This window comes from Aricia agestis, chromosome Z (assembly GCF_905147365.1).
Source record: "Aricia agestis chromosome Z, ilAriAges1.1, whole genome shotgun sequence".
NCBI lineage: Eukaryota > Metazoa > Arthropoda > Insecta > Lepidoptera > Lycaenidae > Aricia > Aricia agestis.
This window is the reverse complement of record NC_056428.1, coordinates 34,077,780-34,221,958: the sequence shown is the minus strand read 5'-3', so window position 1 is coordinate 34,221,958 and position 144,179 is coordinate 34,077,780. Positions and strand designations below refer to the sequence as shown.

General features: G+C 36.9%; 2 protein-coding genes and 1 long non-coding RNA gene across 4 annotated transcripts; 2 read left to right on the top strand and 1 right to left on the bottom strand.

Moving 5' to 3' along the window:
* Positions 1 to 24,513: 24,513 nt before the first annotated feature.
* On the bottom strand, positions 24,514 to 119,949 carry LOC121738864 (RING finger and SPRY domain-containing protein 1-like). Its single transcript, XM_042131123.1, has 10 exons — positions 119,728 to 119,949; positions 119,081 to 119,267; positions 117,483 to 117,663; positions 52,273 to 52,443; positions 36,265 to 36,472; positions 35,637 to 35,896; positions 32,792 to 33,009; positions 28,063 to 28,207; positions 26,474 to 26,589; positions 24,514 to 25,391 (listed from the first exon to the last, which is right to left on the bottom strand). The coding sequence occupies exons 2-10, from the start codon at positions 119,263 to 119,265 to the stop codon at positions 25,304 to 25,306; spliced, it is 1,572 nt and encodes a 523-aa protein (XP_041987057.1). The 5' UTR covers positions 119,266 to 119,267; positions 119,728 to 119,949; the 3' UTR covers positions 24,514 to 25,303.
* On the top strand, positions 48,919 to 50,427 carry LOC121738865. Of its 2 annotated transcripts, none has more exons than XR_006037351.1 (3): positions 48,919 to 49,407; positions 49,592 to 49,688; positions 50,265 to 50,427. It is a non-coding gene; the product is annotated as an uncharacterized LOC121738865 (long non-coding RNA). The 2 variants fall into 2 exon arrangements; XR_006037352.1 differs by having other exon boundaries at positions 48,919 to 49,474.
* A 17,867-nt stretch (positions 119,950 to 137,816) lies between the features above and the next one.
* On the top strand, positions 137,817 to 138,517 carry LOC121738751. The gene is made up of 2 exons (XM_042130985.1): positions 137,817 to 138,321; positions 138,489 to 138,517. Exons 1-2 carry the CDS (start codon positions 137,835 to 137,837, stop codon positions 138,515 to 138,517), a joined length of 516 nt encoding a protein of 171 aa, XP_041986919.1. The 5' UTR covers positions 137,817 to 137,834.
* Positions 138,518 to 144,179: the final 5,662 nt, after the last annotated feature.

Below are 144,179 nucleotides of genomic sequence, written 5' to 3'. Positions count from 1 at the left end.
ACTGCTGAACCGATTTTGCTGAAATTTGCTACGGAGATACTTTGAATCACGGTTAAGGACATAGGATACTTTTTAACCGACAAAAATGTTCCATTTGATGGTTCTTTCTTTTTATAGTGTAGGCCGCGTACGCAAAACCCAAATATCTTACGGAACTCTATTTTTTCCAAAATATCTATTCGGTCTTACCACAAAAGATCTAGACATCTATTGAACAGTTATTTTGAGACCATTATGTACTGATTTTTTTTCTAATCAACTGCTTAACAGGTGTTTAAATCTTTTGTAGTAAGACTGAATATCTTTATGATTGTACAGATACGTGTTTAGCTATCAATTGAGACCTTTTTTATTATGCTCATAGGACATTTACATGAGAAGTATATAGTCTGTCAAAAAAGTAAAGAAATTAAGTCTGTCAAAAAAGTGAAGAAATTAAAAAGTGGCAACATCGTAGTGCCCCTTTTTTCTTAGATTGATTTGACACTACGATGGTGCTACTTTTTAATTTCTTCACTTTTTTGACAGGCTATAGGCGTCTATAGGTATTGGTCAAATTAGTATTATATAATTATGGGCCTTTCCACACGATGTTTTATTAGGGTTCCGTAGCCAAATGGCAAAAAACGGAACCTTTATAGATTCGTCATGTCTGTCTGTCTGTCTGTCCGTATGTCACAGCCAATTATCTCCGAAACTATAAGAGCTATACCTACTATTGAAACTTTATAAACTTATAAAGTTTCAATAGTATAGCTCTTATAGATGCTCTTATCTACTTGTAGATGTAATCTGTGAACCGCATTAAGATTTTGATACAAAAATGGAAAAATTATTAAAAATTTTAGGGGTCCGGGGTAGTTATAGGTACAACTGCAACAAAAAAAATCATCTAAGCTATGCATGTGGAGTATCTATGGATAGGTCTTTAAAAATCATATTGAGGTTTCTAATATCATTTTTTTCTAACCTAAATTGTTTGCGAGAGAGACTCTTCCAAAGTGGTAAAATGTGTGCCCCCCCTCTAACTTCTAAAGTAGGGGCATGATAAGTCTAAAAAAAAATATATGATATACATTACTATAAAAACTACCAACGAAAAATGGTTTGAACGAGATCCAGCAAGTAGTTTTTTTTATACGTCATAAATGGTAAACCTTAAATTAACTTACATTAAATCAACTGAAACATAAAATAAATCAAAAACTTTTTAATTTCATAAAAAATAAACCTTATTGTTGCTGCGGAACCCTTCATGGGCGAGTCCAACTCGCACTTGGCCGGTTTTTATTATTGTGCAGACACGGTATATAATATTATAAAACCTTTGTGATGTGTGCACAGTACACATGATATTATTATAATTTATATAGCGATTACCGTGTATTATACATATTATAAGATCGTGTTTTCTATGCAAAGGTAAATAGTAGGTACCTTTGTATATTACGATGTATAGTATAGTATATGTATAATATACAAGGGCTTCTGTCGATAATAATATCTCAGAGAGATCGAATATCAGAATGAATGAAGATCCTCCTATTGAGCTGGAATTATTGAAATCGGGTGTACAAAGACAGCTTAGCTCCAGCCTCCAGGTAAGACCGCGTTTCTATCGTGTACACGGCGCGGCGCCGTCAACGTGCAACGTCACGACGCCGTCGCCGTGACACAGCACGGCGCCGCGCCGTAGGAAGGTGCCGCGAACGTTGCGCCGATCGGCGCCCCGTGCCGCGTGCGTTCAGTAATCAGTTGAGATTTTGCTGTTGATGCGATCGGACGCGCTTCGGCAATATGGTTTCCGCGCGATACACTAATTTTGGCGTTAAGAGTTGCTAGCACCAACTAGTAATTAACATTTGCAAGAGTTTACTTTACCAAAATACACAGTTTTTCAATAATAAATAATAACCAATCAATACAATTTACAATTTTCGGAGGATTTTTAAATAATTACTTATTACAAACTAAAAATCGATTTTTTTAGTTTTGGAATTCTTTTTCTTGGAGCGCCGTTAGATTTTTACCTCGAAATCTGGGGCAATCTTGTAATAAAATTTTTGAAATGTGTTTTTAACAACAAAATATTACTTATATAAAAATAGTTATTTTGCCCGACATCCATTTTTTGATTACATATTGCAATAAGTCTCTTTTCGGGGTGAAAATTATGTTAGTAAAAATAACCACAGGAATCAACAGTGAGACAAATTCTAAGCAAAATTTGTAATATATTATATTTTATTGCATAAAACAATACTTTGTGAGTTATTAAAAATCAATGATTAGAATCGAAAGAAAAAATCAAAGAAGTAATTTTTCGAAAGAAAAATAAACTGTATTGTTAAGAGGAGTCCACACCGCCCTTTTTTCCATACAAACGTTGTCCCCTGTTTCCTCCCTGGATAATGCTAGTAGAGTTATAATTTTTTTCCTGAATATCTACGGCCACTAATACGATGTCCCTATGTTTTCTTTTTTTTCATAATTTGATTATTAAATAAGATATGAACGTTCAAAAACCCAAAAAAATGGCCAGATTTTCCGCTGTGTTCAAACGTCTAGAACAGATTTGGCTAGATTATACAAAAAAAAGCAAAACATAGGAACACAGCTCAAGCCTTTTTTTAATCTTTAATGAAAAAAGTACTTAAATCGGTTAAGTTTTGGAGAAGGAGTCAGGGGACAACGAATCGTTGATTTTCTGGATTTTCTGCAGTTGTCTCTATCGCGTTCTGCGGTATAGGCTTGAGGTAAGAGAGACAGCTATAGATATTACACGTACTTTTTTTTCATTTCTCTAGCCCCTGGTGTATCCTCTTAAAAGTGGCTTTTCATAAATAACTCAAAAACTATAAGTTTTTACGAGAAATGCTAAGAACATATTTCTCGTAAAAACTTATAGTTTTTGAAAAATTAAGGCTAATAAAATAAACAAATCCCTTCTTTAAAAATCTTCTAATATTAATTCAAAGTGAGCAGAAGCACAGAATATATATTAGTAGTACCAAGCAGAAGTGATTGTATGTATATTTTTTCCGGCGAGTTTCTCTCATTTTTCAGTAAATTGTTGCTATAGATTGTTGTGAATAAGATCGAGATTTTTCTCTTTTTTAACTTTTTTTATTTAAGAGTACCACGCTAGCACCGTTTTTTCATACAAACGTATTTCTCAATAATTTACAGTGGACAATGTGTCTTTTGTTTGCAAAAAAATTATTTAATGATTTTTAATACAATATTGGTCTCACTTAAAGCTATGCCTAGGCATAGCTATGTTTCTAGAGGCATAGCTTTAAGTGATCCCAATATTGTTCGATTTTTTCTAAATTTATTAAGTAATAAATAAAAAATATGACCCTTCAAAAGTCGCAAAAAATTAATACCCCGTACCCCGCCAATCCACCGACCATAATTAAAGAAAGAAAGATCTTTATAACAAGTGCGAGTCGAACTCGCGCAAGAAAGGTCCCGTACCATTATAGAGGAAAATTAGGCCAAAGTGAAGTTTGAAGTGAAGTTCCGGGAAGGATTTAGGAGGTCTTTAAGTCAGGGTCATTAAGTAAACTATAATAACTTAACTATTAGTTATTTGTGTTTTCCCAACTTTCCTTCTTGTTAATGTAACTTTTTTCGCGACTTGCTTAGGTTTCTAGGTCGACAAGTGCCGTGCGTCAGTCAGAAGCCAGTCAAAAATCAAAATAGACTAATACTGACTATAGGACTACAAACAGATGGTTACTTCTTATTTAATCTAGCCAAAATACCGACCTTTAAGATAACTTTTCTATTAAGAAAAATTTAAATACAGTACTACATACTCATGTATCATACAAACTTCTCTAGTAAAAACTTTTGTTACGATATTTTCTACCAAGAAATGATAATATAGTACCTTAGTCAAAAAAATGGTCTAGTAGACCATTTTTTTGACTTGATTACTATCAAGCTAATTTTTCGTGAGTAGTTTTTGATAAGACGAACAACGACGCGAAAATTCTCAAAAGTGGTAGCTAAAGGAGATAGAAAGGATTAAATATTTCGATTTGATGGTCCTAAAATATGGATTGTTCTATTCTATTTGGGTTCTGTAATTAACAAGTCCTCGTTGAGTATTAAAATACAATATTGTAATATGTAGGTATTAGTGTATGCTATATAAAAGAAAAATATGTAAGTACTAAGTACATACAGTGACGGATTATCCCTTAATCAAATTAAGCAATTGCCTAGGGCATCACGTCTGAGGGGCCACCAGAAGGACAAAAAACATCCGTCCTTAGGGCAACACGTCTCACTCTCACGTCACCAAAAACACACCTAAAAAGTTTCAAGGAAAAAACTAATATTTTTAGGTGGTAAAAGTTTAAAGACCGATTCTAGTTGACAAACGGATGGGAGGGGACGACGACACAGGCATGGATTGCTTAGGGCATCAAGTAGTCTTAATCCGTCACTGAGTACATATATATTATATGCACATACACATGTTCACTTTCATGTTGAGGTAAGAAGGTAATTGCTGATAGCAATTAGTTTAAGTTCTGAGGTAGGTCATATTATGTAATATATTGTAGTGTTCTCAAGGCAGGAAGGAGGTACTCCTAAAATTGTCCCCTAGTCTCTACTATTATATCTCGAGTCTAGAGGCTTAAAAACCCTTACCAGCCCAAAGGGCTAATAGAACAACAAAGTCGTCGCAACAAGGAAGCAATTTTTTTAATTTTTAACCCCTTATATACTTGCAACCCAAAAGACGTAAAAGAGTTCCTATGATACTAGTACATGCGTCTTTCGGCTAGGTATTAGTTAATATCTGCGTAACTTAAATTGTAAGTGTTATGTACTTTTTAACAATGAAGATCATACATTAAGGGCCTGTTTCACCACTTCCTGATAAGGCTATCCACCAATTAACTTGACACATCAAGTATGGAGAATCTGTCAAAAAAGTTGTGAATAGCCTATTCGGCACTTTATCAGAAAGTGGCGAAACAGGCCCTTAATGTCTTAAAAATATTCTTGTTAGATTAAGGGCCTGTTTCACAGTTGCATAGTAGGCATTGGATTATAACCTACCTTTAGAGATTTGTCTCTGCTTTGTTTTGAACAACAGAGACAAACTACTATTATAAGTTATATTATGATTTATGTCGCTTATATGTATAGGTAGGTATACCAGAATCTGATGGATACATTTTTATATTTGCATGTTTTACACACAGAATCAGTCGCTTTAAGAAAAAAAAAAGGATCAAAATGTTTTATTCCAATTACCCCGGTATTATAGCTACAGTCAATTTATTTATTTTCTCACCTTTTGCCATCAGATTCTGGTAGACCTATACATATAAGCGACAATTCTATTTCTCATTTTGTTAAACTGGCACTTAGAATAAAGTTCCTATTTCTGGGTATACGGCATACCTAACAAGTATCAAGGTTTTTTTTTCAGTACGAAGACGAAATGTGGCCTTGGCATCAAAGTCGGTTTGTCATAGGTCACCACGTAACTATCACAGCCAGCTTTGATGAGCACGGCTCCATTGCTAACCGCGACGGCGCACCATTTCTCGAACCTAGCCTGTCAAAGCGGCGGTGAAATGTCAGCTCTCATATCACAGCCACTTTGATGTGGTCGGTTTACGGAGACACCACACACCAGGTCTGGGGCCGCTTCGCGAAAGTGGTCGTGCCATGCAAACGGTCATATCACAGCCACTTTTGACGAGTCGGAGCTGACCGTTCTCGCAGGGAGGTGGACGCAGTCGGTCGCGTGTCGCTCACAAAGTGGCTCTGATATGTTGCCAGTCATATCACAGCCAGCTTTGATGAGCGACAATCGACCTCCCGAGGATGGAGCTGCAGCGATGATGGAGTCGGCAAAGTGGCTGTGACGTGTAGCGCATCCATATCACAGCCAGCTTTGTTGACTCTCGACTCGCTGGAATCTTCGTGAACGAATAACTTTTTTATCTTGTGCAAATTTCAGCGCTGACAATAATTTGAATTGTTGTAAGTATTTAGTTGTAAGAGCGATCGTTGAGGACTAGTTTGCGACACGACAGCCTTTAGACAGGCAGAATATTTATTTGTGCTTGTGCATGTACTTGGTTGCAAATAAAAATTTGAAATTTGAAAAAAAAATGATATCTTCTTAATGTGTTCTGTGTGGAAATTGTCATAACACTGTCGTGTCTCAAATAAGCGCTAGCCTGTTTTGATAAATGATGACCATAATACCTAATATTAATCCCATTCAACAGCCTATCCATGATCACTACTTTTCATAACATTTTGTTTATTTAGATAGACTAAACTAATGTCCAATTTAAAACCTAGGAACCAGCAGATACAGATTTAATATTAATTAAATAATATGTTAATTATATAATATTTAAAGTGTCCACCACAGATTTTCTGACGTGTCCACCTTTTTGTCCACTGACCACTACTTGTCAAGTTTTTGTTAAAAGTTACATTTCCCAGCCAAAATTTTCTTAATCCGTCAAAAATAATTATTGTTTTTCAAATTTCAGATTTGCTGCGGAGACATCGAAGGTTTTTTTTCAACTGGAGAAGAAAATATAATAAAAACTTTAGATAAATTGAGGAGTCTTTTATTCTTTCAAGTATTTATACCATGCAATAATTATATAATCGACATTTTCAGTTATTGTCATTTAATAAAATAATTACCTACAGGCTCTAGCTTGGCAAAAAAGAGTGCGCTACGCTTGAACGCACTTTTGACACAAAATGTAGGTCTACTATTTTTGATAAGTACTAATGTTGCCATAAATATTTTTTCTCAAGCTATACTAAAAGTTAAAACGCATTATTTGATATTATCACCTAATATAGTATTTTTTTCGAGCCAACTTACAATCTTTACTTAAAATATTTAGCCCAGGCAGTTGCGTTAGACTTTAACTTGGAATTAATTATAGTCAGAAAAGATTTCTGAAATTAGAATCAAAGTTGTAGGAAATTTAATGATCTAAAGTCCGTTAAGAAAGTAAAGAAATTAAAAAGTGGCAACATCGTAGTGCCTTATAGCTTATAGCCAAATAGGTACTTATTATAATATTAAATATGTTGGTTTCCCTATATGTCTGAGTTAACGCGTCTGGGCTAATTTGCTTGTACATGACTGTAGTTATAGGTACGGTCGGAGCCTGTCCACTTATGAATCATAGAAAGAAAGTCGACACTGTACATAATAATATGCGATGTGTCCATAGAAAAAACTTAACGGTACCCATTGCTCACCGTTGGCAAACTAGAACATACATATTTACATAAAAATAATTATGTAAGTATAGATATTGTTAGATGTCATTACCACCACCATCAGAAATATTACAAGTTAAAAGCGAACTTACAATAAATAAAAATATTTTGAATAATTTGTATAAGTACTCGAATAGGTAGTAATATATAGCTGTTGCCCGCGACTTCGTCCACGTTACCATAGTAGATCACACCCCAAGTATTAATTATTGTACAAAAATACTCAATATACAGATTGACTTTCCTACGATTTTATTATAAATAGATGTTCCGCGCGGCTTCGCTTGCGTAATTTAGGGATTTCACGCAACCGTACATTTTGCAGCAAAAAATAGCCTATGTCCCTTCACGTGGTCTATTCTTCATGTTTGCCAAATAACATAAAAATTGCTCCAGTAGTTCATAATATAATAAGCAATTTCATATAATTTCCCCCGTTTTTTCCACATTTTCATCTATTACTTCGCTCCTATAAGTCTTAGCGTGATAAAATATAGCCTATAGCCTACCCCGATGAATGGGCTATCTAACATTGAAAGAATTTTTTATGTCAAATAAGCAGTTCCTGAGATTAGCGCATTCAAATAGGCCCTTTCATATAATTTCCCCCGTTTTTTTTCACATTTTCCTCTATTTCTTCGCTCCTATTAGTCTTAGCGTGATAAAATATAGCTCATAACCTTTCTTTATCAATGAGGTATCTAACACTGAAAGAATTTTTCAAATCGGACCAGTAGTTCCTGAGATTAGCGCGTTCAAATAAGCCCTTTCAAATAATTTCCCCCGTTTTTTCCACATTTTCCTCTATTTCTTCGCTCCTATTATACTTAGCGTGACAAAATATAGCCTATAGCCTTCCTCGATAAATGGGCTATCCAACAGTAAAATAATTTTTCAAATCGGACCAGTTCCAGAGATTAGCGCGTTCAAACAAACAAACAAACTCTTCCCAATTATAATATTAAGTATAGATTAAACACAAATAAAACACAATATTAAGTGCACTTTTGCCACTATATTCATTACGGTACTTAGGTAATTATTGAATATAGTGAAAAAGGGCACGTACCTAATATAATTGTGTTTTATTTGTGTTTAAAATGAATTTCCACCAAGAACCGACGACAGTACAATCAATTATGTATATATATAATATATTTTTAAGGATTTCAACATTTAAAACTACGTCTTAATATACTATTATGTAATTAGTAATTACAAACACACGACGAGATTCTATAGAGTAGGTACTATTAGTAGTACGTCTCGTCTGTCTATCATAGAGCTGCAATAGCAGGCTGTCTATACTCTATAGTCTATATTCTATAGTCTATAGAGTATAGACAGACGAGACGTACCTACTACTAAGAACCTACTAACGGCTAAGCCGATTATGGTGAAATAGGTTCAAGTGGGGTGGGAATTTACAATTCTATCACCTAGGTCAGGGGTCACCAATTAGTTTCGCTCGGGGTCCATTTTAAGGAATGAAATGTCCTTTGCGGTCCGCTCATTGAAAAAAAAATGTTAAAGTTAAAGTTGTTGCTGAAGTTTGGAGTGAAATTGGTGCAAGCTATTGACATTAAGCGAAGTCCATCTTCGAAAATGTTTGGTCGGTGGTCCGCACACAATGGGTCGGCGGTCCGGATGCGGACTGCGGTCCGCCATTTGGTGACCCCCGACCTAGGTGATAGACAAGTTACTGTTTAGGTCGCTGCAAACATCACATAATTTTTTGTTTGCCTAACGTTGCATAATTGTGATGCATAGACTACCATTAATTAGAAGGCTAAGATTTTGACCTAGAACGTTCGAAAATACTAGAACGTTCGATAAGTAGGTATGTAAACCAATAATTTATACTAAGACAGCTGCTGACCTTAAACTTCAAAGAACTTATATCCTAAGATCCGACCGTAAAATTCTGCATGAATCGTTTTTTTCGATCAAATATATTTTAAAATAATCTTTAGAACGTATAGAATGGATTAATGTTGGGTTGCCTTGTTAAAAATAGCCGCAAGTACCTCTAATTGAGCAAAATAAAAGCCCGTAATACAAACTTGCGTGTATTCAATAGAAAAGTAAGAGAATTAAGAAGGAATGACATTGAGGAATGACAGGACAATACACATAAAAATAAAAACGCCTGTTAAATAAAAATAGCAATCTTGCGAGTTCTCGACGACCTCAAATAATGCCAGGCATAATAATTGTAGGCCTGAACATTTGTCATATATACAAAAGTTATGGCAACCCCAGTTTGCGGCTATCGTGCAACTGGCAACCATGGATATTCATGTACAAAATGCATAAAACTTTATTTGGTATCAAAATTATTAAAAAAATCGATGCTTCAATTTTGATGAAGAACTATGTCTGTTTACGGGCTGGCAACCCTAGGTTGCGGCCGACTTAGAGCTGGCAACCATTTATACCTTATTTTGTCTCGTCATTTTCTTTTAAATGATATAAAATTTACTGAAAAAAAATATACATGCAAATTATGCATTTATCTCATGAACATTCGACTTAATTAGATGTACTTGCGGCTACTTTTGACAAGGCAATCCAACATTAATCCATTCTATACGTTCTAAAGATTATTTTAAAATATATTTGATCGAAAAAAACGATTCCTGCAGGATTTTACGGTCGGATCCAATACTATTATTATTATTTTGTAGTATTGATTGTGATAGTAGCTAGTAAACTTTAATTTGTGAAAAAATGGATACCTACATACTTTTAAATTTTATTTAAGCAGTCATAAAATTCCAGTAACACTGAGGTCTGAGCCACAGAGGTCGTCAAAGTACCTACCTAATTAGAAGTGTAGCGCCTGTATTAGGTGTTTATATGGTTTGACTTAATCAGAAAATTTCTAATTCTCAACCAAATAGAGAACCAATGGTTATTGCAGAGCCAATAAATTGAATTTTGCGCCGCACAAAACCTGCGCATTACTGTCGACAAGGCGACTAAAATATGACACGCCGCGCTTGAGAATGGGGAGTGTGGAAATTAAATACTACAGAGAAATAAAGATTCTGGGCCTTATTATCGACCAATGCTTGAAGTTTAACGCCCACGTTAGCAGCGTTTGCCAAAAGGCAATCACGCGCTACAAGCAGCTTGCCAGGGCCGCTAGAGTAGGTTGGGGGCTTAACCCCCAAGTAGTTAAGATTATTTATACGGCGGCCATAGAACCAACTATCTTATATGCATCAGCAGCGTGGTCACCCACCGTGGAAAAGATGAGGGTCCAAAAAAGCCTCAACTCCGTTCAACGGGGTTTTGCCCTGAAGATCTGCAAGAGCATTTATACTGTATTATACTGCATGCAGTAGGGTATGCACTATGCAGTAAAGGTGTATGCAGTATGAGTATCCTATAATTCACTGTGTAAGTATCAGCGTTGAAAGAGTAACTTTTTTAGGGTTCCGTACCCAAAGGGTAAAAACGGAGGTCCCGTTTTTACCCTTTGGCTACGGAACCTGTTACTAAGACTTCGTTGTCTGTCCGTCTGTATATCTGTCGCCAGGCTGTAAGTATCTCAAGAACCGCTATAGTTAGACTTCTGAAATTTTCACAGATTGTGTATATCTGTTGCCGCTATAACAAAAAATACTAAGGTTGGGTTGCACCAACTAAGTTTAATTATAACTGTAACTTTAACTACAGTGAAAAATGTCAGATCTTTGGTTAAAGTTAAATATGGCGTCCACGGACGCCGTGGACGCCATATTTAACCATGACCGCTCATACGTATACCTAAATTTTTCGTGAAAATTTACTATGTTACAGTGTTATATTTTTCCTGACAGTTTTCAGGAATAATATTTTTTTTATACTGTCGATCCCGTTAGCTGTAGCTTGAATAAGAAAATAAACAAAACAGACATCTGTGAATTTCTCCATTAAAAGTTAAGGTTAAAGTTGAAGCTAAAGGACGCCATATTTAACTACAACCATATCTTTAACTTTAACCACGCCTCTGGTGGGACCCAACCTAAAAAACAAAATAATATTGATATTTAAGGGGGGATCCCATACAACAAACATGATTTTTAAGCCTTTTTTGCTCGATATTAATAGTGGCAACAGGTAGGCACTTAAAATTTTCACAAAGGCCTAATATATTATGTGTAAAGCACAACAGCACAGATTATAGAAGGTGTACATTGTTCCCAAAGTGATAATGCCACTGACCTCCATTATACAAGTACGCTGGCCTTATACCCTTCGAAATGACAGCTTTGTGCCTATTTGAAGCGGAAGAGAAATAAATCTGACGTAAAAATGACGTTTGAAAGTCGCCATATTGGCGCTGATAGCAGTAATGAGATTACTTGGAAGTAATACTAGTGATGACAACCAATAACGATTAAGCGGCCATTTGCAATTTACTTCAGATTTAGTTCTCTTCCCCCGCATTGGGGGCGTTGATTCCGCTTCAAATAGGCACAAAAAGCAGGCGGGTATCATAAGTCCAGCGTACTTGTATAATGGAGGTCAGTGGATAATGCGCATAGAAATTTTCGTCACTGTTCAGCAACGATCGTTTTTCCCGATCCCGAAGACGATGCCACAAAACTTTTCATTGCGCATGTCCAAATCATGTCATGCTATGGCAACGCCAACTGTTTACGACTTGACCGTAACCAAATATACGCAGCTTGTTGGTGGCGTTGCCATGGCATGACATGATTTGGACATGCGCAATAAAAGGTTATGTGGCCCATGCGCCAAAAATAGAAACAATTGACGGACCGGCGACAGCCACCAAGTAAGTGGAAGATTACCTGACACCCTTCACAGAAGTTTAATACGATAACACTCGAACTTGGCCATTTAAAAAAAAAAAAACAAAATTAATAATTTAAATCTTTATTGACTGACACCGACATGAACATTGGCTAGATTTCAAATTGTAAGCGTTAATACATCGAATCTTTTTAAAACAGATTTACTTGAATTATGTAAAGTAAACATCCTACTATTGGCATTTCCATCATCATTATCATCTTCAAATCTTAAAGCCCAGTCATCAAGTGACAATAATAAGGTTGTTTACATCTTATCGATATCTATTTGAATAGCTGGTTTTCGAGTTATCGGCCTTGCACTGACAACCTCATAGCTCGGATAAATTAAAGTACATTTAGATACCCCATTTGGAAAATTAATTTCACCTGCAGGCATATAATTCACTGCCTAAACTAGGTAAAGGAACTTAGGTAGAAAAAAATGAAATACCAAAAGAATTTATGCTTGTAGCTATGCAACTAACATCACAGCTAACATTATAATTCGTTTAGTTAGTTACAAGTTTAATATTTATAATTAAAACTTTGTATTAATAATTAAAAAAAATATTATATAGAAAAAATTTTAAAGTTTTGGTATCGATTTACTAGCATAGGACATAAGTACCGGGCCGAAAAATGGACAACCAGCGAACATTGGAACCACATACTACATGCAATAACATCTTAATATTACTATATTACCATTAACATTAAGACACGAAGATAAAGGATACGATCCCAATAAGTTCTGCATATCACAGAGAGAAGGTGATTTTTCCCAAATAATACCCACAAATTAAGTAGGTAATAGTATTACAAGCCTAGATGCTGGTGTTGACAGGACATCTTTCAATAGCGTTATTGATGTTGTCTCATGTCAGCCCATCGAAATCGCTAAATTAAATGTTAAATTCCTGTCAAAAACTTTAGAAACCGAGCAAACCTGCCGCCTCTAGTAAATTCTGACGACTATAATACACTGGACAGACTATGCCACAATAGACATAACTACCAGTAGTTCGACTGCAAAGATACGGACAGGTTTCAATATCTGTCAAATTCGTCGGGTTTCACTAGGATTATGAACGGAATGTGCCTCGCGCTGGCTGATATAATTGACTTTTAAATATTTAAAATAAATATTTCAAAATTGGATTCTGATAATTTTAATCGCATGTGCCAAAACACAAACAACAATACGACCAAAGAGGAACACGTCCAGCGAATATGTCATAGTTTTAAATTCGTAGGTAACAATTTAACAACCCTAGCGACGATTTTCGTCATAATACGTCAAACTTAAAAATTTCAACATCAGTTCTAAGTCGGTATACTCTATAATTCTCTCTACTCTGACTATGCCGTACAAAATGACAGCTATTTTTTGTGCCGATTTAAAGCGCCGCGGTGAGCGTACTGTGAACTAATTACATAGAAAATGACAACCGCCATTTGCAATATAGTAGTTCCAAGTACACTCACTATTGCTTTCACATAGCAATCAGCGCCAATATGGCGACTTTCAAATAGGAACATTTTATTGATAGCGATCGCCTGTCCAGTGTATTATAGAGGTCAGTGCTAGTAAAACACCGACGCTGCGAAACGCGAAACATCTGCGAATCATCATTGTCATAATTAATGAATCTGTTTCCACAGATTCAACAAACTGATGTTGACCGAAATGTGAGTATTATTTAGGTAATTAACAATTTATATAATTTTCGTGGTGGAAAAATAATGTAGAAAATTTTGTACAGTTGCATCGAGTAAGTATACGTTATGGTATATAATATGTGCAGACAGTTAAAAAATATACAGATTTCGTTAGAAAATATACTTTCGTACGAGATAAACATTTGTATAAAATAAATCCTATTCTATTTATAAAGATTACAAAACACATGAAGCGCGATGGACGAATGTGTATTTACAGTAGGATTACGAATCTTAAAATTTCGATTCACGAAGCGAAATAAATAATCAATTCACAGATTATACACGATAGTTCTTGCAATCAACATAATAGTACGGCTTACTATGTTTATTTCAATATAGTATGCCCACATTACACATATTAATAATGACATTTACATTGTATATAACTCTGCCTTCGTCTGATAGATGGCTTTCCCGATGTGCCAGACAAAGATAAGCAATCCTATAGTTATTGGCTGAAAATATTTTTATTACCTACGAGATGAAAGGAATATTAATAAGATGAAATATGCGATATTGAAAATATAAATACAAGCGTCTGATTTTTGCATAACGTTTCTGAAGTGTCTCAGACATTTTCTTAACCTACTATAATATTTTATTTGTTGATTGCAATAACTAAGTTTAATTAGCAAACAAACATACTCTAACTTAAAAACAATACGAAAATACATTTGAGCCTGTATATATATTACTAAATTATTAAAGCTTTTAAATTATTATAAATACAGATTACATAATATATCCTTACAGCAAGGAAAAACTAGAGCTAGGTAACAACTAGATTATAATCGATAAAATATATCAATACTTGTATTACCTAAAACATTTAAGTACCGCTAGGATCTACAGTAAAGGGTTCATCCACAAAGTATGTCTAAAAATCATGAAAATCGTGTGACGTACTTTATGGGTGGTCCCAAAGGTAATAGTGTATATTAGTAGTAAAGATAACTCATTGGCCACACTGAAGGTCTGCGGTAGTTGAAAATGGATTGAGCAGTTTTTGAAAGTTGTAAATTCTTGCCGCGTTTTAAAGTGACACTTATGCGGCCGCACTGGGAGTGATTTAATTATTACTTAATTTAAAGAAGATTTTGACATAAACTCCAAAAACTTTCAATCTGACTCTTCGTTAAATTAACGTAAACATTAAATGTTAGCTACTTATGCAAGATGTTGGTGTAAACACCGTTATCCTTGAAACCATCAAATGAGCCCGTCAAAATGAACAATTCTTTCTATGAGAACAATGCTGGGAACTAAAAAAAATGCCGTCTTCATACCCACACGGATGCCCGGATCGGCAATTTGTATGGGTATGAAGACGGATTTTTTGAGTTCCCAGCATTGTTTTCAAAGAAAAAGTTGTTCATTTTGACGGGCTCATTTGCTGGTTTCAAGGATAACGGTGTTTACACTAACATCTTGTATAATATAATAGTTCGACCAAGCTAATTTTACACTAATTTCAATGTGACTCATTCCACACGGTAAATTTTTTAAACGCTATCCAAACTTTTAGGAGCCTATACTTATGAAAATTAGCAACTTTTAGTACCTTTCTAAAAATCAGCGGTACCATACAAAACCTTGATCGGCACTTTTGTATAAGTACTGCTTTTTTGTCGACTCAAAAAGTTGACTGCATACTAAAGGTAGCTAAATTTTAAGAGTATATTTCACATCTAAGTTTGGATTTTCTAACAACCTCTCTTAATTTTTTTAAGTAAATATATTCCAAATTTCCAACACAGCAACCGTCCTCACAAATATAACACTAAAACAATCATCTCTACGAACACAACAACCATTTTAGTATGTTATAATTATTATTATGATTATAGTAGTGACTAATTATAATTTAATATATTTTCCACGCGAGTTGCTAGGAACAAGAATCGATATATAACCGCCCGAACTCGCGGTTTGGCTACAATGCGAGTTCATAAGCAGTTGTATGTAAATGACAGCGCGATCGTGCCATTCAAATAAATCGTTTCATACAATTATTGCTTGTGATTTCGCGGTGTAGCAATCAAACCACGCGTTCGGGTGGGACACTAAATCCAGCGTAAAGGTGGCCATACACGGGACAATTATCGTACGATTTATCTCCTCGATGTTAAAATCGAACGACAGATTGTACGTGTGTAGCAATATCGCAAACGATTTTACGTTCAAAAGATCGATTGGACGATTTTCTTGACGATCGATCGAAACGACAAATTACCCCGTGTGGGCACCTTAAAGGAACAAGTTTGATTATGACTAACAATGTGCTATGATTACTACTACTAACTATAAGTAACACCCAATCGTTAGCACATTAACGGCCGTATTCAGAGACATTTAATAATGATTAAACTTAAATTTAATAGTTACTGGCTGTCCCGGTGAAATTCGTGTCACTTTAAAACCTTCCCTGGACTTCTACGAATATTTTAAGACTAAAATCAGCCCAATCCGTTCAGCCGTTTTCGAGTTTTAGCGCGACTAACACATTTGAAAATCCATTTTTATATAAAAATGGATTTTCAAATGTGTTAGTCGCGCTGTCAAAGTAATATCTTATATATATAAGATATTACTTTGACAGATAATGTATGAGAAGTATGCCAAAAGTTGATTATAGTTCAGTAATAAATATTCGGCTCTGAGTGCGGCAATAACAGTTCATATTAATTATTAAGTAAAGTTGTATAATTGGCTTTTTTGTAGGATGACTGCCAACGATTGGGTAGTTTTTAAAATATGTAATGATTTGGTTTGAATACTCAGAAAGGATAGAGAATATGAATAAAGTAATACTTAAGTATTAAGTATTAATTTTATACCTGGACCAGTAAAAATCAAAGGCAGAAAAGTTGAATTTAAATATCTGACAGACATTATTATTAATAATAAAGATTTCAATAAGCTAATGAAATACAGTGTCTGTTTTATCTTTCTAAGTATAAATTACCATCAAAATAACCCCGTTATTATGGATAACAAATAGAAAAATGCTGTAGCACACAAAAAAATACGTGCATATTGCCTATTCTTATAAATATTTTATTGTCTATCGATTAGTAATTTTCAATTTCTGTAACCTGCAAAACTTTAAGGAAGTTTGGTTGTTGTATTCGTTGAGTCTCGTTAACATTTTACTGTGCGCTTATGTAACGGCAAATCTATGCTACAACGTATAAACTACAAGTATTGTTGCCAGGTCGCTTAACCGAAAAGCCGGACAAAGCAGCCAGCTAGGCCGGACATTTGTACAAAAAGTCTTGCTATCGAGTACTAAGAATGAACTCTTAGTGTAGGAATACTTTTGTAATTTTCTGTTTTATTAAAACAATAATTTTACATACAATTTTACATTTTATTAGGTGTAAAACCTTCTAAAATTAGTAGATTTTCATATAAAATTATTGATTCAGAACTCTACAAAGCCGGACTCCACTTAATTTTGGCCGGACATGCAATCAAAAAGCCTGACTGTGTCCGGCTTTATCCGGACGCCTGGCAACCCTAGCTACAAGTGTAATATCTCACTGACAATTGAGCATGCAATTAATAGAGCCTTATTTTACCTTTGTCCCTTATGCCAACGATGTAAGGATGAACTTCGTACAACACCGAGGTAAAATAAGACGCACTGTGGTTCGAAGTTCGAACCCGAAAAATCGCAGTCTATAACCTGCATACACTACGAAAATCAAGTGAAAAGTCACTCGTAATATTGTTAACCACGTTGTGCGTTTACTTTAAAACTATCTATTATTGTACAGTTGGCGATAGTCTTCGATTAAGACATGCGCGAGCTCCGAGGAATGGAGGCTAAGGAACCCCAACTAACATTATAAATGCGAAAGTGTGTCACCATTTCACGCCTAAACAAATTTAGATAAAAATATGTGGCACATCGATAAAAAAACGAACCGATCTTTTTTCCAGCTAATCTAATTTCTTATAATGGAGAATAGAACGCAAAGTAGCAGAGGGTGCTAACTGCCTCTAGCACGTACAGTAAATAAACCATAAAGTCAATATACCTAGCGGAAATAGAGCAACAATCTCGAGCTGTCAAACGTAACCGAAATTGGTTTACATCTGTGTGTACGTATACACTTACACAAGTAACTTTCTATGAGATTAAATTGTCAACGTGCCGATAAGGGCCGACTGGACGTGAAAAAAAGAGTTCTGCTGTCATGTATCACACGTCTCTTTTTACCACGAAGTGTTACTGATAGTGACATCTCGCTTGCTCAGCCCTTTGTTTCTCTATTTCGCTAGTATAGGTAATAGGTATATTAACTTTATGAAATAAGCCGACCAAAATTCGACAGGTTTCACACGTCATGACAGAAACGTTGTCAAATGTCGAATAAAACACTTTGTTTACTACATAAGCTGGTGCTGGCTCAAACGCGAAAACGTTGCAGCGATATATCTCATTCCTTGGAGCTCGCGAGCGAGTAGTTTAATGAGACAAGCTAATCACATACACTAGAACTAATAGTAGTAAAGCTTTTATGCCAATCACTCTCAAAACTTGCGTCAACGGACGCAGTCTTAATTTTTTAAATTTAATTTTAAGTAAAACTTACGACGAAATAAAAGTTAATTGCCTAATCTGAGATTTCATAGACGTGCAAGCAAAATGCAGGGTCTGCTATACTTGAAATGGAGGCAATACATAAAATAAGATACTTGTTATAAATAAGCAATGCAATGTCTTGCAATGCTACCCGGTAGTAAGACTGTAGGTATTTCGCTTGCAATCTGTTAATATATAGTATCTAATGAAAGTAAGTATTGACTTATGACTGATCCAATTAAATAATTGTTTTCGTGGCCTTACATAATATGAAAATATAATTCGTGGTTTTATATTTTAATTTCGTGCTAAGCTTGCACTATCGGGGTTTCTTTTTTTATTGTAGGAGCTGTTTGACACAACGATTTTAAATATTATACGAAGAGCCGCAGCATAATAATGAGTTCTGTTTCTGAGTTTCTTTGATAAGTGTTTATCTATTAACTGGCGCTTTTAATAGGGGTGTAGACAGTAAACGAAATATAATACAAATTATTGTTTTTTTTTTATGAAATAAGGTGGCAAACGAGGAAACGGGTCACCTGATGGAAAGCAACTTCCGTCGCCCATGAACACTCGCAGGATCAGAAGAGCTGCAGGTGCGTTGCTGGCCTTTTAAGAGGGAATATTGTAATAGGGGAGGGTAGGGAAGGGAATAGGGTAGGGGATTGGGCCTCCGGTAAACTCACTCACTCGGCGAAACACAGCGCAATTGCTGTTTCACGCCGGTTTTCTGTGAGAACGTGATATTTCTCCGGTCGAGCCGGCCCATTCGTGCCGAAGCATGGCTCTCCCACGTATAAAATTTTTTGAGAGTTTCTATTATAGAATTACCGAAAATGACATATTTTACTCATTAACTTTACTACTTATATTTTTTATTTTATTAAATAAAAAGTATATGTTATTTAATCCGTAATATCACGTGATCGCATAAAGCCATCACAGAGTGTGACGTCACGACCTCCAAAGCAGTCAAACCCATACAAAGATTTTTGATGTTTGGAGGACCGTGACGTCATAGCGACGCGACGCCATCATGAACTTTAGCGTTTCAGCGGGAAAGTGTTTTTTATTTATTTAAATAGGAGTGTATTTATTTTTTATACATACATATTTTGATGTGTAACAAATGTACATCAGTAAAATAAATATATTTCCTAAAAGTCTACACCCCTATAATTGGCTTACGTAAAAACGTTAATGAATCAACAACGCTGTTTAAGAGATAAACTTCAGTTAAGAAACCTCATAAACCAGGCATGAGTCCGATCTGCCCTCTTGCGGCATAAAAATTACCAAAGATATATTCTCGCCAAAAAATAAGCTCGCATTTTTGCGAATTACCAATGATTTATATGAGTCCACCCGAACGCACGATTTGGCGGCTGCACTGCGAGATTACAAGCAAATGAATCGTTAAATATATAACTCAAAGGTGACTGACTGACTGACATGGTGATCCATCAACGCGCAGCCCAAACTACTGGACTGATCGGTTTGAAATTTGGCATGCAGGTAGAGGTTATGTATGATATATGTACGTAGGCATTCGCTAAGAAATAAGAATTCTACCCCCAAGTGGTTAAAATGAGGGATGAATGTTTTTAACGCAAGCGAAGCTGTGGGCAAAAGCTAGTCTATACTAATATTATAATTCTGCAGAGTTTGTTAGTTTGTTTGAACGCGCTAATCTTGATCGAGGAAGGCTATAGGCTATACTTTATCACGCTAAGACTAATAGGAGCTAAGAAATAGTGGAAAATGTGGAAAAAACGGGGGAAATTATATGAAAGGGCTTATTTGAACGCGCTTACCTCAGGAACTACTGGTCCGATTTGAAAAATTCTTTCAGTATTTGATAGCCTATTTATCGTGAAAGGCCATAGACTATATTTTATTATTCTGCGACTAATAGGAGCGAAGAAATAGAGGAAAATGTGGAAAATACGGGGAAATTATATTTTTATGTTATTTGGCAAACATGCAGAGTAGACCACGTTAAGAGACATAGGCCATTTTTAGCGGAAATTGTACGGTCGCGTGAAATTCCTAAATTACGCAAGCCAAGCCACGCGGAACATCTATATATAATAAAATCGTAGGAAAGTCAATGCTGCACATTGAATATTTTTGTACAATAAATAATACTTGGGACGTGATCTACTATACTAACGCGGACGAAGTCGCGGGCAACAGCTAGTCGTTACATATATTTGCTTGTGATCTCGCGGTGTAGCCGCCAAACCGCGCGTCTGCGCCGCCGCATATAAATCCAGCCTAATATTATTACATAAAAGAGTATTACATTAAACGCTATCACAATTTTTGATTTTAAATTCAACACCTAATCTACAGTAAAATATTGTGCGTACTCGATTCTCACTATAAACATAGTCTTTTATAAACATATAATTTACTTAAGTATTAGCTTTTCTAACACAAATTTTTAAAACTTTTGACATTACATAATATTATTTTACTCGTTACGTACTATCAGAGAATTTGATTCATAGGCAGACGGCGGACCCAGCTGACAGATCAAGTATAGAATTGACATAATCCGACCAAATGACGAAGATCCGTCAACTTCCTATGAATCAATTTCTTCGATGGTACCAGAGTAGACAAAACTAAGGAGTACCTTGATGTCAAACAAACTGGCGAATATACGCGAGTTGGGCGCTTATGTCACTTTCAACATATTTCGCAATGCTCAGTAACGCATTAGGGTTGATTCAGACCGCAACGCGACGAGGCGAGGCGAGGCGCGGCGCGGCATAAATCTGTATGTATTTGACAGATTTCAATTGCGTGAGACGTCTTGCGAATCTGTCAAATTCATATTTTAGAAATGCATCTACGCGTCGCGTTGCGGTCTGAATCAACCCTAAGTACGGCACGCGCCGGCCGATATGACATACTACGTCATACACGTATAAACGAGATCTCTTCTGAGTCGCCCTACTAGTTAGTTCTGTTTACTCTGATGGTACTATCAGAGAAGTTGATTCATAGGCAGATGGCAGGCGTACGTAATTTGGTTGCGTTATGTCAAATCCAGCAAACATACCTAGACCAACATTGAATTGACATTATTCGACCAAATGACGTAGGTCGGTCAACTGCCTATGAATCAATTTCTACGATGGTATACTCAAATTTAATTACATTAAATTAAGTTATTTTCTAAATTAAAATTTAAATATAGACAAGTACTTATAATTAATATAAGTTAAGTAATTACGTTATATATAACTCTTTAAGAGCATGTGAAGATAACAACTTTACTTATAGGTATAGTATAATATGATCGTAAAAGTAAGGTAATATTATGTTAAGAGAAAAATTGTTCCCCTCTAGAATTCTGAGTAGGTACAGCGCCCGGCAAAAAAATAATTAATGACCTTCCCATATAAATTACTTATAAATAGTAAATACATAAGCTTATATTATATTCCCAATAAAAAAGGAAATACAAATATCTAATATTAAAACTATATAACTATATAATTATAACTATAAAACTATATATTGAAATATCCAAACTACGCCTCACTGTCAACACAATTATACACTCACACATGGAATGAAATTGAAAAAAATACGCGTGTTTATGATGTAAGTAGTGCGTAGCGCACTACGTGCATAAAAAATCTCTTTCTAATTTTTATCATACATATACTGCATAACTGGTGAGATATGTGCAATACTTCCCATACCATCCCCTGAGCAAACGATCTTGACCATACATTTTCCGCGTTGCCGAGATCGCGCCAATATCCTATTTTTTTACTTATCTTAGTTCAAAATTGACCTAAGAAACGTCCAGTATATACTTAATGAAATTGTCGATCTATTGGCGTGTGTTTACAATATAAATACTATACTGAATGTATGCTTGAATTTAAATAAATTGGTATTATTTTGGAAGCTGATATCATGAGTATAAAAAAGAAAAATAGGAATTTAATAAGTATGAAAGGAACGTTCATATATTGAAGATTATTGCTGTATTTTTATTATAATTTTGTAGCTTTTAAATTATGAGTTAATAAGCCTCTAAAACGGCATCTCGGTAGGGGGAGCGTCATAAGGAGAGTAGTCGGTACTCGATTCTCATTAATAATTATGTAATAAAATTAGGTAAGTACTTAATTTTTTACCAAATTTCCTTTTAAATAAATTAATCATAGATCCTAAGTGAATTACGCGGCTAGGCAATTAGTAAACATGCTATGCTATGCGCAGCGGCGCACGGCGTGCGCCATGAAACACCGCGCCGCTACCCTTCCCGCGCGCGGTGTCCATGCGTTGGGTAAATAATTATCTAACTTTAAGTTACATTTACTCAGTAATCATTATTTTTTTTATTTATTTTTTTTCATCTAATAATAATAACCGAATATTAAAACCGAAAAAATAATAACCGAATATAACCTCCTCGAATTGAACATGTCTCACGTCCAGTCATGTTGTATAGTTTAATCTGTCTTCATTTTTAAACAATGTTGAAAATTGAAATCTAAAGTTGACAGTGAAAATAATAAAGCTGTTCTTTAACGGCCGTTCCCAATATTTGATCTATCTCTGGTTTTGCCTTACTAGAGATAGGAATAGATCACAATTGACATAAAATATATGTCTCTAATGTCTAATGTGAGTTATTCCTATCTCTAGTAGGGCAAAACCAGAGATAGATCAAATATTGAGAATGGCCGTTAGCCGGGCACTGTGTTCTTATTGACACATATATTTAGATTAAACAGGTCAGAAAATAAATGCGATAGCAGCCCTACATATTCCGTATGTCTCTGAGAAACACTGACAAAATTTTAATCAAGAAGCTATTAAAAATAATGCTTACTAATAAAAATATTTACAATCGCAAAAAATTACGTCATGTGGAAAGGCCCTTAGACTAGGGTTACACGGTCATCCTGGCATCAGTGCAGTCCATCATTCTGATCCAGACTGACGAAAGAATGATGGTCCCGTAAAGGGTTTACGGGACCCTACTACCAAGACTTCGATGTCTGTCTGTCCGTCTGTCTCCAGGCTGTATCTCAAGATCCGCTATAGCTAGACTTCTAAAATTTTCACAGATTTTGTATTTCTGTTGCCGTTGTGACAACAAATACTAAAAACAGAATAAAATTAATATTTCAGGGGGACTCCGGGCTCCCATACAACAAACGTGATTTTTGGTCTTTTTTGCTCTATATCAATAAAGGCAACAGACCAAAATCCCCAATAATTATATTATGTGTACTCTAATAAATTTATTATTATTATTATTAATAGCCGATGGTGTCCCACTGCTGGGCAAAGGCCTCCCCTCTTTCCTTCCACATGTCTTTATCTTTTGCTAAATGTTGCCACTCTTTATCAGCAGCGTCTAGTTCATCGCGCCACCTTTTCTTAGGTCTGCCCCTGTTTCGCTGAGCGTTCGGTAGCCACTCCGTAACTTGACGTGCCCATCTGTCCGGGTGCATGCCGGCGACGTGCCCTGCCCAGCTCCACTTTAAACTAGCCGCTTTTCTGCCCACGTCCATTAGTTTCGTTTTGGAGCGCGGAGTAGTGTTGTCACACCGAATAAATTTATAATAAAATTAAATTTAAATAAAAATTTGAAGGGATCTCCCATACAAAAACCCAATTTGTTTTGTTTTTGCTCTATAACGGTATGGAACCATTCGGGCGCGAGTCCGACTCGCACTTGGCCGATTTTTATTATGTACTTTCCGGCTGTCATTCTGGCGTCAGTCTGATACTGATAGACTGAACTGATGCCAGACTGACCGTGTAATCCTTCAAACATGCAACACAAAGATAAACAGACCTTCTATTATAGAAGATAATCACCGTGTAAATATTTTTATTAGTATAGGGTGTTAAGACAACACCTGCAGAAACTAATGAGTGTTATTACCGGTATTTGAGACCAACTAATTATATTATACATTTCTTTGATATAATTTGATATAAATCATACATAAATATTAAACTGTTAGCGAATAAATTGTGACATCAGCACAGTAGCACATTTAAGACTAAACATTAAATATAATAAATGCAATAGCGTTTAGTCAATTTCATAGCACATTTTTGTAACCAGAAAAATATATCATTCGATGGGTATTAGTACTATTTTCTCTATAACATCTAGTATAGATAGGAAAATCCCATGTTGAACATTATATAATTACAAGTTAAAACAACTACACTTTTAATGGATACCATTTCAAGAAGATTATCTACTACTTTTTTAAAATACTTTAAGTTAAATATTAAATTTCAAAATGGCTGTAGCCTTGGTACTCTATCTTGTGATGTGATCTCAATATGGAAGCACTTACAACATAGAGTACACTTGGTCTACTAGTCACTCGATTACTTCAACATCCTCCACATTAAGTTCATCAAGGGATTTATCATCATCAAGGTCATTAGCAACATTTTCATCATATTCATTGTCATTATGTTCGTTATTATTATCGTGCTCATTATCATCATGTTCGTTATCATTATCGTGCTCATTGTCATCATGTTCATTATCATTATCGTGATCATTGTCATCATGTTCATTATCATTATCGTGCTCATTGCCATCGAGGATGAAATAATAATCTTGCTCATCAGCATCGTAAAAACTATCATCTTGGTCAGTGTCATTACGTTCGTCATCATTATCCTGCACATTCCCATCGTTATAATTATCCGGTTCTTTGTCAATGAGTTCGATATTATGTTTATTGTCATCATCAGACTCAACATCATTATTAGGCTCAGAATCAAATTCGTAATCATCGTCTACGTCGTCGTCGTCGTCATCGTAGAAGTCATCATTGTCTTCAACGTCATCATCGTAATCATCACTTTCGGGTCACGAGGACCCACGACGCACGTTCTTGATGTCAGCCCTGCACAGCGGGCAGTCTTTCAACTGCGACGTGCAAATAGAACAGAATCCACTGTAAATATAACAATACAAGTTGTGAGTAAAAAATATTTTAAAATAACTTTTAAGTACAAATAAAATTGAAGTAATTATGATTTATGGACTAAAATAAATTTAAATAATTAATAATTATGTTGTCTATAAAATATCGTAATGTAAAATAAATAAAACGCTGTAACAAGAGTTCGGGTGACAGTTCTTAAAATTTTAATGCAATATTTTTTCTAGCAAATTAACTATTGGCCAACCAACCAATCCACTGGGGCTGTAATTTTAGACCATACAGTATATTACACTGAACATAATTATTTTGGAAGGACGCCGTCGAAAGAACACTACTTGAACAACATAGAATAATATAGTCTAGTAATAGATAATATTATATTCTATGTGGTCTTTCGTTTGGTCGGGTTTTCTAGAAATAGAATTAAGTAGAACATTATCAGTAGCAGGTATTACGGAAGTGTTGCGACTTGCGAGGAATGTGTTTTTGTGGAACCAATAGAATCACTTCATTGACGTGAGCTTGCCATGACATCGCTCAGCGCGGAAATGCTATTGAATCTCAAAAAACACATTCCTCAAAAGGTCGACGCGGATTCATCGCCAAGTTACTTTTTCTTAATAACTCGATAAATCGAATCGAATTTTATACAATGTGTGAAGTTATTAACTCAGTTTAATGCAGGGTTTTGGCAATATATGAAAAATTCGTAAAAATTAGATGCATCTTTATGATTTTTTGAATCGAAGACAAAATTTTAAGATATCGTGTTTTCGCTAGGTCAGACCGTCGGACACCAGTATAATAATAAATTATAAAATTATATTAATATTATTATAAATGAAAAGTGTGTCTGTCTGTTTGTTACCTCTTCACGCTCAAACCACTGAACCGATTTTGCTGAAATTTGGCATGGAGATACTTTGAGTCCCGGGAAAGGACATAGGGTACTTTTTATCCCGGAAAAATGTACGGTATCGCGTGATTAACTAATTTTGGCTCAGCGGAGTTGCGGGCGTCATCTAGTGAATTATAAATTGGTTAATTTTGAGTTAATCGTCTTCTTAAAGGTTGTATATAACTTTACTCACCCGTGCCCACACGGCTCCAGCACGCACTCAGCGGGCTCGTCGCAACACAGCGTGCACGCGTCCTCCTTAATGCTGGAACATCGACGCTGCTGCAGGTATATGCGCCGCGGCAGAATCTAAAAAAACATTACTGTCACAGAAGCAGATGTTTGTGAGAGGACTAAAACATATTATTATAAATTCAAAAGCCAGAGCTAGAAAAGGATACCCTGTTTTCGTCGTTAGAGAAGGCGATATGCATACAACTTACTAAATACTTTTTTTTATGAAATAAGGGGGCAGACGAGCAAACGGGTCACCTGATGGAAAGCAACTTCCGTCGCCCATGGACACTCGCAGCATCAGAAGAGCTGCAGGTGCGTTGCCGGCCAGTAGGGATGGAAAGGGAACGGAATAAGGGAGGGTAGGGAAGGGAATAGGGTAGGGGATTGGGCCTCCGGTAAACTCACTCACTCGGCGAAACATAGCGCAAGCGCTGTTTCACGCCGGTTTTCTGTGAGGACGTGGTATTTCTACGGTCTATATATATATATATATATATATATATATATATATATATATATATATATATATATATATATATATATATATATATATATATATATATATATATATATATATATAGATAATAAGGGGTTAAAATCTTTTAAATAAATGATCAGATTCTTCACCTTATATTTTTTAAATTCGATAAAAAAGTACATCACTAAACGTCAAATCTACTAATTTCTATGTTGATTTAATATCAAAAATCAAGCCATGTTATATTCTATTCTATCACAAATCTTATTTACTTATTCTCTAATTATTAACTAAATTAGCACATACGAAGTCAAGCCATCGGTAAAATAACAAAAATTTTAGTAAAAATATAAACGTACCGATACAAGGACAAACTTTTTTAAATTTCTTCACTTTTTTGACTATAAATTAATTTAAAAGTAAGCAAATTGGTCGAAAAATTTGACCGATATATCGATATTTTTTTCGCCATATATCGGATTGCTACCGATATTGATATGTTTTCAAATATCGATGTATCGATATATCGATATTTTCTTTCAATTTCGACATCCCTATAATTCGACACTTTGACAGTTATGTACCTCGGAGAACCGGAACATAAAATGGCGGACCGGCCACAGCATTTTGATTTGGTAGAGACCATTATGCCGCGTCCACTTATAAAAGTCAATGCACTGAACCAAGGGCGTCGCCAAGGGGGGGGCAAAGAGGGGCAGCTGCCCCTCTTTGCCCCCCCTTTCTATTATCAGATAAGTTGATTTAAGGAGTGAGCGCACTGAGACGGGCCGTGCCGGGGCTCAGCGTGCCGGGGCTCATCGCAAAAAACCGCCTCCGTACAATTTGTATGGAATCGGAAATCCGCTGCGCCCCAACACAGTGTGCGATACGCGCATCCGCTTCCATACAAATTTTATGGAGGTGGATTTTTGCGATGAGCCCCGGCACGCTGAGCCCCGGCCCGGCCCGTCTCAGTGCGCTCACTCCTTAAATCAACTTATCTAATAGTAGGTACGTTGTTTTTAACCGTTGACTTTTTTACATCCTCATATTTCCCATCGACTCACCGTGCGTTGCTGCTCCGAGATATCGCCGTAGTCGTTGAAGGTGTTGTACCTACGGTCCAGGGGCGGGAACTTGAAGGCGTCAGCGCCGAAGTTGAACCGGCATTGCTGGTACGCCATGAAGCTGGCAGCCGCGAAGAAACCCGTCCTGGAATGATGAGGATGATGATCAGCTCTGGATTTATGTATAGGCGGTATAGGGCATGGCGGCCTATGACGGCCGCAGCGTGGCAGATTTCGTACACGTTCGGATAACGACCTCTGTGGCTCAGTGGGTGAGCACGTTAGTAGCTCAAGCCGGGGGTAGCGGGTTCGTATCCCGCCGACGGAACAAAAAAGTTTTCAAAGTTCCTGGGTCATGGATGTGTACTTAATATATTTAAGATTTTTATTATATTATAATAAAAATCTTAAATATATGTAAGTATAGCATAAAAATATTAAATATATTTCCGTTGTCTGGTACCCGTAACACAAATCCTTCAGGTACTTACCACGGGGCCAGACTGACGTGGTGTACGTACTGACGTATATAGGAGCTGCAAAATTCAAATGGCCCTATACTCATCAAAAATACAAATTTCGGCCTAATAGCTACTAGTGATGATGTTCAGAAGAAAAACATTTAAAAAATTTGGAGGAGGCCTCTACCGACAGATGCCTTAACCTATCGTCCTGGAATTGAGATGATGACGATGAGATGATGTTTAGAAGAAAAACCTTGGTAATTGTTGATGGAGGCTTATACCGACAGAGACCTTAACATATACTTAATGGCTTGATTTTGCTGAAATTTGGTATGGAGATACTTAGACCTTAGTCTTTGAGACGGTGTTCGCGAATATTTTTCACATCGTAAAAAAGGTTGAAAACACTGATGTAGACGTTAAAAAACGTTTCGCAAACAATATTGTGAAGAAAAATGATTGACTCTGAATTTGGCATAGGTACAACACTGGATAACAATCCAGGATTACATCAACTAGTTGTTGAAATTTCTATTGTATAGTTCCCAATGTCCTTTATGACGCCTCCGTGGTCTAGTGGTATAGAGCGCGGCTCTTGACTCGGATTTCGTGGGTTCGATTCCCGCGTTGGAAACATGTTATTTCCAAGTTTGGTTAGGACAATGCAGGCTGATCACCTGATTGTCTGACAAGTAAGATGATCAATGCGTCGGATGGGCATGTAAAAAGTCGGTCCTGCGCCTGATCTCTCGCCAGTCGTGTCGGTCGTCCGCCCCACTGGGTTATGAGAGTAAAGGAATAGAGAGTGCTCTTATGTACTGCACACACACTTGGGCACTATAAAATTACTCCTGCGTAGCTAGCCTGGTTTCAATGAAACCGGCCACCGTCACCGAAACCGGTGTGGGAGCTAGTAATGTCCTTTATAATTATTTCACTAATATTGAAGTTACAATAGTATTTTTAGTAACATTGAGTAGATCGCGTGGAGTATGTTAAGGGGTTAACTTAGATTATATCTTACAACACTTGACTGACTTTCCAATCATTGACCAGTATCGAAACAGATATGTACTAGCTCTTTAGAACTTAATTTAAATTGGTAGTCAGCCATCTAATATCATTAGCTTTATGTTAAGATAAAAATAAATCTAGGTGAAGTATACTGTAACACTACTCAACAAATTACTAACTTTTTTTTTATCTGAGTTCCGACTATGTGATTATAATTCCTTGTTATTCCTCTAATATAAATATGTAAATAAAATTTTTAGATCACATCTCATTTCCGAGATAAATTCATTATTGAAACATATGATTTTGTAGCGAAATCAAGCTCATCTGTTAGGTTTTTTTTGATGTTTTGATTAAAAAGGGAAAGATTTCTTGGAGCAGCTGGCTTTACACTTGTAGTAAGATCCTGGAGATTCACTAATAAGTCTCCAATAGTAATCTGCTAGCATAGCAGGGCCCCATCTTGGAAATAATTTCAGCCATATCTTCATCAAAGTGATTACCATCTTCATGATGGGCCATGGCCAACTGATCCTATATTTTTGGCAAAAAGTCCAAGTGCGAATTAAGTAAATGACATATTATAGCATTCCTTTTTAAGGATACAGTCCAACATCAGTTTTATTTTTGGCGAAAGTCAGCGGATTTGTTATGACCAAGAAAGTTCTTGGTCACATCAATAAAAACACGCCATGCTGGTTTTTTCAGTATGATTAAGAGTAAGTTGATGTAGAAGATGAATCTTCGATCAGCTTTATTATGTACTACCTACGAATATGATTTGATTTTGACTTTGATTTTTGTCTCACTAAGCTTTGGAAATTTGATAGAGAAATTGTAATGCAGGACTACCTTTGTTCAAGTGTTTTACGAAAAATTTTATAAGGCCTAATTTAATGTCCTACGGCAGCAAAATGATTTAATCGGGCTCAAGCAATGGACCAAATTTACCAATTTTCTGACCCGGTACGGGAGACTGTCGTGATGGTCAGGTTTTGGCGTAAGTTCGCCACAAATGTAACAAAATAAGTTAGGCCTGCTAGCAGTCACGCATATCAAACAAAATTTCATCAATGAAACTAACATATAAAGTAAGTTTTGTTTGTAAAATAATCTTATTTTCGAAATACCAGCTACATAAACATCAAACTTACGTCCACGTTACAGAAAGTTTGAATTCATATTTCTCAGTTCCTAGATGTGATATCAAAATAAAATGCCTACATATATTTATAAGTAGTCAACCTCGATATGAAATGAAATGTAGCAAATCAGATTTTTTTAGTGTTGAGAAGTGTAATCAGTGTTCTTAGTCAAATTGCATTCAATAAATTAATTCTGACAGAAAAGTTCTTTTTAAATTGTATTTTATTAAGTCAATTCAAAACATTTTTGATATTTAGCTTCGTTATCTAAACTATATACAATACTAGCGACCCGCCCCGGCGTCGCACGGGTATAAAATATATATCCATTGAAAAAATGATTATCCTTTACGTGGTCTACTTCTTATCTGTGCCAAATAACATAAAAATTGCTCCAGTAGTTCGCGAGATAAGCCCTTTTAAATAATTTCCTCCGTTTTTTCCACATTCTCCTATTAGTCTTAGCGTGATAAAATAAAGCCTATAGCCCTCCTCAATAAATGGACTATCTAACACTGAATGAATTTTTCAAATCGGACCAGTGGTTCCTGAGATTAGCGCATTCAAGTTAGCCTTTCAAATAATTTTCCCCGTTTTTTCCACATTTTCCTCCATTTCTTCGCTCCTATTAGTCTTAACATGATAAAATATAGCCTATAGCCTTCCTCGATAAATGAGATATCTAACACTGAAAGAATCATCAAAATCCGTTGCGTAGTTTTAAAGATTAAAGGGAACAAAGGGACTTGAGGGGAAAAAAGCGACTTTGTTTTATAATATGTATAGATAGATATATACTTTCTGAGTAGAGTTAATATTAGCTTGTAGCGGGAAGTGCCTGGATCACAGGAAAATCTTCTTACAATATTACCTTACACAATTTACAAGACTACTAGAGAGATATGACATGACGACGTAATATCAATTTGTTATGAAAGCAGCAATAAACTACAGTTCACTAGGAGTTTATTAAAGGTAGAATATTGAAGATTTATCGCTGCAAATTCTCATTTACATAGTATAAAATAATGCTTTCGATGGTTGCTCGATAAACAGATTTTAAAAATGTAATTTGAATAACACATAAAGTGATTTAAAAGAAAAATATTGTTCTAGTGCGAAGCCGAGGCTAGGGTTACTAGTGTTAATTTTACTGTTTAAAATTCTGATTTTACTAAAAAAATAATCAGAATTTTAAACATGGACATAATAATTACGTAGTTATACGTAATACTATTTTTAGCGTTACGCAAATTTTGAATACATTATTAAAGTTAGTAATATAAAATCTATGTAGCAACATAGCAACATCACGAGAAAACCCATCATTTGGATATCTAAATTCGCTATTAAACTGGCGAAGGCATTTTGACTAGGGGGCTTGGATTGTACGCTGTATACTCTGCCACAAAATGTTACATTTAACCAGAGGTTCTCAAACCATCCCCCCCCCCTTTCTTTTCCCCAAAGCTACATAACTACTAATTCCTAAATATTTGGTAGATATGTAGCTTTTACATCTATTATAAAGATTACATCTATTATAACTAATAGATTAGATCGAATCAGGCGATACAGGCGAATAATATTATCTGCCTATAACAATATAAGTAAAGCCAACATATTATAAGTTCTTCACTATAGAAGTAAAATTACATTTTCATGCATCGAGAGCTTACGATTGTGGACCCCCAGTTATGTCACGCAAAAACCCTGTCGAGTCCGCCGTGGACCCCTGAACCCCCAGGGAATTACCATATTAAGCTGGCTTCTCACGGCGCGTAATATCACGAGCCGCGCCGTGCCCGCTCGAGGTGGCGCGGTCTGTCGCGAGCAGGCGCGTCCGATCCGATTGAAGTCGGTAATTTGAAAGGCGCGGTTCGAGCGGGCTCGTGAAAACTCGAACGCGCGCGGGGTGGCGCGGGGTGACGAGAGTGATTTTAGAGAAAAATTGGTCTACCATCGGCCGCGACTGGCCACAACACACGCCGCTCTGCGCAAGTCTGGGTGCGCGTAGCGTGGACTCGCCTGTTGGCTCGTGCAAATCGGCTCGGCGTGGCGGGGCTAGTGATATTACGCGCCGTGAGAAGCCATCATTAAACTAACCTGGTCGCTTCAAAGATCTGACGGCACGACGAAATCCTTTGTCCGTTCAGTGAGAAGACCACTTCCTTTCTCCTGACATCTATGAGGCATCCGAGTATGTCTCCAGGCACCCATGCCCTCATCTGAGTGACTGAGAGCGGCTTGGCACAATACCATACTTGCCTACGACATCCGTCGTACGAGATTGAGAAGGTGTCGTCGCCGATGCCGTATCCTTCCTGAAACGAAATAAGAATGTTTGTGTTTGGAATCGTAAAATGTTAACTTATAAGGACCCTGAGCCATGTAAGGCCATGTTCCTTTGAAGGCCAACTGTTAAAAATTCGTAGTTATCGTCATGTTAGCACATATTCTTTCTACTACACACTTAGATCCATCAAACTTATGGCCATAAACGGGGCGGCAACTCGATCGCGCCGCAATTGTGGCAGTGAGATCTCACTGTTTGTAGACTTTGGTTGTCGAGGTTACAATTGTAATTTCCGCACCCTGAAAAACTTTATTTTTTAGCTACATAACCTATATCTATCTCAAATTTAATTACAGAGCATTGTCGTATAGGTATATATGTATAGTACTAATAAAAGAAAATCTACTAATGCCTTGATTTAAGTTAAAATATTGGTAATGTTCCTAGGAAGGCCGGTGGTTCCTTATAAGGCCCAACCAAAGATTTGATAGTTGGCCTTGCTAGGGAACATGAACTTTACAAGGAACATCTAAAAATCATTAACTTATAAACAGTTAGTTTTAGTTATAAAATATGCGTACCGTAAGAATTAAAATAATACTGTTTTTTATAACATCTTTACTTATTAAGATTATTAAACTTATACACGCATATTGAACATTTTGGCCTTATTAAGAACGGGCCCATAAGAAGGCCATTTAAGATTTAAAAAAAAATTGATTGCATTATAAAACGCATTGGTTATAAGATGTCAATGTGATACTCATTAATACTATTTTTTAAGAATTTCCATTAATATACTCTTAGTTAAAAGATGATGTTCAAGCAATGTTTGTTATAGTTTTTTTAAATTATACAAATATGTTGAACATTTAATGTGTTGCTTAATTGAAAGAAATTATAATGTCGTTTTAGTAAAAGCAAATAAATAAATACTTGTAACTCTATTTTCAAGTTAAACGACTGATGTATAATATTGGCCTTGTTTGGAGCTGTTTTCCTTGCAAGGCCATTTGGAAGAGCTTTACAAAACTTAAGTTTATTAAATGGCTATTGAAGCTAGGTTAAAAAGAGATTTATAACATGATACCTTATTAAACAGAGCATTACTTGATAATTTGTTTTCTTAATTTATTTAGTTAATAAACTTATAACAATCATTTTCCCGTTAGAGTGGCCTTACATGGCTCAGGGTCCTTATTAGTGAAAACAGTGCAGCATTAAACTTAACCAAAGAGCCATTAGATAGAAAATCTTAAAAACGATATCTGTTGTCAGATATTAGAACTACAATGCGAATTTATTTTCATCGATATTTCCATGGAAATAAGATATTTTCCCGTTTCAAAATGTAGCTTATTCGTTAATCCAGGATATCAGCTAACTCCATAACAAATTTTATTAAAATCGCTCCAGCCATTTACATACGCGAGGAAGTAACAAACATGCCTTTATAATAATAAGTATTAGTGGGATCGGTTAGGTATAGACCTTTAAAACTGGATGCCTATTGCCTTCTAAAGTATCTGCGACCGAAACTCCATAGTTGCGGTTTGTTCTTACCTTTATAAGCATCATATACAGGCAAACTTGCAGCTTTTATACAATGATGAAAGTCTCGCTGGCTCTTAGGTTATTGACTAGCAAATTTCTATAAAGTTCTGACACAATACTTCCTGAATATTGTAAAAAACGTTTACTTGTGGATTGAAATCAATAGTAAAGTTAATGTTTGCTTATAGTGAAAACAGTGAAATGCCAACTTTTATATTGACACATAAAATTCTGTGAAGTCATGATACAGATTACAGAGTAAAAATATACACTTGCGTACAGAGAAATAAGTTCATGGTAAGCTATTTAGATTCAATTGTACTTACTATTCACAAGCTTAAGTGTATATCTAAGTAGTAAGTACTTTATATGCACACTGTTTGTGTACATAAAGTACTCAGACACAACTCATAAGTATGTACTATCAGAGAAGTTGATTCCTATGCAAATCGGGGACCTAAGTAGTTTGGTTGCGTTACGTCAACCCAGCTGACAGCTGACAGATCACAATTAACATTGAATTGACATATTCGACCAAATAACGTTGGTCTGTCAATTGCATAGGAATCAACTTCCTCGATGGTACATAATATTAAAAATAAACAGTTTATTGTGTAGTGTAGGTTTATTGTATATTTTATTGAAAGAAAGTGTATATTTTATACGTGGGAGAGCCATGCTTCGGCACGAATGGGCCGGCTCGACCGGATAAATCCCACGTTCTCACAGAAAACTGGCGTGAAACAGCGCTTGCGCTGTGTTTCGCCGAGTGAGTGAGTTTACCGGATTCCCAATCCCCTAACCCCTACTCTATTCCCTTCCCTACCCCCAACTATTCCCTTCCCTTCCCTACCCTCCCCTATTACCCTATTTCCTCTTAAAAGGCCGGCAACGCACTTGCAGCTCTTCTGATGCTGCGAGTGTCCATGGGCGACGGAAGTTGCATTCCATCAGGTGACCCGTTTGCTCGTTTGCCCCCTTATTTCATTAAAAAAAAATGTAAAAAGGTTGAAAACGTTTTAAACAGTAGTGTATTGTATTTATTGAAAGAAAGTGTTTAATCTTTGGATACGGAACCCTAATAAGAAATAGTCAACTCACATCATTCTGGAAGTAGCTATTCTTGGTTGCCCATCCGATCTGCATGACGCCGGCTGTGACGATCAACACCTCGTAATACCAGCATCCGCCGTCGACTTGGAACGTGCATCGGACGCTCTCGAACGAGTACGAGTCGCATCGCGCTTCGAGGCCGTCGCTCGCGATCTGCAGGTACTCGCTAGCATCGTGTGCGTTGAGTAACGCGTTTAGCTGAGAATTGTCTGTCACCTCGTATGAGAGCTTCCTGCCTTCGACGACGACTGGAATGAGAGAAATCAGTAGCAGCTAGTTAATCAAGAAAATCAAGAGAGGGGATATCGAAATACTTTTTTTAAATATTAACGCTCTGACACATTTTCATTTACAATAATAAGGTTTTTGTACTTTTTATGTGATTTAAAAATTATATTCGGCGTCTACTCTTTTTTGACAAGCTATAAGGCCGCGTTTCCGCCTGACGCGGATCGGAGCGGAGTCAATCACTATGCTCGAAATCTTCGCTCCGCTTCGCTGTCATTCCGCTGGAATAGCACGATTGGTCAATTCGGGCACCGCTAAGCTCCTCTCCGCTCCGCGTCAGTGGAAACGCGGCCTTATGGTCGTGGTTCCTTCACAAATAAGTACTTACACAAATTATCCAATGCCCAAACCGCGCAGAATCCGACCTGCCTCCACACGAAGTCATTGCTATAGGTATGCTTCTCTAGCTCCAGAAACGGGTTTTCGTCGTCTTCTTGTATCATCTTATTTATCGTGATCTTGTTCTCGGTGGTGTGAGCGAAGTTCTGCATCGCTATTAACGCGTACAGCACTATGCGAGGGTCCTGTTGTTTTTTCTGTAAAATAACAACGTTAATTATTTATCTGATAGCCTTTTTCTGTGTCGATGTTATTATTATGTTATCGTTTTGTAATTTCATACAGTTCATAACGACATAATACGGACGCTATCACAAAAATTATGACAAAAATTAGCAGGTCAGTACGAATATCGACGTTTAGTACATTAAAATAACATTCAATATCAACGTGCCTTGTACAGCTGTGGCGGTTACGACGCTCGCCGCTTTCTTGATAGGGCGAAAATATATGAAGAAATTTAAGAGCGTTTCTTATTTTTCTTATAAATGGATATGTTATTTATTTTTATATAAAATATTTAGTTATTCGCATAGGCTATAGGGGACTAAATAAGCAACAATTTTTTTGGATATTTATTTTCCTTAGTTCAGTGTATTTAACAATATTGGTACCTAATCAAACCCCATTTTTTTAAATCTTTTGTGATTATTGTGATGGTTAAAACGTATTTATGTGAAAACTGTGTAGGCGGCTATAAATTTTTTATGGTATAGACGTGGAGATGAATATATTACCCAACCAAAATATCCTTACAGTGTGATTCCTAATTCTTTAAAATGGTAATTCGAACAATACTTTGGCTACAATCACCCATAGAGGAACTTCAGCTTTAAAGGAAGTCGTCTCTTTGACTTCGCTTATGGGCTTTGGAATAAAATATAACCTCGTCCTTTTTGGAAGTCGTTTAAAAAATCAGAGAAGTAAGTATATGCACCATAGTTATGCTAATATCTAGTTATTAATTTAAAAGATGAAGAACCAGTAGTGGGAAGGAAACATGAAAGTTAATAATAAAAGAGAAGTTATAGTCTGTCAAAAAAGTGAAGAAATTAAAAAGTGGCAATATCGTAGTGTCATCCCTTTTTTCTTAGATTGATTTGAAAGGGAAACTACGATATTGCCACTTTTTAATTTCTTCACTTTTTTGACAGACTATAACTTCTCTTTTATTATTAACTTTCATGTTTCCTTCCCACTTATTGGTTCTTCATCTTTTAAATTAATAACTAGATATTAGCACTATTTCAATCGGTTTTCTCCAAACTCCAGGTACTATGAGAGAAAATGATACGTAGGCAGTTGAGATGACCTACGTAATTTGGAGGGGATAATTTTGTTAATCCCAGATCACGGTTAATATTATATACCTACTGAATAACGGAGGTCTGCCATCTTCCTATAAATACTTTTCTCTGGAAGTACCGCAAAGGCAAAGTCGGTAAGGAGCTGAATAAGTATTTTGAACAATGGTCTGAAGTTCAGTACTATCGCTGCGATAATCTAGTGTCACCTCCGCGACCTGCCTCGAGCTCGTTGGAGATCGCTAGTGTGATAAGTCTCTATAAGTGCCTTAACATACTAGCGGTTGGCGAGCGGCTTCGAAACAGGACGAGGGCGTAGCGAACAAATGCTCAAGAATTTAGCAGCGAATACGTCGCGGATGCGCAAGGAATTAGCAGCGAATACGTCGAGGACGTGCAACGAATTAGCAGTGTCCTGTGCTTTCACGTTGACTCCTAAGAGAGTATCCAAACTTGCGATAAAAATTTGCGGTAAATACTTTTAAATTATAATAATATGAATAATTCACGTTAATAAAATCCCACCAAAAACATAAATGTAAAAAGGAGAGCCAAGTTCAATAAAACCATAAAGTTAATATTAGTCCAATCATCATCATCATAATATCATTTGCCTCTTCATCAATTACTGATGATTTAGGTAGGGGTCACATGGGTGGTAGTCCCATCACTTTAGGCCAAACTAGGAGCAAATCTCGGAAAATCGAGATACCCAGTACATTACCACGTAAAAACTTGTAGTTTGGCATCCTAAAACAGTTCTCAAAATTCACATATAATTGGATGGTCGCAAGTTATAAAATCAGTGGTCAAAAGTCACAAAACTGGTTTGTTTTTTACTTTTTTTGCAAATATTTCATTTTCTATACGTTTTACGTTTTTTGTATAAATAGGGAAATCGTAGAGAATTAAATTTTATATACAACTTTTCTATTTAACATTTTTTATACCTAGAACTGTTTTCAAAATAGAGGGCATGGAGCGCGCTGTCAGAGAATGGAGAATGTTACTAGGTGTGCCAAATTGCTTGAAATTTTGTCACAGTAAAGCCTGTATGTATACAAATACACTAGTTTTTGTTGTAGTTAAAAATATCTAGTAGTTTTGATTTTATTTTTCGAAACTTTGAATGCCTAATTCAAAGTTTCGAAAAATATCGAGTCCCGCTAACAGTCCCTCGACCGCTTGTGACGTCATAATTATCACAATAGGCGTGATGACTATTTTTTTTCTTATCGGTAATTGAAAGACACTTAAAAATAGAAACATCGCTGAAAGAATGACTCTAAGGCTGGTTTTATAGTAGAGCGTTTCGCAGCGCCGTTGGAGCGCCGCGCGTTCGAATATGTATGGGGGTAGTAGTTGCGTTTTAAAGTCCGCGCGCTTGAGCAGCGCCGTTCGTCCATACGTTTGTTACAGCTTCGAACGCGCGCGCTCCAACGGCGCTGCGAAACGCTCTACTATAAAACCAGCCTAATAGCTTAAAAATTCACCAAGTTATGACAATTCAAATATCTCATAAAAAAGACCTGCCCGAAACGCTCCATACAGAGTACTACGAAAGTATGACGTCACTCTTTCGTAGTTTGTACGCATCGGGAGAGAACATTGTTCGACATGTGTATTAAATATTGCGTTTATGAAAGTAGTTTCAAAACAAAAGTTGCTTTTAATTGCATAAGTTATCGAATGGTATACAAATATTAAGAAATTTAATTGAAAAAAAAAATCTACTTGAATATCCAACTTTGAAGGCGCATAACAAAAAAAAATACAAATGCTATCAAGCTGAAATTTTGGGAACACTTATTTTTTACCGTGATTTCTTTATTTTATTAACAAAATTATATAATAATCTTCTTTTCGCTAATCTTTGACCTTGTCATCATCCCTATTGCACCGCGCGGTCTCCATACATAAACCGTGATTTTTTGGCTTTTTTTGCTCTTTATCAATAACGGCAACAGGTAGGCACTTGGAATTTTCACCAAGGCCTTAATTATATGTGTACTTTAATAATTCATAAAAATATTAAAATCAAATAAAAAATTAAGGGGGGCTCCCATACACAAATCACAATTGTTGGCCTATTTTGGCTATGTAGCGGTACGGAACTCTTCGTGCGCGAGTCCGACTCGCACTTGGTCGGTAATGTCCAACTCACACTTGGCCGATTTTTTTTATGTTTTGTTTTTTCCCCGAGCAGAGTTTTTTTGTACACACAATTACCGAGGTGGATTCCAAAGAACAACAGGACAAAATATATGGACTCCGTCCCCACTGTTGTAGCATCACAGAATGCGATAGAATGAATGATTGTATGTATGAATATTATGATATGAATAAAAAAAAAAATGAAATCAATTTAAAACCCAAAAAAAAGGAATATCATTTTGTATGAAAAATGTTCGCACCGCGGCTCTGTTATTGGTGAACGTTCGTTTGATTTTGTTTAATGAAAGAGAATAAGAATAAAGGAAAGATATAGTAAGGTGCTTCTGTTTATTACATACCCAGTACCCACACTAACACTTTAATATCATAGCTGGGCACCGTTAATCAAATAGTTAACTTCGTTAATCGTTAATCCGTTAAAAAAAAATTTAGCTTCGTTAAACGTTAAAGCGTTACATTTCGGACGAATTTACGCAAGTTAACGTTAATCGTTAATCCGTTAATATGTGTAATATGACCTTGTTGTAACTCATATCATTGCGTTAGTACTTAGTGTACATACAAAACCTGTTGGTTTAAGGTTTTGGAAGTTAACATGTTAGGGACAAAACAAAATACTTCTATAATTATTGTATTCTACCTAACTAAATTATACTGCACTCTTCTTTATCAACATGCAAATGATTTATAGTAACAATAAACAAATCACTCTCTCTATAAGCACCGGCGCTGAGTAATGAAATGATAAAACGAAATAAATCTCTCCTCACTCGCATGCGCCTGAAAATGAATCTAGTATTTTTTTATTTTTTTTATGAAATAAGGGTGCAAACGAGCAAACGGGTCACCTGATGGAAAGCAACTTCCGTCGCCCATGGAAACTCGCAGCATCAGAAGAGCTGCAGGTGCGTTGCCGGCCTTTTAAGAGGGATTAGGGTAATAGGGGAGGGGCGGGATGGGAAGGGAAGAGAATAGGGGAGAGTAGGGAAGGGAATATGGTAGGGGATTAGGCCTCCGGTAAACTCACTCACTCGGCAGCGCAAGCGCTGTTCCACGCCGGTTTTCTGTGAGAACGTGGTATTTCTCCGGTCGAGCCGGCCCATCTGTGCCAGAGCATGGCTGTCCCACGTACATATTTATATATTATCCCACGTATTGTTTTTGTTTCGCTGCTTCCGTGCCGCGGCGCCGCGCTGCCCGCCCGCCCGGCACTTGTCGTTTATACTAACTGTCTGAACCTGTTTTCGCGCCGCACCGCGGTGCCGTGTGGTAAATAGTAGGCTTGGATTAACGATTAACGGACTTCTGCATATTAACGGAAGTTAACGAGTCCGTTAATATTTTTAAAAGTTAACTTAAAAGTTAATCCGTTAATCAAAATGTTAACTTCGTTAATTAACGATTAACGGATTAACGAGTTAATGCCCAGCTATATTTAATATATACTTACTACCGCTTGTACGTTAGTATTTACTTTTCAAAGTATCTACATTATGGTTCCCACACATAAACACGATAAGACGTCGCGTCGTACAACGATGCTGCTTCGTTTCACGATACGACATCGCGTCTCTTCTGCTGTTAATAAGAAAACGAAGAAAGAATATTCTTTCTCTAACCTGTCGTATATTAATTCGCTGCATTGTGCCGCACGCTGACTGGCTCAATTCCAGTAAAACTGATCATGCGGGGAGATCTGTCTGCAACTTTGCCCTTGCGAACGACTTAATACAACTGGTTACTACGCTTACGCGAATCCCAGATGTGGACAGTCAGAATCCTTCCTTGTTGGACCTTCTGCTGACTTCAAATCCTGATGGCTACCAAATATCCGTAACCGCACCACTTGGTTCATCGGATCATTGCCTTATTAAGAGTTCTGTGCCACTTACGGCGGTGTTACGACAGCATGCTGTTTAGACAGACGGTATTGTACCGTCGTGTGTGCACTACAAGTCAGCAGACTGGGATGGGATGCGGTCGTTTTTTGCATCCTATCCTTGGGGGCACGTGTGCTTCTCGCCGGATGATCCCGACAACACTGCCAACTCTGTTGCCAATGTGGTGTTGCAAGGGATGGAACTTTTCATTCCGTCCTCTGTAGTGCCAACTGGCGGCAGATTTCGTCCCTTGTTTGATTCATCCTCGAAAAAAGCTTCTCGCCGGAAGCAGGAGGCTTACAAATCCTGGGCCAATGCAGTGTCTGCTCGGGATTTAAATACCAGCACATATAAAATGGAGTACAACCTTGCCTCTAGGTCCCTCAAGAGAGAGATCACTCGGGCAAAGAAACAGCACGTCAATAGAATTGGCAAGAGACTCGAGCGCCTTCCTTCGGAAACCTGTGCATTCTGGTCTCTGGCCAAAGCTATTGAAGGGAATTTCTGCAAGCCAACCCTACCATTTTTTTTTTTTTTTTTTTTTTTAAAGAAGGCAGGTCACTGTAGCCCTGACGTCACTGCGACCCATGAGGATCTATTGTGACTCCTTCGCACTAGAGTATCATCCCCAACCCTATACTGCTCATAAATTGAACGATATGGTTGGGGTTGGTGCCACGAATTTCCTCTGTGGACGAGTATTCGTGGCGACCAAGGTGCCTGTTCCTGCTCTGTAGTAGAGCAGGGCAGTCGAGGAGAAGGTGAATAGGTGTTTCATCCTCCTCCTCACAGAATCTGCAAGTCATTATGCTACAAATACCCATTCTGTTTAGGTGTTTGTTGAGCTTGCAGTGCCCAGTTAGGCTTCTGGTAAGGATTTTTAATTGGTTCCTACCCAAGGTGAGCACTAATTCTGATTGTTTCTTGTTGAAGTCAGGAATTAGTGCCTTGGAGTGTTCAAGGCCAGGGGTCTCAGCCCACTGCTTCCTGCATAGTCTGTGACCCCATTCCTTGAGCACTTGCTTTGTGGTACTGGGAGTTATACCACAGAATGGTTCTGGACCATATATGAGACTCTCGGCCCCAAGCCTAGCCAGCTCGTCAGCGGTTTCATTGCCGGGGACGTTGCTGTGGCCCGGGACCCATACTAGGCGGATGTTGTTGTTCCTTCCCAGCATGTTTAACGTCTCAATGCATTCCAGAACTAATTTGGACGAGACTTCTGCGGCAGTCAGTGCTTTAAGTGCAGCTTGACTATCGGAGAAGATAAAAACGTTTTTATTAACTAGGGCCATCTCCAGGCTTTCTAGTGAACAACCGAGGATAGCGAAGACTTCAGCCTGAAACACGGTCGCAAGCTCCCCCAAACAGGCGTATTTGCCTTTTGGTGGCCTGCCTCCGTAGATTCCGGCTCCCGCACGGTTGTCTTTCCTTGATCCATCCGTGAACCAAACTATGTCGCTAGGGCGGACATCGATTGGATTTTTCCTTTCCCAGTCCTCCCTGGAAGGTATAAAAACCTGGTACTGCTTCGAAAAGCTATACACCTTGATCATGGCATCTGATGGCATGGCCATGATAGGTGATTCACTGAGAGACTGTTCCAGCTGTCGAAATGGGGTGGAGACCCAATTCGTCCCACCCGCCGTCCTGGCCCTGAGAGCCACCTTTTTGGCCTCCATCTGAACAAGCAGAGGAAGCGGAGTTAAGTTGATCAGGGCCTCGAGGGAAGCGGTGGGTGTTGACGAGAGTGCACCCGTGATTATTAGACATGCCAGTCTCTGTACGCTGTTTAGTCTTTTGTGACAGTTTACTTGTTCAGCCTTTTTATGCCACACTGCGCAGCCATATGTGGTAATCGGTCTCACTACGGCTGTATATAGCCATAGCATTGCCTTCGGCCGAATACCCCATTTAGAGCTGACAAGCTTCCAACAGGAACCCAGAGCACATCTAGCCTTTTTCGTAATATACTCGATGTGCTTATTCCAAGTGAGTCCTTTGTCTAGGATTACTCCTAGATATTTGACATCACCCGCAAACTTAATAGTTTTCCCAAAGAGTGTTGGGGGTCTTAGTCCCTCCAACTTCCTCTTTTTGGTGAAAGGTATCAAGACCGTCTTATCAGCATTTACTGTTAGCTTGACCCTTTGGCACCAATTCTCGACGACTCTTAGTGCTGACTGCATCAACCCAGCGACCACCGATGCGCATTTTCCCACCACCATAATCGCCAGGTCGTCAGCGTACCCTTGAGCGTAGTAACCTATGAGGTTCAGTTCCCTTAGTAGCTCATCCACTACCAGGGACCATTCCAGGGGTGACAGCACACCTCCTTGTGGGCAACCTTGTGTCAGCCTGATTTTGAGTGTCAGGTCCATAATAGTCGATGAGGCTACCCTATTGTCGAGCGTGGCTTTGATCCATTTCCTAGTTGTTGGATCTATATTCTTTGAAGCCAGGCCATTTGTGATAGAGCCGGTTGAAGTGTTGTCGAATGCGCCTTCAATATCGAGAAAGACACATAACGCAATCTCTTTATCTTCAATTGCTCTATCAATCCGATCTACCAAGTCCATTAGGGCCGTCTCGGTAGATTTGCCTTTTTGGTAGGCATGTTGTCTTTCATGCAGCGGCATTTTAGTGAGATAGGTGTCCCTTATGTGTAGGTTGACCACCTTCTCCATTGTTTTAAGCATGAAAGAAGTGAGGCTAATTGGTCTGTATGACTTTGGTAGAGCTTTGTCTCTGTCCCCACTTTTGGGTATGTAGGACACCCTTACCTTTGTCCATGCCAATGGGATGTAGCCCCACGCAAAACTTGCTCTGAATATTTTCAGTAGCATAGGAAGGATAATGTCCTTGCCCTGCTGTAGGAGGGCCGGAAATATATTATCCTCGCCGCCGGTCTTGTAAGGCTTGAAACTGTCAATTGCCCAAGTGACTCGGTCAGGCTTAAAGATCACGGAAGCTCTTCTCCAATCGTCAACTGATGGTCTCGTTTTAATAATCGTATGAGAGAAGGCTTCGTGATTTTCGAGATGGATACTGTTGGGGAAGTGAACGTCGGCTAGTAATCTTAGCGTTTCTTCCGCCGTTTTAGTGTAAGTACCATCTGGCCTTTTCAGAGTGCTGGGATGAGAGCTAGGGGCCTTAGATATGACTTTATATAGTCTGGAGGTTTGCGAGGTGTTATTCACTTCCTCACAGAACCTTGCCCAAGAGCGTCTTTTGGCCTTCCTTAGCTCCCTATTAAACGTCGTCAGGGTGGTTCTGTATGCGTCCCAGTTCCCGTCTCTTTTGGCTCTGTTAAACAGAGCTCGAGTCTCTTTCCTGAGTTGCGCCAGAGTACCATTCCACCAAGGTACATTACGTTTATTTGACGTTTTCTTAACAGGACAGCTTCTGAGGTAAGCATCATTCAAGCTATGCTCCAGCTCTCCCACCGTTAGTTCCAGTTGTTCTACGGTCTTGACAGCTTTGTTGACTGCTGCGAGGTTTAACTGCAATTCCTCTCTGAATACACTCCAGTTTGTGGCCTTAGGATTCCTATAAGTTACCTCTTTCCCAGGCATACTGTCATGTATATCAAACCTAATGTAACAGTGATCGGACAGTGAGTTATCGTCCGATACATGCCAGTTACAGGCGCGATGTCGTATAGGGCCTGTGCATACTGTTATGTCAAGGACCTCCTGTCTCAGTGGGTTGATAAACGTTGGTTTAGTACCCTGATTCAAAGTGTGGAGGTTATTAGTAAGTAAGAAGTCAAATAGTTTCTCACCTCTGAAGTTTACGTCGGTGCTGCCCCAACTTGTATGATGTGAGTTGCAATCACTTCCCAGGATAAGTTGGATGCGCTGATTCTCGACGTAGTCTATTATCGGTGATAGCTGCGTAGTGGGGTCTTGAGTGTCTCCAGGTAGATAGGCGGAGCAAACCATCAGTTTGCCTGCAGTCCCTCCGGGCTCCTCAATATACGCAGCTACAGTGTCATCTGTACACAGGCAAGAGACACACAAAAATTTCATCCTCTTGCTGAAGAGGATGCAGGATCTGGGCCTCTGGCCATGCTGAAAATAAAGTACGTTACCTGCCAGTCCAAGGCCCATCACCGTGTTCCCGTTGACCCACGGTTCTTGGATTAAAGCAATGTCGAGCGCCTCCCGGATGAACTTCTGACAGAGTACATCTGTGTACAACCCTACCATACCTACACGTAGGAAATGGATCGTTGGCCCAGGACGCAAAAGACAAAGCCGATCTTCTGAGCAAGCTCTTTGCGTCAAACTCGACCCTAGATGACGGGGGGCAGAAACCGCTAACCATACCGCGATGTTCGAGCATCATCTCGGATATTCGGTTTCATCAGAGCTCAGTGCGAAAAGCCCTCTGTTCCCTTGATAGCCAAAAAAGCCGAGTGGGCCTGACGGAATCCTTCCTATTGTGTTGAAAAAGTGTGCTCCAGAGTTGGCTCCGGTCTTGACGCGTCTTTTTCGGCTCTCCTATTCTTCTGGCATCGTCCGGGCTTCTTGGAAGAGCTTTGGTGCACCCGATCCCCAAAAAATTAATTAATATGTAATTAATATTTATTTTATTTACTTCCGAGTTCCGACCATATTATAATGAATAATATCATATGTATATTACGAGTATATATATTTATTTGTTTAATATAATTTGTATTCTTCCTGATTAGTTTGTACTGACGCCAGTGTACATCTGTCGAGCGATTTGTCAACTAGCAAGGCCTCACAGAATACCAGGGATCGCGGTGTAGGTAAACTATGCCGCGATCATCACCTGAGTGAGGTCCTTTTCGGCGGCATTCGCATTGTACGCATTGAATGTGCTATTTTTTATAGTTGTAAACTTCATCACTTTACTTTGTTTTTTTTTTGTACTTATGTTTTTTTTTATGTTTTTACTTTTATGTTGCTGTAATTTTATGTTTTTTGTACTTTTTTTTATTACTTCTTTTTTTTATAACTACTTACTTGTGTCATGTGAACCAAATGTCCGTTGTAATGTGGTGTAATGTGTTTGTGTTGAATAAATGTTTATTATTATTATTATTATTAAAAAAGGTGATCGCTCAATTCCTTCCAACTATAGACCAATCGCTATAACCTCTCTCTTCTCGAAGATAATGGAATCCATTATCAATAGCAAGCTTCTTCGATACTTGGACAGCCAGGGATTACTAAGCGACAAACAGTACGGGTTCCGTAAGAGTCGCTCGGCTGGTGATCTCTTGGCGTACCTAATTCATCGTTGGGCTCAGGCAATTGAGTCGAAGAGAGAGGCATTGGCTGTTTGTTTGGACATTGCGAAGGTCTTTGATCGGGTTTGGCATAAAGCGCTGCTATCAAAGCTACCATCATACGGGCTGCCCGAGAAATTATGCAAGTGGGTCACAAGTTTCTTAGCAGACAGAAGCATAAAGGTCGTAGTTGACGGCGAATGCTCGGAAACTCAGTCTGTTGATACTGGTGTCCCTCAGGGCTGTGTGCTATCGCCTACCCTATTCATACTGCATATCAATGACATGTTACAGACCAACGGCATTCATTGCTATGCGGATGATGGTACACGTGAACATGTAATGCACCGTTCACGTTGGTGTATTTCCATTTTTCAACGAGTGAAATCACAAAAATCCGTTATCAGGTCCAAAAGTCGTCAAAAATAGTAATAATAGGAGAGAGTAAAAGCCATACATCACCGGGACGCCATCGCGACGTGGCTAATGACGTTACCGTGGCAACGTCCAAGCAATGTCTGGCGTCTCTACGTCGTGTCGCCGCTAAACGGTGTTTTTCTAAGTACTTAACTATATTTTAATAGAAGATTTTTATAAAACTTCTTTTTAGTATAACTTTCTTCCTAGACTAGTTACACTTGAGCTGTCATACTCCTTCTTCCTTTCGATCCTTAATATAAGGTAGGTAAAGAATTGCTACAGCACTGGGGACGTTTTGTCCTATCCCAGATTTTTGATTTTTGTTTGAATTTAAATTGTCACCTCAAATATGAAAAGATAAACTTACGACAAAGTTGGTGCAAACTTGTTAATTTAAAGATAACATTTCAAATTCGTGGTAATGTTGCAGCAATATTGTATTTTCCGCTCTAATTCAAAGATGAATTTACAAGTTTGTTTTTAAGTTGATACAAACTTGCTTGAGTGAACTTGACATGATATGACGTCATCACTGACTGACGGACGCCATTTTGATTGCTGGCTGCGGTGTTTTGCGGCGTGCTGTGATTTTAGCATATTTAAGTGATTGCATATTGATAATTTGTGGATTGCTTATGAAAAATTACCGCGCATTCCACAATCAACAATAGGTATTGTGTAAAGTGTTAAATGAGTGTTCATGGTATATTATATGACTAAATCAATTTGGAGTCAAGGCACTGCATGACGCGCTGTGAAATTAAGGTTTGTCTATATTATTTTCACTTTTACGGATAGAACACATTATAAGTAACTACTATCCAACCAACAAAATAGTGTTTATATGCTTAACGTAGGTATTTAAAAAGTACATACCTATATAACCTCTAAAATTCACAATTTTGAGATATTTTCTTGCTCTGGCCGATTATATTAGGGTTCTGAGGGTAACTATCTAGTTTTCTCATTGACACTACTATTCTTATAGCCTGGATATGGAAAAAAACTAAGTGTGCATGGTAAAAGATTCAGTCACCATAGTCCAGCAGTCAACGAGGATATTTTTTTGTATGAATTTCTGTCAGTGAAACTTTGCGGGGCGCAATTGTTAAATTTATCTATTATACAGAAAATAAATAATCCAGAAGTGATTTTTGTACTTAGATATTGTGTTTACTGTAACCTATGTAATTTACTATAGCAGATTGATATTGATAGAAGAATTATTTATACTTCAACCTCTTCATTGACTGGACTGTCACCGGGACAAAGTTTTGTGTTTAAGCCCGGCCGCACATTGTCCGAGTTCTGATCAGAAACAGTTGAATTTCGCCGGACCGCCACCCCGCACACTATCCGAAATATCCTTCCGGCGAGTTCGAGCTCACTCGGCTTAGTACAAAATGTAAGAGACAGCGCGGACGTTCAACTGTTTCGTATCAGAAATTTCGGACGGCCGGGCTTAGAGTGGATATTGCAAGAGTATGACATGGTGACGGTTTAATAAAAATTATGATCTGTCCTTATTCTATTATAGGAACTTTTTTTAATTAAATAAGTGTGTGTATATCACAATCACTTGATTTTTTGTTGCAGGCTGCATTACATCTAAACAGTTTGTTATACAGCAGAGTCACCTTATTCAAGTCGTAACTGATCTAATCAAGTTACCGAATTGAATAGAAAAGTCGACTTACTGCTGGTAGGGCAGTCAGCAGAAAATTTTACTACACAAGAAGACAATGCAGAAATTACAATTTTATTGGCAAGTCTACCAGTAAAGGATGATGCAAGTTTCGAAGATTTTAATAACAAGTTAAAGACAAACCAGAATAAACAGGCAGTTGTATGTAGAAAGAAAAATATATCAATGCATGTCAAATTTTGCAATTGTTAAATCCAATTTAATTTTTTCAGATGAAATTGTTGGTTGGTATTGGTGGCAGAGGCCTCCGTAGTCTCACTACTAATATATTAAGAAGAATATTACTAGACGATGTGGCAGAATTATATTCCATAACTGGAAAAACAATGAAAAATTCTCACAAAAAAATCGTTTCTACAAACAGAAACATTCCAAGTAATTTTTCGTAAGTATATTTTTACTTTTTAGTAAGTGGCGCAAAGGAGAAAAGGCCTATCTATACCCAGCAGTGGGTGGGTTGATAAGAAGAAGAAGAAGTATATTTTTATTACTTACCATCAATATACACCTACATTTTTTTTATCTTAGGTAGGTACTATGACGTAATTTAACTCAATAATATTTTTCAGAAATCTGCAAAAAAGTCTACGAAGATGTGACTGAAAATGGACTTAAAGAAATAATAAGCGATTGGCTAAATCAAGCGAAAGGTAGAATATCAAGAAGGTAAGAATATATTACACTAGCTTTCCGCCCCGCGTCTTCGCCCGCGCTATAAGTGATTTTCCCTTGTGAATGAGATATTTGCCTGTGGTAAAAAGTAGGTAGCAATAATTATTCCCTCCCAGGTACTCAAACTATATTCATACCAATTCCGTCCGTGATTTTTCCATGGGAATGAGATATTTTCCCGTGGTAAAAAAAAGCCTATGTCCTTCCTAAGGTCTCAAAGTATCTCTATGCCAAATTTTATCAAAATTAGTTCGGCCGTTTTGACGTGAAAACGAAACATACAGGCAGACACACATTTTCGCATTTTTAATATTAGTAGGGATATTAGGAGTTTGTTTGACGAAACTAATTCACAAATTAATAAATAAATATGCCAGGAAAATGCACACAGCATCATCCAGCCCCAACAAAACTAAGCAGAGCTTGTACTATGAAAGTTGGAAAATTGATTTAATACTCCTTATATGGGTACTTTTTTGTAAATACATACATTTTATTCATAGAAAACATCCAGACCTCAACACAAGCTTTTGAAATTTTGAGTATAGTAGTCTTGTTTATTTGTTTCAGAGCAGAGAGACAAAAAAAGGAGTGAAAATGAAAAATCTTGCATTAAAATCATCTTGGACACAAAATTGTTCAGTCGAACCCGACCAACCAAACTAGTCCGACGACCAACCCTACAATACCGATCAACCCGACCAAGAAATAGAAATAAAAAATAAATAAATGTTTAAATGTAGGTACATTATTCAATAAATTTACTGTTTTTAAATGTACTTAATGGTTTTATTTCTTCTTAATTAATTAATGGCTGGCATACACTGATTAGTGCAAATATGTGTGAACTTCGCATTTGCACTAATCAAAGTGTATACCAGCCATAAGAAGCAGCAAGTTTGTTGTGTCATCATTGCATATAATTTGTTGTATCAATGTTGCATATACTTTGCAAAAACAAACAACATGCAAGCTTGTTGCTGGGAAACTAGAAAGTTTGATTCAAACTTGCCACAAGTGTATTCACTTGCTATGGCAAGGTTGCCACAAACCTTCACTTTTGATACATCAAACTTGTTGCATGTCAGATGCAAGTTTAAATTGCTATCTGGGATTGTTCTTTCAGCCTTCTAGCCTCTAGGTGATCTGGAAGTGGGTTAGAATTTTTATCTATAGGTCACTCAATGATAAAAGTATCGATTTTCGGACGTGATTATCTAAATGACCGTTTGAGATGTGTTTACGAAATTTAAAGCATATAATATTTACCTCATGCAAGTCTCATTATATGAGCCAAATTTGACACGTTTATGTTAAATAGTTTTTGAATTATGAGGTGGTCAAAAGTGGCTCCAAATGGTTCGTGTAATATTACGAGTACACACGGTGCTGCTTGTCAGTTCTGTTTTACTTGAACTTGGCTTGACACGCTACCGCGTGTCTAGAATCTAGATCAGAGATCTAGAAAATTAACAGTACGGACAGTCCCTAAGGCCGCGAGTCAACCGCTATTATAACCGCCTAAGCATATCCATATTTCAGCCACGATAGATCTATTTGGGCAGTGACAACAGGGCTCTAAGGGCCCTAGCACAAGGGAACTTTTTGTAGCGATGTAATTGCGCGATTGCATCGCGAGTTCGCGACTAGCACTTGTTAGTCGTATGTATTTGCAACGCGCTTCTGTATCAACGCAAACGCGCGACCGTGCGACAGCGTGAAGAAAATTATGTTTTTAGATCAAGTAGAGCGTACATTGTACGATGAGGCGACTCGGAGCACAGAACTAGACTAGTCTGTACCAGTATATTGGTAGACATAAGAAGAACCTTAGCATCCACGTTTTTAAAAAATAAATATTATATAATAATATTAAGTAAGTATGTAATTGTTATTTGTTAGGTACATCAATCTGTTCTATTCTTTGTTTAATATTTTTAGTGTATTTTATATGTGTAAAAATCTGTAATTGGCCTTCCTGTGTTATTTTAAAACTAGTTGTTAATGTAGCTGTAAGTTTTCTTAAATAAATAAAAATTAAGAATAAAATAAAAAGGGAGGAAGGGGATTCTCAGGTATTTTTGTGCAGTTACCGAATAGTGTTTTCATGGCGACTAAATGACTCCACTTCCCCCTACAAGGGCAGTGGGCACACGGCTAGCGACCGCTTCGCGACTGAATCCACGTAGACGCGCGATGGTATCGCTACTGTATCGCAAAAGTCGCCGTGTGCCTAAGGGCCCTTCCACACGACGTTCTTTACGCTCGTTTGTATCGATACACACGCAAGTTGAACTGTCAGCAAACTTTATATCTGAAAAAACGCGATGAAAACGACGAGCGCACCAAAAACGCGCCTCGTCAGTGCGCAAAAAATACGTCGTGTGGAAGGGCCCTAAGGGTCAATTCAGACCGCAACGCGACGCGTAGATGCATATCTTTTGTACTGAATTGGTCCATTTCAATTGCGTGAGACGTCAATCGTCATGCAAATCTGTCAAATCCATACAATTTTAGAAATGCATCTACGCGTCGCGTTGCAGTCTGAATTGACCCTTAACACAACACCCATACTTACCAGGAACGTGTACAAGTAGTCCAGGGTGTTCTTGGTCATCACCGCCACGCTGTTGGGGCCGATCAGCTTCTCCGCGATGCAGCCTATGGCGATGCACATGTTCCTCTCAATCTTCACGTCCACATCAGGTATGCTGGCACGGCGTTCCGACAGACGGTACAGTTCCGTGAGCTACAGAACAAAAAATCAGTTAGGTTCATTGAGCGACTTTAAAAATAGAATAAGTTTATCTATAATAATAATAAGCCCGCGGGGCAGCTTGTGGCGAGATGTTGGGGAATACCGTCCCCACGGCCTTCACAGGCCGGCCAGAGTGACACTGACGGAGAATCAGGCCCTCTGCCTTCCCTTAACCGGCCGGTCAGAGTGGAGTCGCGAGAGCTTCGGCTCGGAGGGAGTATGTGAAGCGTGAGTGGCGTGTGATGGGTGAGGGTGCAAATGATCGGCGTTTAAAGTCCATCGACACCTCTCCTGCCTCAAGCCGCTCTGTCAATTTTGCCGCATCGCACCGTGCATGCGGCCATTTTAAGGGGCTCATTCAAAGAGTTGGCGAGTCACCGTCTGCCCACTTTTATGATACATGTAACACCTCACCCCCATAGCCCGATATCATTTTAATTCTCTTCCCTGCAATTATAGTCCTACACTGGCCGCTGGCTCTCCTTAGTCGTACTCCTATAATAGTGCGGACAGGGAGAGTCGCCGCCCGGTGTCACATTACATCTAGATTTAAAGGTGTTGGCTTCGGCCCCACGCATGCTTTCCTAAGTGATAACTGATAGTACTTTAGGGTGTGTGTTCTTTGTAGAGAGATAACTGTGAAAGGAGCGGCACTTAAGGTCCAAGTTTTTTTGTGATTTGTATGGGCGAGCGCCCCAGTGCGGCGTCACGAGTTTCCCAATACAAAAGTGAAAAAAAATTTGGTCTTTCAACACTGCTACTTTCACAGCGAACTCATAAAGATAAGGAAACGTACACCCTATAGTATTATCACTTAAGTTTTGTTAGACCCTGTATACATATATTGCATATAATATGTCCCTCATAATATTATAGATAAGAGTCCACCGTGAAAGTGAATTTTTTGTAATTTTTCTATGGGAAAATTCATGACGTTGAGGCATTTCTTATATATGTAGAAACATAGGAGCCAAAAGTACTCTTTTAGCGCTGCCACTTTAACAGTAAACTCTATATGAGGGACACGTCATGTACAGCAGGGATATAAGCAGGGATTCCCAAATTAATTTCTTCTAAAAATATGTTTTAGCGCCCCCCATTGTTTCAAAATTGCAATGCATCCAGACGAAATGAAATTACAAATCACCCCCCAAGCCTTCATACAACGCCCCCATTTTATTCTGGGTCCCACACCTTTAGACCTGCAGCGCCCACAAGGGGGCGTTATCGCCCACTTCGGGAAAGGCTAAGTATTATAATTTTGTTTAATTAATACCGTTTGTTTTTTATTAGGAAAACAAACAATTCAAGCCATAAATAACTAAAAACCTTGAAAAAATATATTTAGTTAGATGTTGTTTTGACGTTTATTATTTTGCTTGTTAAAATAAACAAAGAATTGATAACAATAAAAAGAAAATACGTGGAAATAAAAGTTTTGCTCTTTGTAAGATGTCGTTGGACTCCCATTGTTCGTTAAGTACCATTTCAGGCACATAATATTAAATAAGAGAATTTTGCGTACATAATCCATACGAATATGTAAATCCATAATCTATATAATTATATAAAAGGCTTTGTCCTGAACCTATATCATCATTATATAAAAGGCTTTGTCCTGCATGGAAATGGAATCACGCTACATCCTAAACCACTTATCGTAGAGGCTTGACATTTGAAACTACTCGATTCCTTAGCCCGATCTGCTCAAAAATTTGCATATAAATATTATTGATGTATTTTATGGAATACTAGATGTCCCGCGCGGCTTCGCCCGCGTAAATTAGAAATTTTACAGAATCCGTAGCTTCATTTTCCCATAAAAAATATTTCCCCCGTTTTTCCCACATTTTCCTGAGTTTCTTCTGTCGTATTAGTCTTAGAGTAATAATATAATATAACCTTCTCGATAAATGATGAGTCTTACTCGATAAATGATCTATCTAACACTGAGATAAGTTTTTAAATCGGACCTGTAGTTTCTGAGATTGACGCGTTCAAGCAAACATACTCTTCAGGTTTATAATATTAGGTATATATAGATTTTTTTTAATTATCGCTTGACAAACTCGAGTCTCGATCTAAAAGACTATGAAATGGTATAATATGGTAGTGATGATGATGATGATGATGATGAAGAATGTTATTTGCATAGTAGCATATGCTTTCTGTTCTTAAAACAACGCCGAAACTCCCAAACTTGTATCTATAAAGAATCAGGAATTCTCTCAGCACCTTCCGAACCACGGTATACCAGGTATATCTCGGTGCAAAATCTTACTTGTTGGTAGCATATGCTTAGAATACTTCTCACGAAACCGAAGTCACCATATGTTTCCCTATAAGTTTTGAGGAGTTCCCTCGATTACTTATGGATCCTTCATCAGATCACCACTTTTCTGAATATAATACCAAATTGGGATGACACCCTACATACCAAAAGAAAAATTTTGAAAATCGGTTAACAAACGGCGGAGTAATAGTTGAATATAAGAAAACGAACATAACACCTCCCCCATTTTGAAAGTCGGTTAAAATTGTAGCCTATGTGTTATTTATTTAATATTTTAATCAGCACATGAATTGAATAACAAAATTTTTTCAAATTAATCGTAGCACCATCTGTCAGGACAAACTAAAATTGAAATAGAATAATATTGAATGCGATGATAGCGCCGTCCGCCGGATCTAATGTAAAACATTCCAAAATCAACAACTCCTTATAAATAAGAAATTAATTGAAAAAACATTTTCCAGTAGACCAAACTGTAAATCTAAACCATTCTCGAATCTCCACGAACACACACAAAAAAATTCATCAAAATTGGTCCAGTCGTTTAGGAGGAGTTCAGTCACATACACACGAACACAAGAAATATATATATTAAGATGTAATTCATAGTTTTGTAAAAATATGACTTTTATAAAATAATCGAACAAGTACGAGTCGGGCTTGCGAATGAAGTGTTCCGTACCGTTGCGTTATAGAGAGAAAAACAGACCAAAAATTATGTTTTTGTATTTTTTTATTTTAACGAGCAAAAAAGATCAAAAAATCAAGTTTGTTGTATGGGAACCCCCTTTAAACATTCATTTAATTATTTATTTTTAGTATAATATTTTGTTGTTATAGCTTTGGTTATAGCGGCAACAAAATGCATAATCTGTGAAAATTTCAGAAGGCTATAGCCGTTCTTGAGATACAGTCACACAGACATCGAAGTCTCAGTAATAGGGTCCCGTTTTTACCCTTTGGGTACGGAACCCTTAAAAGGGATGAAAGTTATTACGGGCGTGATTATATTCTGTGGCGTGATTTGCTTCTAATCTATACATATTATAAAACAAAGTCTCTTTTTTTTCCTCATGTCCCTTTGTTAGCTTTAATCTTTAAAACTTCGCAACGGATTTTGATGATTCTTTCAGTGTTAGATAGCCCATTTATCGAGGGAGGCTGTAGGCTATATTTATGTATTTATGTATTCTATCACGCTAAGACTAATAGGAGCGAAGAAAGAGGGTAAATGTGGAAAAAATGGGGAAAATGATTTGAAAGGGCTAACTTGAACGCGTTACGCGCTAATCTCATAGTTGGGGAGGGGAAGAGGGGATTTCGGGAGTAGCTCGTGCGTGTCAGATTAAGCTTGCATAGGCTTCCGACATGTGTCTAGTTATCATATTATAGAAATCAGATTTCCCAGGTGGTGGGTAATTTTTTTTTTTATATTGAAATGTGTCGGCTCTGTCAGATTAAGATTGGGGATGTTTCTAGTAATTAGATGTTTCTAGTAATTAGTATGTCGTACAGGAACAAATTCTGAGGAACGCTTTGTATGAGCATACGCCATCTTTAATAAAACATCATTGGTTACAGCGGCAACAGAAACACATAATCTGTAAAAATTTCAACTCTCTAGTTATTACCGTTCTCGAATTACAGCCTGGAGACAGACAGACGGACAGACAACGAAGTCTTAGTAATAAGGTCCCGTTTTGGGTTCGGAACCCTAAAACGTGAAAACCTGGCTAGATCGCATTTATTTCTTCAGTATCCCCTACATACGTTATAAGTTATAACTATAGGTATTGAAGCCATAAATAAAAACAACGTTTTAGACATGAAATAAAAACAACGTTAATGAGAAGAAAAACAACTCCTATTAGAAACCTCTTAGGTAAACATAGTCGACAAAGAAAAAATGCGTAACCTAAGTAACTATGTAAGTGTCTTATGGAATCCTTCTCACATTTCGACCTTCAAGCGGGCTATACTTTTACATAGGAAAATTAAAACAACTGTCACCATTCATTGTCAGGCTGTAATGCGCATTGTGTAAAATCTTCTAAATTTAGCATCAATGGGAATCGACAGTTCAATAACATCTACCCTCTGCAGATAAGTCCGATAGTCTATATCTATTATCTATACTAATATTATATATTATTATATTATCTATACTAATATTATAATTCTGCAGAGTTTGTTAGTTTGTTTTTTTGTTTGAACGCGCTAATCTCAAGAACTACAGGTCCGATTTGAAAAATTCCTTTAGTGTTAGATAGCCCATTTATCGAGGAAGGCTATAGGCTATATTTTATCACGCAAAGACTAATAGAAACGAAGAAATAGAGGAAAATGTGGAGAAAACGGGGGAAATTGTATGAAAGGGCTTATTTGAACGCGCTAATCTCAGGAACTACTGGTCCGATTTGAATAATTCTTTCAGTGTTAGATAGCCCATTGATTGAGGAAGGGTACAGGCTATATTTTATTACGCTAAGACTAATAGTAGCGAATAAATAGAGGAAAAAGTGGAAGAAACGGGGGAAATTATATGAAAGGGCTTATTTGAACGCGCTAATCTCAAGAACTACTGGTCCGATTTGAAAAATTCTTTTAGTGTTAGATAGCCCATTTATCGAGGAAGGCTATAGGCTATATTTTATCACGCAAAGACTAATAGAAACGAAGAAATAGAGGAAAATGTGGAGAAAACGGGGGAAATTGTATGAAAGGGCTTATTTGAACGCGCTAATCTCAGGAACTACTGGTCCGATTTGAATAATTCTTTTAGTGTTAGATAGCCCATTGATTGAGGAAGGGTACAGGCTATATTTTATTACGCTAAGACTAATAGTAGCGAATAAATAGAGGAAAAAGTGGAAAAAACGGGGGAAATTATATGAAAGGGCTTATTTGAACGCGCTAATCTCAGGAACTACTGGTCCGATTTGAATAATTCTTTCAGTGTTAGATAGCCCATTTATCGAGGAAGGCTATAGGCTACATTTTATCACGCTAAGACTAATAGGAGCGAAGAAATAGAGGAAAATGTGGAAAAAACGGGGGAAATTGTATGAAAGGGCTTATTTGAACGCGCTAATCTCAGGAACTACTGGTCCGATTTGAATAATTCTTTCAGTGTTAGATAGCCCATTGATTGAGGAAGGGTACAGGCTATATTTTATTACGCTAAGACTAATAGTAGCGAATAAATAGAGGAAAAAGTGGAAAAAACGGGGGAAATTATATGAAAGGGCTTATTTGAACGCGCTAATCTCAGGACCTACTGGTCCGATTTGAATAATTCTTTCAGTGTTAGATAGCCCATTTATCGAGAAAGGCTATAGGCTATATTTTATCTCGCTAAGTCTAATAGGAGCAAAGAAATAGAGGAAAATGTGGAAAAAACGTAGGAAAATTATTTGATATTGCTTATTATTTTAAGAACGACTGGAGCAATTTTTATGTTATTTGGCAAACATGAAGAATAGACCACTTGAAGGAAAGGCTATTTTTTGCGGAAAAAAGTACGGTTGCTTGAAATTCCTAAATTACGCAAGCAAAGCCGCGCGGAACATCTATAAGTATACTTAAAATAAAATCGTAGGAAAGTTTGTACAATAAATAATACTTGGGATGTGCACTCCTTCACAATATAAACTATAACTGTGCAAAATTTCATGCACCTACGTTTCCCCATTTTTCGTAAAAAGGGTTACAAAGTTTTTCGTTCGCATATTAATATTATGATGATTCCGGGTTCAAAAATTGGATTTCTGGCGTGCAATTACGTAAAAAATTCGAAAAATAATGACTATAGAGTTTCATATTGACGCATGAGAATTTGTAGTACCGACTTTGGGCATTCTCCTTTCGTGCTAGTTTTAATACTTGCTCCTAGTGACCGAAATTCTAAATCCCTTTGCTAACATCGAAGATAAATGGGGTATGAAAAAGCTGCGAACGGCTTCGAGAAAAGTATGGTACGGCCGTGCCTTTGCTAAAAAGCTTGGCTGGGGCACTGCCGTGCCCTCAGATTCCATGTATGTCGTACTGGATTTGACATACCGCGACCTAATTAGGTAGGTCCGTCAGCTGTCTATGAAATCTATGAAGCTGGTTTCAGACTATGCTATAATATAATAGCATATACTTAGTATATTTCTCATATCACAAGAATTCGCGCACTATACATAGCCTATAGCAAACCAATAATATATTATAGTACAGTACAGTGTGAACATGTCCATAACAATGTATGGTGCGCGATATTCTTGTGCTATGAGTTATAGCCTATATACTATATTATATTATAGCGTAGTCTGAAACCAGCTTGAATCAATTTCTTCAATGGTACATATGTTTCCGTATATTTTACGTAATTCCCATACAACAAACGTCATTTGTTTCCCGTTTTGCTCGATATCAATAGTGGATACAGGTAGGCACTTGTTATATTCACAAAATACTCAATAGGGAATATGCATGATTTTTTTTATGACTTTAATTAGTTCTTTATATCTTTATAAATGAGAATAAAACATAAATAGGCTTCAAAATATTCAAATTATTCTTTAAATTGAAATTTAAAACATTGATTAAATTTGTAGCGTTCAAACGCCGGCATTTAGCGCGCCATGTTGATGACGTCAGATGTTATGTCCCGTTTATTTGCTATTGAGATCATGGAAGAGGCTAAAAAACCTTCTTACAAGTATCGTGTGATACTGAAGTGCAAAAGCATTACTAGAAACACACCTGACAAAGAATTTTTCGTATTCCAAACGATGTTAAAATGCGAGAACCATGGTGTAAGATGATGAAAAGCAATGTTTTTTTATGAAATAAGGGGGCAAACGAGCAAACGGGTCACCTGATGGAAAGCAACTTCCGTCGCCCATAGACACTCGCAGCATCAGAAGAACTGCAGGTGCGTTGCGGCCTTCTAAGAGGGAATAGGGTAATAGTGGAGGGTAGGGAAGGGAAGGGAATAGGGGAAGGTAGGGAAGGGAATAGGGTAGGGGATTGGGCCTCCGGTAAACTCACTCACTCGACTCACTCTATCTCCATTTTCGTGTTAATTACTATTGTGATGATCATTACAACGTAAGTATGCTACGTATATAGCATACTTATGTTACTGTTATACATCTTCATGCGATTTAGTCAAAAGTAAATTAATTTTGCAATAGAAGATCTGAAACAAACAAGTAGCTACTTACGTCGGTAGTCGGTAGTCGGTACTCAACGTAAATTGTTCTGAATGTTAATTAGAATATCTAATATATGAAAATTCTCGTGTCACTGTTTGTGCGCGAACTCCTCCAAAATGGCTTAGCCGATTTTGTTGAAATTTTGTATAGGTACAGTATAGTATACATTTGTTAGGTCTAAGAATAGGTTTTTATTCACTCTTTAAATTTATACTAGAAATTTATATGGCAAAACCACGTTTGCCGGGTCACTTAGTCTAACTAAATAAAATAGTAAAATGAAGATTTGATGCAAAATATTCTAACATCATAAATGCATTTATTTTCGGTAGATAGTCTGATTGTGCTATGATAAAACCTCATATTATACTTATTTATAAAACCTAATATAGGTACTCATATAGATTCACTAGAAATCACCAGTTTTAAACTATTTTTCTAACAAATACTATAACCACAGTATGAATATCGACGCAGATATGTAACATCTGACGTCACATTTTGTTTCGACCAATGGTGGCGCGTTTAGTAAGTTTGAATTTTCCTCCATTAATTTTCAATTTTTAAACAACATTTTATGGGTTTAAATGATAACTAATTAAAAAAATACCTTTTGATTATAATGTGAGGATGATAAAGATTAAGTACAGAAAAATATATTTGAAGTGGAATTATTTTTTTTGCATATTCCCTATTGTATCTGTACTTTCGTATTAACAAATTACTTTAAAATAAATATTTAAGGGAATCTCTCATACGAAAATATATCGCACTTAACAGTCCCAGTTGACGATTTCTTATAAAATCGCTATTATATCGGAATATACGCAGAAATTTAGTGGGCCTTCTTATCTAATTAAAATAAAAGTTAATCTAATCTAATATTATATAAAAATAAGTCGGGTTTTCCTTCCTGACGCTATAACTCCAGAACGCACGAACCGATTTCCACGGTTTTCCATATCTATAGATTGTCTATAGATTTTTTTTTCAGAAGAAACTTCAAGAGAAAAGCAGGAAAACAGGAAAAATCATTTTATGGCAAAACAACGTTTGCTGGGACAGCTAGTTTTATTTAAAGTAGTAATTTTTTGGCACGTGTTAAAAATAATTTCCAGGCTAGTATTTGTATGGGCGTACGAGCTTACAAAGAAATGCCCTTGTAAACTTAATTTATTTTAGACGACCTCTGTGGCTCAGTGGTGAGCGCGTTGGTAGCTCAAGCCGGGGGTCGCGGGTTCGAATCCCGCCGACGGGACAAAAAGTTTTCAATGTTCCCGGGTCTGGATGTGCATTAAATATGTGTTTGATATAATAAAAATCTTAAATATATGTATAGTATAAAAGTATTAAATATATTTCCGTTGTCTGGTACCTGTAACACAAGTCCTTTAGGTACTTAGCACGGGGCCAGACTGACGTGGTGTGAAGCGTCCATAGATATTATATTATATTATATTATATTATATTATATTATATTATATTATATTATATTATATTATATTATATTATATTATATTATATTATATTATATTATATTATATTATATTATATTATATTATATTATATTATATTATATTATATTATATTATATTAAATTATATTATTTTGTCGAGAACGTTAAGAATATTCCCGGGAGCATTCCAGTTTCTCGGCAATATCACTGGCAATATCGCCGGCAGCGAGAACTTTCTCACCGTCACATCTCATTCGAGCATATTCCCATAACGTATATAGCAAATAACGTTTCAGCTAAGTATAAGAAATCGGCGTTTTCTTACAAATGTATTTATGAAAAGTTACTGGAATGTTCAATGTTTATATTTGACTAGACGTACCGCGCGGCTTCGCCCGCGTAAATTAGATATTTCACAGAAAAATTAGTCCACAAAAAAAAGGCTATGATCCTTTACGTGGTCTACTTCTTATCTGTCCAAATAACAGTCAAAATTGCACCAGTACCTAGCTCGTGAGATAAGCCCTTTCAAATAATTTCCCCCGTTTTTTTCCATGTTTTCCTCTATTTCTTCGGTCCTAATTAGTCTTAGCGTGATAAAATATACTATTAGACAAAACTATAACTATTAGACAAAACAGGTAGGCACATAATAAGTAATACTAACCTATTTAAATTATTTTCATACAACATATTATAACATACACCATCTCTGAATATCTCAATCTCTATCGTATCTATCTAACTGAATCAGTACTTCTCTATTTGGCATTTAACAACGAAAAGTAAAAAAGGTAATCAAAATATGTAATTAAATAATAGGTAACGAAAACAATACATTTCACTTGTTGCAACACGGAGTGCTATTATGGCACTTAGGATTATTACAAAGTAGCTAATCCTGATGACTTGCTGTTTCACGCCGGTTTTCTGTGAGCCAGTGGTATTTCTCCGGTACCAAGCCGGTACATTCGTGCCGAAGCACGGCTCTCCCACTGTTAATACCACTTTAATAATAATTTATAATAATATTAAAATAAAGATTAAAGGGAACCTTCCATACCAAAAACACAATTTCTGGCCTGTTTTTGCTATATAACGGTACGGAACTTTCACTTGGCCGTTTTTTTTTTCAACAATATACCATGCCATTAATGTGAATCCTAAGATTTACCAACTATATGGTGGTAAAAGTTCGAATTGCAAACCTTTTTGGACATTTACCACTAGGAATTGGTAGACCTTAGATTTTACTAGAAAATCTTAGGGTTTACTGCAGTTCGAGCTTTTACAGTAATATTTATATAATTCCTTTTAGAAAGCTACCTAAATAGCGGAGTTGCTACGACTAATTTAAATGACGCTTTTCCTTATTTTCGCAAATTTCGGGCTTTTAAAGACCCCACGTGACCGACCGAGGTGTTAAATCCCTTTTAGTAAAACATTTTGTATTTTATTTGAAATAGTTTTCGAATCACACTTACTCAAATAAAATAAAACAAGCTGTTAACACAAACAGACGTTGGTGAAATTGGGCCTAAAGCACAAATCAATAGCTATGTCCACACTGTGCACTTTCGTCTTCAATTTTCGTCATCAACTTTCATATTGGCGCATTCAATAATTGAATGCGTCAAGGAACGCAACGCCAATATTGTTGTCATTTTTGAAGTTTTGGATACGGTCAGAGCGCATGCGTCGCTGGCATGCCTCACGTGCGCTGTTGACTGCGCTATAACGCATGCCCTTGATGAACAAAAAAAGGCACAGTGGGGATATAGCTAATAGGCGTGGATAGTTTTTCCGTAAAGTGTACCACAAAATGTTCAGGTTGTGAAATAATATAATATTATACTAGGGTGTAACAAAATGAATTAGTGATAATATACTTTAGAGTTTGTAAGTCCCTTATAATATACAGTCCACTGTGAAAGTAGCAGCACTGAAAGAGCTAATTTTTTTTTATGATTTGTATGGGCAAACGCCCTAGGGCTATGTATTTTTCCTTACAAAAGTTGAAAAAAGTTACTCTTTCAGCGATGCTACTTTCAGAGCGAACTTTATATTAATAGGGGACTCGTACACATCCTAAGAACTAACTAAACTAAAAGAAGAAAAAGTAGGTATTATCAATTAGTTTTTAGGGTTCCGTACCCAAAGAGTAAAAACGAGACTCGGGCTGTATCTCAAGAAGCGCTTTATCTAGACTTCTAAAATTTTCACAGATTGTGTAAGTACTTATATCTTGCCGCTGTAGCAACAAATACTAAAAACAGAATAAAATTAATATGTCATTTTTTGCCTTTTTTGCTTGATATTAATAATGGCAATAAGTAGGCACTTCATACTTTCACAAAAACTTGGTTTAAATGTCTAATTTAATAATCAATAATAATATTAAAATAAATAAAACTTTAAGGGAAGCTCCCAAAAAAAACGCAATTTTTGGCCTATTTTTGCTTTAAAACTTAATGGTTACTCTACATTTCCACCTTCGCCAAGGTATACAAATATTTCGAAGTACATCACAATTATTGTCAATTTTGCTTACGTTAACAATATTACTTAAAAAATCAAAATTTCATAGCAATTAATGTCAATTTGAAATAAATATAATAACAATTCAATCTTATCTAAGATACAAAATTCTCGTGTCACAATGTTTTTTTTTTTTTTTTTTTCATTTAGTTCCTCACATTATCAGGGCTTGTTAATTCACATAATATAATTTTTCCTGTTTACGACCTACTTATGAATAATTTAACACAATGTTAGGCCGCGTACTCCTCCGAAACGGCTTTACTGATTTTAACCAAATTTTATATGCATATTCAGCGGGTCTGAGAATCGGCTACTGGGTACATTTTATATTGATAAGTGCATTTGTTGAATAAATAATAGTAAATTATTACAACTCGAGACTGACGGCGACCATTGTTTGTGCGACGGGATAGCAATGGACGTTGCCATGGTGACATACTTATTTAGTCACTTCAATAAAATAATACGGACGAAATCTATATCTATACTAATATTATAAATGCGAAAGTATATCTATCTGTCTGTCTGTCTCGCTTTCACGCCAAAACTACTGAACCGATTGTAATGAAATTTTGTACACAGATAGTCTAAAGCCTGAGAAAGGACATAGGCTACTTTTTAACTGGAAAAAGGGGGCAAAAACTCATAACAGATGGCGCAAAGAGTCGCCTAGATCGCGCTGTCGCTTCCTCATAATATGTATTTCTTTAAGAGGTGGTACCATGTTGAAATAAGTTTTTCGATTCTTTCGATTGTTATACACGTTATCAAATAACTCACCTACTCGATTCAACGTAATTCAATGATCTTTTATTAAAGATGGCGTATGCTCATACAAAGCGGTCCTCAGAATATGTTCCTGTACGACATATAAATACCTACCTCTGGTATATCTATAAATTACAACAATGAATGCGACAGATAATACTTTACGAATGATATAGAATAGGATTGCTATATACTTTGAATTGCACATCGGCACGCATGCGCGATTATTCGTAGTCACACGATTATCTGTCCTTATCTCGTTGCAGTTGTGGTCCGTATTTTCTATCCTTTTTTAGTTTAATTTTTTGCATTAAATAATTTGTCGATAATGTTGGAAAATATCCAAATAAAAATTAATTACTAGATGTTTTCATGTACTTACTTGTGGTGCGTAACTTTTTCATCCTTTTTTTCGTTATAACTATAATTATTGTTGCATTTCCTAAAACGTGACACAATGATATTCTAACGTGACACCTCGTCGCTCACTCGCTGCCAACATGCAACTAATTCAAAAGAAGGCACTTACCTTCATTTGGCCGTGTCAGACTGTACGCGCTAGTGCGATATCTACCTTTTTTATAATAGAATATCATAGACGTAATTCGTATAATATTATGTCGGCTGGGTTTAGTAACGCGACCAAATTACGCAGGTCCGCAATCAGCCTATGAATCAACTTCTCTGATGATAGTACGTAGTATAATGTAGTTACGCGTCAAAAGCACACAGCCCCGAAGGTTAATCAGTTTAGTACCACAAGGCAATGATATTAAATGAAGCAGTGGAATCCTCTATATTTAGTAGAAAAGGGCATCCGTTGTCCTTTGCCCTGAGCTGACGTAACTCAATTTCATATTATGCTAAGTACTCACATACGGTTTTGCTCGATCGAGCAATACCGTCGAGCAAAACCCGCGGCTCGGGCTTTCGTCCACACATTCAGCATTGCTAGATAGTTTTATTCTAAATCAATATATTTAATTCCATCGAGCCGGCTCGATGCGAGCCTTCGAGTGGCTCGATGAGAGCCTTCGAGCTGTGAGTTTTGCGGTCCACACAGTAATTATTATTACTCGATTTGGAGTAAAACTATCGAGCAAAACCGCATGTGAGTACTTAGCATTAAAGAAATCTTCATTATATTTATCTTGTTACAACTTACAAGGTTATATTTTGCACTCAGTAATTTAGTTTATGCACAGGAACCGTACATTTTTAGGGTTCCTTAGTCAACAAGGAACCCTTATAGTCTGTCTGTCTGTCCGACTATCTATCGGCGGTTTTACTCAGAAACTATAGGACTTAAGCTGTAATTTGGCCTGAATATGTTATTAATGATGCCGACAAAATGGTATATAAAATCTTTCTTTTTTAATGGTGGGTACCTCCCCTACATATCAATCGGGGATGATATTTTTTTTCGCATCCACCCCACAGTGTGGGGTGTCGTTGGATAGTTTTATTTAAATATTCTAAAAAATGAAATAAAATACTACAGTCATAATTAATGAAACATCAAACTTTAGCTTCACTATTCCCTTATTCTTAAAAATAATGAAAAGTGCGTTTACGCGTTTATGAAAAGTTTAAGTAGATTTAACAAAAATACTCTTATTTTCAAAATTTATATTTGGGCTGCTAATTCCGTCCCGGGGACGTTATTGAGATCACAATAATCAGTAGATACGTGAACTAGAGTTGTACTCTTAACCGATTCAATTCGGCGCACCTTTTTGAAGACTTTCAGTCGTGGCGGCATACAATTTTCCCGTGACACGTGAAACGTGTCATACGCCATAGAGGTAGATGACACGGCTACCGTGTCATCCGCCACGTTCAAAAAGATTTGTTTTTTTTTGTTTTTACGCTTGTATTAACTTGATTTATTTAGTTGAGCCCAAACCATTGTTGTTGACGGAAGGCTACGTTGTTTTGAGTTGATTTCGAGTAGTTTTACTGAGTGTAAACCTGAAAATGGCAGGTAAGCGATTTTGTTATTCAGATATTGCAAACCTTTTGTAGGTTTCAAAGTTAGAAAAATGAGTATACCTATATTAATCAGATCTGGGTTTCCAAAGTAAATAATACGTTCGTAGATAAATTTAAGAGGATTCCACACCGCCGTTTTTCCATACAAACGCTGTCCCCTGTTTCCTCCCTGGATAATGCCGGTAGAGTTATGATTTTTTTCCTGAATATCTATGGCCACTATTAGCATGTCCCTATGTTTTCTTTTTTTTCATAATTTAATTATTAAAAAAGATAAGAGCGTCCAAAAACCCAAAAAAATTGCCAGATTTTCCTCTGTGTTCAAACACCCAGAAAACAAAACTGGCTAGAATATACAAAAAAAATAAAACATAGGAACACAGCTCAAGCCTTGCTTTAATTCTTAATGAAAAAAATATTTAAATCGGTTAAGTTTTGGAGAAGGAATCAGCGGACAACGAATCGAAGATTTTCTGTTCTTTTATTAGAACTTTTGTCGTGTTGTCTCTATCCCGCTCTGCGGTGGGAGACTTGAGATTGGTAAGACAGCAATACATTTTCAAATACCTATTTTCAATTTCTCTCGCCCCTGGTGTATCCTCTTAAAGAAGTTCAACTAGCCAATTCCATACACAAAAACTAAGTTTTCTCGATATATATCGATTTTAAATAAATTTCATAAGCACGATAATTGGGTTCCAGTTATAAAGCTTATAGTTACACGACCACTTTTAACCGCAGGGAAACGTTTTATTCCTATGGATAAGGAAGTTTGCGGAAACAGCTAGTTAGAAATATTTTCGAAAGAAACTGTAACTTTAATTAAAACAAAAATCGTTAGTAGATTAGTAATACTTTGATGTCAACGTAAGTATTTTTATACATTATTATTTAAAAAAATGCGAGAACTTGAAAGTCTAAAATAATATAGAATAATATGGACTCCCAATATTACTTCTTTATTTTCTTAAAAGTTTACTACTAAAACGCCCGGCCGCACATTATCCGAATTTATGATCAGAAAAATTCGGACGCTCATACATTTTGATACGTCAGAATTCTGATAGTATGCGGAGGTCCACAATATAATGTATGAACAGAGTACGTTCCGGCGGGCATCCGAAATCAGATCAGAAATTTCGGATAATGTACGGTGGGCTAAAAAAGGAGACAGCACCTACTTTTTTCAATTCACAGAATATTCAGAGAGGAAGCCTATAAGCTTGTTTTACGTAGAAAATTTAGACGGTTTTGTTCGGAGTAGGACCTTCTAAAGTGTAATTTGAGGGAGATACAATCACTTTTTAAATGACACGGCTCACGTGTCATACGCCACACTTCAAAAACCCATAAGACGCGGCTGCCGTATTATCCGCAATGAATGCACCTTTTAATTAAAAAAGGTTGACGGCCCCTACTTTTTTTCAATTCACAGAATATTCAGAGGCGAAGCCTATAGGCTTGTTCTACATGGAAAATTAAGATGATTTTGTTCAGAGTAGAACCTTCATACGTGTAATTTGAGGGAGATACAATCGTTTTTCAAATGACACGGCTCCCTTGTCCTACGCCACACGCTAAAAACGCGTATGACACGGCTCCCGTATCATCCGCACTGAATCGGTTAAGAGTCCGGATGCCATCGCAGTTCTCATCCTGCTAATATTATAAAGGCGGAAGTTTGTTTGGATGTATGAATGTTTGTTACTCTTTCACTCAAAAACTACTGAACGGATTTTAATGAAACTTTATAATAATATAGCTCATACATCAGAATAACACATAGGCTACAATTTTAACCGACTTTCAAAATGGGGGAGGTGTAATGTTCGTTTTTTTATGTTCAACGATTACTCCGCCGTTCATTATTATCCGATTTTCAAAATTTTTCTTTTGGTATATAGGGTATCATCACAATTTGGTATTATATTCACAAAAGTGGTGATCTGACGAAAGATCTATAAGTAATCGAGGGAGTTCCTCAAAATGTATAGGAAAACATGTGGTGACTTCGGCTTCGTGATAAGTATTCTAAGCATATAATGCTACCAATAAGTAAAATTTTGCACCGAGGTATACCTGGTAAGTGGTATACCGTGGTTCAGAAGATGCTGAGAGAACTCCTGATTCTTTATAGATACAAGTTTGGGAGTTTCGGCGTTGTTTTAAGAACGGAAAGCATATGCTACTATGCAAATTACATTCATCGTCATCATCATCATCACTACCATATTATACTATGCATCGTCCTATGATTATGAGCCTATTATGACCCTGTTTTTGGTACTTTTTATAGTCTTTTAGATCGAGACTCGAGTTTGTCAAGCGATAATAAAAAATAAAAAAAACTCATACTTAACATTATAAACCTGTAGAGTATGTTTGCTTGACGCGCTAATCTCAGAAACTACAGGTCCGACTTAAAAACTTATTTCAGTGTTAGATAGCTCATTTATCGAGTAAGGATATATGCTATATCTCTGTCTTAGCGTAATAATTATAAAGATAGCGTAATAAATATAAAGAATATATATATATATATATATATATATATATATATATATATATATATATATATATATATATATACACAGGGTGTAACAAAAATAAGTGATAATACTCTAGGGTGTGTACGTGTTCCTTGTAGAGAGTTCACTGTGAAAGTAGCAGCTCTGAAAGACCAAAAATTTTTTTCACTTGTATGGGGAAACACGTAACGCTCGGGCCCTTGCCCATACAAAAGTGAAAAAATATTTTCGTCTTTCAGAGCTGCTACTTTCACAGTGAATTCTCTACAAGGAACACGTACACAGCCTAAAGTATTATCACTTGTTTTTGTTACACACTATATATATATATATATATATATATATATATATATATATATATATATATATATATATATATATATATATATATATATATATATATATATATATATATATATATATATATATATATATATATATATATATATATATATATATATATATATATATTATATATTACGCTTTGTAAGGCCTCTTACAGACGAACTTGTCGACGGCTACCGTCGACGCGTGCCGTTGACAGTACCGTTCGTCTGGTGCTCTAACTTCTAAGGGCCAACCCACACGTATCACAACCACACGACATCGCAACGATAACATGTCGTCGAGCAGTGGTTGCGTGTGAATGGTGTCGCTGCAGCTTTTTGTGGTTGCGTTGTGTTACCGACAAAATGCCGACGTGACCTTGCGTTGTGGATACGTACGAAAGTCAATGAAACGGAGGGGGGAAGAGCGCGGGCGGTGTGCGCGCACTGTCATTGCATCGACGCAACGTTGTAATTGCGATGTGGTCGGTATCACACAAGTGGTCGACAACGACTGCAAAATGTGGTACGTGTAAATAGTCCAGTTCATTTACAATACGAAATATACGCCCGACGACGTGGTGTGGTTGTGGAACGTGTGGGTTGGCACTTAGTTGTACGTTCAATTACCAAAATCAATTTTTATTCGCGGCCATGTTTACGTCTGGCCAGGTAGACATAATAATTCCCCCCACGCCGCTTTTGGTATAGTAGCTGATTTTAATGAAGGCCAGGCCAGCTACTCAGGAGTAAGTTAGTAACGACCTCTGGGCTCTGTGGCTCAATGGTTAAGAGTGCGTGGCAGCTCCGGCCGGGGGTCGCGGGTTCGAATGCCGCCGACAGAAAAAAAAAGTTTTCAATGTTCCTGGGTCATGGATGTGTATTAAATATGTGTACGATATAATAAAAATCTTAAATATGTGTATAGTCAGACAGAAGTCCTTCAGGTAAGTACTTAGCACGGGGCCAGACTGACGTGGTGTGTCAAGTGTGGTCAAGTCATGCTCAAAGCGGTGATCCGCAAAGTGTATGCCGCGGCACACTGGTGTACCCAGGGTACACCAGACACGAATAAAATGGTGTACCGTGGTTACAGTTGGTGTGCCTCGGAAAAGGTCGTACTTAGTTCTAGTGCTAAATGCCAAAAGAGGGACGAAGGGGTGAGAGCTTAGAGTAAGCACTATACACACTGAATAATTTGTGATGTACCTCCAAATATTTTTATTTTCCTAGATGTACCTACCTTGAACACAAAAAGTTTCCGGAACACTGCTCTAAGCCACTGGACCACGAAGGTAGAGATAGGGTGTGACATTTAGATAAATAATTTAAGCAGGTTATTGAATATTTATACACACCATAGCACAACAATAAATATTCAAGAGCCTTCTCGGGTAAACAAACATCATATAACCACATCCATATTAAGTGGGAGAAAAAGTTTCCTCGCATTTCATACAGTGTTGTCAACTTAGCTATCTAGCTATTTTTCGGTATCGGGCTTTTTTAGCTACTTTTTTAGCTACTTTTTTTAGCTACTTTTTCTAGCTACCTTTCAAATTTCGAGATCCGTAAAGTATTTACCGAGAGCACAGAATACATATTAGTTTAACAACCGAGAGTCGAAGGTAAGAACGTCAACATATATATATTTTTGGTCACCAACTAACTAAAAGATACTTCAAGTTCTATCGCCAAAAACTGAAAATCTAGCAACTTTTTAGGAGCAATCTAACCACTCGGTAGAGGTAGCTGTTGGCAAAACAGTGTCCGTTACATTTAGCTACTTCTAAAAACTTACTGGGGGAACGAAAACTGGCAATCTAGCAACTTTTGAACAATAATGAAGCTACTCGGCAAGGCTAGCAGTTGGCAACACTGATTTCATATACCAATTTAAAAGGGCTTTTCATAAAGTTTATTAGACTTAATAATGTAGGTACCATTTTGTTGGATAACAATAATTTGTAATCTTCTGGGTAGGGACGTGATTCCATTGCTATAAAAATTTAGGGGCTAATCCAATGATATTCTACTTATACAGATCTGTTATATCCATACTATTTTCCGGCTTAAATCTCTTCCGAACAATTTTCAAATTCAAAATTGCAAACATTGACAAATTTGACAGGTAAGTGAATCAAAAGATACGAAAGACCATTTACATAAAAGAGACAGTTCTATTTTTAAATGTCGAATCGTATCGCTGTCTCTTTCTTCGCCTGAGCTATGACGAAAATTCGATTTTTTCCAGATTGTTCGAAAAAATTATTGAAAATGTAAATAATCGAGATATTTATTGCAATCAAGACATGTGGCAAGAGATTCCATGTGTTTTGTTTTTTTTTTGAGTCATAATTGGTACATTTTCGAAACGCGCACGACGTCATTTTAAATTTATTTAGGTAAGACAAGACGCGGCACGTTCGTGACTGCGCTCGATGCAGACTTAACAACAGACGGCCCGATTGGGCCGTATTTGAATCTTCACAACGCGCGCGGTAGTAACATACTCGTATATCTGCTTTGAGTATTTCATCATTGGGCTAGTAAAAAAACTGCGACATGTGATTTTGGCAATCCTCTCGTGATGTTAACCTGACACTGCCTAAATAATTCTGCAGAGACCGAAACAGGTGTAAATCTGAAGGTGCAATGTCAGGAGTCAGGACTATACGGCGGATGAATTAACGAATTTGAGTTAACACCTCCCAGTCCAACTCTCGTAATTTTTGCTTAGTGGCTAAAGATGTGTGTTTAGAGTTGTCATAGTGAAATAACACACCTCTTCAGCCTGTAGTTGATTTATTCCGGCCGCTTTTCCTCAGCTTGTTGCTTTAATCTCATCAGTTGTACGCGATACAGCTCAGAATCAATAGTTCTGCCTGTCGGTAACTGCTCATAATGAATAATGCCCTTCCAATCCCGACATACACACAGCATCACCTTGTTGCGTGTTAACCCGGGTTTCGCCACAGTCTGTGAAGCCTGTCTCTATCCTATCTTTCTTGTCGTACGTGATCCACTTTTCGCCACCAGTTTCTTCAAAAATGGTTTGGTAACATTACGAAGAAATAAATAACCACAAATGAGTAAGTACACTGTTCTAATGAAGAAAGAAACCTAATGGTTTCTTTCAGTGAACTCATGAGGCACTCAAATATGGAGCTTTTAGGGTTCCGTACCCAAAGGGTAAAAACGGGACCCTATTACTAAGACTTCGATGTCAGTCCGTCTGTCTGTCCATCTCCAGGCTGTAACTCAATAACAGAGTTGAGCTAGAGTTGAAATTTTCACAGTTTATGTATTTTTGTTGCCGCTATAACAACAAAATATACTAAAATAAAATAAATTAAATATTTAAGGTGGGCTCCCATACAATAAACGTGATTTTTTTGCAATTTTTTGCTCTATATCAATGACTAGATGTTCCGCGGGGCTTCGCCCGCGTAATTTAGGAATGTCACGGAAACCGTACATTATTCGCAAAAAAAGAAACCTATGTCCTTTCATGTAGTAGGTATATTCATCACGAAATCAAATAACATAAAAATATTTTCCTCCGCTTTTTCCACATTTTCCTCTATTTCTTCGCTCCTATTAGTCTTTGCGTGGTAAAATATAGCATATAGCCCTCTCGATAAATGGGCTATATAAAACTGAAATAATTTTTCAAATCGGACCTGTAGTTCCTGAGATTAGCGCGTTCAAATAAGCCCTTTCAAATAATTTCACCCCATTTTTTCCACACTTTCATTTCTTCGCTCTTAATCATATTAGCGTGATAAATTATAGCCATATATAGCCTTTCTCGATAAATCTAACACTGAAAGATTTTTTCAAATCGGACCAGTAGTTCCTGAGATTAGCGCGTTCAAATAAACACACAAACTAACTAACTAACAAACTCTTCCACTTTATAATACATATTAGTAAGTATAGATGACAAGTGGGCAAAATGCTCACAAAATACCTTATTGTATATACACTTTAATAATTAGTAATTACATTTTTAAATAAAATTAATAATAATTAATCCCATACAATAAACACAATTTTTGCTCCATAATGTTACGGAACACTTCGTGCGCGAGTCCGACTCGCACTTGGCCGATTTTTTATGTACCCAGCTTTTTTTAATGCGCCAAAACCGTTGTCAATTATTCTCAGTTCTTAAGCTACATAGTATAGATCTTGTTCCACTTTCAATTTATCCGAAACAGGGCGACCAGAACGACGCGACGTGAATCTTTGATATCAATATTTCCGGATTGAAAAGGCTTAAACCAGATTTAGATCCATAAACATCACATTTTTTTCGCGGCTTGTGTTGCATTTTAAACTTCTTTGTAGTAACACTAATTTGAAATATATCGAATTTCTGCATTAGATTCACTCATTTAAAAACAAATGAAAATCACTCGTTCATGATAATCAGACATCATGCTGCGAGTGTCCATGGGCGACGGAAGTTGCTTTCCATCAGGTGACCCGTTTGCTTGTTTTCCCCCTTATTTCATAAAAAAAATGTTTTCCTTTTACCACAAGTTTTATTTTTATTTAAAATTAACCTTTAACTATGCACGCACAGTCACAAAAACCGTTCCTACCCTGCTAGAATCTTATCAACCCCACTTCCCCGTAAGCTTCACTCTTGCAGCCCTCATGCCTCAGTATCTTCAGGTTTAGTGGCAAAACGTCGTCTGAAGCGTCTGAAGTAAAAATGTGACGCCAACTGCAAGCTTGCTTAGTAATTTCGTTTTGAACTTTTACTGCGGTCTGTGAGACTGCGTGTCCATTAGACCGGATCAAAAAAAAACAATTCAATTCAAGAGAATTTCTATTTTACCTTTAAATAACATGGTTTTTTCCCACTTCCTACAACTCGTTTTGGAATTAACATGTTGCGATGAGGGATACATATTTCTGAAGTAAATTGAACGGTATGGAACGAAACGGAAGAAAAAATGTTTTTTTATGCCTTTTCTCTAAGTCCACTCATTTAAAAGTTATTCGAGTCTAAAGTTCAACATGTAATCAATTTAACCTTTTATTCTTAAATTGTGGTATGATAATTTATTCGAAAAAATATATTACAATTTTTAAATGGTATAGATTCTATACTTACACCAAAAGAAAAATTATTATTTTTTAACAAAAAATTGAACCCGACTTCCAAGGAAAACACAATATTCTTAAAATTACCTAAAAAGTATGAAATAATTCTTATTCTTCATTAGTGCCTTTTTCAAAATTCGACTAAATCTCAACGAATTCTGTACTCAATTTTCATTCTTTTGAAGTCGGTACCAGCCCAGAACTGAGATACTTGACATAGAACTTAGCCAGTACCGACTTCAAAAGAATGAAAATTGAGTACAGCATTTGTTGAGATTTAGTCGAATTTTGAAAAAGGCACTAATGAAAAATAAGAATTATTTCATACTTTTTAGGTAATTTTAAGAATATTGTTTATCAAAAATATTAATTTTACTCTTTTTAGTTATATCTACAAGACAAGGATTTATGCGTAGATAACCACTAGGAATATTAACTATCCATATTATCTTACTGTGAGCGAAATTGTGGTAAATGCTTGGAGTTATCTAAGCGATGCTGCAATTTCCAAGCTTTTATCTTTAAAGGTTCAGGAGTTCTGTTCAGTGCCTCTGGACCAAGAGACACCTTTGTATGAAATTTCTCTTACACGTAACATATGCTTAAGTTACTAGAAACAACATTTTAACCACTATGAGTGTTTTGATAAATTTCAAGGATTGCCCTCGATTTCTCATAGATGCCATCATCAGCTCACCACTTTCTTAATTGTTATATAAAATTAAGATTATATCCTATATAACAACACAAGAATTTTGAAAATCGGTCCACAAACAGCGAAGTGATCGTCAAAAACATCTGCTTCGATGCAAAATATCACGAAAAGTACCAATAATTGGCTTATAATGTGATGACCCATGGTATAATTATGCTTGTGATGATGATGATCAATTAAATTGATGTGTTGGCTTATGCTTTCAGTTGCTTAAACAACGCCGAAATCCCCGAACCTGTATCTATAAGGATTCAAAAGTTCTGTTCGGTACCTTCGGATCCAGGGTATAACCTGGTGCGAAATCTTACTTTTTGGTAGCATTTACCTCGAATGCTTGTCAAAAAATCGAAATCACTATATGTTTCCATACAAATTTTAAGGAGTCCCCTCGATGCCTCATGGATCCCATCATCAGATCACCACTTTTGTGAACATGGTACCAACAGCTCGGATTCAACCCTGTACAACAAGAAAAGAATCATGAAAATCGGTCCACAAACGGCGAAGTTATGGTTGAACATACAAAAAAAAAAAAAAACCTTACAAACTTTCGCCTTTATAATATTAGTAGGATTATGCTATTACATAATTTTTCATTATTACAGCGTAGTCTGAAACCAGCTTCAGATATAGTATAATTCATTGATTCTATTTAAAACTGGGTATCACAATAATATTTTATTTAAGTAACTTATAACAATCAACCCCTTTATTTAACTTACAATTTTCGTTTCTCCATCCTCATAAGAAGACCATACTAATGATCATATTATTACTGATAATTCAAAATATAAATATCGAATAGTAATAACTGAAAAACAAACACCAGATACGCAGAATAATATACAAGTGTATTTAGCAATAAAAAAGGATGAAGCTTTGTCCAGTGCCAATTATGGGAGCAAATTCCCAGTAAAACAATCGGGACTCACTGACATTGAAAAACCAGTACTTACTCCAATTCTATGATATGCAAAATCAATGCTGTGTTCCTTGTTCGATTCAATGTCTTTATTAAAACATCAAAGAATATAATATTCTCATTATACACTTACGTCAAATCGTTAACGGGTTGAGGTAAGTATAATAATTTTCACGAGAATATCATTAATTATTGTAGTCTGTCGTCTGATTAGGAAATGGACTGATTTGAATGAGGAGCGAAGCGACCTTAGGTGACATTAGGCCAGCCTTGCGTGTTCCTTACGCTCTAATTCTCGCTTTAGTTCCCGAAGTAATGGTATGTAATTGCTAGGTTGACATGTTAGGTACAGTTCGAAAACATTTGTTTATAAATTTATTTAGGACAAACAATATATTATAATGTGTCCCAACACTAGTGTCTGATCCTTTAATTTCACATCATAATAAGATAAGCCATACAGCTTAATTTATGGACAAAATATTAGCTCTCAGTTTTCTTTGACTTTTAAAAAAAAATTACTGGATCTCATACTAATCTGACCAATAATACTTCCTAACCAAATCGTTTTTAACCAAATCAAAAAACCAAACCAAAGAAGTTATAACGATTTTTTTATGAAGTTATAGGTCAGATTAGTATGAAGTCAGAGATTTTTTTTTCAAAAGTTGTAGAAAAAAAATTTGAACTCATGAAAATTTGAACGCATATTTTAGTGACAAAAAGGCTTTCAATTTTTTATATAAACTGTATTAATTATAACAATTTATTTCTTTTTAACGTATTTATTTATTTTTAATCAATAGGTTTTTCATACTAACTTTTAACCACTATGCATCCCCTTTAGGTGCAGGTTTTTCAGAAATGCTTAAATAATAATTACGTATCCATTCATTTTTAATCAGCAGCCCAAAAATAAACTAAAGAAATGACGGACTTTCATTCAAACTTTCAAACCCTATTTCACCATCTTAGGGATAAAATTTCCAAAAACGCTTAAATGCATATCCATTAATTTTTAATCAGTAGCCCAAAAATAAACTTTCATATTTCTAATTAAAGAAATGACGGACTTTCATTCAAACTTTCAACCCCTATTTCAGCCCCTTGGGGATAAAATTTCTAAAAACGCTTAAATACATATCCATTAATTTTTAATCAGTAGCCCAAAAATAATTTTTCATGTTTGTAACATAAAAAATGATGGACTTTCATTCAAACGTTCAACCCCTATTTCACCCCCTTGAGGGTTAAATTTCCGAAATACCATTAGTGGGTTTCTACGTTATAAAACAACCCTACTCATCAAATTTTGTGGCTGTAACTTTAACAGTTTTTGCTCAGCGATGATGAATCATTCAGTCAGTCAGGAATGACTCAGGTCATGTAATTTTATAAGTATAGATCTACATTATTTTATATTTATACTAGCTGTCCCGGCAAACGTTTCTTTGCCATATAAAGTATTTCGCCCGTATTATTTTATTGAAGTGACTAAATAAGTATGTCACCATGGCAACGACCATCGCTATCCCGTCGCAAAAACAATGGTCGCCGTCAGTCTCCAGTTGTAATAATTTACTATTATTTATTCAACAAATGCATTTATCAATATAAAAAGTACCCAGTAGCCGATTCTTAGACTTACTTACTGAATATGCAAATAAAATTTGGTAAAAATCAGTAAAGCCGTTTCGGAGGAGTACGGTGACTAACATTGTGACACGAGAATTTTGTAATAAGAATATAATGAGATTTTCTGTGACAGAAATGTAATAAGAATTGAATTAATCAACTTTTGAAACGTAGTTCCTTTACGCGCGTTCGGTGTAAAGAGGGCTAGACAGAACGATATTTGACCTGAATTTGATCTCGACACTTTTTGCAGGTACTAATACCTGCATGTTAGGGACCTGGGGCAGATGGCGTTGATAGTTTAGTTTTTTTTTTTTTTATATTGAATCTTAAATACTGTTAGACGAATAATACACGGCCAGTCTGTCATCATTTCACTTAATTAATCTAAGACTGTTGCAGGAATTATGTCTAAAAAATAATATTAGTCAATATTTTGCCACTATAGTTTGTGCGTTTTATGATGATATGCGTGACACATTATAATTGACAATAGTAGGGAAGTTACCTAACAAAAATTAATCGATAATTTAAAAATATCGAATCACTTCGTAAAGGAATTGCAATCGAAATTATCGATTTCGTACTGACATTTCAGTGGTGCCGGCGATTTAAGATGGCCGCCCTTTTTTATCGATTTGATTTCAATTCAACAGAGTCAATCTCTATTGACATAAGTTCCGTTTCATGCATCTGAAATTTTTCAAAGGTTTTCGTAACAATAATTTTTCACAGTTAATATTTATAATTTTATATTAATAAGTTGGCATTTAGCAACTTTTCGTTTTTAATCATTTACAATTATAGGAAACATTTGTTTTTGTAGAAGGAATATAATTTATTACATTTAGATTTTTTTTGTTTTCTTGTAAAAAAAACCCGTAGCAAGGAATATGAAAACTGTCTTCCATATCATCTTAAAACGCAGAAACTATAGAATATCAATAGATAAGCGTTGAATTTTGAAACAATTCAATTTTTTATTTGAGGTCGAATTTCGACTATTGGGCGATCTCTAGTATTGAGAAATAGAATCCTATATTTGTTTTTGCTGTGTTGACTCCTAATCAATAATAGTAGAGGAGGGGAGGGTGCTATTTTTGTAGTCACTCGACCGTCATGGAGACCTAGTAGGTTTTGTACATTAGGTAAAGCTGATAAAAAAATAACAGAAGCGTTTTTTTTATTTTAGCGGTGGGTTCAGAAACTGCAGCCATTTTAAAGTTTTGAAAAAGAAAATATATTCAGAAAATTGCTTATTTAGGTAAATTATAAATATATTTTAGCGTCTAAAATATATTTAGTCCTCGTTGTCTAAAATTTAGACAAAGAGGACTAAATAATTTAGTTAAGAGCAAAATAAAATATCTGCGAAGCTTTGCTTTCTTAACTAGAAAATATGAAGCTTTATTTTTTTATATTTTAAAACTAGCTGTGCCCCGCTGTGTCACCCCCGGTTAAGTGATATATCATAAAAGACTATGAAAAGTACCAATAATAGGGTCAAAACGGGACGACACTTAGTTCTATAAGGATTTATGGTAGTGATGATGATTAAGATGAAGGTAATTTGCATAGTAGCATATGCTTTCCGCTCTTAAAACAACGTCGAAACTCCCAAACTTGTATCTATAAAGAATCAGGAGTACTCTCAGCACCTTCCGAACCATGGTATACCAGGTGCAAAATCTTACTTGTTGGTAGCATATGCTTAGAAACCGAAGTCACGACATATTTCCATATAAATTTTGAGGAGTTCCCTCGATTACTTATGGATCTCTTTATCAGGTCACCACTTTTATGAATATGGTACCAAATTGGAATGATAACCTATACACCACAAGAAAAATTTTGAAAATCGGTTCACAAACGGCGGAGCAATCGTTGAAGATAAAAAACGAACATAACACCTCCTCCATTTCGAAAGTCGGTTAAAATTGTAGCCTATGTGTTATTCTGATGTATGAGCTATATTATTGTAAAGTTTCATTAAAATCCGTTCAGTAGTTTTTGCGTGAAAGAGTAACCATACATCCATAAATCCACACAAACTTTCGCTTTTGTAATATTAGTAGGAAATAGGAAGTAGAATGTCCCTACATGCTTAAATAACCTGTGAATCGTCAGTGCTTTATATACAAGCTTCTTTGGGGTAAGTATACTAAACATGCCCTATCTTAATCTGACAGATCGGACATTTCAATATTAAAAAAAAATACCCACCACGTGAGAAATCTGATTTCTATACCATGATAACTAGACATATGTCGGAAGCCTATGCAAGATTAATCTGACACGCTCGAGCTACTCCCGAAATCCCCTCTTCCCCTCCCCAACTATAATGTGTGTTGTTGTGTTCTTCAATTTCACGCAATAATGACTCATGTGTATCGGAGGTAAGTGATCATTTTTAAGGGTTCCGTATCCGTACCCAAAGGGTAAAAACGGGACCCTATTACTAAGACTTCGTTGTCTGTCCGTCTGGCCGTCTATCCGTCTGTCTGTCTGTCTGTATGTCATCAGGCTGTAGGCAAGAACCGCTACAGCTAGACTTCTGAAATTTTCACAGATTGTGTATAACAACAAAAACTAAAAACAAAATAATACCTACTAATATTTAAGGGTCCCATACAACAAACTTAATTTTTTGGCCTTTTTTGCTCAATATCAATAATGGCAACAGGTAGGCACTTCAAATTTTCACAAAGACCTTAAATATATGTGTTCTTTAACAATTAATAATAATATTTAAATAAAATAAGAATTTAGGGGGGGGGGCTTCTCATACAAAAAACACAAGTTTTGTCCTATTTTTGCTCTATAACGGTACGGAACCCTACGTGCGCGAGTCCGACTCGCACTTGGCCGATTATTTTATCTTTGTTTAGTTTTAGTTGTCGCTTTATCATTTATTACAATTGCTTCACAAATGATCCTAGGCATTTTGGTATAAGTCTCAACAGAGATAAAATATATCATAATATTAATACGCGAACGAAAAACTTTGTAACCCTTTTTACGAAAAATGGGGAAACGTAGGTGCGTGAAATTTTGCACAGTTATAGTTTATATGGTGAAGGAGTGCATCGAGCTAATATTATTTTGAAATTATGCTTTTATCATACATTTTTTAACAAATTAAACATTACACACACTACAACACTCACACATGAGAAATGACAGATTTTTGAGTGACAAGCCTATACATACGAATTATACTCTTTTATTTATGGTTGTAGTCTGTTGACAACAAGTTGACAAATTGAAAATGGATTATAGTTTTTTTTTATTGAATCTAAGTTACTATTAGACAATGCTTACACGGCCAGACTGAGATCAGCTAAGTCCCAGAGACGTCGTTGAAACTATGGTCGAATTTCGACCATTGGGCGATCTCTAGTACCATTAGATAGCTCTTAGTAAGTAAATAAAAAAGTTATATGGCGCCTAGTCCCTAGCAACTGTACTTTGTGAAATAATGTACAGTCAACGTACAAGGCCGGCGTTACCGACGCAGGTTTTGTCGTCTATGTGGTAAGATTTCGCTTAGGAAGGTTACGGATGTCTTGTCTTAGACAGTACACGGTACACCTTAGATTTACGCTCACAGTAGTAGTTTAAACCCTCCCTCATACTGCTCACCCTTGGACGGCGGAGCAGGTAACGATGACAGAACAGAAAATATATATAGAAGATAAGTGTATAGACATAAGACTGTGTAAGTGTATAAATTGTATTAAGAACTTAAATCCCTTAACTTAAAAAGTACAACGAATCTTGACAAGCGCCCTATTGGTCATTAATGTAAATGGGTAATGGGTATTAGTGATGTAACGAATGTTGGATTTTTCATATCATTGCGAATATTTATCTTCAACATTCGCGAATGCGAATGCGAATATTTTAAAATTTCAAAAAAAGCGCTCATAAAATGTTCGACAGGTTTGACGTTTCGTGTCGGCCATGTTTAAATTGAACATAGTCGAACCGATATTGCTTATAGTCTGTCAAGAAAGTGAAGAAATTAAAAAGTGGCAACATCGCAGTGTCACCCCTTTTTTCTTAGATTGATTTGAAATTGAAGACACTACGATGTTGCCACTTTTTAATTTCTTCACTTTCTTGACAGACTATAATTGAATGAATTTAGTCACAGAAAGTTCATTCTAAAAGTTTTATTTTGTTTTGAGGTTAGTTTTATGTTTTATGTTTCAAGTAATTGTCTAGTTTTTTAGTAAATAGAAATTATAAACTTTATTTCAAAATGATAGTAAAGTAATAATATACTACTAAATGAATGCAAACCTTACATAGTATAACAACAAGGCTGATTAATGTTAGATTTGATAAGATCTCTGAAGTTATTTTTTCATAAATGACTTTAATTAAGAATGTAGAAGTATGATTTAATAAAAATATCTAAGTGTTATCTATTGTATTATTATATTATTTCAAATGCATGCATATAATAATTTCCTTTTTGATTATTAAAACATTCGCTAAATATTCGCATAATTTTTGCGAATGCGAATGCGAATATTGAAAAATACGCGGATATTCGCGAATGCGAATGCGAATATCCGTTACATCACTAATGGGTATACCTTCCTAAAAATATACAATCTAATCCTGTTGAGCCCAATACCAGAGCCCATACATTTTTGCCCATCATTATTAATCGAAAGGAACTTCGTTCCATCCGGGTGTCCCTTGACACCTCTCTAGTTTTTTTAATTGTAACAAATTGCAGCAATCACATTTTTTAGATGAAATCTAATTCGAGTTTTTTTCGATTGTTTGCATTTTCTGAGAAGATTTACTATCATTAGAAAGTAGAGATTTTAACGAATAGAAAGCATAACAATTTAAAGAAAAAAACTTTTTATTTTCTTAGTTTATTTTCTTTTTTTTAGAGTAAGTATTTAAATAAAAGCTTTTTTTCAAAAAGTTTTTTGCTTGTAATATGAACTAAAAAGTATTAAATTACTTTACTCTTTAATATTGCCTTTTTCAGAATTCGTCTAAATCTCAACTATTTCTGTACATACTACAGTCTTCATTACTTTGAAGTCGGTAGCAGCACAATACACATAACGACCAGTAGTTCGACTGCAAAGAAACGGACAGGTTTCAATATCTGTCAAATTCGTCGGGTTTCACTAGGATTATAAATGGGATGTGCCTCGCGCTAGCTGATATAATTTATTTTTAAATATTTAAAATAAGGATTTCAAAATTGGATTCTGACAATTTTAATCGCATGTGCCAAAACTCAAACAACAATTAATAGTTTTAAATTTGTAGGTAACAATTTAACAACCCTAGCGACGATTTTCGTCATAATACGTCAAATTTAAAAATTTCAACATCATCAGTTCTAAGTCGGCATACTCTATCATTCTGTCTACTCTGGTAGCAGTCCCAAAAGTTTCAGATATTCTGACATTGACTGAACTCACGATTAAATTAGCTGGTACCGACTTCAAAATAATGAAGACTGTAGTATGTACAGAAATAGTTGAGATTTAGACGAATTCTGAAAAAAGGCAATATTAAAGAGTAAGAGTTATTTAATACTTTTTAGTTCATATTATTATTGTTTTTACCTTGGAAGTCGGTTTTAATTTTTTGTTAAAAATAATAATTTCACTCTTTTTAGTTATCTACAAAATAAGCCTATATGCGTAAATAACCACTACGAATGTTAGCTAATCACATTATGTTACTGTAAGCAAAATTGTGGTAAATGCTTGCAGTTATCTAAGCGATGCTGCAATTTCCAAACTTTTATCTTTAAAGGTTCAGGAGTTCTGTTCAGTGTCTCTGGGTCTAGGGACACCTTCGTATGAAATTTCATTTATTTGTAATATAGATGTATATTGTTTAAGTTACTAGAAACAACTTCTTAACCACTATGTGTGTTTTAATAAATTTCAAGGATTTACCTCGACTGCTCATAGATTCCATCATCAGATCACCACTTTCGTAATTGTTATACAAAATTTAGATTATGTCCTATACAATAACACAAGAATTTTAAAAATCGGTCCACAAACAGCGAAACAATCATCAAAAACATCAGCTTCGATGCAAAATATCACGAAAAGTACCACTAATTGGGTCATAATGTAATGACCCACGGTATAATTATAATTGTGATGATGATGATTAATATAATTGATATATTGGCTTATGCTTTCAGTGGTTTAAACAACGCCAAAAAAATGAGCCCTTTTATTTGATACCCATAATGCAGAAGTGCTTTAAAAATAACTATTCCCCTGTCATGGATGAGCTGCCATATTGGATGTAGAATGACATTACATTCGTTTTCGAGTTACTCTCAATGAGCCCTTTCATTTGATACCCATATTGCTGAAGTGCATTAAAAATAACTATTCCTCTATCTTGGAGGAGCCGCCATATTGGATGTAGAATGACATTACATTCGCTTTCGAGTCATTCTCAAAAAGCCTTTTTATTTAATATCCATATTGAAGGACTGCATAGAAAATAACTAGTTCGCCATCTTGGATGGATTTAGAGTGATGTCACATTCACATACAATATCGTGCATTGTCATGCAAACTAAACGTGTATGCAAAATTTCAGCTCATGGTTAAAATATATATCTACTTCAAAATTGAGTTCCAAGATTTCACCCGAACATACATACATTTAGAGCAAGTTAAATAAAAGCTTTTAAAAATAAATATTTCTAATCAAATAAATTACAGCGTATTTGGGCCATAGAAAGCCAAGTTTTGACCAAATTTAGTGAAAAAAAAAATTGTGTCACTCAAAAATCTGTCATTTTTCCTAGTGTGTGTGGTGTAGTGTGTGTAATGTTTTATTTATTATTAATACGTAATAATAATAAATAATAATTAAATTTAATAAATCATTATTTATTATAAAAGCATTATAAGCATTATTATGCTTTTATCAATATGATAAAAGCATAATTTCAAGACAGTGGAGTCGGGACACATTGTATGTACATATTTTTACAGAATCAAGGTACAGACCTTGATGTATGAGCGTAGCGTAAAATGGAGCGAGGTATTTTCATTTTTACATCAATCAATAAATCGAGGAATCTGTTGGATTGCCGGAGAGGAATTTCAATGAAACATTTTATTGGAGCACTAGTTACAGTTATTTTACCCCTAACATGACCTTTAGCCTTTACGGTAACGGCAATATGGATCATTTTATAAACTGCGAGTTAAAATTATTCTGAACGTAGAAATGATTAAGCAGAATATCTGTGAGCTTTCATCCTACGTATATTTTGCAAATGGAGTTCAATAATTATTAATATATTACAAGCCCAAGAAGAAAATAACGAGTGAAATAAACCAACGTGAATATCGCGAGGCTGTTCCTATGTCTGAAAATAACTCTGAGCACTATGTCGTCATTTCTGAGCGGTACAGGTAGTACGCGGTAAGGTGATAAGGGTTGCGACGACTCATGGCTTTCGGCCCTTGCACTGGAAAAATATGTGGCGTTATTTTTTATAATTCATCACCTCACCCCCTAGCACGGTAACCAGTGGAAATGCGAAAGTATAGACAAACTGTGGAGATATGGTGGAGATAAACTTAAGGTGTCGTTCCAAACTTTCTTCGTTCCGAAAAATTCAATTAAAATGACACTTATGACAGACTATAGTCACAAACTGTGAAGATAAACTTAAGGTGCCGTTCCCATCTTTTTTCGTTCCGAAAAATTCAATTCAAATGCCACTTTATTACAGAATTTGGTTCTAAAAATTCAAATAACATCTTACTTTATGACATATACTATAGTCTGTCATAAAGTGGAATTTTTATTGAATTTTTGTCGGTCGCGATTAGCCGCCGTAAAGATCGGAACGGACCTTAAGTTTTTGTCCACTGTTTGTCTTTACTTTCGCATTTCTACTTTTCGCCGTGCTAGCACTACAGGTACTACTTGTACCGCTCAGATATGACGACATAGTGAGTTATTTTTAGACATAGTAACAGCCTCCTAAGCGATATTCACGTTGGTTTATTTCACCCGTTATACTTTATTTTCTTCATGGGCTTGTAGTCTATTAGTAATTACAAAAATAAATATTTAGTAGATTTTCACATTTTTCGACGACCAACGTCTACCCCAAGAGCTTTGCTATGTTTTAGGTGCTATGAAGGCAGTCCCTTCCCATCTATTGAACGCAACGTGATCACTTGCTAATCACTTAAAATAAAAAAAATAAGAATTTAGCTCGACTTGGGTCAAGTGCGAGTTAGATTTGCCCACGAAGACATCAGTACAAAATAGTCGACTTAAATATTTTATTTTGTACCGAATGTATTAATATCTTGTTGTCATAGCGGCAGCTGAACTTCCTATACTAAGGAGATGTCAACTGTCAACTGTGTAGCATCCAATCTTAAGGAGATAATTAATAATATACCCACACCGGTTTCGGTGACGGTGGCCGGTTTCATTGAAATTGTACCAACTGGATCGCAGGAGTAATCTATACTACGGTTGCGAATCCTTTTCAGTCTGCGGTTAGTACACGTCACAATGTCAGGGGCGGCCTACACTACCTACTATAAAAGAATAAAGACACATAAATAAACACCTTTAATGATTATAGTTAGGTTAAGCAGGTAAATAACAATTTAAACAAATATTTAATCATCTGCCTGTTATAATTAATAGTAATTATAATTTAATTTTATAATATTTGTGGTTTCGGGTAATGATGGAGGATCGAATAGGGATTCGAATAGTCGGATATTCGTTTTGTTCGAATATTAGTAAATATATTATTTTTACTAATATACTAAAAATATTATAAAGCTTTTAATTGTTTGTTTGAACTCGCTAATCTCACATATTACAGTGTTAGATAGCTCATTTATCAAGGAAGACTATAGGCTATATTATAATATCATTTATCACACTAAGACTAATGGGAGCGAAGAAACTGAGGAAAATCATCTAGTATAAAATAACATTTCCAACGCGGGAATCAAAACCACGACCACGGTCAAGAGCCACTCTCTACACGGAGGCGTTATTAGAAGATACAGCCTAATAAACAGACGAACTAAGTCAAGATTTATTTTTAATCTGTGAGTGCGGAACCCAAAATATAATAAGTCATAGTAGTTAAAATCATTGAATATATTGATTTTGTTGGATGTTACTGATATAGCGTGAATTTAACTGACGCTGAAACATAATTAAATTACATTACAATGTTACTGAACGAAATCGGTGCTGTTATAAAATTAAATATTACTATCTGTCCCGGCAAACGTTGTTTTGCCATAATTATAGATAATTTTTGGTATGAAAAATAGATGTTGGCCGATTCTCAGACCTACTCAATATGCTCGTCAAATTTCATGAGAATCGGTCAAGCCGTTTCGGAGGAGTATGGCAACGAAAACTGTGACACGAGAATTTTATTAAATATTATTTATAAGTGCGCTGGTATTAATGTCTGCTTCTGCTTCGCTGGAAAACTTTGAAAGAATTTTATGTGTAGGTACAGTGGCTGGGAAAGCCCTGAAGGCTTAGCATGGTTACCATAGAAACGGGTTCTTTCTGCGGAAGAATAATAGACTAAGCAAATCCACCATTTTCTCACTAAAATCAGTCAGTATGTCCATTCTTTCCCGTTTCTAATGTTGTCATGCTAAGCCTGCAGGCTGGCATGATATATTTCGACACCATCGTAGAACAATGTTGGATGTGAGTTGTGACGATACGACAAAATAGTTTGTATTGCAAAATAGTTTTAAATTAATAATAATCTATCGGTCCATCCAAGAAAAAGTTCATTTTACCTAATATTTTCGAGATATGGGCGATGAGTGATGACGAGGATATGGGCGAACAGTCCATAGACGGCCCCAATTTTATAATAAAAAAAATATATATACATTTTCGAGATATCGAATCGAACAAGGACGGATCTGAAAATCTTTCCGAAGAACAAAGCCGTAGGGTCCAAAACGTCGTTGTCGGTTGGAAGCGAGTGCCACCCACGCGATTCGTTTTGTCAGTAGCGACTTTGTCGGTCGGAAAATGATCAAGTAATAATATGTTGGTAGAGTATTAGTTTAGGTCAAAAAGATGTTACATAATCGTTTTAGATGATGTTAGGGTACTTTAATTTAATGTGACTTTTGTGTCTACATACTCTTTACTAACTTCTGAATTCTCACATACCCGCGATATGTGTTATAGGATGGCTTCGCGGACCACTTGGAATTCCTTCAGGGACCACCAGTGGTCCACGGACCACCGGTTAAGAACCACTAATCTACATAATAGCGGGACCCCTACACGCCTTGACAACAATTAAGGACTAAAATATTACTTTACACGAGTAAGGAATTACTTGAACTTAAGGGCAGTAAATAATTATTTCACTACTTTTTAAAGTTGTTTGGCGGGGGTGTCCTTGAATTTCTTTATTTCATTTTATTTCATGCTTTTTAAACTTGTGTTAGTCATAGTGCAGAATAATTCCTATGAACATAATATGTAATCATAATATTCTCATGATTACTATTTCTATCAATGTCCTTTTCGATGAGGCCGTTAATATGAGCCCAAACATGAAACCTCCACTTTGGGTTCATACGAAGCTCGTATCCTATAGAATCCAGGCAGGTGATGCTGCAGCACCAGGTCAACTTTCCATTAATATGTGTATACCTGTTACGTATTTATTATACACATATTAATGGATATAATACGTATTTTGTATATACACAAATGTCACGAACTACAAGTTGCTAACGGCATTTCATGATCCAGATAAACCCTGATTGTTCAGCACAGAGCAAGTTGATGATGATAAATTATAGCTAAGATCACTCTCGATCATGTCAGCTTTCAAACAAAAAAAAAACTAGATCAAAATCAGTCCACCCGTTTGGATGTTACGATGCCACGGACAGATACACAGACAAACAGACTGACACGTCAAACTTATAACACCAATTTTTTTTGTCGGGGGTTAAAACAAAGACTTCTATTAAATAGAATTCTGTGGGTTGAAAAGCTATTACGCAATGGATTTTTATTTTATTTGGTACGTAAAAAGTTACATAGAAAAATATGAATCCAAAACTTAAAAAGCTCTCCTGTGAAGTTGATATTTTGCAGATCCGTCAGTGTCGATTTGATATAGACGGATGACGCAAATTGATGGATTTTGTTGAGAGAACGCACTCTTTTAATACACGGAATAAAAACAAACTATATAGCAGTTAATTAATCACGTCTTCATAAGGTTCAAAATTCATTCGTGGGACTCGGTATACGTTTCTACAACAGATTACCAGATGACATTTTATACTTGCCGGGGCGATACCGGTCCGTCCACGTCGTGTCCCTGGGCACCTCCCCCGTGCCATCGTGAGCTTTTTCACGGTGACACGGGAGGGGTGGCTGAACACCGGTATGGGCGAGTGTTTGTGTGTGTGTTTGGCTGTGCCCGCAGTGTGACGAACGGGCCCGCGACCCGGGGTGTCGGAGTTTGGTAATGATGAGTAGTCGCAGCAAAGAAAATAATCTCCGGGTGGGTCCCAGTCCTGATGGGGCTGGGGAATCCTATACGTCACCTTCGGGTGACGGGCGGTCTGTGTATACGGAGGGGCCACTTTCTGCGAGGAGGGAAGGAAGGAAGGGAGGCGCGAAGACGCGCGCAAGTTCTAAGCCGGTGCCCCTAACCGCACCGGCCAAGGAACCAATCACGGATGAGGACACTGATTTCTCCATGCTGCAGCCTAATGCGCTGAAACGGCTCGGAGCCTTAATCGACAAGAAGATTGCGAAGGGCGATACGGACGGCATAAGACGTGATTACTTGGAGTTCGTCCATGGCCGTCCGATTCGCGACTACTCCACTGAACGTGACAGCGAGGACTGTTACTCGGCGTCCGGCAGCAACATGTCGCTGGACTCCGAGGGACTGCCCGCAACCTTCGGACGTACGACTCCTCTGAAGAGGAAAATCCCGGACGAAGACGAAGTGGTGCCGTCCACCAGCAAGGCGACGGCACCGGCATTTAAGCGAGGACGAGGCCGGCCTCCTAAGACCGGCCCAATAGCAAATTAGGAAAAGTCTTAAAATATGAAAAGAAACAAAAACATAGTTTGTGAAATATTTAGGAATGAAATTGCCTTGCGTTCAAATTGACTGCTTGAATAGCAAATTAGGAAAGGTCATAAAATATGAAAAGAAACAAAAACATAGTTTGTGAAATATCTAGGAATGAAATTGCCTTGCGTTCAAATTGACTGCTTGAATAGCAAATTAGGAAAGGTCATAAAATATGAAAAGAAACAAAAACATAGTTTGTGAAATATTTAGGAATGAAATTGCCTTGCGTTCAAATTGACTGTTTGAATAGCAAATTAGGAAAGGTCATAAAATATGAAAAGAAACAAAAACATAGTTTGTGAAATATTTAGGAATGAAATTGCCTTGCGTTCAAATTGACTGCTTGAATAGCAAATTAGGAAAGGTCATAAAATATGAAAAGAAACAAAAACATAGTTTGTGAAATATGTAGGAATGAAATTGCTTGCGGTCCAATTGACTGCCTCGGTCTTTCTAGTGTTAAAACTCCTGAGTCCTGACCCCTCCGAGACGAGAACGAGGGGAGGGGGGAAAAGAAGGACCCATTTTTTGGTTATTTGCTTAATTTTCAAAAACGGTGCTTCGAACGAAGTTTTGTTGTACTACATAGTAAAAACAAATTAAATTCTCTAAAACTTTGTTTTTTACACTTTGAATATTTATGTATATCATTTTTATTTTTTAATAAATGGAATGCCGGATCTCCCTGAAGCGCAGAGTCGGCGCCATGTGTATTTTGCTCGTACTAACCAACGGTTTGTATGGGGTTTTCCAATAAGGACTTTACAAATTATTTTCAAAATAAAATTAAAACTTTAGCAAAGGATTGGAGCAAAATGAAAATATTTTTTAATGGAACTCGACTTCGCTCATTTGGCCACAGCAGACACGTTTGCAGCGGTGATTCTTGAACCCTAATTTTCTATGACTCGGCCACACATTTCGACTATTATTCAACGACGCAGCTCCAAAGAAAAAAATCTAGAGGCCTTCGCATCGCACGAATGAGGAGGTCAATCGACTGGTCCTTTTTTTGAGATAACACGCTCAAGAAAAACTCGCTCTTCAATAAATCGATAGTAACGTATGCTGTGTGGCTTGTGGCACCGTCCTTTTGAAACCTTATGCTGTCCAATTAAATATCTTCTAATTCGGGCCAAAAATAATCCATAATCATGGACAATCTGCCTGCCTACAAGGGCGAGAATTACGATCGAAAATCGGAGTTAACGCTCTTAACAGTAGTGGCCACCGACTCCGAATTTCTGTGTACATGTGTACATCACCATGTTAAAAATGTTATGTCTACAGAATAAACTGACAGTATCAGTTCGATGTTAAATGAAATGGTGCGTCCACAAATTAAATTCAAAATTGTCAAGTCCCTATTGGAGAACCTTTTATATCCATTCAGATACTTCGAAAGCATTCAGAAGATTGCGCAATCCCTAAATTGGTTACCAAGGTAAATAGGTTTGCTAATGAGATCCATGAGATATGTAGGGAACTCTTCGAAATTTATGCGACACGTGTAGCGATAATGACCTTGTTATAAGTAAATATAACATGTTGACTTGATAACTTTCCATGCCAAATTGTATATAGATCTAATCCTGATGGCTGATCAGAACTCCCGAGTCTTTAATAGGCGTTCGAAAATTTTAGCATTGCTTAAAAAGAACTCCAAGCATTTACTTCCGCCTGAGTTAATGAGTTTTCATGGAAAGCGTTTGCATGCGTTTTCATCCCCGATCCGAAATCACTGAACTCTTCGTCTTTAAAAATGACGACATTGCAAAAAGAACTGCAAGCATATTATACCAGTATCTCGTACAGTGATGAATGATTATTATTATTGATTAATCAGTGGTAGGTACTATTTTCATATTATATTGAGTAATTATTATATTTTTGAGTCAATTTGTACCGTAATAAACAAAACTAGAGATCGCCCAATGGTCAAAACTCGACTTCAGATAAAAAAATTAATTTTAAGTTTCGAAGTTAATACATATTATTATAATGTTTTTAGGGTTCCGTAGTCAACAAGGAATGCCGATAAAATGTAATATAAGATTTTTAATAAAAAATTTAAGGTACCTCCCCTATACATCAAGCGGGGATGAATATTTTTTTTCACGTCCACCCCACCGTGTGGGGTGTCGTTGGGTAGGTTTTTTTGAAAATATTATGAGTATTTAAAGATAATTTTCCGATTTAGGGATCCATTTGTGAAATATGAAGATTTAAATTGGAAAAAATCGTTAGAGTCCAGTGTCCCCCCCTTCTACCAGCTAAACGGTTGCTTCTGGAAATGTGAAAAAATTCACGGGAGTATATATTATGCTGAATTTAGAAGGAAAACTAACACGGCTAAGAAGACTTCATAATTTATTGAGTAATCGTCGATCAACTAAAAAAATGTATTCGGAGAAGTATATATAGGAACTTTTCGTTTAAATTCCTTTAAAGATAACTGAGGTGATTACATTGTTAGTAGTGTAAAGCACGTTATAAATATACATTAATTGACCATTGAGAAAAACAGACACTAGCGATACTAACAGAACCCTATATTGCGTATACATATATATATATATATATATATATATATACATAATTGGAATTGTATATATATATGTATATATATATATATATATATATATATATATATATATATATATATATATATATATATATATATATATATGTGCCGAGCACACGCATCAGAAGTCTCTCAGATCTCAGAAGTGAAACTTAGTCAAAATCGTCGCCAGCGTGTTTACATACGGCGCCGCAGTGGCAGCGTTTTTCGCGCTGCGATCATGGGTCCGACTAGTCTCGTATGTTTGTTGAAAACTGCGGCGCCGTGTGACAAGGGCCCATAGAAATACAAGGATGAGTAGCAGCGCCGCCCGCCGCGGTGGCGGTGCCGCTGCCGCTACGGCGCGTGCGCTTACTATATATATATATATATATATATATATATATATATATATATATATATATATAATTGGAATCGGCTCCAACGATTTTCATGAAATTTAGTATATAGGGGGTTTCGGGGGCGATAAATCAATCTAGCTAAAAATCATTTCAAGAAAATGTCATTTTCATCGGATACCGAGCCAAGCTCGGTCAAACAGCTAGTTATTATTAATTATTGAAGTAACATATATTTAAGACTTGTGTGAAAATATCAAGTGTCTACCTACTGCCATTATTGCTATAGAGCAATAAATGCCAAAAAAATCAAGTTTGTTTAAATTTATTTTGTTTTTAGTATTTGTCGTTATAGCGGCAATAGAAATACGTAATCTGTGAAATTTTCAACTCTAGCTATCACCGTTCTTGAGATACGGCCTGGACACAGACAGACGGACAGACAGATATCGAAGTCTTAGTAATAGGGAACAAAGGGAAATGAGGGAAAACAGCGACTTTGTTTTATAATATTATGTATAGATACTAAAATACATTTATGATAATTTGATTAAATACAAACATTAAAATTTAATTTTTAAATAAGATAATATAGTCACCTGTACATATTGACGTCGTAACCATATTATTATGACTAACCAGAAACATAGGAAATCTCACCAAATTGCAAAAATATAAGTAAAAATTAATAAAAAATTACATATTTAACTAGTGTTAAGTATTTAATTAAGCAATAAATAAATTATTTTGTAGTTTTCACAGTGAAAACTTAGCGCCATCAGTGCCGGTGGTCTAATTTCCTCGTCAGGCTTTTGATGTGAATTTTGAAATTGAAAATTGTGATCTAAGTTGGCTGCTGTAACTAAATAAGCGATCAAGAGTAATACAAGTTACTATATATATAAATATTGACCAGTTTTGTAAACCCCAGGATAGCAGTCGCACTTGTATGAAAATGATCTAATCCGGTGACTTCTCAAGTTAAGGGTCTTTTATTCTTAGAAAAAAATAATCAAAATATAAATATAATAAAGTCTATAAATAGAAGAAATAACTTGTAAGTATTTCATGTAATATAGTTCAGGATTTTTTAAGAATCCAACACGATTTAGCCCCACTGATAAGACGTATGGTCAACGCTGCATGTTAGCCCAAATTTGATCGCCAAGAAAGTGGTGATAGATTTGTTATTTCTGGTTTTATTCTGACCTGTAGCTAGGACCGAATTTCGAATAACATAAAACAAACAAAAGTCTAACTTATTTGAGTTTCACGTAAGGAAGGAATGTTTGATTTCATCAGTAGGATTTTTGTCACATGTTTCTACAGATAGATAGGGATGGAATGAAACAACCAAACCCGATGAGTGCTGTTCTTACACTGATTTATTAAGTAAAATGTAACAATGTTAATGAATGTAAACTGCTGACACAAAGCTCTCACTCAGCAGTAAACCTAATACATTATTGTACTTTGTACAGTAGATTTTTCAATAATTTAATAATTAATTAAATCGTTTTTGATTATAAAAAGAAGTTAATTAATTATATTTTTTATTATGATGACAATAAAAATTTTTAGATGGCCTACCATAGGCCACGCGAGTACTCGGGTAAAAAAGGGGCGCGTGTACTGTAGTGTTAAAAGTAACAGTAACTAAAGTTTAAGTAATTAATATAACAAACCATATTTTAGGACCATCAATTCAAAGTATGAAATCCTTTCTATCTCTGTTAGCTACAGAACGTGAATAATCTGGGCAAATCAACCAGAAATCGTATTAAGGCGATGCAACCAGTAAAAAGGCTCCAAGAGAGCAACCAGCCGTTAGAAACCAACCAAACCGTGCAGAAGTTTTCATCAGATTGGTTTTTACGATGCCAAACCGTTTTGTATTCCAGAATAGCAATCTTGCAAAAGCGGATTGTTGCTTTTCTTTAGCTAGGATAATGGTAACACTTAATGGGACGAATAATGGCTCTCCTCTCCGGCCGACTCACAAAAATACTCAATACTATTAAGTATCGATTATTATTATACATTATTAATAATATTACCTACTGGTAATAAACAATATATATACAATGTGTCCCGACACCGGTGTCCGATCCTATATTGTCATGATCTATGGCATATTTTATCGATAAAATTGGCTCTCGAATTTTTTTCCCTCTCTCACGGTTGTAAAATGGCAGCCATTTTAGTTTTTCTCGGTTTTTAACACTAATCTGACCAGTACTTTTTTTTAATGGAATAAGGGGGCTAACGAGCAAACGGGTCACCTGATGGAAAGCAACTTCCGTCGCCCATGGACACTCGCAGCTTTAGAAGAGCTGCAGGTGCGTTGATGGCCTTTTAAGAATAGGGTAATAGGGGAGGGTAGGGATGAGAAGGGAAGGGAATAAGGGAGGGTAGGGAAGAGAATAGGGTAGGATATTGGGCCTACGGTAAACTCACTCACTCAGCGCTCACTCACTCGGCGCAAGCGCTGTTTCAGCGCTGTTTTTTCCTAAATATCCTATGAAGATAAAGGTCTCATTTGATAGCGAAACTTGTGGATTACGTTTACACAGGCAATCTATACTAATCTATACTAATATTATAAATGCGAAAGTATCTCTGTCTGTCTGTCTGTCTGTCTCGCTTTCACGCCAAAACTATAGAACCGATTGTAATGAAATTTTGTATACAGATAGTCTAAAGCCTGAGAAAGGACATAGGCTACTTTTTTTACTGGAAAAAATGGTTGTAAGGGAGTGAAAATGCGTAAATTTGTTCAAATTAAATTGGTTCCAAAAATTCATAATAGATGGCGCCGTGCGTCTCCTACATCGCGCTGACGCTTGCTCAAAACTCTTTCTATAAGAGGTGGTATCATCTTACATTCAGGTTTCGATTTTTTTCCAATTTTCTATTCTACGTTATTACTTAAATAACTCAGTACTTTACACGTAGTGATTATATTCTCTTTGGCACTTTATCCATGCAGTGACGTAATCTTAATTAAACCTATCAATGATAAATAGTTTATGGGTAAAGTTGTGTAATTGGGGGGCTAAATAAGCTTTAAAATTTGGCATGAAATATAAAGTTTAATTTAAAAAAATGAAATATTATGTGCACACTGCGCAGCTGTTTTGATTTAAGGGGTACCAGGGTTTTTTTATAAAAGCTTTCGACACCAATTTTGTTGACATCGCGCGCTATAAACTGAAGTCCACGTGGACAAAGTCGCGGGCAACAGCTAGTAAATGCTCTAAGTTAGATAGTTTAGAAGTTGTAATGATTTTCCTATGAATTGTCAGATAAAATGGTTTAGAGGTGGAGAGGTGAGATTAGTATGAAGTCAGAGAAAAAAAATTCTAAAGTTGGAGAAAAAAAATACAAACATAGGATACATTTAGTCCCGGAAAATTTACGGTTCCCGCACAAGAAACTTTTATGATTTTCGCCTAAACTATTCAGTCTATTTTTATGAAATTTGGTATGTACTTTGTGTCTCAGGAAAGGACGAGTAATACTTTTTGTCCCGGAAAATGTACCCGCAGAATAAACTTTGATGATTTTCGTTTAAACTATTTAATCTATTTTGATGAAATTTGGCATGGAGATACTAATTTTAATCTGTGGTTTTCTTAATTACCAATTCGAATTAAATAATCATCGTTAAGACAGGACAACGTCTATCGGGTCAGCTAGTTAAAAATATTTTGTCTCATTCGAATGAAATGGTCAGTTTTATAACACGAAATAAATATTCGTTGGCATTCAACCTTAGAAAAGTCAATGATTTTTTTCTTAGAAACAAAAAAATCCACCAAAATACCATATAATAAAAGACCATAAAATAAGCTATTGTTACGGTACATGGTATACGGACACGTAGTGCCATCTAGCGACAAACCAGCGAAACTTACCGAGGGAGCACAGGCAACATAAATCCCCTACTCAATACTAGATGGCATGAGGTGCGCAAGTACATACTCGAATCTTCTAGAAAAGTCCAACATTTTGTTTACGTGTTTACCGGGTTATTTTGTTGATGTGTTTACGTGTTAAGTTGTTTACTTTTATTGTGGTACATGCTCGAGCCTCCTAGAAAGTTCCCACGGTTGTTTACTTGTTTACGTGAATCGGGAATTTTCTGGAATTCGTCTCGCCATATAAAAAGCCGCAGGCAGACCCGGCAGTTCAGTTCGATCTGAGCGATCTTCGAGGCGACAACAAGTGATCAATACTGAGTGAACCAGTGAAACCTGCGACTTCGCTACGACCTAGGACAGTGATAGTGCTTAGTGATTGGACCTAGTGATTAGTGTTTGGACTTAGTGCTAAGTGTTGTGACCTAGTGTTTAGTGCGGTGTTAATAAAGTCTTTCTCTCCAGGTCACCAGGCCACCAAGAGTCACCAGGTCTTTCTCACCAAATCCTCGAACCCTTGCACGTAACAACTGGTGTCAGAAGTGCGATTTGGAGATGCCATTGACTCCGAGAGAGGACTTCAAGGGGAGTGTCAGGACAAGGGCGCAGCGAGCTGTTGCCATTGACTCCGAGAGAGGAGTTGTGGAGGCCACACCCACTGGGCACCAAGCGCCGCCCACTGAGAGGCAGGCCCCACCCACTGGCCATGCCCTCCAGGCTCCACTCACTTTGGCTGTAGCCACGCCCACTGACTCCGCCCACCGGGACACGCCCACTGGCCACGCCCCTCGGGTTCCGCCCACTTTAGGCATGGCCACGCCCACTGGCTCCGCCCACCAGGCCACTGTCTGCTCAACCCCTGCCTACTGGCTCCAGCCACCATGCATCGCCCGTAGCTTCTGCGGCCCCTCAAGTGGCTCCTCAATTACAAAGCCTAATTGAGTTAATTCAGGCTCTGCAAGAATCACAAGACCGCAAGTTCGGCGCTTTACAAGAGTCACAAGACCGCAAGCTCGGCACTTTACAAGAGTCACAAGACCGCAAGCTCGGTGCTTTACAAGAGTCACAAGAACGCAAGCTCGGCGCTGAAATCAGAGCGATCCGAGAATCACAAGAGCAACAAAAATACCTCCAGAAAAAGCGCTTGGAGCTATAAAGGATGTCAGTGACACGGTGGTTAAGCTTCGAAAAGATGTCGAAGTAATGGACGAACGAGTTACGGGGTTAGGAGTGGATATGGAAAATGTGAAAACCTGCCTCACAGAACTACAGAAGTGTAAAGTGCGCGTGGAAACCACAGGAATCGCGACGTCTAGTGGAACTTCCGTAGTGGTACAAGGACCAAGAGTTAAAGTGCCACCATACGACGGTACTACTTCTTGGAACGCTTATCGTCAGCAATTCCAGACGGTTGCTTCTGCCAACGGATGGACTGACGTACAATGCCTGACCGGTCTCACTGTCGCGCTCAGAGGGCAAGCCTTGTCAGTTCTGGAAGCACATACAGGAAATGGGTTCAAAGACCTGATGGAGGCCCTTGAATCCAGATACGGGGAGCGACACCTGGAGCACGTGTTCCGTGCTCAACTTCGTGACAGAGTCCAACGCTCAGTAGAGGGACTACAACAATGGGCGTTGGAAATTGAAAAACTGGTCAAGAAGGCACACCCAGGAGCCGATTCCAAGATGATCGACACGAATATTGTACAAGCATTTGTCGACGGAATCAGGGACCTAGAGGTCAGAGCTGCAGTGAGGCTACATCACACCTCGCTAAAGGAAGCATTGGCGCATGCTTTAGAGGTCGAGGCTTTTCGGTGCGATATACGGCAGATCCATAAGATTCATGAGGTGTCTGAGGAAGTCAAGGAGGTTAAGGCTCCTACGAAGAAGAATTTTGGAGTCATGTGCTACAAGTATGGCGAGAGGGGCCATCTTCAGCTCAACTGCCCGCAGAAGGAGACTCAGATGGCAAGAATGAAAAGACTCGAGGAACGCATTGAACAAATAGAGCAGCGGAAAGGAACTTCGTCCCCTGTCCGGGATCAGGGAAACGAAATAAAAGCCAGGACTGAGGGGCGAGTACTGGCTGCCGCGGAGGAAGCCCCGATAACTGTTATCTCCCAAGCATGCAGCGGGAATAGTCTTGTGATTCACGGGACTATTAACAGGACGGATTGCAAAATGACTTTAGACACAGGAGCCTCTAGAACGATAGTGAACCCAAATCTGGTAAAAACCGCAAGAAGACACAAGAGGATAATTAACTGTCGACTCCTTACTGCCTCCGGTCAGCCAATACCTGTCCTGGGAGAAATGTCAGTTACGATTAATGTAGGGGGATCCTCATACCCTCATGACGTTATCGTGGCTGAGATTATGGATGATTGCATCTTGGGTTTGCATTTCATGAAGAAGCACAACTGCAGAATTAATGTCGCTGACGAAGTTTTCAAGTGTGGCGAAGAAGAAATTTTCATCCTTGGAGGCGCCTGCGGGAAAGTTGAATGTGTAAAGAAAGTCATAATACCTGGACGTGCGGAAGCTCGGGTGCTGGTGAAACTGCCGCCAAGTGGAAAGAAAAATTCAAACAGATGCGTGTTGATCGAAGACACACCCACCAAGACATCTGCGCAAAAACTGATGACGGCGAGAACCCTTGTTAGTGGAAGCAGTAAGTCAGGGTTCTGAATCTTGGTGATCGCGAGATCTGCTTGAACAAAGGTGACGTCATTGGAAATAGCGAAGAAGTTGTCTGGATGAGAAAGTGTAGTTCGATGACAGGCGCAGACTCAGCAAACAGCAGCAACTACGGATTAGTGACTGGGCTACGCGATGACTGCAAGAGTAATCTGACATATTCGCAGATCATGAAAGCTAAGAAGTTTTTACAACGCCACGCGAATATCTTCTCCAGTCAGGAAGGCGACCTTGGAAGAACGTCGATGGTCCAGCACGGGATAGATACCGGAAGCGAGAACCCAATTCGGCAACGAGCAAGACGGAAACCTATTGCAAAGGAGAAAGAAGTTGAAGGCCTTTTGGAGGACATGAGAAGGCATAAGATTATTGAACCGTCTGCAAGCCCGTGGTGCTCACCTGTTGTATTAGTAAAGAAGAAAGATGGCAGCACAAGATTTTGCGTGGACTCTAGGCGTCTCAATGATGTCATTAAGAAGGACCCTGGATCTGAAATCTGGATACTGGCAGGTGGAAATTCATCCAAAAGACAAGGAGAAGACAGCTTTCTCCACCGGTAAAGGTTTATGGCAGTTTAACGTCATGCCCTTTGGATTGTGCAACGCACCTGCCACATTTGAGCGACTCATGGAGTGTGTACTGGCAGGCTTAGTTGGAGAGGCTTGCTTAGTCTACTTGGACGACGTCATCATTGTTGGCCGCGACTTCGAGGACCATTTGCGAAACTTAGAACGAGTTTTCACCAAAATAGAGGGGGCCAAGTTAAAGCTGAATCCGAAAAAGTGTCGGTTATTCAGGAGTAAGGTCAATTATCTCGGCCATGTCATCTCCAGTGATGGAATCCAGACGGACCCGGAGAAACTGGAAGCAGTTCAAAATTGGCCAACCCCTAAGAACAAAACCGAAGTGCGGGCATTTCTCGGCCTATACTCCTACTACAGGCGTTTTGTTAAGGGATTCTCAGAGATAGCCAAGCGGCTATCTCTGAGATTACATCGGCTGACAGAAGATAAACGATAGTTTATTTGGGACGAGACTTCTGAAGATTCTTTTCAGAAACTGAAGAAACATCTGTGTGAAACACCAATCCTGGGGTATCCACAACCCGAAGGTCAGTTTATAGTCGACACGGATGCAAGCAACACAGCCATTGGAGGGGTGTTATCTCAAAAACAGGGCGAAAGAGAAGTTGCTATACGTGGGAGAGGGCCGGCTCGACCGGATAAATACCACGTTCTCACAGAAAACCGGCGTGAAACAGCGCTTGCGCTGTGTTTCGTCGAGTGAGTGAGTTTACCGGAGGCCCAATCCCCTAACCCCTACCCTATTCCCTTCCCTACCCTCAACTATTCCCTTCTCTTCCCTACCCTCCCCTATTACCCTATTCCGTCTTAAAAGGCCGGCGACGCACTTGCAGCTCTTCTGATGCTGCGAGTGTCCATGGGCGACGGAAGTTGCTTTCCATCAGGTGACCCGTTTGCTCGTTTGCCCCCTTATTTCATAAAAACAAAAAAAAAACAAAAAAAAAAGTTGTAAGTGCATATTTCAGCAAATATTTATCTAAGCCAGAGAGAAACTACTGTATAACAAGAAGAGAACTCTTGGCTGTCGTAAAGACGCTACAACATTTCAGCAAGTATCTCATTGGCAGACAGTTTTTACTGCGAACTGATCACGCAGCGTTGAAGTGGCTACTGCAGTTCAAGAACCCAGAAGGTCAAGTAGCACGATGGATTGAACAACTCCAGGAGTACGACTTCAAGACCGAACACCGCAGCGGAAAGTCGCATGGGAACTTCGCACTCTCACGAAGGCCGTGTTCAGAAGACTGCAAACATAGTGTTAAGCAGGAATTTAATGAAGTGACATTAAAGTTAACGAAAGCAAGTCCTTTGGGACTTGCCTTTGGGTCCATGGGAGAATGATGCTATGAGGGAGGCTCAAGAGAGAGATGACGACCTTCGGCACATCATCACATGGAAGAAACGGGATTACGTAAAGCCAATCTGGAGAGAGGTTGCACCCACTGGCGCTGTCACTAAGGCGTACTGGGCTCAATGGGACAGTCTGATACTTCATAACGGAGTACTCTACCGGAAATGGGAGAAGACCAACGGCAGAGAGTTCCATCTTCAGATAGTTGTCCCAAGAACGAGAGTACCAGATGTTCTCCGTGAAATGCACGATGGCGTATCAGGAGGTCATCTAGGTGTCGAGAGGACGTTAACAAAAGTTCGAGAACGATTCTACTGGTTGCATTGTCGAGACGATGTACAGGATTGGTGCCGCAAATGCACTACTTGCGCTGCAGTGAAGGGACCACAGACAAGGAGCCGTGGGAGCCTGCGCTTGTATAACGTTGGCGCACCGTGGGAACGAATTGCAGTTGACGTAGCTGGGCCATTTCCTGTAACGGAATTAGGAAACAAGTATTTTATGGTTGTCATGGATTACTTCACCAAATGGCCCGAAGTATTCACCATACCAAACCAAGAAGCTACAACAGTCGCTTCTAAATTAGTCGAAGAAGTGATATCTCGGTTTGGTGTGCCTCTGGAAATCCATTCTGATCAGGGCAGGAATTTCGAATCGCAGGTTTTTGCAGGAAGTGTGCAGAATTTTGGGAATGCATAAAACGAGGACCACCGCGTACCATCCACAGTCTGATGGAATGGTTGAGAGATTTAACCAGACCCTTGACAGGCATTTGGCGAAATTGGTAGATGACAAACAAAAGGACTGGGACAAGTATATACCGCTCTTCCTTCTGTCGTACCGTACCGCCGAGCATGAGAGCATAAAAGCTACCCCGGCGTATGTCAATTACGGTAGAGAACTGCGAGTACCAGTAGACCTCTTGACAGGAGGGTCACCGGAGGAACCGAAGACCGTACAAGACTTTGTCTGCGATTTAAGGGAAAAGATGCGCTATATACACGCCATGGTTCGGGAAAATGGGTTACAGTCAAGTGAGAACATGAAGACCAAATACGACCGGAACTCGAACACGAGCGGCTTCGAAGAAGGGTCACTGGTGTGGCTGCATAACCCAACTCGCCGAAAAGGCAAATCTCCCAAGTTGCAGACCAAGTGGGACGGCCCATACAAAGTGGTTGCCCGATTGAATGATGTGACTTACAGGATTCAAAAGCAACCAAGAGGGACATTCAAAGTGGTACACATAGACCGTCTGGCGCGTTACCATGGCAGTAACAATGATACTCGGGATGAGCATATCTAAGAGGGGAGTAGTGTTACGGTACATGGTATACGGACACGTGGTGCCATCTAGCGACAAACCAGCGAAACTTACCGAGGGAGCACAGGCAACATAAATCCTCTACTCAATACTAGATGGCACGAGGTGCGCAAGTACATACTCGAACCTTCTAGAAAAGTCCAACATTTTGTTTACGTGTTTACCGGGTTATTTTGTTGATGTGTTTACGTGTTTAGTTGTTTACTTTTATTGTGGTACATGCTCGAGCCTCCTAGAAAGTTCCCACGGTTGTTTACTTGTTTACGTGAATCGGGAACTTTCTGGAATTCGTCTCGCCATATAAAAAGCCGCAGGTAGGCCCGGCAGTTCAGTTCGATCTGAGCGATCTTCGAGGCGAGAACAAGTGATCAATAGTGAGTGAACCAGTGAAACCTGCGACTTGACTACGACCTAGGACAGTGATAGTGCTTAGTGATTGGACCTAGTGATTAGTGTTTGGACATAGTGGTAAGTGTTGTGACCTAGTGTTTAGTGCAGTGTTAATAAAGTCTTCAAGAGAGTCACCAGGTCTTTCTCTCCAAATCCTCGAACCCTTGCACGTTACACTATTAAGTAAGTAAATATTTTTAAAAGTTCCTGATAGATTTTTAGATATTTGTGATAGATTCTTAGAGAATCGATCGTGCCTACCTGTTGTCATTATTGATAACGAGCAAAAAAGGCCAAAAAAATCACGTCTGTTGTATGGGAGCCCCTTAAATATTAAATTTATTTTGGTTTTAGTATTTGTCGTTATAGCGGTAACAGAAATACATTATTCGTAAAAATTTCAACTTTCTAGCTATTACCGTTCTTGAGTTAAGTAGAGACAGACATCGAAGTCTTACTAATAGGGTCCCGTTTTTACCCTTTGGGTACGGAACCCAAAAAAAAAACATTTTTTGTCTGTAAGTCTGTCTGTCTGTCTACATAATATGTCTCCAGGCTGTATCTCAAGAACCGCTATACTTAGCTAGAATTTTGTAATTTTCACAAACTGTGTATATCCGTTGCCGCTATAATAACAAATACAAAAAACAAAATAAAAATGATATTTAAGGGGGGCTTCCCATACTACAAACGTGATTTTTTTGGCTTTTTTGCTCGATATCAATAATGGCAAAAAGCACTTGAAATTTTTACAAAGGTCATAATAATATTTGTAAGTACATTATTAATTATTAATAATATTAAATTAAAATAAATAATTAAGGGGGGCTACCATACAAAAAACTCAATTTTTGCTCTATCACGGTACGGAATCCTGCGCGAGACCGACTCGCACTTGGTCGATTATTTCGTTCGTATGTTAGTACGATTTGGACAGAATAGTTTTAGCATCCACAAGAGCTTTTGATTTGATTACAGAATTAGCCACATCCAACAGAGCTTTATACATTTAGCGTGGTTTACCGAAGCTTTCATGTTAATTGTTTATTGTACTTGTTGACTAAGTGCTGAGAAGACTGATTTACACTTCGACCGTATTTGTATTGCAATAAGGTTTGCAAGTGGATAACGTTAAGTTATCCGCGACTGTGCCTGAGCAGTCGTGATCGTTAATGCCTAGGGCACGCGCCATTTGCTATCTATGCCTAATAACTGCAGGAATATTTTAGGTAGCATTTACCGTCGAAAAGTAAGGCCCACGCAAGTTAGCAAAGGTAGATTATACTAAAGGCAAACCAAGATCGTAGATGTTTGCTAGGTAGGCGCAAACATTGTTGAGTAAATAATTGTAAAATAAAGATAATTTTTTAGTCATTTAAAAATTACCATGAATATACCCAAAGTACTGTCACAATACCCAGCGATATATCCCATAAAAACATGAGATTAAAAAAAACTTATTTAATTAAAAAACTTAATTAACTTAAGACGCTGCGCGTGCGATACCGCGTATGAGCAGTTGGTAAATACCGCGTAACAGCAAAATGCGCAAAATTGAGATATTGTGCCAGCAGATTCGAAACGCATATTGGCTTATATTAGGCTTCACAGAATTTCAATTATCCAATTAGAAACGTACATTTTGCCACCGAAACAATACCGCGGAACAGTAGGCGGCCGGAAGTTAGAAGCAATTCCGCGTATTTACTACAGCGGCAAGAAAAATGTATCTAAAATAGTAAAGTGCTCCCAGAAATAACTATTTTTCTGAGATAAACCACCCAGAAGTATATTTTAATTATTGTTTAATATTGTTCATATGTATTGTATTCATGCTAGAATGTTTCAATTAATTTACCACCATTTCCATTGCTTTGAAGATCAAGGCAGGTAACATGACGTGATCATTATATCTTCACCTTAAAAATACAGGCGGCAACCAATCGCCACGACTAAATATGATTACCAGGTTGGGAAAGTAGCTCAGTTAAGCTAAAGCACCCCGGAGATATGGGCGACTAGTCGTGCTAACCCTACCCACTAAAGCCACCTGCGATTTGCCTTCAGCCGTATACGGAGGGATGTTCTGGATTTGTCAAACACAGGGCTCCCTCCATGACCGGACGGTCTTCTCCAAACGGGAGCACACTACCATCAAAGAAAGAGAACGCTTCAGCAAATTGAAGCGTTCCCTTCGGCGTCGAGACTAGCTAAGCCGGGTAGGTTCCAGAATCCAGCGTCACCGATTTTCCTTTAGCCATATACGGAGGGATGTTCTGGGTTTGTCAAACACAGGGCTCCTTTCACGACCGGTAGGTCTTCTCCAAAAGGGAACAGACTACCACCAAAGTAAGGAAACGCTTCGGTAAATTGTAGAGTTCCCTTCGGCGTCGGGACCAGCTAAGCCGGGTAGGTTTCCAGCCTCACCCGGAGCCCCAATTGCATTGAAATTTGGAGGATCACATAATGATGCTTCCCCACTCCCGATGCGGAACAGAGACCTTCGTAACCAACTGTCACGATGGATCTACCGCTAGGACAGTAGCTGCCGCCTAGGAGACCGTACGGCACCTCCTGGTAACCCTCACTGCTACATTGCGAAGAGTAGCTGCCGTCCGGCTAATGCCCGCCTTATTACTACGAAATTAGTAACGAAATCTGCCTATATTGAACCACCGTACAGAGCTAAGTTCCGACAGACTGGATTCTAGCGGCTATACTCTGGAGAGTATAGCTGCTGTGGTCCCTACATTCGGACTCATTTTGACCTTCGACCCTCTGATAACAAGTGCTCCGGGTGGGGGTGCTTTTCTTCAGGTCTATGGAAGAGCAGGGCTTCAGTATGTGCTTATGTAATATATCAATATTTTTATTTTTATTTTAAATGATTATTATGATATCTGTCAGATAAAGTTAAAATCTATGAAAAATTGGGATATCAATTAAAAATTAAGAATAGATAATATTGTTAAATGATTTTGGTAATTAACACGTCATATTTTTGCTAAGCTACAGTGGAACAAAATAAAAAATATTTGATTTTTCTAATAAAAAATGCAACCTTTTACTAAATTGTTTGATTTCAAAACCGCGTATCTTTAATATAAAGCCTACTTATTTTGTAACTACTTAATTAAAAAACGCGTAAGTGTTTTTGACTTGACTTTACACAAAACCTAAGCCAATTGCGAACAAATTTACATTACTAACTACTAAAGGAAAGTACAAAGAACTAGCTGTTAAGTTCAGTCGGTAATAGGAGTCAAAATAGCTGAGATATTCGGTTTTTTCTTCCTCCTGTAAAATCATCAAAAAGCAGATACGCGGTATTTACCAACTGCTCATACGCGGTATCGCACGCGCAGCGACGATAGGTGCCTTCCTCTTTTTGAAGTCGGATTAAAATATTATGCATAATAATATGTACTTAAAAGTATTCTAAGTTTTTCTAAGAGTGTGTTTCACTCATATTACAAGGGAAATTAATTATTAACCCTTGGTGGTCAATCACTTTTACAACACAGACAGCCTGCAGGTTGCAACTTGCACGTAGTATATTAGTGCATAGGTAGTTGTTATTAAAGTTCAGTATAAAACACGTTATACACATACATTCTAGACTGGGGAGGAACAAGGAAAAGTGAAAAGTCCTGTAGGAGGAAACAAGCATAGCATAAGCAACAAACATAAACGGACAACTGTAGCTTAAATAAAGGCTAGAAAAAATAAATAAATAGCTTTTTAAAAAGATAAAACCGACTTCAAAATCTATAGGTACTTAATAATAGGTTGGGGAAAAAGTCTTTTCAAAAACATTATAAAAGAAAGTTACAAAAACGTTATAAAAGAAACTTCAATATGACTTTAAAAGACCTATCCATAGATACCCCACACGCATTGTTGGCCGCGACTTCGAGGACCATTTGCGAAACTTAGAACGAGTTTTCACCAAAATAGAGGGGGCCAAGTTAAAGCTGAATCCGAAAAAGTGTCGGTTATTCAGGAGTAAGGTCAATTATCTCGGCCATGTCATCTCCAGTGATGGAATCCAGACGGACCCGGAGAAACTGGAAGCAGTTCAAAATTGGCCAACCCCTAAGAACAAAACCGAAGTGCGGGCATTTCTCGGCCTATACTCCTACTACAGGCGTTTTGTTAAGGGATTCTCAGAGATAGCCAAGCGGCTATCTCTGAGATTACATCGGCTGACAGAAGATAAACGATAGTTTATTTGGGACGAGACTTCTGAAGATTCTTTTCAGAAACTGAAGAAACATCTGTGTGAAACACCAATCCTGGGGTATCCACAACCCGAAGGTCAGTTTATAGTCGACACGGATGCAAGCAACACAGCCATTGGAGGGGTGTTATCTCAAAAACAGGGCGAAAGAGAAGTTGCTATACGTGGGAGAGGGCCGGCTCGACCGGATAAATACCACGTTCTCACAGAAAACCGGCGTGAAACAGCGCTTGCGCTGTGTTTCGTCGAGTGAGTGAGTTTACCGGAGGCCCAATCCCCTAACCCCTACCCTATTCCCTTCCCTACCCTCAACTATTCCCTTCTCTTCCCTACCCTCCCCTATTACCCTATTCCGTCTTAAAAGGCCGGCGACGCACTTGCAGCTCTTCTGATGCTGCGAGTGTCCATGGGCGACGGAAGTTGCTTTCCATCAGGTGACCCGTTTGCTCGTTTGCCCCCTTATTTCATAAAAACAAAAAAAAAACAAAAAAAAAAGTTGTAAGTGCATATTTCAGCAAATATTTATCTAAGCCAGAGAGAAACTACTGTATAACAAGAAGAGAACTCTTGGCTGTCGTAAAGACGCTACAACATTTCAGCAAGTATCTCATTGGCAGACAGTTTTTACTGCGAACTGATCACGCAGCGTTGAAGTGGCTACTGCAGTTCAAGAACCCAGAAGGTCAAGTAGCACGATGGATTGAACAACTCCAGGAGTACGACTTCAAGACCGAACACCGCAGCGGAAAGTCGCATGGGAACTTCGCACTCTCACGAAGGCCGTGTTCAGAAGACTGCAAACATAGTGTTAAGCAGGAATTTAATGAAGTGACATTAAAGTTAACGAAAGCAAGTCCTTTGGGACTTGCCTTTGGGTCCATGGGAGAATGATGCTATGAGGGAGGCTCAAGAGAGAGATGACGACCTTCGGCACATCATCACATGGAAGAAACGGGATTACGTAAAGCCAATCTGGAGAGAGGTTGCACCCACTGGCGCTGTCACTAAGGCGTACTGGGCTCAATGGGACAGTCTGATACTTCATAACGGAGTACTCTACCGGAAATGGGAGAAGACCAACGGCAGAGAGTTCCATCTTCAGATAGTTGTCCCAAGAACGAGAGTACCAGATGTTCTCCGTGAAATGCACGATGGCGTATCAGGAGGTCATCTAGGTGTCGAGAGGACGTTAACAAAAGTTCGAGAACGATTCTACTGGTTGCATTGTCGAGACGATGTACAGGATTGGTGCCGCAAATGCACTACTTGCGCTGCAGTGAAGGGACCACAGACAAGGAGCCGTGAGAGCCTGCGCTTGTATAACGTTGGCGCACCGTGGGAACGAATTGCAGTTGACGTAGCTGGGCCATTTCCTGTAACGGAATTAGGAAACAAGTATTTTATGGTTGTCATGGATTACTTCACCAAATGGCCCGAAGTATTCACCATACCAAACCAAGAAGCTACAACAGTCGCTTCTAAATTAGTCGAAGAAGTGATATCTCGGTTTGGTGTGCCTCTGGAAATCCATTCTGATCAGGGCAGGAATTTCGAATCGCAGGTTTTTGCAGGAAGTGTGCAGAATTTTGGGAATGCATAAAACGAGGACCACCGCGTACCATCCACAGTCTGATGGAATGGTTGAGAGATTTAACCAGACCCTTGACAGGCATTTGGCGAAATTGGTAGATGACAAACAAAAGGACTGGGACAAGTATATACCGCTCTTCCTTCTGTCGTACCGTACCGCCGAGCATGAGAGCATAAAAGCTACCCCGGCGTATGTCAATTACGGTAGAGAACTGCGAGTACCAGTAGACCTCTTGACAGGAGGGTCACCGGAGGAACCGAAGACCGTACAAGACTTTGTCTGCGATTTAAGGGAAAAGATGCGCTATATACACGCCATGGTTCGGGAAAATGGGTTACAGTCAAGTGAGAACATGAAGACCAGATACGACCGGAACTCGAACACGAGCGGCTTCGAAGAAGGGTCACTGGTGTGGCTGCATAACCCAACTCGCCGAAAAGGCAAATCTCCCAAGTTGCAGACCAAGTGGGACGGCCCATACAAAGTGGTTGCCCGATTGAATGATGTGACTTACAGGATTCAAAAGCAACCAAGAGGGACATTCAAAGTGGTACACATAGACCGTCTGGCGCGTTACCATGGCAGTAACAATGATACTCGGGATGAGCATATCTAAGAGGGGAGTAGTGTTACGGTACATGGTATACGGACACGTGGTGCCATCTAGCGACAAACCAGCGAAACTTACCGAGGGAGCACAGGCAACATAAATCCTCTACTCAATACTAGATGGCACGAGGTGCGCAAGTACATACTCGAACCTTCTAGAAAAGTCCAACATTTTGTTTACGTGTTTACCGGGTTATTTTGTTGATGTGTTTACGTGTTTAGTTGTTTACTTTTATTGTGGTACATGCTCGAGCCTCCTAGAAAGTTCCCACGGTTGTTTACTTGTTTACGTGAATCGGGAACTTTCTGGAATTCGTCTCGCCATATAAAAAGCCGCAGGTAGGCCCGGCAGTTCAGTTCGATCTGAGCGATCTTCGAGGCGAGAACAAGTGATCAATAGTGAGTGAACCAGTGAAACCTGCGACTTGACTACGACCTAGGACAGTGATAGTGCTTAGTGATTGGACCTAGTGATTAGTGTTTGGACATAGTGGTAAGTGTTGTGACCTAGTGTTTAGTGCAGTGTTAATAAAGTCTTCAAGAGAGTCACCAGGTCTTTCTCTCCAAATCCTCGAACCCTTGCACGTTACACTATTAAGTAAGTAAATATTTTTAAAAGTTCCTGATAGATTTTTAGATATTTGTGATAGATTCTTAGAGAATCGATCGTGCCTACCTGTTGTCATTATTGATAACGAGCAAAAAAGGCCAAAAAAATCACGTCTGTTGTATGGGAGCCCCTTAAATATTAAATTTATTTTGGTTTTAGTATTTGTCGTTATAGCGGTAACAGAAATACATTATTCGTAAAAATTTCAACTTTCTAGCTATTACCGTTCTTGAGTTAAGTAGAGACAGACATCGAAGTCTTACTAATAGGGTCCCGTTTTTACCCTTTGGGTACGGAACCCAAAAAAAAACATTTTTTGTCTGTAAGTCTGTCTGTCTGTCTACATAATATGTCTCCAGGCTGTATCTCAAGAACCGCTATACTTAGCTAGAATTTTGTAATTTTCACAAACTGTGTATATCCGTTGCCGCTATAATAACAAATACAAAAAACAAAATAAAAATGATATTTAAGGGGGGCTTCCCATACTACAAACGTGATTTTTTTGGCTTTTTTGCTCGATATCAATAATGGCAAAAAGCACTTGAAATTTTTACAAAGGTCATAATAATATTTGTAAGTACATTATTAATTATTAATAATATTAAATTAAAATAAATAATTAAGGGGGGCTACCATACAAAAAACTCAATTTTTGCTCTATCACGGTACGGAATCCTGCGCGAGACCGACTCGCACTTGGTCGATTATTTCGTTCGTATGTTAGTACGATTTGGACAGAATAGTTTTAGCATCCACAAGAGCTTTTGATTTGATTACAGAATTAGCCACATCCAACAGAGCTTTATACATTTAGCGTGGTTTACCGAAGCTTTCATGTTAATTGTTTATTGTACTTGTTGACTAAGTGCTGAGAAGACTGATTTACACTTCGACCGTATTTGTATTGCAATAAGGTTTGCAAGTGGATAACGTTAAGTTATCCGCGACTGTGCCTGAGCAGTCGTGATCGTTAATGCCTAGGGCACGCGCCATTTGCTATCTATGCCTAATAACTGCAGGAATATTTTAGGTAGCATTTACCGTCGAAAAGTAAGGCCCACGCAAGTTAGCAAAGGTAGATTATACTAAAGGCAAACCAAGATCGTAGATGTTTGCTAGGTAGGCGCAAACATTGTTGAGTAAATAATTGTAAAATAAAGATAATTTTTTAGTCATTTAAAAATTACCATGAATATACCCAAAGTACTGTCACAATACCCAGCGATATATCCCATAAAAACATGAGATTAAAAAAAACTTATTTAATTAAAAAACTTAATTAACTTAAGACGCTGCGCGTGCGATACCGCGTATGAGCAGTTGGTAAATACCGCGTAACAGCAAAATGCGCAAAATTGAGATATTGTGCCAGCAGATTCGAAACGCATATTGGCTTATATTAGGCTTCACAGAATTTCAATTATCCAATTAGAAACGTACATTTTGCCACCGAAACAATACCGCGGAACAGTAGGCGGCCGGAAGTTAGAAGCAATTCCGCGTATTTACTACAGCGGCAAGAAAAATGTATCTAAAATAGTAAAGTGCTCCCAGAAATAACTATTTTTCTGAGATAAACCACCCAGAAGTATATTTTAATTATTGTTTAATATTGTTCATATGTATTGTATTCATGCTAGAATGTTTCAATTAATTTACCACCATTTCCATTGCTTTGAAGATCAAGGCAGGTAACATGACGTGATCATTATATCTTCACCTTAAAAATACAGGCGGCAACCAATCGCCACGACTAAATATGATTACCAGGTTGGGAAAGTAGCTCAGTTAAGCTAAAGCACCCCGGAGATATGGGCGACTAGTCGTGCTAACCCTACCCACTAAAGCCACCTGCGATTTGCCTTCAGCCGTATACGGAGGGATGTTCTGGATTTGTCAAACACAGGGCTCCCTCCATGACCGGACGGTCTTCTCCAAACGGGAGCACACTACCATCAAAGAAAGAGAACGCTTCAGCAAATTGAAGCGTTCCCTTCGGCGTCGAGACTAGCTAAGCCGGGTAGGTTCCAGAATCCAGCGTCACCGATTTTCCTTTAGCCATATACGGAGGGATGTTCTGGGTTTGTCAAACACAGGGCTCCTTTCACGACCGGTAGGTCTTCTCCAAAAGGGAACAGACTACCACCAAAGTAAGGAAACGCTTCGGTAAATTGTAGAGTTCCCTTCGGCGTCGGGACCAGCTAAGCCGGGTAGGTTTCCAGCCTCACCCGGAGCCCCAATTGCATTGAAATTTGGAGGATCACATAATGATGCTTCCCCACTCCCGATGCGGAACAGAGACCTTCGTAACCAACTGTCACGATGGATCTACCGCTAGGACAGTAGCTGCCGCCTAGGAGACCGTACGGCACCTCCTGGTAACCCTCACTGCTACATTGCGAAGAGTAGCTGCCGTCCGGCTAATGCCCGCCTTATTACTACGAAATTAGTAACGAAATCTGCCTATATTGAACCACCGTACAGAGCTAAGTTCCGACAGACTGGATTCTAGCGGCTATACTCTGGAGAGTATAGCTGCTGTGGTCCCTACATTCGGACTCATTTTGACCTTCGACCCTCTGATAACAAGTGCTCCGGGTGGGGGTGCTTTTCTTCAGGTCTATGGAAGAGCAGGGCTTCAGTATGTGCTTATGTAATATATCAATATTTTTATTTTTATTTTAAATGATTATTATGATATCTGTCAGATAAAGTTAAAATCTATGAAAAATTGGGATATCAATTAAAAATTAAGAATAGATAATATTGTTAAATGATTTTGGTAATTAACACGTCATATTTTTGCTAAGCTACAGTGGAACAAAATAAAAAATATTTGATTTTTCTAATAAAAAATGCAACCTTTTACTAAATTGTTTGATTTCAAAACCGCGTATCTTTAATATAAAGCCTACTTATTTTGTAACTACTTAATTAAAAAACGCGTAAGTGTTTTTGACTTGACTTTACACAAAACCTAAGCCAATTGCGAACAAATTTACATTACTAACTACTAAAGGAAAGTACAAAGAACTAGCTGTTAAGTTCAGTCGGTAATAGGAGTCAAAATAGCTGAGATATTCGGTTTTTTCTTCCTCCTGTAAAATCATCAAAAAGCAGATACGCGGTATTTACCAACTGCTCATACGCGGTATCGCACGCGCAGCGACGATAGGTGCCTTCCTCTTTTTGAAGTCGGATTAAAATATTATGCATAATAATATGTACTTAAAAGTATTCTAAGTTTTTCTAAGAGTGTGTTTCACTCATATTACAAGGGAAATTAATTATTAACCCTTGGTGGTCAATCACTTTTACAACACAGACAGCCTGCAGGTTGCAACTTGCACGTAGTATATTAGTGCATAGGTAGTTGTTATTAAAGTTCAGTATAAAACACGTTATACACATACATTCTAGACTGGGGAGGAACAAGGAAAAGTGAAAAGTCCTGTAGGAGGAAACAAGCATAGCATAAGCAACAAACATAAACGGACAACTGTAGCTTAAATAAAGGCTAGAAAAAATAAATAAATAGCTTTTTAAAAAGATAAAACCGACTTCAAAATCTATAGGTACTTAATAATAGGTTGGGGAAAAAGTCTTTTCAAAAACATTATAAAAGAAAGTTACAAAAACGTTATAAAAGAAACTTCAATATGACTTTAAAAGACCTATCCATAGATACCCCACACGCATAGGTTATATAATTATTTTTTTATTGGTTTAATGTTTACCATTTATGACGTATAAAAAAACTACTTGCTAGATATCGTTCAAACCAATTTTCGTTGGTAGTTTTTATAGTGATGTACATTATATATTATTTTTAGACTTATCATGCCCCTACTTTAGAAGTTAGAGGGGGGACACACACATTTTACCACTTTGGAAGAGTCTCTCTCGCAAACTATTCAGGAAGAAAAAAATGACATGAGAAACCTCAATATGATTTTTGAAGACCTATCCATAGATACCCCACACGTATACGTTAGTTGAAAAAAAACATTTTTTTGTTTCAGTTGTACCTATGGGGACCCCTAAAATTTTTATATTAATAATTTTTCCATTTTTGTATCAAAATCTTGATGCGGTTTACAGACTACATCTACTTACCAATTTTCAATAGTATAGCTCTTATAGTTTCGGAGGAAAGTGGCTGTGACATACGGACGGACAGACAGACAGACAGACAGACATGACGAATCTATAAGGGTTCCGTTTTTTGCCATTTGGCTACGGAACCCTAAAAAGGTTTTTAAAATGCATCACAAGCCGCGAAAAAAATTTGTGATGTTATGGACCTAATGCAGTATCTGTGAGAGTAGCGCAAAAGGAGAATGAAGTAAAGTGGTCCAAATTTCCACCACTAACGAGACCCATATTGACTTATTGTCCATTAAATAACAACTTTCATTAAGAGACAAATTAAAAATAAGCTGTCAGTAAAAAGATATTATGACCATATGAAAATGATAGGTATTCATATATTTCAGTGAAAACGTAATAGGAAATGCCAAGCGGCATGAAATAACATATTAGATTGAGTAGTTAAAAAGTGCAATGGATCACATAAAATGGTAGAAAACTTTTTCATTCCGTCATAACTTTTTGCTTGCAGGATATTTTTGCTTGCGGTCCACTTATAATGATTCCCTATTTAGCAGATCATTTCGTAAATGTTATTAGTTGTGGACATTTGCACCAAACTCAATACATTTTGATTATATCTACAATATTTTTCATACAAAACATGACTTTTCATTCAGCCATAATGAGGTAGACAATTTCACTATATAGGTCTCGTTAGTGGTGGAAATTTGGACCAGACTCCATATATTTTAAAGCATACTCTCCTTTGGTTAAAGCGTTTTTAATCCGGAAATTTTGATATCAAAGATGCACGTCGCTCTGGTCGCCCTGTTACGGACAAAACTTATGCCATTTTTGAAAAAGTGGAGCAAGATCGGCATATTAGTAGTAATTACGATGGTTTTGGCGCATTTGAAAAAAGCTGGGTACACAAAAAAGCTCGATATTTGGGTGCCTCATGAGCTCACTGAATGAAACCTAATGAACCGTGTACTCATTTGTGATTCTTTATTACCACGTAATGAAACCGAACTATTTTGAAGAAGCTGATAACTGGTGATAAGAAGTGGATCGCGTACGACAAGAACGTGCGAAAAAGATCGTGGTCAAAGGCCAGTCAGGCTTCACAGACTGTGGCGACACCAGGGTTAACTCGCAACAAAGTGATGCTGTGTGTGTGGTGGGATTGGAAGGGCATTATTCATATTATGAGCTGTTATCGCCAGGCAAGATCATCGATTCTGAACTGTACTGCGAACAACTGATGCGATTAAAGCAAGAAGTTGAGAGAAAGCGGCCGGAATTAATCAACAGAAAGGGTGTGGTTTTTTTACCACGATAACGCTAGACCTCACACATCTTCAGCCACTCAGCAAAAATTACAGGAGTTAGGCTGGGAGGTGTTTAAATGTTAAGGTGACGCCGCGTTAAAGTAAAAAACCAGTTTTCTATGAGATGGCCTCTCTAAATAGAAAACAAGAAATGGAACTGCAAGAAAAGGGCGTAAGTGACAAAATGGATTTTGTCGCGTAATTTAAAAACCATAAATATATTTCATATAAGCTATGGGCAAATTAAAGTGTATGCTTGAGCCAATCTGTGTACAAATTTTGGAAGCTTAAATCACTCTCGTCCGTTGGCAAAATTAGAATCCCTTCTTTTACAGAGGTATTTTTGATTGATTATTATGTGTTATAAAAGTTGACCAATCGTGTTATGCTATGGGTAATTCAAAGACAAAGACATGATGAATACTGACAATGAACTTTAATTTCTTAGATTTAGTCAGTGCTGAGAAAAATCGATATCGCTACTGCAGCCAAATTATAAAGGCGTCGCCTTAATGCATCCGCCGTATGGTCCTGACCTTGCACCTTCAGATTTTCACCTGTTTCGGTCGCTGCAGAATTCCTTGAGCAGTGTCAGGTTGACATCACAAGACGACTGCCAAAACCACTTGTCGCAGTTTTTTCATCAGAAGCCCCAACATTTTTATAGCAATGGGATTATGTCCCTACCAACAAGATGGCTAAAAGTTATCGAACAAAATGGCACAGGCTATACATGTATACCTTAGTCAATAATTGTAAATAAACTTTATAAAAAAAAACCTTTTAAATTTTTATATGAAATGCGAAGAAACTTTTTCCCCAACCTAATATTATAAAGCGGAAGAGTTTGTTAGTTTGTTTGAACGAATCTCAGGAACCATTGGTCCGATTTGAAAAATTCTTTCGTTGTTAGTGTTTATCACTCTTTATCAAGGAAGGATATAAATTAATTGAAGGCACTATCTCGCGAAGTACTGGATAATTTTTTTAAGTTATTGGGCACAGATGTTGGGTAGACCACGTGAAGGGACATAGGCTAATTTTTTGTGTACGGTTTTCGTAGAATTCCTAATTTTTGCGGTTGCGGTGCGGAACGTCTAGTTGTACATAATTTAAAATTAAAATTCCCTATCTGAAAAACTACTGAACTGATGTTGGTAAAAAATCCAGTACTCCCTAAGCGTGTTCACACACGCGCCGCAGCGGCAGGCATACTCATCCTTGTATTTCTATGGGCCCTTTTCACACAGCCGCAGTTTTCAACAAACATACGAGACTAGTCGGACCCATGAATGCGCCGCAGCCGCAGTGCGCGCGGCGACGTCGCAGAACCTGCGGTGCAGTCACCGCACAGGTTCTGCGGCGCCGCGGCGGCGAAAAACGCTGCCACTGCGGCGCCGTGTATAAACAGCCTTAGTTGAACAATACCTTATATAACAATAAATAAGAATCACTGAAATCGGACTTGCAGTTCTGGAGATATGCGAATACAAACATAAAAACAATACACTTTTGAAATTTGGCACATTTGTTAAGACGACGTCGATACTGTATACTAAGTACTAACATATACGAAAACTAATCAATTTTATCTAAGTTCTGAAAATATTACATAAATACGGGGCGAATTGATCGAATATTCTAAAAAAATTGAATCGAACCTCCTTTTTTTGAAGTCGGTTAAAAATAAAACACATACCTTTATAACAGTATCCTTTGCAGGTAGTGGGGAGCTGTCCACTAGTATTGAAATGGCAGTTGGTCCATAGGGATTCTCCAGCGGAATGCAGTTCACTATAGATGCCACCACCTGTATCCAACCATCTTCCTTGTCTGCTATCACATTCAGCTTCACAAGAGCTACAGGTGACTCTTGGTCACTGAAATCGAAAAACAGGTATAACATCTTTCAGAAGGGAAATATAATTGAATTGAAATATTTAGACCTACAGCAAAATATGCCTTTTATGTATTAATTAAAGATTGTTTTAAAGTAAAAAAAAATCAGTTAAGCGCGAATCAGACTCGCGAACGAAGGGTTCCGTACCGCTATAGAGCGCAAAATTGTGTTTTTTGTATGCGACCCCCCCTTAATTATATTTTATTCAAATATTGTATTATTTTTAAATTATAAATACATTTGAGTATTTTGTAAACTTTGTAAACATTTTAAGTGCCTAGCTGTTGTCATCATTGATATACCAATCAAAAAATGTTTAAAAATCATGTTTGTTGTATGGGAGCCCCCCTTAAATATTTAATTTATTTTGTTTTTAGTACTTGTTGTTATAGCGGCAACAGGTATTTCTGTATAATTTGTGAGAATTTCAACTCTCTAGCTATTACCATTCTCGAGTTACAGCCTGGTGACAGACGGACAGACATCAAAGTCTTAGTAATAGGTTTCCGTTTTTACCCAAAGGAAACATATTACTAAGACTTCCGGAACCCTCAAAAACAGGTAAGAAAGGCAAGTAAGTAAATATTATGTAAGTAAAGTAATTATTTAAGTAAAGACGCACAGCAGACAGTTTTCTGTCATTATATTATATCATTTGACATTGAAGTCAATTCTTATTTCACAAAAATAGTCTTATTTCAACTTGATGCTAAATAATTTTTAATAATATTCTTATTTTAGCCAAAACAATAATAATTATTAATAGACTTTATAGATTTAGTAATATATATAATTATTAATATAATTTAATAATAGAATTAGTAATAAAGAACATAATATTTATTTGCTTTGCAAGCTTTGTCTTCAGTATTATAACAAACTATGTAGGGTACATATTATTATTTTTAACAAGGCACAGCCGCACAGCTTAATATGAAGCATATTATTAGTAATTTATCATTCAGAAAAATCTGGATTTGACCAGAATTAGTGGTCAATTATTCTAAAAATATTGAATAATTTTATTAGATGATTAATTTAAATTATTTATTATAAAACAAAGGAATAATAAATACAACAATATTTAAAAGAGGTGTACCACCTAGGGTAATAATTAATTTATCTCACACCAAAATTGCAAAGCAAACAAATCAGCAACTTATGAATACTTTTGTGATAAACAAAATATTGCTTAGCTGAACTAAAGGTAAATGAATTAAAAAAAAAGGTTTAGCATGTGTTTAATGGGCATTACCTTATAAAATTATTCAATTTTAGCAGCCATTTTAACACTATTTTTGTTGTTTATTACATAATATCAGTTTAATAATTATAATTCAATTAACAAACAATCATCAAGCAAAATTATAAATGAAGTTTAAGAAATTGTAACATACTTATCTGTTCTTGATGCAGTAACACTCAGCATCTCTAAGACGAGCTGATCAACGACATGTGACTCCACAAACTTGGGGATGTTGATTTGGACATCATTAGAGTCATCAGTGGGAGGTTGTATTGGCGCACGTCTAGTGTATGCAGGTTCCGCTGGCCCCTTAATTTTGCAGCAGCAGCACCCCATGGCTGAATGACAATATTTTTTATAGAAGCTAAACAAATGGACATACATGAAATTATAATAAGTATACATTTTTCTTTTGGTACAATTTAAAAAATTATCTACAGAATTATAAGGAAAACCGTCAATTTTATCTAAGTATATTCAAGGATATCATTGTATGAATTCATTTAATAAACTCATTACCCATTTGTGTAATTTTATTTACCTGGATACTCATAACAAATTATGAGTTGGATTTTTATCATCGACAATAAACTTAACAGGATTTATTTAAAGTGTATGTATATTGATTACTTTTAATTAAAAGATAAAATATACCGTAGACATGCTGCATGCATATAGTTTACGAATGCTTAGACATTTAAAAGCTACAGCTGTAGGGCTATGCTAATCAATACTTCTAGGGTTTCTATTTGAATAAAATAGATTTGCCAACGAATCACAACAAAATATGCAACTTACCGAATTTTTTGTTTACTTCATTTCAGGGGATAAACAACGGCAAGATATGATACGTTTTGAAAGTCTAACGTTATCCGATACACTTCCTATTCAGCATCTACTTTATGGAATATTTAGCATACAACACTCAACAGTGCTCTAATGTTCCTGGACATTAAATGCCGTAACGACTGGTCAATGCTCAGTGATTAAATGCCTCGATATTTAGAACTCTGCCTGCCGCGAACCAGTATATAATGAAGTACTCTGTGCGCGAACCGTCCCACTGGCGTCTTTCATTTTTTGGCATTTGCCGAGATGACAGTTGACAGTTTTTAAAATGTCAGTTGTGTGACGGGTTGCTATCTCAAAAATATAATATTTTGTTGTTGTTGCTAATGCAAAAAAAGTAATTTTTCGACTTTGTCGACAAAGAAAAATTGTGGTAGGTACCTACTTGAAATTAAATTGTTATCATAACATAATACGATTTAAATAAGTTAAATAATAATATTACGTTAAGGTAACAATTATTATTTTCACTGTAACGTACTAATAGATGGCGTTATAATGGGTCGTACAGGGTCATCTAGGGACTTAAATTAAGAACTTGAAAGTTTCCAGTCTAGGATACGATCGTCGATACAAACCCTACGTTTGCTTGTATGACTTTACCTGACTACCAACGAGTTATTAACTTATTAACACTCAAGCACCCCTCAATTTTCATACAAAATGTTTTTGAAAAAGCTAAAGAGATGGCTCTGAGATTAATAAATAATTATTAAGCATAGAGCTAAACAAATAGGTTCCTAGGTAATTTAACAAAAACTACTTTCAATAATAATTATTATTTGAAGTAGTTAGAACGAAGTTCCTTTTCGCGCGTTCGGAAATTCGTAAATCTGAAGGCTAGACAGAACAATATTTGACCTTGACTTGACCTCGACACTTTTTTATTAGTACCTCCATGTCAGGGACAGATGGCGTTGATAGTAAGTATTTCTGTGTGTCAACTAGGTTTTTTTTAAATTAAACAATGAATAATGATGCGTTGTGTATTTTTGGGCGTCAATAGATGGCGTTTTTTAAATTTTTTTCTTGAATGCACAAAATAATATTATGTAAGTAGGTACCATCGAGGAAGTTAATTCATATGCAACTGACAGACCAACGTTATTTGGTCGAATATGTCAATTCAATGTTAATAATTGTGATCTGTCAGCTGGGTTTGGCGTAACGTAACCAAACTACTTAGATCCCCGATTTACATAGGAATCAACTTCTTGATAGGACATACTTACTGGTTTTTTGAACATAAGAAATAAACTAGCTGTTTGACCGAGCTTTGCTCGGTATTCGATAAAACACGAACAAAATGACATTTTCTTAAAAATGATTCCTAGCTAGATCGATTTATCGCCCCCGAATCCCCCTATAAATGGCTTACAGAAAAATAAAGGCCAAAAGCGAGTGGTTTTAATTTTTATTAGATGTAAATTTGACACGTTACACTAGAGATGTGATGGGGGTCTAAAATCATGAAAGAAGGAGGGGCATATTATCGTACCCACTAATGTAGCACTTTGAGACGTCAAAAATGATATTGCAAAGGGCTTGAAAAGTTGAACATTTTATTCTATGACGAAAAATCTCTAAACCATGGGAAAAAAAGGTAATGAGGGTAGAAGCAGGTAGAAGATAAGAAAAAATCATAAAAAAACAGCCTGTATTATTGCATCGATTTAAAATATTGTTGCTGGTAAGAAATAATTTCTGGAAAGTAATCGTATAATATTATGGCAAACTTGAGAAAAGTGTTGTATTTTGCCTTTTGGTAAATTATTGTTTCATATTTTTAAGAAATGTAATGAGAAAACAATTAAACCTTAAAAATTTAACTTTCCTGGATTTTACCGGATATTGTTACCTTGAAGAAATTGTTAATAATTAGCAATACTAGCGAATGGTGCAATAATATAGGATACATATTTCATTTTTACTATATAATAAATAAAAAATAACACCTTTATTATTGCACCATGCGCTAGTGTTGATAAATTTTATCAATTTCTCCAAAGTGAAACGAAACGAAAAAATCAGGCAAAGGTTCGACATTCAGCATTTTATTGTTTTCTCATATAGCCTGGGAAAATTAAGGAATTCAGACCGAATAATTCGTGTAGTTGTGAAAGTTGGTACAGTGGTTCCTAAAGGTGTCCAGATGAATATACTTACTAAAAGTCCCCGAGGGTGGGACAAGAGCGATTGGCGGTGGGGGAGGCGGGGAAAGTCTCTCTTCCTGAAAATATTAAAAAATAAATAAAATTAGATAGACTCTATTTTGAAGGAGGAATCTGTCTAGATACAGTAAATCGAGGTAACGTATTCCCGTGATTCCTCCTTCAAAGTTGATCCTATCTAAATTTATTCTTTTTAAGTAAATATCTTCAGGAAGAATGAGTCTATACCAGTACGTTTTTATTTTATCGTTAAAATCTAATGATCGTACAGTAAAAATGTTTGTACGTAAAGGAAATTGAATGTAGATAATTAATTAATGTAGAAGTCACTAAAGAGATATTATAAATATATTTCGAGTCACAAGCAAAAAACTTGAAAAAGAGACCTTTCCCCCCTCCCCCACCGCCGGTTCTTGTCCCACCCTCGGGGACTTTTAGTATATTTAAGGACACCTTTAGGAACAACTGTGCCAACTTTTAAAATTACACGAATTATTCGGTCTGATCGTCGATTTTGAAACTAATTTTCTTAGACTAATACATTTCATTGAAATATGAAGCAATATACCTATTGAAATACAATACTTTCCTTCAGTTTGACATAATATAAGTATTATTATGATTACTTTTCAGAAATTATTCCTTACTATTATAGCAACCACAGTGTAAATAGATACAGTGATCTAACGAACACGTGACAGAGCAATCGTGCGGGGCGTGCAGGGTGAGAGAGGCGCGGTAGCGATCCCAAGCTGCCATACACTCGCTTGGTACACGTCAGCCGGGGTTGACGATTTTTAGGGTTCCGTAGCCAAATGGCAAAAACGGAACCCTTATAGATTCGTTATGTTTGTCTGTCTGTCTGTCTGTCTATCTGTCTGTCCGTCTATCTGTCTGTCCGTCCGTATGTCACAGCCACTTTTCTCCGAAACTATAAGAGCTATACTATTGAAACTTGGTAAGTAGATGTAATCTGTAAACCGCTTTAAGATTTTGATACAAAAACGGAAAAATGATTAAAAATTTTAGGGGTCCCCATAGATACAACTGAAACAAAAAAATTTTTTTTCATTTAACCTATGGATAGGTCTCCAAAAATTATATTGAGGTTTCTAATATAATTTTTTTTTTAACCTGAATAGTTTGCGAGAGAGACTCTTCCAAAGTGGTAAAATGTGTGTGCCCCCCCCCCCCCCCTCTAACTTCTAAAGTAGGGGCATGATAAGTCTAAAAAAATATATGATGTACATTACTACAAAAACTACCAACGAAAATTGGTTTGAACGAGATCTAGCCAGTAGTTTTTTTATACGTCTTAAATGGTAAACCTTAATTTAACTTTCATTAAATTGAAATATGAAAATAAATGAAAAATCTTTTAATTTAATAAAAATAAACCTTATTTCTGCTGCGGAACTCTTCATGAGCGAGTCCAACTCGCACTTGGCCGGCTTTAATTTAATTGTTTTAAGTGGTTTGCGACCGACAGTGTTTCGTTTGAGTTGTATGTATGTATTTATTTAAAATGGTTCATACTAATTAAACTCATTTATTTATTATTGTTATTCAAAGTTTTCAAATAAATTAAAAATCAGCGATAGATACTTCTTCTTCTTCTTCTTTTAAAAATGGCCGCCTCGGTGAGTTGCCAATGTCAGAGTGGCTTAAAGGACTTTGCTCTATGTAGCGAAGGTCTGGTGAAGTAACAAGACGTGTACGGTTACAAAACAAAATTGAGTATCAATTTAAGTCTTAAATGACTTTTGTTTTTTTAACCAGATTAAAAAAAGTGTAAGTATTAATTTTATCAGTCGAATTAACTTGACACATGGTATAAATGGTATAATAATAGTATAATAAGAAACAAGAAATTTTCTTCCGAAAATAAGACCTGTGTATTAATTAGACTATGATTTTTGATTTTAGATTTTTGACTATTTTGATTTTTGATTTCTACATTAACTAAATTTATTAAAAATCAGTTCAGCATCTTAAACGCAAATTAATAAAGTTTATTGCGTGGAAACCTAACATTTTCCATGATAAAAATTATCCTATGTCCTTTTCCAAAACCTAACGTAATATTTACATGTACCTACTCAATATCGATATCATAAGCCAAATTCATTTTTGATATCTGCGCGGGAACCGTACATTTCCGGGACAAAAGTATCTAATGTCGTTTAAATTTATTCAAACTATCTGCATACAAATTTTTAACAAACAGTAAGTACATAATTGCTATACTTTTACAAAACCTCACGTAGAGGAATAAGCATTAACCATTTTTGTACTCTAGAATAATCCATTTTTTAAAACCCACTTTAGAATATAAATTGGGTCTTCAAAAAAAAAAAAAATGGATTTCACTGTCGTAAACCTTATGTTCTAAAGAATAAAACTGCATTATTAACTCAAAACCCGATATTATGTAGAATAGATCACCAGTGCTAAATAGCCATATAGGTATATCATGCGAACCCTGAGCTTTTGTATAGGTACGTATTTGTATTTTTTATAATAAAACTCCTTATTGATACTTCTATATATATTTTTTTACTGAGACTTCGATGTCTGTCCGTCTGTCCGCCTGTCTCCATGCTGTAACTCAAGAACGGTAATAGCTAGAGAGTTGATATTCTCACAGATTATGTATTTCTGATGCCGCTATAACAAGTATTAAAAACAAAATAAATTAAATATTTACCCTTAAATACTTCCATACAACCAACGTGATTTTTCAAACATTTTTTCCTCGGTTACAATGATGACAACAGGTAGGTACTTGAAATTTTCACAAAAGCCTTAATAATTATATGTGTACTTTAATAATTCATAATAGTATTTAAATAAAATAAAAAATAAGGGGGGCTCCCATACAAAAAATACAATTTTTGGCCTATTTTTAATCTATAACGGTACGGAACCCTTCGTGCGCGAGTCCGACTCGCACTTGGCCGATTTTTTGTTTTATCACTAGTACTCTACATACATATACTACGAATACGCAAAATGTAGAACAGATTATAATAAAACACATTATTGTGACAACCCTGAAGCAATGACGATTACCTACACAAAAGCGGCATTTCGCGAGACTTCAAACTCAAAGGCGTTCGACCAAGTGTATCTATTTACACAGTGCTAGCAACACTACAAATTAATTCAATAATACAGGGTGTTTTTTTTTAAGTATTGCTAATTATAAAACATTTCCCCAAAGTGATTATATACGATAAAATCCAGGAAAGGGTAGATTTTTAAGGTTTCATTGTTTTCTCATACATTTCTTTTAAATATGAAACAATAATAAACTAAAATACAACACTTTCCTTAAGTTTGCCATTATTAATTAATGCAATAATACAGGGTGCTTTTTGTGATTTTTCTTACCTTCTACCCTTAATAACTTTTTTCTCCTATGATTAAGAGATTTTATGTCATACAATAAAATGTACAGCTTTTCAAGCCCTTTCATTTGATATAATATTATTATGTCTGCATGTGCTATAGCTTGGGTACGGGTTCCATACAAAAATGGCCCTTGTTCTTTGTGTGACGTACTTTATGGATTTTTATCCCCTTATCACATTTTTAGCAATCCCAAAAAATTTGCACACGAGGCTAAAGAAGTTTTAAAGGAGAAAAAATGCAGTCACAGATAGAGTTAGCCACCGGGAACTGATCAAGGATTCCAGAAAGCCGAAAGGAGCAAAATTCATCAATAGCTGTTAAAGTACAATGGGTCTCAATCTTTTTCAGCCTGCAGCGCACTTTCGAGTCTCAATGAATAGATGAGATAAACATACTTCGTCCCCGTAGAGCTAAAATTCACCAGATAGCTTTTTCATCATTTTTAGATACGAGCGTTTAAAGTTTTAAAATTTTCAAAAAAATCCTGCAGATTTCTGTTAAGAGATACAAACTTTTTCTTTTTGCTATTGCTTGGATGGTATACCAAAGTTACTTAAACAATAATTTTTAATGAATTTAAATGTATTTTTAAAATAAATATTCAATAAAAACTACTTTAGTTACTTTTCGCCCTTAATGTTTCTTTCATTAGTGTAATTTTATTGCGTGTTTAGTGCATTTAGTGAGTTTTCACATAAAAACTGAAGAAATAAAAAGGGTTATAAGTATGCTTAGTTAATTTTCAATTAAATAAAAATTAATAATTCTCACTTAGTGAATAGTTGGAATTTTCGTTTATTAATAAAAACAACATTTCAATCAGTAATCCTTATAAAATTCAAAGCAAGAAAACGAAACAATTTTTTTTTTCTATCATTCATAATTGGATACGGATATGGGGGACTGGCCGACGAGTAGTACCAGCCAATCCACTAAAAACATTTGCCATCAGCCGTATAACGGAGAGTTTCCTGAAACTTTATCTTACACTAGAAGCCCACCTCGACTGGCTGGTCTACCACATAAGGGATAGGATTTCCAATAAAATAAGGGAACTTAGGCCAATTGAAGCATTTTCATCGGCACCGGGACTGCTGAGAAGGTTCCCATATACACCCAAAACCCCTTTAGACAAAGTCTTAGAACTTTTCAAAACCACGTCTCTGCTCTTTTGTTCTACCGAAATCCGTATCCTGAGCCGAATGGAGGGTGGATCTTCCTCCCTGTTCTGCTCTGCGGCCCTTTTCTGTGAAATTACGGATTCACAGCTAATGTCATGGCGCTGCATCGCACACCACAAGTCCTCCACAGCGCCACATTCGTGGCAGGCTGACGTAGGCTCTCCTGGATTGTTAATATTACGTACATGTACGTGCCGAAACATCTGAGTCCGGTGAGCACCGTGTAAGGCGGAGCCGGAAGGTAAGAGATTCTCTGAGCTTTGAGAACTGGACGCAGAGTCTGAGTCTCTGTTGGCATTAAGCTTGTCACTTCCATTATCAGGAGCTACTGCTCTCTTTTTCCGCACCTGTCAGAGCTGCTTCAATTGGAGGTTTTTCACCTTGTGACCTTATCTCTTGTACGAGCAGGTGCAACTTGGCGAAGAACCCGCAACACACCCACAGCGGGTCCCCCTTTCATACCTGAATGCTCCTCCTCATCGAGTCGTGTTTCTCATGTCTGAGGATCTTGACCTCCCCCTTCTATGACCTTCCTATAAATGGTGTTACGCCAGCTATTTATATCTGTGGCCACTCGAAAAGCGTTATAGACATTGAATTTAAGTGTGGTGCGGATTTAATCGGACCAACTCATGGGACAGCGGCCCCGCGGTCTTTTTCCCATAATCTTGCCAGTTATCATGAGTTTTTCAAGGTTGCCTCCTTTTTTCACTAAGTAGACTTAGTTAGTTTTATTTAACATTATTCAATGCAAATATTTAGAGAGTTGTGACAAAATCAATATAGTGAATTTTCGATTTACTTAAGTTATTTGAAATATGATTTGTTCATAGAACGAAAAGTACCTAAATCAATTTAGTTACGTAAAAATGCGCTCCGTTAGTAGCTATAATTAATTATTTTATTTTATTTTATTTTTATTTTACTGGAGAACAAAACAGTAATTAAGTAACAATATGAACTATGTCCATTAAGTGTTTTTTTCGCTATCGTAGTCGATCTAAAAACACGAAGTTAGTGAGTTTTTACACAAATTATCTCCGAAACTACGCATCGTATCGATAAACTGGTAACACAGAAAAATATGGAAAAAATCACACATCTCAATGGCATCCTTAACTCAATTTTGGCCATTTTGCTATCTGGTGAGTTTTAGCTCTACGGGGACGACCTACTGACTAGTCTGTAATTCGTACGCTGGCGATACTGGTGGAAAAATTATCCGTTTCATGCGAGACGTCCGTTATTGCGTACGATACCGATCTGTGGACGCTTACCTTTAGGCGGTACGTCAGAACTGGGGGCCTACCACCGTCCACCGTCCACCGTCCACCACTAAGCGACATCGTTGGACAGATGAGCAATATTACTTTAACGTTAAACTAGCGATCTTAAAAAAGTTGATATTTCACAGCGGATTTAACAATGTTTTGCATTTTTTTACTGTTTTTTAGTAAAATTATATATTTTGAAAAGTGAGTACGGTTAACGGTAATGTTATTGTAATCATACAACAAAGTGTTCAGGAAACATGATAGTTTTATGAAGGGTAGTGGTAGGCCCCTGCAAGCGTCATAAACTGTCGACTCAACTCGCGTAGATATACGCCCGTACTTTGTTTGATATTATTAGTTCCATAGACTTAATAAATATACTTAGCATTATAGGTTTATGATTAGTTCTGTCTATTCTGCTAGATGGTGCGCCTACTCCATGGAGTGTAGATGGAGGAGAACTATCTCTGTATGTAAAAAGTGTCCGCTGAAATACGTTAAATTAGGGTGGCGCTACAGTAGCCACAGGGTAATTTTTAAATCATTTAGCAGCTTTTATTTCAGCTATTTCAGGTTATATTTTTCAAAATATATTATTTAAATAATATGTAAATAATATAATATATTTATATTTTGTCACCAACGGCTACATTCATTCCATACCCTTTGCTGCAGCTAGCGCCACTATTGGAGGATTTTTCAACTGTTCCCCCATATAAGATAGTTCTCCTCCATCTACCCTCCATAGCCTACTCGATCTGGTCGCTTTATATCGGTCCGACAACTGACAGTGAATTTCTCTTTAGTAGTACATTTATTATAGCCTCGTTACACTTCCCTCTCGTACGGTTGTAAAAACTTGATATGCCCAAAGGCAAGTGATTAATTATTTCAAGCAAGTCAAGGGTTACCCTAACAATAAGCATGTCCTTTGTCTCTAACACTAGTGTCGACACTGCACCCTTCTGTCTACAATGGACAATAGGTTCTATACCAATAATTTATTATCTAGTTAAAATAAGGTGTTATATTAACAATATCCATACTTCCATTCTTAAAATTATAAATGCGAAATTATGTCTGTTTGTCTGTCTGTTACCTCCGTGTATAAAACTCAAAGGTGACTGAATGACATGGTGATCTATCAACGCACAGCCCAAACCACTGCGGGGCTAAAAATTAAAATGGTCGCTTTGAAGAATCATCTTAAAAATCATGTTATGATTCATTCTTTTAAAATCGCAAAATGCAAGTGTGTACTGATTTGACATTTGTCAGTTTGATAGTTTTGACAATACATTTGCTGAATTGATTGAGAGGAATTGCTAAATGTGACCATTTTACCCCCGCTGGACCGATCGAGCTGAAATTTGGCATGCTGGTAGATATTATGACATAGGCATCCGCTAAGAATGGATTTTGATCAATTCCACCCCCAAGGGGTTAAAATAGGGGATAAAAGTTTGTATATAATAATACTTATCGCGAGCGATTTTCTTATTAACAAAATATAAAACATTACTTACAGTTTACACACACTACAAGTTCTACAACACACACACTAAAAGTTTTGATTGACAAGTCTATACACACGCAGATACACGAATTGTACTCTTTTATTTATGTTTGTCTGTTTGTCAAATTGAAAATAGATTTGGTTTCTTTTATTGAATCTTAAGACAATTATTATTATTACACGGACAGTCTGTCATCATTTGACTTTATCTGTTGATTTTATTAATCTGAGACTGTCGCAGGAATTAACTACTTGTATGTCTAAAAAATAATAAAGTCAACAATATTTTAACAATATAATCTTATTTCTTCTATAAAACTCTCGTGGTGTTAGGCCGAGTACTCTTCCGAAACGGCTTTACTGATTTTTACCAAATTTTATATGCATACGAGTATTCAGTGGGTCTGAGAATCGGCTACTGGGTACTTTTTATATTGATAAGTGCATTTGTTGAATAAATAATAGTAAATTATTACAACTCGAGACTGACGGCGACCATTGCTTGTGCGACGGGATAGCAATGGACGTTGCCATGGTGACATACTTATTTAGTCACTTCAATGAAATAATCATAAAGTTAATATACCTAGCGGAATGTTAACTTTATGGAAATAATACGGGCGAAATACTTTATATGGCAAAGAAACGTTTGCCTATAAAAGCGTTGAATATTCTGGGGGCACTGCAGTGCCCCAGCCAAGCTTTTTAGCCACTATAATAAATAAAAAATAAAGAAATATATTGATATATATTTCTTTATTTTTATATGATACAGTTCATCCAGATTGTACGTGTATGCTTAAGATTTAATCGTACAAGCGTAATCGTTATACGATTAAGATCATTCACAAATTAGTTGCAAAGAAAATCTACTTACTGTCTTAACCAAACGTTTATGTAAGAAACCCACATTTTTAAAAATCTCACGAGAGATTTGGGGGCGGCTTGAATAAAATCTCACGAAATCTAACCAGGTCAAAAAATTCAAAAGAGCACCTCACATAATTTGTGGACGCCTAACCTAACCTAACTCAATACGTAATATTTTTTTGTGGGTTGATACATAAATATGCGTGTCCATTAATTATCCTCGTCATTTATTCTTCTTTGTAGACCAATATCATGCAAGATATATGTATAATGACTAGTAATGTGTCATCGACGAGTTAAACTAATTACTATGTAAATAGCTCCTTCCGAGCGAATTTAGCGCCTAAACGCCACTGAACATGTATCGAATAGCCTGCTGTCATGGAGCCTCAGTAGATTAATAATATCCTTGAAACTTTTGAATGGTATTTGAATACATTAGGTATGCGAATTTCGTTTAGGATACTGCACTTCTATTTTAGGTTCCGAAATACGTAATGTTAATGAGTAATCAATCAATCAATCAAGTATAAATTTATCAATATTCTGATATGATCTTTATATATAAAATTCTCGTGTCACAACGTTCGTTCCCGTACTCCTCCGAAACGGCTTGACCGATTCTCATGAAATTTTGTGAGCATATTGAGTAGGTCTGAGAATCGGCCAACATCTATTTTTCATACCCCTAAGTAATAAACATTATTAAAAATTATTTATTTTTACAAAACAACGTTTGCCAGGTCAGCTAGTATGTTATAAATTTGTCTCACAGCTAGCCAGTGTACGGAAAGCGGTGTACATCCATATTACCTAAGTATAATATACCTATTATTAATTACGCGAGCGAACCTTTGGAGCCCTTTTTACGAAAAATGCGGAAACGTAGGAGCATGAAATTTTGCACAGTTGTAGACTGTAGTTTATATGGAGAAGGAGTGTATCGAGCTAATATTGTTTTAAAATTATGCTTTTATCATACACTAGATGTTCCGCGCGGCTTCGCTCGCGTGATTTAGGAATGTCACGAAAACCGTACGTTTTTCCGCAAAAAAAGAAACATAATATGTCCTTTCACGTGGTCTATTCTTCATGTGTGCCAAATAACATAAAAATTGCTCTTTTTTTATATTTTATATTTATCTATACTTATATTATAATTGGGAAGAGTTTGTTTGTTTGAACGCGCTAATCTCAGGAACTACTGTTCCGATTTGAAAAGTTCTTTCAGTGTTACTATAGCCCATTTATCGAGGAAGGCTATAGGCTATATTTTATCACGCTAATATTAACAGGGGCGAAGAAATAGAGGAAAATGTGGAATGTGTATTAGCGCGTTCAAACAAACAAACAAACTAACTAACAAACTCTTCCGCTTTATAATATTATAAGGATATTAGTATAGATCATTTTAATAAATAAAACATTACACGCACTACAACGCGCACACTACCATGTTTTGACTGACAAGCCTATACACGAATTAATATACTCCTTTGTTTATGGTTGTCAAATTAGGAATGGATTGTTGTTTTTTTTATATTAAATCTGTAATGGTCAATACTTTAAACGGGGAGCCAAAAGAGGAAGATAATTAAATTTAAGGTCGAATTTCGACCATTGGGCGATCTCTAGTGTACTTTAAATTAATATGCCAACAGCCATGTGTCGAAAGTAGGTAATCTTCGCCTATCTAAAAGTTGAAACAAACAAAAACTAATGCCCAATTGCTAGATTTTTTGACAGACTAGCTTTTCAACTGCGTTGTTGATTGGCTGACGTTAGCCAATCAAAAGCCTGAAAAAATAAACTTCTGTCAAAAACCGGACATTAATTATTAGGAAAGGAGTTTACTACACACAAATTCTGTGTAAACCTACGTTACGGAATTCAACATAATTTTGTAAGTTGTTCTACCCGTCAGCCAGATGGTCTAAAGAGGGCGACTAACCCCAAAAATCAAACATCGTCCTTCTCTCTTCACACTCACGCCCGTCTTTCATATGCCAGGTGAAAAAGAACGACGCGGATTCATCGTATAAATATACAACATTTAAAAAATCTGCTAGGTCGATCTCTCAATGATAGAATTTTATACAATGTGTTCAAATATTACCTTAGTTCAATACACAGTTATGGCAATAAATGAAAAATTCGTGAAAATTAGATGCATCTTTGTGATTTTTTTCTATCAAGAAAATTTTAAGATATCGTGTTTTTGCTCAGATCGAATTCTCGGAAATATAATGTAGTATCTAATTTTAGAAAATGAAACAATTCGAATCTTATTTTCAAGTAAGTATAAAAATGAATTATAAAATCGACACTTTAGTCGCCCCCTTAAAATAGTTTCAGCTTAATGGACTCTACCAAAATTATGTAGAGCTTATCAATTTAATTCACTGAAAGCCGAAGTTTTGGTGCTATCAGACCTTGAAGGTAGTTTTGGGAATTTTTAAGCTGCCGCCGATAAAAGTACTTTACCATAATAATATGTCTGCACTTCTACATAATATAATTTTAAAACTAACCACGAGACCAGAAAAGAGGCATACGGTATTCCAATTAAGTTCATTTTGTCTTGTAATTAGAGAATTTCTCTGAATCAAATGAAAGTGAAAGATAATGCCACTGAAGAGGTTGAATGGTATTTTATATTTTACTGCTATTTTCGTAGCAGTAATAAACTTTGTAAATACTGGGTAAGTAATTAATATTTATAAAGTTAAATACTGTCACGAAAATATCAGTATAAATACGCGTATAAAAAGTGTGTCGGTCGAAAATACCAGTATAAAAAGTGTGTCGGTCGAAAATACCAGTATAAAAAGTGTGTCGGTCCTTGAACTAATTTTGATGGTTAGTTTCCCATAAGCTATAGATTATTTCCGGAGCTACTAATTAAGTTCCAAAACATAATGTTATAATATTATATAGCTTAAACATGAATTAATTACTTTTACACCATTCAAATTATTAGTTTTGAAGAAAAAAGTAAATTATTTATCTTTTAACGGAAAAAAATCTAAGTATTTTTTTGTTTAGAAAAATTATAATGAATAACGTAGCATGATTTGTAAAATACTTAATAATATTCACGTAATTTAAAAATATTATCGGCAACGGACTCGCGCACGAAGGGTTCCGTACCGTTATAGATGAAAAATAGGCCAAATTTTGTTTTTTTTTGTATGAGAGCCACCCTAATTTTTTATTTTATTTAAATATTATTATTAATTATTAAAGTACACATATAACTAAGGCTTTTAGCTGTTGTCATTATTGATTACGAGCAAAAAAGGCAAAAAAAAAAACGTTTTTTGTATGGGAGCCCCCTTATATATTAATTTTATTTTGTTTTTAGTATTTATTGTTATAGCGGCAACAGAAATACACAACCTGTGAAAATTTAAGTAGCCTAGCTATAGCGGTTATTGCGTTACAGCCTGGAGACAAACAGACAGACGAACAGACATCGAAGTATCAGTAATAATGTCCCGTTTTTACCCTTTGGGTACGGAACCCTAAAAACTAATAAAAACCGTTTTCTTTTAAAATATTTTTTTTATTTTACCAATTTATTGCATTGTTATTGGCTCTTCTTATTACGTATGCAAAGTTTCGAATTAATTAGACAGCTGGTGAAAATTGTACTCAAACATTCCGTTACATTACATAGAGGTATAATATACAGACTTAAACAGCCCAAGCTAATAAAATCGTGTTAAGGTCCTTCCCCTACGGAGATTCCGTAATTTACCGTATTTAGAGCCTTATAAACTCATAATTTGAAAGCTACAGAGTTATAATAAAAATACATCAATAATCTTCAGTATATCAATGTCGTAGGCGAATTGTATAATCCGCCGTATTACATTACGGTTAGCTGTTTTAAAAAACAGGGCCGTTTTGTAATGCGGCGGCTTAAAAGGATACACCAGTCTCACCAATCTCAAGTCTCCCACCGCAGAGCGCGATAGAGACAACACGACAAAAGTTCTAATAAAAGAACAGAAAATCTTCGATTCGTTGTCCGCTGATTCCTTCTCCAAAACTCAACCGATTTAAGTACTTTTTTCAATAAGAATTAAAGCAAGGCTTGGGCTGTGTCCCTATGTTTTGATTTTTTTTTTGTATATTCTAGCCAGTTTTGTTTTCTGGGTGTTTGAACACAGAGGAAAATCTGGCCATTTTTTGGGTTTTTGGACGTTCTTATATCTTTTTTAATAATTAAATTATGAAAAAAAAAGAAAACAGGGACATGCTAATAGTGGCCATAGATATTCAGGAAAAAAATCATAACTCTACCGGCATTATCCAGGGAGGAAACAGGGGACAGCGTTTGTATGGAAAACCGGCGTGAAACAGCGCTTGCGCTGTGTTTCGCCGAGTGAGTGAGTTTACCGGAGGCCCAATCCCCTACCCCCCTAGAAATGCCGCAGTTGAAAAACAATTTGTTACCCCAGGAGGGTACCAACTGCGTTGGAGAATCCCTCTCTGGACGTCCATGCTCAGGAACTCCTGGAACTGAACGTGGACCTGCAAACCTTCAAGAAAAGAGCGTATTCCCTTTTAAAAGGCCGGCAACGCACCTGTAGCTCTTCTGATGTTGCGAGTGTCCATGGGCGACGGTAGTTGCTTACCATCAAATGACCCGTTTGCTCGTTTGCCCCCTTATTTAATAAAATAAAATAAAAATAAAAAACGGCCGTGTGGAATCCTCTTAACGATTAGCCGGATTGTCATTGCGATACGTTCTTCAATAAGGCGGCCCACGTTTAGCCCCATCGTACTTTCCTCGTTCCGAAATTTACACTGAAAATTTAATTTCACCTCAAAATTATTCTGAAATTTACTGTTTTCTTTGTTTAACTTTGCAATTTAGCAACACACTATCGGTATCCAACGCCATTGTTGTTGTAATGTCACAGTCAGCGCCAAGAGTATTAAGATTTGGAACCAAAAACTGACAAAAAGGCGACTTATCTTTCGCTTTTTTACATTATGGCTAGCCGTTTTGCATAACGTATAGCGCCGAATACATCAGAATGTATACGCCAGAGCGTTCTCATTCAGCCGCTTTCAATCCGGCTGTAATGTAAAACGGCGGATTATACAATCCGCCTGCGACATCAATATTCCTTTCCCCGTTTTAAATTCTATTTTTGTTTATTATTACGAGCATGGTATTAGCTTCCAAAGTAATACCAATTTATTAAAATTGAAGCATACTTTCAGCATCTCCCTAGTATTTACAACTTACGTTTATTTGAAACACACGACAACTATACTAATATTATAAAGCGGAAGAGTTTGCTGGTTTGAACGCGCTATATTTTATCACGTCGCTAAGACGAATAGAAGCTAAGTTATATAAGAAAATGTGGAAAAAACGGCGGAAAATTATTTGAAAGGCTTATTTGAACGCGCTAATCTCAGGAAGTACTGGTCCGATTTTAAAAATTATTTCAGTGTTAGATGGCTCATTTATCGAGGAAGGCTATAGGCTATATTTTATCACCCTAAAACTAAATGGAGCGAAGAAATAGAGGAAAATGTGGAGGAAACGGCGGAAATTATTTGAAAGGGCTTATCTCACGAACTACGTAGAAATCACTCTGTTATTTGGCACAGATAAGAAATAGAACACGTGAAGGATCATAGACTATTTTTTGTAGACTAATTTACGTGGGCGAAGCCGCGCGATACGTCTAGTAGAAGTAGTAGATAGATAATTTCATGAATTACATATTCCCCGTTTTAAATTTTTTTAGATCAAATTTGAACTAAGATAAGTAAAAAAATAGGATTTTTGTACGATCTCGGCAAGGCGTCAAATGTATGGTCAAGGTCGTTTGCCTGGGGGATGGCCTTAAAAACAGAATTTGTATTATTTTCACAAAAAATGTCCTCAATATATTTGGCAAATCGCCCAGTATTGATCCTTGTAGGCTCGACTTGAGCAACAATAGCAAACAAAAAGTCAATCGTGAAAGACTTTGGTGTCATGTGTATAGACTTCAAGTAGTTTTGTGTTCCTACCAAATGTTGAATTTTTCTAAAATTATATAAATTGGATGTGTCTGGAACTTAAGTTAATCACATGAATACAGTCCTCTAACCGCAATTAATATGATAAATACTATTGTCCTTTCCCAGGATTCGAAGTCCATACCAAACATTTTAATTCAAATCATTTCAGTAGCTTGAGCTTTACAGATGACATACTTTTGTATTATAATGCTAGTAAGTACAGCTATTGTTAATTCTCTTGCACATTAACATTTTCCAAATCAATGTAAATCCTGAAACGAATAACCGACAACAGAAATCTCAGTAAAGTACAGTACCGTATCTCTACTTTCATAACTTACTGTTTTTGAGGATATTAAAGAAATGGAAATAGTTCTTTTGTTTACAAATTGTAAAGACCATTCCCGGAGTTTGTAATTACAAACTATTGTTTATGTCACAATCAAATATGTAGGTGACTGGGAACTTGTTTTACTTTACTTTACGTCTTTAACTGTTTGAATTGAGACATGTGTCTGTCTGTCTGACTGTCGTTTCGTCTCGTTGAAACTTATAAATAGATTTTCATGAATTTATGGAAATACTTTAAATTCTTGTATGGAAAATGGAATGGTTCCTATATCGAGAAATTAAATAAAAGATCGATAGTACTCACTGTATTATTCTACGAAACTATTTATTATTCGTAGACTGTATTCTATAATAATTATAAGTTATTATATTATGCAGGTTAAAGTAGTTCAATAAAAACAGCCTTTTCTGTATCCGTTATAACACAATATACTACCGTGATAAATTTCTTTGGCATCAAGGAAAAGTATAATTGTTTGGTAACGTAAATAAAGACGATAACGATAAGTCGTTATATAAACAGAACAATCTCGTTTAGTACGATTTTGGCACGTACATTTTAAAGCGATTTACAGATTCTGTAAACCAATTTCCAACTCTCATTTTCAGCTCCACTGAAAATAGGAAAAGTCGGAGCTGAAATAAAACATCCTCGCATTGATACTCGCTACGACGACAAACAGCGGCAACTTTTCAGACGTGTTCATTTAAATGTATCGGGAAATGAAGGATTACTTTTTACTACAACAACACTCCCCAGTAGGAGCTCGCATTCAGCTCGCGTATCGTAGTCTATGAAATTTTTTATTCAAAAACTATCGACTCGGTCGATCGCGTTATAAATAATTAATTTAACACATAGCGACCATAAAGCAAGCGATTAATCCACTTTATGTCACATTCAGCCCGCCCCCGGCTTAATTTGTCGCCGTCAACTAGCCGTTACTGTAATTCGATTTTGACGTATCGGAAAACGGATACACTGTAAACGGAGGAAACGGGCGCAAGATGGCTCCTTTTTCCAGTGTCGCTGCACAGCGCGGCGGGGCGGCGTGATTTTTGCGTGTTCGTGTGTTTCGATTAGGGCCGGTTTCGGGCACGGTGACGATCACGGTAGGGAAGCTCCGCATGCGAGGAGACGGGCGACACGATCGATAGGCGGGCGCGGCGCTGCAATCGCGGGTTTCGGTCGAGTCTGTCGTCTGAACCACTCTGGTGATCGCTGCCGGCGCGAGCACTCGCGACGATGCGCGGCGACCGCGCCACTCGCGACACGCGACACAACAAGGACTTCGATAACTTAAAGTCGTCACTGAAAAAGGGGAGCAAGAGCAAGAAGCACCGGGTGGTGTTCGACGAGAGCGCCAACGAATTTTTCGAGGCCGACTATATCATCGTCGTCCGCGATGACTGCCGGTACTCGAACAGCAAGAGGAGCGAGGAGTGCTGCGGGGCGTGCGAGCGGTTCCCGGAGCCGGAGCCGGGGGCGCTCAGCCCGCCGGAGGGTTACAAGGACATGGGGCTGTTCAACCGGGACGGGACGCTGCGGGAGCAGGCGTGGTGGGAGGCGGGCGACGTGCTGCTGGTGGGCGAGCGCTCGGGGACGGTGTTCACGCCGCAGCACCTGCAGCTGCTGAGGAAGCTGCAGCGGGAGCGGATGCTGCGATCGGCTGTGTGTGCCGACTGCGACGCGCACCCGCCGCACCCGCCGCACCAGCCGCACCAGCCGCATGGTGAGTCCGCGTCCTTCACAAGGACATCTTACATTCCATCCACAGACAGCCGACCTGCAAAGCGTTCAAACGTTACGTTCACTTTCCTCGATTTTATACGACAACCTTACAACTGCAAAGCAAATTATATTTTATTTATAAGTATGCTTATCGTTCGTATTTATTAGATAACCAGCTGTGCCCCGTGGATAAATAAATCATAATACTTTCCCCATTAAAAATTGCCTATGTTTTAACCCTAGGTATCAACTACGTCCATACCAAATTTTAATAAAATCGCTCGAGCCGTTTAGACGTGAAAAAGTAACAATATATAAACTCACACACTTTCGTCTCTATAATAAATATTATAAAATATATTGTATACTGTTATGAAGCACGAGATAAATTTTACTCGAATTCGCCCCGCGAATACTACGCTAAGCGATGCTTATAGTGTTTATTAAATGCTCAAGCGAAAAATAATGGTAAATAATATAAAATAAATAAGCGTTAAATGGCTGAGCCTGACGTCAAATCGCCATATTCCAAAACACCTGTGTCTATTGTGCTCTCCTGCAGCTCTAGAAGCGCTCCTTAAATTATTATTTGTGTCAAAAATATTTAAACCATAATGTTGTATATAGTTTTGTTTTTATTATTTAACTAGCTGTTGCCCGCGACTTCGTCGGCGTCAGCAAAATGTGATAAAAAAAGAAAATGAAAAAGAGATAAATTTTCCCCTTCCTTACCCTAATAGTAAAAATGGGATCTTGTTAAGTAGTTGATCTGATCACTTTTCATGAACCTAAAGTGGTTGATAAGAATGCCAATATTGTAAAGAAAATCTCAAGGATAACGAATAAGAGAAAAATTATTATTTTTAAACAAAAATTGAAACAGACTTCCAAGGTAAAGACAATAGTAATTTTATTAAATGAACTAAAATTATTAATTAATAATTCATATTCTGTACCTACTCAGTATTTCTGTTCAATCTTCATAATTTGAAGTCGGTACCAGTCATAATATAAGCAGTTATAATATTTTGTCATAGAACTGGTGATTAGGTTAGCTGGTAGTTGGTACCGACTTCAGAATAATGAAGACTGAGAACAGAAATACTGAGTACAGAATATGAGTTATTTAATACTTTTTAGTTCATTTAATCTAGATCTACAAAAAAGTGGTAAATTGCACATAGAAATTGCACTAAAGTTAGCTGCTACGAATTTAAAAAATATGAAGATTGAATACAGAAATAGTTGACGTGTCTATGAGTGTCCCAAAAATATCCAGGAGTTCCCTCTGTATCTCACGAATTTCAGTACCTATCAAATCACCACTTTCGTAAGCATTGTACCAAATTCGGGTTATTGTACCTCTATAAAGTACAATAAACACTAAATAGCAACAAAAGAGTTTTGAAAATCAGTCAACAAACGGTGGAACAATAATATAATCAAAGGCAAGATTTTTGATAATAATGTGATGATTCATGAATCATGGCATGATTATAGTGATGATGATGATTAGTATTATTAACACATTGATATAATACGAGTAATATGCTTTTAGTTGTTGAAACAACGCCAACATTTATCTATAAGTATTCAAAAGTTCTTTACAGCACCTTCGGAACCTAACAACAAAATAATTTTGGAAATCGGTCGACAAACGACGGAGTTGTCCGCGAACCAAAATAAAAAAGTGAAATATATCCTCCTCCTTTTAGGAAGTCGGTTAAAAAGTCGCCTAAGTTATGCCTTACTACATCAGCTATGTGCCAAAAAAAGTCCTGTCAAAATCGCTCCAGCCATTTCAGAGATTAGCCGGAACAAACAGACAGACAGACAGACAGACATACAGACAAAAATTGTAAAAAATGTTGTTTTGGTGTATGTACCCTATATACATTTATAATATGCATCTAGTAAATAACGGTTCTTTCAATATTACAAACAGACACTCCAATTTTATTTATATGTATGTATAGATGTATTTTAATAATAGGGTGAATTTCCCAAACGCTTTTTTTAGTCTTCGTTGAAATAACTATTAAAAAAAGGGAATATTGTTGTAAATTACTTGTTTTAGTAATTACAAACTATTTTTATCAAATCGGTACTATCCCTCTACTTTTTTACAAACAAAAACGCCTACATCAAATATGAATAATTTAAAGGCATAACTTATATTATATCATAGAATATTAGTTTATCTATCATTATATAAGTACCAATAGTACCATAATATTTTATTATAATATAATTAACGGTTATAGTTACTTAGAGGCACATGTAGGATGCACATGAGGCAAATGTACTTGTCCTGAGAATTTTTCTCATATCGCTGGATAAAAGAAATTTAATCATTACTTTTTATTGACGAGTTGGGCAGTTTCTCCACCCCAATTTTAATTTACTCCTGTGTGCTTCCACGCATTCAAGACGGACTTGTGTCAAAGCGCTGCATATTCCCGCCAACAACATAAGTATGCCATTAAATATGCTCTCGGACAATAACTTTACATCAGTGATTGAATTTTTTAAATGTAAGTAATGAATTGTTTAAAAATTGTTGTCTGGTTCTAATGAATGAAGTAAGTGATTAAGCTTCATTATCTGTAACCAAATTTATTTATTTATTTATTTATTTATTTATTTATATAACATGGAAAACTTACAGCTAAGTAATGTCGGTGGCAATTTTATGTATGATTATCAGAAAGCCAATTACAAGTTTTCACCTCTAAGTAACAGATAAAATTATACATGATATTGTGAACGGTCTTAATTACATTATATAGAAATGTTTCTTAAATAGGATACATGCAAAACAAGTACTTATAGCAAAAGGTTTAAACGATAGTATGGCCAAGGAACCAAAAAGAACAACAAGCTACTTACAATAAAATAAGTAATATGGTTTCAACTGATACAAATTTTAAGAAATCAAATTATCAAAAAATTTAAGGCTCAAACTGTTTCTAATCGACGTTGCATTTGTAGTGAATACGTCAAGATCATAATCCCGGCATAGCTTGTTGAAGTTGCGACTCACTCTCACAACATACGAATTTTGTCTGTAGTTAGTAGATGCTATTGGTACAGCTAATGGTGGGTTGAACCTGGTGAGTTTAGTGGGGACATTAATCGAGAATTTAGAAAGTAGTTGAGGACAGTCTAACTCATTTGACATCGTCTTTGATAATAAAGTATAGTCAGCTATCATGCGTCGAGTTTTTAATGGTAGGATATGAAATTTCTTACATAGGCTTAGATAGTTGTCCGAATGGTATGCTATTTTTTGATGATAGCACATATATTTAATAAAACGTTTTTGAATCGCCTCTATAAGGTCTATATATTTATGATAATAAGGGCTCCACACCTGCGAGGCATACTCAAGGTGACTTCTGACATATGAGCAGTACAAAATTTTTAAAGTTTTCGCTTCGTTAAAACAGTTTGACATTCGCATCACAAACCCCAAGGCCTTGGAAGCTTTGTTAATAATCGCCTCAATCTGAGTATCAAAAATTAGCTTGCAATCGTGATGTACGCCTAGATCACGAACACAGCTCGACCTAGATAAGATTTGGCCTCTTAATGAGTAATTTGCGTTTATGGCAAAACGCTACCGAGTATACGTTATTATTGAACATTTGCTGGGATTAAGATCTAGTTTATTCATTTTACAATAATTTTCAAAGGTTGGAAAGGTCTGATTGAAAATTAAGAACATCTACAGATGAAGTTATAATAGCGTAAATTTTCATATCATCTGCAAAACATAATAGTTTTGCGAACTTTAAGCAGGAATCAATGTCATTTACGTATATTATAAATAGTAGAGGCCCAAGTAGCGAGCCTTCTCTTAGATACTTAATGCATTTTCTATAATTTCCTAAAAAGTGCGTTTTTTCTCACGCCGCTGCTTTCATATCAGTGTAATTGGTGGTCATTTTAACCACCGATATTATAATTTACACCGAAATTATAAGAAAAAACCAATCGGTGTCTCTAATATAATATCGGTGTTTGGAATCATGACCAACGCACAGTTTTATCACATCGGTGGATTGCTTTATCATATCGGTTGATCTAGTGGCATTTCGTTAAGTATACAAAGAAATTACAAGTGCTCAAGATTGTAAAAATGTTTGGATGTGAGGATGTATTGGACAATTTTAAGTTTTTACCTATAAGAAATTTCTTCTCACATCTAGTTCATTTTAATAAAGACAACGATAATAAATTTTTGTTTTAAGTCCCTACATCAAATATTGTAAAACATTTTAAAAACATTTTAAGAACTCCGTTATTGATCAAAATAATTTATACATGATAAAATATATTATAACATTAACATATCGCTGGATTAGTGTGTCATTTCGGTGGTTAAACTTATCATATCGGTGCACAGAAATAAAAATCGGTACCGGTTTATCAAATCGGTGGAAACCAGAATTCAAACTGAATTTTCTTCTTTTAATGATATTAAATTTGGGAACATTTTGTGTCCTACAGAATACATAAAACCTGAAAAGTATAATCTATATATATAAAACTCAAAGGTGACTGACTGACATGGTGATCTTTTAACGCACAGCCCAAACCGATCGGGCTGAAATGTGGCATGCAGGTAGATATTATGACGTAGGCATCCGCTAAGAAAGGATTTTGATCAATTCCACCTCCGAGGGGTTAAAAACGGGATGAAAGTTTGTATACAATAATAGTTCTTAACGCGAGCGAAGCCGAGAGAAAAGCTCGTATAAAATATGTATAAGTAAATAAAAAAGTTTACCGATATGATAAAAAAGGGCATTTGTTGAAATTCACCCAATAATAATGTTCAGATTTAAATGTATAAAAATGTTTCACTAATACATAGCTTATACTTAATAATATTAGATATGTTGTCCAAAACATACATTATATCTTCGTAAGCTCGTACGAAATAAAGCAAAACTTATCTTTTTTTTTTTTTATGAAATAAGGGGGCAAGCGAGCAAACGGGTCACCTGATGGAAAGCAACTTCCATCGCCCATGGACACTCGCAGCATCAGAAGAGCTGCAAGTGCGTTGCCGACCTTTAAAGAGGGAATAGGGTAATATGGGAGGGTAGGGATGGGAAGGGAATAGTTGAGGGTAGGGAAGGGAATAGGGTAGGGGTTAGGGGATTGGGCCTCCGGTAAACTCACTCACTAGGCGAAACACAGCGCAAGCGCTGTTTCACGCCGGTTTTCTGTGAGAACGTGGTATTTATCCGGTCGAGCCGGCCCATTCGTGCCGAAGCATGGCTCTCCCACGTAAAATCTTCTGCTTCACCTTTAACCTAAAACTAAAAAAATCTGCGCAAGAATCGTGTAATGTTTCGATACTCGATAGTACGTACTTAAATATAATAATTATGTACTGTCGAAATCGACCCAAATGGTCTGACATCCAGTCGCGTAATGATATCACAAACTACGAATAATAAAAACTATAACTTAAGTTTTTATTATGCCTTTAGTAGCCAAAATACGTGATATTTTTTTCTGATCATTTCCTTGTCTACCAGAAGTAGCCATTTATTCACCACAAAAGTAGCTATAAAATTATTATTAAGTAAATAGATAAAATCAATTAAAGATAAATTCGTACTAAGGGAGACACATAAAATATGTCGTACTCGAGTCGTAAAAAACTAAAAAGGTGAAAAACAAATATTCATATTGTATATTGTGTGTTTCAGATGGAAACAGAGATTTATATATTAAGTATTATTATTTTTTCACAAGAATAATTTTTTGACCACACATATTCTGTGTGTTAGCTCGAGATGAACAAAAAGCAACAAACAATTTACCGTATCAATATTTTGATTT

Coding starts and splice junctions, on each gene's coding strand:
- LOC121738864 (XM_042131123.1), bottom strand. CDS start 119,265: ATGGGGTGCTGCTGCTGCAAAATTAAGGGGCCAGCGGAACCTGCATAC. Junction 28,208..32,791: donor CAGATCTTTGAAGCGACCAG/GTTAGTTTAATG, acceptor TCATCATTCCAG/GACGGGTTTCTTCGCGGCTG. Junction 26,590..28,062: donor TCTCGGAGCAGCAACGCACG/GTGAGTCGATGG, acceptor ATGTTTTTTTAG/ATTCTGCCGCGGCGCATATA.
- LOC121738751 (XM_042130985.1), top strand. CDS start 137,835: ATGCGCGGCGACCGCGCCACTCGCGACACGCGACACAACAAGGACTTC. Junction 138,322..138,488: donor CCAGCCGCACCAGCCGCATG/GTGAGTCCGCGT, acceptor CGTATTTATTAG/ATAACCAGCTGTGCCCCGTG.